Source organism: Vigna unguiculata, chromosome 8, assembly GCF_037176805.1.
Source record: "Vigna unguiculata cultivar grain cowpea cultivar isolate G323 ecotype 2 chromosome 8, ASM3717680v1, whole genome shotgun sequence".
Lineage (NCBI taxonomy): Eukaryota > Viridiplantae > Streptophyta > Magnoliopsida > Fabales > Fabaceae > Vigna > Vigna unguiculata.
Window position 1 is genome coordinate 4915564 of NC_140799.1, and position 115512 is coordinate 5031075.

Below are 115512 nucleotides of genomic sequence, written 5' to 3' on the forward strand. Positions count from 1 at the left end.
ATTGTCCCACTTTTTAATATTGGAAATTAGTGATTTTTAATTGTAAAAAGTGGCAGCAAGGAGAGAATTAGTAGTTTTTTTTAAGGTAAGTTGTCCCACTTTTTATTTTCTTAATCTTTAAGGAGCAGATTTTTTAATCTTAATAAAATATTTTTTTAATTTTTGAGGAGCAAATTTTTTAATCCTAATAAAATATTTTTTTAATCTTTAAAGAGCAGATATTTTAATTTGATAAAATATTTTCTTAATTTGTAAGGAGCAGATTTTTTAATCTTAATAAAATATTTTCTTAATTTTTAAGGAGCAAATTTTTTAATCCTAATAAAATATTTTTGTAATTTTTAAAGAGCAAATTTTTTTAATCCTAATAAAATATTTTTTTAATCTTTAAAGAGCAGATTTTTTAATCTGATAAAATATTTTCTTAATTTTTAAGGAGCAGATTTTTTAATCTTAATAAAATATTTTCTAAATTTGTAAGGAGCAGATTTTTAAATCCTAATAAAATATTTTTTTAATCTTTAAAGAGCAAATTTTTTAATCTGATAAAATATTTTCTTAATTTTTAAGGAGCAGATTTTTTAATCTTAATAAAATATTTTCTAGATTTTTAAGTGTCGCAACCTGGATCGCGACGGGACGACGAACCAAAAAAAAAGGGTTTAAAAAGAGATTTGGAGTCGTCACCATAGTTATTCTGGAAAACTATGGAAAATCATAAAAATAAGACAAGTCTGCAAAAAACCAGATTTTAGATCCGGGAGTCGGTTACGCGTAGGGAAGGTATTAACACCCTACAGCGCCCGCCCAAGGGCGATACCCTTAATTAAAAATGCAAAGTAGATGTGGTTTTCATAATGTTAATTTTCCCAAAAAAATAACAAGACAAAAATGCTAAAAAGAAACAAAAATATTTTTTTAATTTTTTGGGCCCGACAAGGATTGACCTTGGTCCTACGTATTTTCGTTCAAAATGAGAAATCAGGGTTACGTAGTTCTTTAAAAGATATGAGAAACAATTGAGAAAATAATTTGATTTTTTTGGAGGTGAACTTGACAAAGACTGGTCTTGCTCCTACGTATCTCATGGTGGAGAATCAAGGATCACGTAGTTCTTAAAAAGCTTGTTTGTTTGAAAGCGTTGATATTTTTATATTTTGAAAATTTATATTTTTTTTGGTATTTTTGCATTACTTGAAGATACGTGTCACACAACGCGAGCGGTCGGACAGACACTAAAAGAGAAAGAAAACTATTTTTGATATTTTTAGAAAATGAGTGTCACACGGTGCGTACGACCGGACAGACACGAAAAAGAGAAAGAAAATTATTTTTGGTATTTGTTTGAATTTCTCATTTTATGTGATTTTTTATGATTTTCAAACTTTTTTTATATATAATTTTTGAAGTAGATTTTTTAATCCTAATAAAATAATTTTTTAATCTTTAAAGAGTAGATTTTTAAATCTGATAAAATATTTTCTTAATTTTTAAGGAGCAAATTTTTTAATCTTAATAAAATATTTTTTAGATTTTTAAGGAGCAGATTTTTTAATCCTAATAAAATATTTTTTTAATCTTTAAAGAGCATATTTTTTAATCTGATAAAATATTTTCTTAATTTTTAAAAAGCAGATTTTTTAATTTTAATAAAATATTTTCTAAATCTTTTTGAAGAGTAGATTTTTTAATTTAATAAGAGAAAGGAAATAAAGGAGTTATTATCCCGCTGATTGATTTTCTTAACATTAGATGTGTGATAGAGAGGGAGATAGTAACTTTTTAAATAAAAGTTACTTTTACCTGCAGTTATGGTTTTACTGTGCTGGTTACTTTGCAATTTTACTTCTGAATGGGCTTTTAAATTTGGGTTTTTTGAAAGTTAAAAAAGTTAGGTTAGAAATTTAGGGTTTTTGGAAATTAGGTTAAAAAGTGTTGTTGTAGCTGCGAAGCTTATTATTGTTGCTGTCGCTGCGAAGCTTACTGTTGTTGTTGCCGCTGCGAAGCTTACTGTTGTTGTTGCCGCTGCGAAGCTTACTGTTGCTGATGCCGCTGCGAAACTTACTGTTGCTGTTGTTGCTGCGAAGCTTACTGTTGCTGCTATCGCTGCGAAGCTTATTGTTGCTGCTGCCGCTGCGATGTGAAGCTGGTGCCGTTGTCGCTGCGATGCGAAGCTGGTGTCGTTGCCGCTGTGATGCGAAGCTCGTGCCATTGCCGCTACGAGATGTAAAGCTGGTGGTGTTGCTGTGATTAGCACCGTCGCGATTGGAAGGGACCGCATCGTCGAAATCGCTACTCCCAGCCGAGTTGCGATTTACAACGGCGATCCAACACGATCCTTGAAGATCGTGTATTTTAAGTGGAGTGGGATCGGAGAGGATGCAGAAGATCGTAGGCTCGTATGATCTTACGTTTTGGGTCACGATTTTGACAACCATGGGTATAAATGTTTGTGACACACTATTGTTAGCCTCTTCTCCTCAATGAGGTTAAGCTGATCAAACCGGGCTTGAACCCATTCTGCCTCTTCTAGTTGGGTCTCCATTAACACTTGTAAGGATGAGATTTCTACTTCGAAAGGTAGCACTGCCTCCATTCATAGATGTGAATCCTTCTTAACCCCATCTCTTTTCCTTGCATGCGATCCATATCGCGTCCTCTCTTTTCTTCCACCAGCCTTCTTTTGTCTTCTCAAGTAGGCTTGTATCTCAGGCTGTATATGTTCCTTTTCTCAGTGACCTCCAGAGGAAATAACAAACCTTGCTTGTCCTTGCTTAACCCTTTTTCCATACTCATATCCCTCTTTCAGCATGACCTTGGCAGTCAAAAGGGAAGCACGAGACAAGCGTGGGTTCATTGGATATGGCTCCACGTAGGCACTGCCCACAATTTCCAAAGACTGGAAGGCTGTCTCGAGGGCTTCCTCTGTTGCTTTAATATAGCGAGAAGATGGAGGTCCACTCACCAAAATATCTTCCTCTCCTGAAACTATCACTAGTTTATCACCCATGACATACTTCAACTTTTGGTGCAAGGTTGAAGGCACCACACCCGCTGAGTGAATCCAAGGGCGACCCAACAAGCAACTGTATGCTGGGAGGATATCCGTCACTTGAAAAGTTACTTCAAAGACACACTGCCCGATTTGGATTGACAATTCTACCTCTCCCATCACTTCTCTCTTACTCCCATCAAAATCCCTCACGATCATTGCGCTTGGTTTCACGTGAATACCCTCACACAGTAGCTTTCCCAATGTTGCTTTCGGCATTACATTCAAGGAAGAACCATTATCGATTAATACTCGCGCTATGACATGATCCAAGCATTTTACATAGACATGAAAGGCCTTGTTGTGTCCTCTCCCTTTAGCAGGTATCTCCTTATTGGTAAAAGTGAGGTAATTGTTAGCAGTGATGTTACTAACAATTCCCTCAAAACTATCCAGAGAAATATTTTGCTCTACATGCGCTCCACTGAGTATCTTTATTAGTAGCTTTGTATGTGAGGTTGAATGCATGAGTAAATCCAAAAGAGAAATCTGAGCAGGCATGCGATTCAACTACTTGACCACTTTATACTCGCTCTGTTGTATGAACTTCAAGAACTCACTAGCCTCTTCATTAGATATTTCTTTCTTGTCATCTTTTCTCGGACCTTCATCGGTTTGTATGATCTTTCCCTTCAAGAGTTCTTTAGACTTTTTGGCCATCACCAATTCATCATTTTCAGCTCCATCTTTCATAAGGAACAGAGGTGTAAAGATTCGACCACTCCTAGTTATTCCACCGATGCCCGATATATTTTCAATCGCTGGCTCACCACTGGTAGGTTGACCTTCTGTTCTTTGTTCTCCACCCGACACACATGCATTATATTTCCACGGGACAACTTTCTCACTCTTGTAAGGAAAAGAGGAGGGATTAGCTTTCTCAATCTTTGTTCCGTATCCTCAATGACATTTGTCGAAGGATTCCCATGTCCTGAAAGGGAATTAGCTTTAACACTAGGTTTGTCTTCGTGAAACTTTACCCACCCCGAGTTGATTAAAGTTTTCACTTTGTGTTTAAGGGCTACACACTTCTCAGTAGAGTGACCAACTCCCCTTCCGTGATAATCACATTTAACATTTGGATCATAATTCTTTGGGAACGAAGGTTGCATAGGTTTCATCGGACAAATTGCCACCAAGCACTTTTCGAGAAGATGAGGTAACAATTACGTATACGTCACAGGAATGAGAGTGAACTGAAAAAAATTCCTCTCTTGATTCCTCCTCAGATTAACATTTTGTCCTGCATTTCGGTTGAAATTCGAATTAGGTTCAATTTTCCAAGCATTATTTGGGGCATGCTGCGGTTGATAAAGATTTGATGTTTGATAAAACCCTTGTTGCTAAGGTTGTGTTTGATGAACAGACATTACACTGGCCACATAAGGAGGTTGGTTCAGGTGTGGTCGATAGTTATGATTAGGAGCCCTACCATCCCACACAGGCATTACTAAGGTTGCATGTACCTCGACTTCCTTCTTTTTTTCCAGAATTAAAACTGGGTTTTTTAGAAGTTGCAGCCACGAACATGCCATAAGCAATCTTTCCACTTTTAAAACCAATTTCTATCCTTTCGCCGATAATAATGATATCAGTGAAAGTAGAAGACACCTTCCCCAACACATGCTCATAAAATGGTGATTGTAGGGTATTTACAAACGTTGCCACCATCTCTTTATCAAGTAGAGGTGGCTGGTGGCTCGACTTGAGCAGCCAACTCTCTCCACCGTTATGCAAATTCCTTGAAGGACTCAGTATCCTTCTTGGCCATGTTTTGCAATTGCAATCTATCTGGCGTGCTATCTATGTTGTACTTATATTGCTTCACATAGGCGTCAACCAAATCCATCCAGGAATGAATTCGAGATGGCTCCAAGTGTGTATACCAATTCAACGCAACACCAACCAAATTATCTTGGAAACAATGTATCAACAACTTGTCATCATAGGCATAAGCAACCATCTTTCTACAGTACATTGTTAGATGGCTTTTAGGACCCGTGGTACCCTGATACTTTTCAAATTCTGGGACCTTAAACTTATGTGGTATCATCACACTAGGAACCAGGCTTAACCTCGTAACATCGTCGAACCCATAGCTTCCACCACCTTCAATGGCTCGAACCCTTTCTTCAAGAATCTCAAGCTTACTTTTAGCCCCATCAACACCGGTGGACATTACCTGGGTTGTAGCGTGCAGTATGACCTTAATCAAAGCATCTTCGTCGATATTTATGTTCGGAGTCTTAGGTGCGACAGTCACCCTCGGTCCTGCAAATGTGGTTGTCTCATTCATTCTCATTCCTGTCACGGGTGTTGAAGCTAACATCGGCCCTTGAGTATTGATCGGTAGTGTGTTGCTAGTCACAGGAAAAGAAAAGGAAGTCTGCTCCGCTTTCGAATATTCTCCAATGGGTAGAGTGTACCCCAGAGGCAGACCATACATTAGGAACGAGACTGGCGTGCCCCGAGTGTTCTAGACTTCATATCGCGGAACTTGAGAGTGAATATTTTCCTCAATCCTCGCAGAGGAGGCTTCTCCCGAAGCCTTAAACGACTTTAAGGCCTCCAGGATCTGGCTCAATTGATCTTTCAACTGGTTAATGTCAGCGTTCACAACTTCATGAGCCTCTTTCCAATCTTCCATGCTTCTGTGGTTAGCTCGTGTGCGGTAAGGGGTGTCGTGGAAATTTTGCCGTTGTATTTGCTTTTGCTCTCTATTTTTATTAAATGAAATGAATTATGAAAAATGAAAAGCATTAAAATGAATGCAAACATTTATTTTAGTCGGAAATTTTAAAGCCGTGAAAACCTTGAGGTAAACATATCATAGAAATTAACATGAAACTGAGTCAATCACATATTGTCAATACAACCCGATCATCCACAAGTCTTTTACATTCATTACACGAGAACAGAAAGAAAGACTATTCCCTAGCCCTAGCTATCATGTTCTTCATCTCCCTCATCAATTCCCTACAATGACTAAAGAATGCTTCAATTTCCCTAGACATATTGAATATTGGTAGTGCAGCTTCTGCTTCAACCAATAATCGCGAAATATCTTCGATTGCTCCATTTGCCAAGGAAGCCAGCTGTGAGAAACATCTCCTCCAATGTTCCATGGCCATTTCCTGCTCAACTGAGTATTCATTCATTCGACTTATCACCTCTTGATGTTCCTTTTCCAATTCAGCTCTGTGCCAACGTTCTTCATCCATCTTCACCTCATAGGTCGACACCATCTCTTTCATTTGTCGTTCAACCTCACTGATCCTAACTTGAGCGTTGTGCAACCGCTTTAGCGCTTCAGTCTTCTCTCTTAAATTCTTCACACAATTTTTCTCTTTGGCGCTTAGATGTTGTTGCTGCATCTCTCTGGGTCCCTCGATTTTAATGTGGTGTTGGCTGCAGCCAAATCCTGTTTAACTCTGAAAGCATAATCTCGTTCTTCTCTTTATTTCCTAAGAATCCCTTCATACGCTTTTGTCATTTCCTCGTTATCATGTCTTAGATCCACATACTCATGTCGACGACTTTGAAGCTCATTAATTAATTTGGCATTTTTGAGTTTCATCTTCTCCATTTCCTCTTTCAACCCCTTAATTTCCTCGGACTCAGTAGGTTCTGACTGCTCAGGAGCAGGAGAGTCTGATTTGAAAGGTAACTTGATCGTGTTAACCTTTTCCAGAATCCATTATTGGTAAGATATCTTCTTGTCAATCACCCATGGCCTTAGGTCCTTTTCTACACGCAGGACCTCACCCCAAGCACTCCCTTAATTCGCCGAATTAGATCGAGGGAAATTCCTTCTTCATAATAAGTCCAAATGGCAACCAAAGTTTCTGGAGTTGGGGAGCTCTTGATCGGACGCCCAAATTGTCGTTGAGCCAAGACAGGGTTATAATTCACACAACTTATAATGCCTATTAGGGGGACATTAGGAAAAATTCCACAAGAAATGACATGTGACTTTGGCAACCTCGGGACACACCATCTAATCCTTCCCCCTGTTCAAACTCGCACAAAATTGGGCCCATTCTTTCGCCCCCCGAATTTCAATGCCGCCAGGTAGTAATTCTCCAATCTGACATTCAACATTCAGTGTACCCAAGCAGATTCGGGATATAAACCATAAATACAGTACAAGTACACAACATAACATCTTCTTCCTCTTTAGTGCGTGGCATAGGTTCAAACTCCCATATAGCATTCATTGAATTTTTAAAAATTAAAAATTATTTTTATATATTTTCTATAAAATTATTTATTTTATTCTCTTCGTTTATTTTTTTATCAATTGTTATTTTTTCATTCATTTCTTTTTATTTTTAATAAATATAAATTTATGTTATATATTAATTTAACAACATTATATTATTATTATATATTAATATAATATTATACAAATTTTAAAAAATAAAATATGTACACGTATGTACGACAACGCTATACTCATGTTAATAATACTATAAAACTAACTTTTTATGTAACATGAAAAATAATCTATTAAATAAGATATTTTAGAGCACTTTGAATAAAGTTAAAAGATAAAATAATATCAAATGAAGTTAACCGAACCAATATTTTTTAGTGAAGTCGATCGGCCTGGACTCATTTTCACCTAGGTGAGTAGTGCGGGAAAGAGAGAGAGACGCAGAAGAACACTGTCAGTTTGATTTGGTTGGTGTGGGCATGGACGAAGATCAAATAGAAGGTTGTGTGAGTGGGTACCTCAAGCAGAAAGGGTTTGCGCAAAATGATGACAAACTTCAACTTTCCAACACCGATTCCTCTCTTCAACCCGACACTCTCAATCGCGCTCAGTATTCACTCTCTCTATCTTTTTCGTTTCAATTTTCGTTTTCAATTTATGTGAAATTATAGTACTCCATCACCTTTGAGTCACCAGGTGTCTTGATTTAAACTTTCGGGCTTGTGAATATGAAGCTGATGTATACCAGAGTTTAAAACTAGACATAAATAATCAAAGCATTCACCCAATTACTTTTATAATATGTATAGATAGATATAGACATGTGGTTTATTCCATGTATAAAGTGACATCACCAAGAATTGAAAGCTTGAATCACTTAAAATCGAGTATACTCACTGCTTAAATCATGCCAGGTATGTTATGGTATGACTGAGAGATGTCTTTGTCCTTCAGGCATGTGATTAGGAGTTTGATTTGTAGGCCTATCTGAACAGAAAAATAATTATTAGGACTGTGGGGTTTTCCATGGGAGATTTGACACTAAGAGCTGTGAGTAAACTCGTGTGTACTGTGAGATTATCTTTTTATCCAAAACCTTAAAAGACAACAAGTTTGGGTGTCATTTTTATGGTATATTGCTCAGTTTGTTCATTTCTGGACTTCTAATGCACTTGAATTTTTATATATAGCCGTATCTTGAGTGATTAGTCTTCAACCATTGGGAGGAATACTATGGATTCACTGAAAAAAACACATCAACTTTTCTGTTGAAAATTTTAGTTTTAAATTGTTAGATGTCAATGAAATTGCCGCTGGGGTAGTTGCCTACCTCAGTGCCTAAGATTTGGGTTATATTTCATATTTTGAAGATGCATTGTGTGCTCTGTAAAACTTATGAATTTTTGAACTTATGGTGCATTTTTAATCAATAGAGTTATCCTTCAATATTGCTACACGTTGCTAATTTCTTTGGCCGTAAACAGTGTTTCTTGCTCTTCAATGTTAATTTAGATGATGAACTTCAATGAAAATTATGTTAAAAGGGATAGGTGGGTAGTTTTACTTTTGTGCATGAGGCAGACAAAAATTTAATTAAGAGGATGAAACTTACAGTTGGCCTAGGTTTTTAAGCCACAAATGTTATCTGTTTTTGACTTTTTTAGCATCTCACAAGAAAACTATTGCACAAATATGATTTCAAATTGTATTGTTTTCCGTTGAAAACAGTTAGCAAACATGTAGGCTGAAAAGGTTTATGTGTTTTCTTAGAATATAGTCATCAGTTTACACGAATTCTATATTAGATACACTTTCAACTCAAATATTTTTAGGAGTGTTTCTTGAATTAAAACCTTTTATTTTGCAGATTGGAGAGAGGTTCTGCTAGATACCATGATGGGTATGGCAGACTAAGATCATGGGCATACAGGTCACTTGAATCATACAAGGTAGTATGGCGTTTGGTTACTGTCTTGTTTAAAGTTCATTCACAAAATTGCTGTGTTTCAGTTTCTTACACATGGTTTGCCACTTCTTTGCAGCATGAATTACTGCGTGTGCTTTATCCAGTATTTATCCATTGCTTCATGGATCTTGTGGCAAAAGGACATCTTCAGGAAGGTATGAAATATTTCTTCGCACAGACATTTAACAATAATTATTAATATTATTTTTGATGAATTTTGAAGTTCCTAATGTGGCAATCAATGCAACATTTGTTTTATGCTTCTGTCACATGATTCATGATTCTGTCGGATATACTCAGCTTGGAACTTTTTCAATACCTTTCGTGAGGACCATGAAATGTTGCACTCACGAGACCTTCAGAAATTGGAACTAGTTCTTTCTCCTACTCATTTGGAGGTTAGTTGCTGTCTAAAATGTGATATCTTTTATATGTTTCTTGAAGTTATTAGACAGCTAGCACTATATAATCCTTCAATATTGTTCTTTCTCAGGAAATGGAATTCGCACATTCCCTTAGGCAGAGTAAGTTCAACATAAAGATATGTCGGGTAATGTCTTTATTTACCTAGATTAGTTTGTTAATATGCTTTAATTGAACTGTTTCTCAGTAACTCCTTTCAGTACTCATCAGATTAAATGTTTTTTCAGTTAGTTTCATAATCCATGAGAAGTAGGGCAGAACTTTTGTGCCCCTTTTGGGCCTTGTTTTTAGGTGTTTGACTATTCTCCTGTGATCTTATTTTTTATTAATATTGGTGATGCTTTTCTCTTCGGAAAAATGCTTGGCTATTATTAGCATTTGATTTGCAGCTTCTGAATAAAGAAAAGAATCATATACGTAAAAACCAGTTTTGGCTTTATTTATAGTTTTGCTAAGAATTTTCATCACTGAGGTCATTGCGTTTAAGTTCTCTATACATTGAAAAATCTAATAGTTAATGTTTTGGACTTCTGGCAGTATTCTTATGAGCTTCTATTGCAACACCTACATAATATGCAATCCACCACAATAATGGGTATTATCAATGAGCATATTAACTTCCAAGGTACTTTTCCTCATTTTAAGTTGTGTGTTAATTCTGTTCATTTACTTGTCAGTTTTACATAAATTTCATTCGTGTTGCCTGCAGTTACAGCTGGGCAACCGAGCTCAATTTCTGATGATCCAGAAGCTGTTACCCTCAGTGGAAGCATCCAGGATGCAGTAAACCAGATAAATCAGAAAGAAATCCTTTGGGGGGTGAGTCCTTTAGTATATCTACAAAGCTAGACAATTTTATAAAATTATCTTGCTCTTTTTTGTTTCAATGCATTCCAGTTTCTTACTTCTGCAAACTTTTGTTATAAAAAGTGTATTATAATAGCATCTATAATACCTAAACTTTCAAATACTTAAAAATTTCTTACTTTTATGCATTTCACAATTGTAATGCCTTGAGCAACAGTGAAATGAACTTTGACATCTGTTACATCCTTTGTGTTTCCAGAGTGGGAGCAATGAGTCCTCCAAAATTTTTAAAACTACACAATTTTTCTTTCCTTTCCTCTTTTGTGATGTGTTGAAGGGGATTGAAGTAGCTGTTAATTTCATTTAATAGTAAACAAAATCACACACACACATTTATTGCCTATCATCCACCCTAAACTCCAGTCCAAAAATGTTCTTCATAGGATTCTTTAATAGAAATATTTTTCTGATTTAAATAATCATTGGCTGTTAAATTATAGTCTGATTTCAATCTCATTATTTCCACCTAGATGTTTGAAGATTCTGTGGAAGACCACATAGATAAGGCTGGGGCCTTGCTTTCAGGCACAGAAAAGGGTGAAGGCGAAGGTAAAGAGGGAGACAATGATGAGAGTAAGGTACATCCGTTATTAAAGTGCACCACTGACTCTTACGTTTCATAAAGGCTTTTACTGAATGATCTGATATAATACATTTCTCAGAATTTGTGCACTTGTAAAAAAGTTGAGCATTAGTTCCATTTGAATTCACTTTGATCACCTTAATACTGAAGATTCTTTGTTTGGTTGTCAAGAAGTGTTAATTGTTTTTCACTTGTTTCTCTTTTAGAAAAGGTCAATTGATGTAGGAAAGCAAGGTAATTCAGTAAAAAAGGTAAAAAAGGACAAGGTCAGCAGTGCAACAGGGAAAAATGCTAAACCAGAAGCTGGCACTATATCTGCAGCACCTCGCATTAAACCAGAGCTACCCTTGCCCACAGTGTATTCTCTCAAGTCTTTTTTTTGTATAATTGCTTTACATATTCTGTGTTGGTTGTTGTTTAAACTAGAAGATCATCCTATATTTATGTTTTTAATTACAGTGAGAACTGCAGAGTCAGAGTTTTGGTCTATTAAATGACATCGAAGCCATAGAAAAGCGTTCATTAAAAATATGTAGTTCTATTATGTTGAATGTTCTAATGTTATTCTTGCAGTTCAACTGATGTAGAACTGTCAATCCTAGAGGATTTAAGGAATCGTGTACAATTGAATAGTGTTGCTCTCCCTTCAGTTAACTTCTACACATTTGTAAATACACATAATGGGTAATCTCTTACACTTTAGTTTGGCAGAAGAAGTTTATTTATGTTTGGTTTTCTGTTGGGTAACACTTAACTGTTTGCTCAACTACCCAGTTTAAGCTGTTCATCAATATCCCACGATGGATCATTGCTTGTTGGAGGATTTTCTGACTCTTCACTAAAGGTTCTTTCTCTTCACCCTCCTCCTCTTTCCACCCTTCCGAAAGAACACCCTTTTTCCCTTTACAGCTTTATCTTGGGGTTATTTTTGACTCGTGTCTGCAGGTCTGGGATATGGCAAAACTTGAGCAACAATCCACTGCTCGTAAGTTCATTGCTTAAATCCTTTTGTTTAGACCAAGCTGAGTAAATTTGTTGCATACTTTGCTTTACAAACTTGAATATGATTATAAACAATTTTCACTCACTACTATTAATTGAGTATGATGGTTATCTGTAATGTGCTGCAAGGTTCTAATACGACTTATAAAAAAACTCACTTTGTTAAATTCCTTATAAGTATATGTATGTGTAAAAATGTATGCAAAATATACAGTAGCGTAGCTTCCTCATTGTGCTTTTTTCTTTTAGACCTTTGATTTTAAGAATTTGTAAGGTGACAAAACTTGGTATAAAACGTGACGTAAAACAGACTGGATGCACTATTTTCTCCCTGTAAGTCATTGGACATTGTAATACACACACTTGCCTTTTTTCTGGATTGTGCTATACAATGTCCAATGACATAATTTGTAATACATCACTCTCTTTTTTTCTGGATTGTGCAGTGGATCTTAAATATCATTTAAGAGAGTGATGTCATTGTAATACACACACTTGCCTGCAACATATACAATAGTAGCTTCCTTCATGGTGTGTCTTCTTTTAGATTTTTCCATAAAATGTTTTAGGGGAAAAAACTTTTGGCATAAGAATGTGATGTAAAAGAGTGGGTGCACTATTTGGCCCTGTAATAGGTTTTTATTGGAAATGTTCTCTAGAAGTTTTAGGGGATTTATCTGATCACTCTGGGTCCTTTTTCTGGATTGTGTAGTGGGTATTAAATATCGCTTGAGTGATGCCACTGTAATTTGTATGCGATGAAATCCATCGCTAATATGATGATAATCTTGATCAATCTTGTCCAGCCATATATGAAACTGGCTTCTTGAACTCTCAAATATCATGTCTAATGTTAAAACATTAGGGTGTCTAAAAAGAATAACTATTGTAGTTGAACCAAGTCTACACTGAAAGTTCTGGTTTAGCTAAATTTAAACTCATTGAAGCAAGCTTTTAAGTCTTGAGGAATTCAATATGCTCAAATATGAGTTTTATCTGTTTGCTTGCTATAATAGTTCAGTCATTTCTATCATCAGATTTTTCGCAGGGAGGGAATGACATGTCACAAAATGAACAAGTTATTGGGCAAAATAGTGGGAGAAGACAGTACACATTGTTTCAAGGTCACTCAGGTCCAGTCTATGCAGCCACTTTTAGTGCTGCCGGGGATTTTCTTCTTTCCTCTTCAGCGGACAAAACAGGTAATTTGATCCCATTTGAATGATCTATTGTTCTTTCTGAATTCTGTCTTCACCTTTGACAGTTTACTTTGTTGTTTCACATTCAAGTACTAGAAAATAGGGTATAATTGACAACTCCCACAATAACTACCTTCCTTAAAACTGTGATTTTTATCAATTGACAATGTTAAATAGTTTAAATTGGCAGTTCATAGAAATTAAGCTTTCTATATATTTGTTGTATTTTTAATTCTGAGTCTTATGATACGTTAATGCAGTTCGATTATGGAGTACAAAGCTTAATGCCAATCTTGTTTGTTACAAGGGTCACAATTACCCTATCTGGGATGTTCAGGTAGACTTTTATCATCTAAATCTTTCTAACTTCTATGGATCTTGTTAAACTCGAGAGTAGAGAAATATTGAAACTCTGTTTCTCAAACAGTACGTGTACTTTATTTATATTGAGAAAAAATAGTCAATACTGTAATAGAGGAGATTTGATATTTTTTAATGATAAAGATTTGATATTATTTAATGATAAAGATTTGATATGGGAATAAATTAAAACATCCTAATATACAACATTCTTGGTTATCTAGGATCAACGCCTATAATTATAACGGATGTCATAACATTGAACAACTCTCCATATACTCTAGGATAATTTTAAATTTAAAGATTTAAGACGTGGTGATGCCATGTGATTTTTAGAGAAGATGTATTGTTACAGAAAATTATGTAACACAGTAAGAGATGAAGATAACAGAGATGCTGTGGGATGAGATGGTTGGTGGGAGAGAGAGAGAAACTGAAAATAATAATGTAAAAGATGTAATATTCCTAAAAGTAGTATGCAGTGTATTCTCTCCGAAATATACACCTTGCATCTTTGTTCAATACAAGTATGAGCGTATCTTTGGAAATTCGTTCCCTCGAGTTTTATTTTTGGAGCTTATGAAGATTTTCTTCCCTATCCAGTGGATATTTTGTTTCTCATCTTTCCTTTTGTCTCATTCTATTTAATTTTGAGTCTGCATTTACATTCTAGACTGCTACATTTTTTTTCTGGTGCAGTTTAGTCCTGCAGGGCATTATTTTGCCAGCTGTTCACATGACAGAACTGCCAGGATTTGGTCTATGGACAGAATAAAACCTTTAAGAATAATGGCAGGACATTTGTCAGATGTTGATGTAAGTTCTAGCAGTTAATTTTTTTCCTTGTGCTTGTCCTAATTTTCTTTAGATTTATATCATCCGCTATTGATTACAATTTTTTATTTACACATTGATTGCTCCAGAAGTTTCATGTTTCATACACGTACACAAAGTTACTTCTGTTACCTTATATTAATGTGCGACGCAGTGCAATTTTAGAGTAACACACCTTATACTAAATTAAAGTGTGAATTGAGTTTATCCATACAAATTGTTGTCCGAGTCCTAGGTCCTCAAGCTACAATTTAAAGGGAGATTATCAAAATAAAAGTTGTGTCTGCCAACTCAACAAACATTTTTAGCCTTTTTGGTTCGATTATGTGTACTTTATTATGCTTCTCAAGGAAATACAGGATAAAATAATCATCAAAATGTCTGGCAAACCTGAGTTCACAAGGAAACTCCCTAGTTACCACGATAATAATAAAAATATTGATGATGATGATGACGATGAATAGAAATGTTAAATCTGCATTCTCCCCCTGGTTGACGGATAAAATTAGATGAGTAAAATAATTATAGAGGGGTGTTGGCTTTTGTTTTAGATAAATGAAAAATTTATAAAAAAATATATATATATTAAAGAACAAGTGTATCAAGAATGTTCTTATGGTTACAAAGATGATAAAACGAGGAGAGAGAAAGAAATCAACACACTCTGAAGGAATCCTGAATGATTTTGCCTAGTTATTCTTAGTTTCCCTCTACCTCTAGCAATTGGGTTACTTTTCCACACGTCCAGACCTCCTAAGCTGAATTTCTACTATCCTTTCTACAATAGGTGGTACTTTTTCTCTAATGCATTTATTCCTGATCTGATCGTGTGCCCATATGCTCACTCATTCAGCACAACATTCTCACCTATGTATGTTTAGTTTGTTCTTTTGTAGGTTTTTTACCACCCAACATGCATGCCTTAGTTGTGTGATAACTTTTTCGTTTACATTTAGCTCCTAGATATTTAAACCAATTGACAATCCTGCATTTATTTATTTTTTTCTCTTTTAGGAGAGGGGATCCATAATTGTGCTGACTCTTTACTCATTCCCTTTCTCCTCTCTTGTCCGTAGATGGATTAATTTTTTCCTCAAAATATTATTTGAAGTACTTGAAGAATATTTTCAGTTTTTCAATCCTTATTAATTATGCATCGTTTACCTGTTCTTCTGTGTCGTTTAGTGTGTGCAGTGGCATCCCAACTGCAACTACATTGCTACTGGCTCCAGTGATAAAACAGTTCGACTGTGGGATGTGCAGAGTGGGGAATGTGTGCGGGTTTTCATTGGTCATAGAAGTATGATTTTGTCTTTGGCAATGTCCCCTGATGGTCGCTACATGGCATCTGGTGATGAAGATGGCACAATCATGATGTGGGACCTCTCTAGCGGCTGTTGTGTCACACCTCTAGTCAGTCACACCTCATGTGTCTGGTCACTCGCTTTCAGGTGATCCCCACAAACAACCCCACTCAACATTTCAGCTTGATCATAGAAAGGTATTTTAGGTTGCTATCAAAGTCTTAACATCGCTTCTGTTCTTTGTTGTTGGATTTGTCAGTTGTGAAGGTTCTCTTCTAGCATCTGGATCTGCTGATTGCACCGTCAAATTTTGGGATGTAACTACTGGTATAAAGGTTCCAAGGAATGAAGAAAAGTAAGTAGTTTATGTGACGTGAAAACACAAAACCATCTCTTTAGGAATTTCTTTTCTAATGCAAGAACTGACAGCTCGTATTTTTTTCACACTAGTAGAAGTGGGAATGCTAACAGACTCAGATCATTAAAAAGCCTGCCAACCAAATCTGCTTCAGTTTACTCTCTCCAGGTACGTTCACTAATTACCCATTCTTTGTTTCACTTATCCATGTTAGTCTTGATTCAACTTTATAAAGATTTAACTGTTGTGTTCCGGAGCAGTTTTCTCGCAGGAATCTTCTTTTTGCAGCTGGTGCTCTTGCAAAAAGTGGTTGTTAGTATGTCAACAAATTTTGAAATGGCAGTTCTGACTTAACTCCAAAAAAACCTAATGTTGTGTTGTACAATATTTTTTATTTGTAAATTTATTAGTAAATTGAACTGAAATTATTCCCTCGGCAGGTTCTGATAATCCAGGCTATTTTGATAATTCCCCACCCATAAATGTATGATATATATTGTAAAATTATTAAGAGATAGGATGAATTACTCTTAATACTCAATTTGCTGCTTTACATTCTCATATGTAACCTTGTTTAATATTTTGTTAATATTGCCACTAGCTTCGAATGCTGCTAGGTTCAAAACTAGATACTATTTTGCCTTGATTAATTGAAGTAATTTTTCCACTATAGCAACATGGAATGGTACCCCTTGTTTATGATTAGTGCTGTCACTAAAACTAGCGACAACGTGTGTTTGCATTCTGATCTTGTTATTTTATCACTAAGTTAAAATTAATGTTTATACTAACTTTAGTTTTATATTATTAATAGTTAAGCATAGACAAGTGATTTATTGTGGATAGTTGACACGAAGAGACATGTATGTGTGAGTGATTTATTTAAACACGCTAATTTTTTAGCATGTTTAATTTAATGGAAGAATATTTTGAAAACAGTAGAATCTTCTGGTGAAAAAAAGTATTGAAAAATAGTATTATATACTCAAAAAAAGTAATTTTGAAAGAAAAAGTATTATATACACAAAAGAGTATTTAGCTTTATTAATTGTTGTATAAATACGTGCTAGTACATTTAACCTACAGTTATGAATAAGTTCACGATGGTCACTATTGGGAATCATTTAACTAGTTATATTTTTGAGCTTGCACAACGTTAACAATTAGATTTGCACCAAACAATGCCATAGGATTTCTATCAAAGTTTTCTTCCGATTTGAAACATAAAAACAAATATTTCTTGTACTCGTCTTAACTACTTTAGAGTTAAATTCATCACATTATTGAGTCGTTTTCTTTAATATTTTCATTTCATTCTTTATATCAAATTTCACAATGGTAGTTTTTTTAACTAACGTGATGTTTTCATATAGTGCGCATTTATACATATAAGTTAGTAGAATATTACAAAAAAATGTTAAAATTTTGGAAACTTGTACTCATTACTCGAAAAAGAAATCACTAGACATTACATGAAAAAGAAACCTTGCAATAGGGTTACTTTGAGAATTTTACTGTACTAACAATATATATATATTAAGACACCATAAAACCTTCAATAATTGTATCCACTTCTAGGTTAGAGTGTCATTAGACGTTGATTAGTTAATAGATTATAGCATATAATAATAATTTAATAGTAAAACTAGGAACGTAAGTGGTTTATGTCAGGTGTGGAGGAAGCATGTTTGATTGAGGGATGCATATTATGAACACAAAAAGGAACCAAAGAATCAAATCTCTGCATCAAAAGTGCCCACAATATCCAAAAATAATCATAACATATATACTCTTTGATAAACTTTTCATACTTTCAGGAAAAAAAATAGTATCATTTTCAATAAATTAATTTTTATATTAACTAATTTAATTTTTGAAATTTTTTTATTTTTATTTTTAAAAGTATTTGTGAAAAAAAATTTCAAAGCCAAATTTGATGAGTACTGAAATTCATTTTGTCTGATACCTCTCTTCTCCGGAGCTCAGAATAAACTGGTAACTATTTCTCACTATTTGTCAATATTTATGTTAACAACACCTTCTTTAGAAGTTAATAAGACCTTTTAAACACTACTAATAATTAAAATCGTCAAAAAATATATTATAAAAACTTCATTCTTATATGAGTTTTTTTTTTACTTTTAATAAATCGATATTAGATAAGATGAAAACATGTATTAACCAATATTTCGTTAATACTCTTTCAATAAAAGAAAAAAGAAGATACAACAGCTTAAGATTGTTTGAATAAATTTTTATACAAGTACTTTCAAGAAAAGGAAACAGAAAAATTAAACAAAATACGCTTCCTAATAAATTATAATTAATTTATACATCAAATTGATAACAAAGATTGAATTAGTTTCTCTAAAAAATTACTTTTAATTTATACACAAACTTGTAATTATAACTTTTTAAGCACTTATATTCATACACTCAATCTTGATAATTATGGATTGAACTCGATAATGCCCCCAAGAAGATAAATTGACCAACTTTAATTAGCAGCCACACATTTTCGAAATGCACAAAACAATACCCTCACACACACACACACACACACACACACACATATATATATATATATATATATATATATATATATATATATATATATATATATATATATATATATCCTAGTTGACTTGTATTATGCTATAATAGAACTTTTAAAATAGAATATTATTATTATTATTATTTTACTCATTGAAACTGGAGCTTCCAAAACTTATAAGCTATGCAAGGGAAAAATAAGAATAAAAGTTATCAATACACTAATAAAACATCATCATCATCTGCAAAATTAATGTTTCCTACTCTTCATCCAAATTCATAAAAACAAAATTGTAAGTCATTAAAACATGTAAAAAGGTTTTCACTCACTAACTCACTCCCACCCTGTTCAATCGATTGAGCAATCAAATTATGATGGCAATCAAATTTGGAGTATAAATATTCTCTAAATTATATCATAAATTTGTGTTTGAACTTTCAAGTCTGGCATATTAACTCAAAACATTTTATGAAAATATATGACTTCTAGCCATATATTATTAAGGCAGACACTAATACAAAGCATCATCAGCATCTTCAAAAAGTTGTCTGCATAAAAGATGCAAATATACTTTGAAGTTTACATATCAGAAGGCATAATAATCAAGAATTAGTATCATTATCCATACAAGTAAAATAATACTTCGTAGCACATCGAGAAAACATTACAGACACAAGTTCAAGAAAAAAAGAACATCCTTAAAAGATCAAACTACAGTTTGGAAGTTATTTTTATATCATAGTAAAAGAAAACAAGTGTCTTGTATAAACCAAATATATTATACTTGGTGAAAGTTATGTATATGTTTCCAAATAAAATAATATACAATTCGAAAATAATGTTGTGCAATGTCATACACAAAAACTGCTAACTGTTCTTTCACTGGAATAAACAATCTCGTTTCCAATACTCTTTTTTTTTTTTGGCTGTGTATGCATTTTTATACGTTGAAATTCTTATCTGGACAATTTCTTTTCTATAATGCCATGTGATGATGACCCTAATGATCATTAAAAAGCTTATTTTTTTCATAAGAAAAATGTATATTACATAAAAACTACCATTTCACTGCACAAGATTGCAGCAGAAAGGCATTCACACAACTACAAAAGCAAATATCTCCAAAACAATTGTGAAGCAAAAATGCAACCATGTGAGAAAATAGTGAGAACCCCTGCATAATTTTCTCAACCTACCCTTTTAACATTCTTTCCATTGATTTGAGTCATTGCCTCGTCTTGAAGCCATAGTTATAAGTTATGTAACTTTTCTCATTATGCAGTCATAAAATCTCAGTAGCAGTGTTGGAGAAAATTTCAGCTTCATTTAAACATGTACAAAGAAGATTCCTGTAAGCACACCAGTGATTACAACAAAAGTAAGGGACAATAGGAGATTAGAGGAAATTATCTATAATATACTCAGCTTAAAGCCCTTTGATTCCATGCAGTGGATAAGACTTTTGTTGTTGTTATTGTTCAGATGTATACATACATGTTTTTGTAAATACAATAACTTAATCAGTATTTAAAAGTCATGGATATAGTTCTCAAGAAGATATAGTTTAGATGTTGAGATTTGAAACATTGAAGAAGAGGAGATTATATAACAAACCTTACATAACAAACAATCACAAAATTCAAAAGCAAGTCATGTTATTGGAACAAACAATGAACTATTGAGCTTTCAACAACACTATTGCAACCATAAATGAAATTAATTATTAATCACTTCCAACAAAATGAAACCTTTTCATTATATACACCATTTACTATACTGCACATTTATTTGGGGTTGTTTTTGTGAAAACTGGGGTGTGTATACTCATATATATTATCTTTATCAGTATAACTATAAACTGATATATTACAGAAAGAAGTGCAAAAAAAAGGTAACTACAGAAAAAATATATCAAAATTAGTCTTGCATCATTTAAATTTACTACCACAAAAAGTACATAAATCAAACAGAATTATGCACCATCAATCAAATCACAATAATATAAAAAGTTGCACAACTTAGCCAGTTACCAGAATCAGGAGATTGTGTGTCATTCATTCGCCAGCATCTTAAAATTCTTCCATGCCTATTAGGATCAACATTGAACCAACTTAAAATCATAAGATAATTGGATGCATTGCTAAAAACTTCAGTAGACGATTCAAGTTTTTGTAGCCTACACCAGTCTGTTATTTGTATTCGAGTTACATATTCAAATTGAATTTTCTTAGACTGATTACAGAATATTTTCAACAATAAATAAATACTTACACGATATACACAGTGTAAACATCATGCCACTAATAGAAGAAATCATAAAAAAATAGAGAATTCAGTCAAAGAAAAAGGAGGTTAATGATATATCAGTTATATCCAAAAATACAAGATACATACTAATGATTATAAGAAAAACACAAAGCTAAATGAATATCATTATTTTTCAATATCATTCTGGATAATTAATATAAGACTTGACAAAGCCCCAAATATTAGTTATTCACTGTGAACTTACACATATATGTGACAAAAAAAGTTGCAGGAATTGCAGGGATGGTCTCAAAAGAAAAGTCTACCATAAAGCTTAAGGACTTGGTTTTTGTTTTAAGAATTGCAAACAAAAAATATGAAAACTTAAAATCCAAAAACTAATCAGTGATGGATCTCATTATCATGAAGCTAAACTTCACTGAAGAGAATAAGGGTGTGAATGAATAACTTCTCTCCATACAAGAGAAAAAAAAAAGTAAAAGATGGTGAAATAAATCAATCCCTAAATTAAAACTGGTTTACAAACTAAGTATAAACTTTTGGAAAAAAAAATAGAATGAGATTTTCTCTATGCATATGTTATAATTTTAACAATTAGAATATGAAAGAAGCTAATTTTTTGTGTTGGAGAAGTATATATAGACAGTTTATCCAAACATTTCTTAAGGCTGTTAGTTTTGTAAAGGTGTTTTAGATATACTTTTATATATTTATGTAGATGTAGGACCAAGCAAGCTGAATTTGTCTAACCACTACACGTACAACTGGAATAAAGACTTTGATTGTTAAACCTTTTCAGTAACAAATTGATATGTGCTTCTTGTCCACCACAGCCACGATACAAAAATATCACCACTCTTTCAATTTCATTCATAAAAAGCAATCACAACAAGTGGATATTTCACTGTTATAACAAAGATAATATGCTAGTAATGACAACTAAGAACATTCAGTTTATGCTACTCAGTAACAAAAATAAGGTTGCAAACTGTTTATATAAAATGCATGTTTATCAGTTTATCGAGATCTAAACAGACCCTTAACACAGTATCAGAACACATAACAGAAAGAAAAAACCAGAAAAAAAAAAAAAAAGGCAAAGTAAAATCATTTGACCAGTGACCTGTTTGAAAATGGGGTATTATTCTGACAAGTTTTGGTGGGTAATGATAAACCCTATATTCATGAACCTAAGTATAGGGTTGTTTGCTAAGAATCAGACCACAAAATAGTACTGTTTTAGAGATTCTAACTAATTAAGCCAAACACTGTTTCAGGTGAGAACATTACAGCAATGAACAAGTTGATGGCCCGCATACTCTATAAACTTAAAATATATGAAAGGCTATGGAATCAGAAAAACGATAATAGCTAGCTAGATGCTAGAAAGCGAAAACAACAACAAGTGTGGACCATACTATATAACGTGTATGGTCCCTCCCACTCGCTACCATACAAATACACATAAAAAGATAGAAAACGGTGCCCCTCAAGGTCTGCACAATAACCAGGGCACCTTGTGCAAGGTAATGCTATCAAAAGTCACACTTATCCGTTTTGCAAGGACTAATATACTATAAACCATAATAAAGCCAATCAAACAACACGTATCAGCCTGTTTCAACTGATTATATATAGTAGAAGTTAAAATAAAACAAAATATAAACAGATAACTTTTACTCACTGTTGTTGAATAATAATACTGAAACAGATAACAAACCATGTAACTAAACTGTTAGACATTTTTGGTCATGAGCTGCATCAGAATGAGAGAGAGAGAGTGAAGAAGATGATGTGGTTTGGTTTTGGTTGATGGAGAAGGAGAGTCGGAGAATTTTCTGGCACTGAAAACCGACAGAAAGAGTAGTGAGCACACAAAAGCAGTGATATAGAGTTATATCATGTGCCTCTTTGTGCTCACTCTCTTCTGTCAATTTCTGTCCAAATAGAAGGAATTAAAAGAAACTAAGTACACATACAATAGCATCCCAAATATGGAAAGTTTCACAGACAAAAGGTTTGGAAAAATCTGAAGGGAAGAATAAAAGCCACACAACCGAGTCAGATCTGAGGAGGAAAAATGTGACATCCATATTAAAGGAAAACTTCACGAAATCTGGAGCTAAAAAGGTGGGAAATCTAGGATCTGACATGCATGTTCTCAGAGGAACACAATTCTGAGAATTTAGGGTTTGTCACGAACAACCTCAGTCCGAGAAATAAGGGCAGAAACAAGAAAAGCAAACCCCAGAAGATGAATCAAGAGATGAGGAAGAGGATGAAATGGTTCTGAGACAACAACAACATAAAAACATTAAAGAAGAAAGGAAAAGGGTATTAAACACCATAAAATAAACTCCAACCAAACCAAAACCATGTTGGGACACACAAAACTCCTTCTCTCTCTCTCTTTCTCTCTTTCCATGTCTGACTTTCTGTACATTGAGTCAGAGAGAGTCATGCAAAACGTAGAGATGACAAGTAGCAAGCTTGGCAGATGGGTGTGACAGATCTATGTGCATGATGATGGGGTGTGAGAAACTGAATAAATAGGTGAAAAAAGTGATGAGTTGAAATGAAATGAGAAGAAGAAAGAGAAGAGAGAGTGCAATTTGTTTTTGTGTGTAGGAGCAGCAAAAGGGTAAACATCTTATCCTAACAATGAAAATGGAAATGGAGCAGCCTTTTGGTTTTTGGTGTGTGAAGTGTGTGGAAGAGAGTGGGAGATATATAGTAGTTTTTAATGGTACACTCAGAGAAAATGGGGTTTGAGTTTCCCACTTACGCTAGCAAAATTATCATTATTATCATCACTCTCTACCCATTCTCTCTCTCACTCTTCTCTTTTTGGGAACACAAATAAAACCAACACAAAGCTTTTGTCCACACATATCTTCATTTCCTTTCTTCTTGTTTACTCATAAATCAACCCTCGTTAACCTTTTTCTTTTATCTTATTTCAATTTCATTATTTCTCTCTAACTATTCATCACACTTATTGCTTTTTCTCTTCTCTCCCCTTATTTCTTTCATTTTTTTTTCATCCTACCCCACTCTATTTTGCCCTACATTACCCTTCAAACCCTCTTACTACTTCTTTTATTTCATTTGTATGGTGAGAATTAAATTCAATATTTTGTATTTCCAAGACACATTTACTCTTTCATTTATTGTATTCATTTAATGCTTTAGAGCCATACAATAACTCTTCTGTTTCTTTTTGTATCTCATTTAAGGTTTGTATATATCAAAAAAAATTACCAATAGATGTCATCATTTTTTAAATATTTTACTCTGTTCCTTCTTTTTACTTGTGTTGTTTACAGTCACAGTATGAAATGATTTTTTTTATTATAATAAAATTATTATGATTCCTATTTTACCTTTTATTACTTAAACTTTAACCAATAATTACTTCAACTTTAAGAATAATAAATAAATGGAAAATTCAAAAAACCGATAAATATGAAGAAAATAGTCGAGGTTTTCTATATTACTTTAATTGTATGTTTGAAATATATAGAAACTAAAATTATTCAAATATCTTAGAATGAATGAGTTGTGATGTATTTTGATATTGATTTTTGATGGGTCAAAGTGTTAAAATGTTTGTTTTCTTTATATGTACGTTGTAACTATTATAATCACAATTGACATAGATAAATAATGAGGTAGACATTAATAAATATATCAAAATCCATTAAGAGACTGCTTTTTTATAATTATCTTTTAATTATATGGAAATTCTATTGGAGTTTTTCTTTGTTATTATTATTTTAGTTATGTATAAATTTTATCCATGATCTTTTAAGAGGTATAATTAAATATATAATTAAAAATATTTTTAGTTTAAATTTTGATGTATGAAGTTGAAATTCATTATTATTCTAAAGTTTAAAAATAGATATATAGTTCCTCTAATTCAATTGTGTTAATTTTTTTTTACGTGTCAAATGATATTTTAGGATGTTGTGTTTTGTTTATCCCATTTGACATGTTCCAACTCAAATGTCAATATAAAACATCATTTCATATGTAAAAAAATTAACTATATTGTGTTAGAAGGATTATATCCATCCATTTATTACACTACAAGAAAATCATTAATTAAAAATCAATTTTAGAAATCAAGAATAGTTAGTCACTATAGTGACCAATTTAAATATCAATTTACAAAATAAAAAATTATTGATTACTAAAATAGTCATTATTATAAATAAAAATTCATAATAATCGCTGGTCAGAAGTTTTCTTGTAGTGTTATTTAATTATTATAATAAAAAAATATAAATATTAGTAATATATTATAACTAAGTAATATAAACATAAAAAATATTAATAGCGCTTTTGACAAAATAATATTTTAATAGCTAATTATACTTGAAATATAATTTATTATATAAATTTCTTTTTCGTATATTTCTTTTTACATGTATTCTATATTTTTTTCTCTTACTTTATTCATTACTTACTTTCTTCACCTAGGAATATATATATATATATATATATATATATATATATATATATATATATATATATATATATATATATATATAATTCATTATTTGTTCTATGAAGGTGAGTTGTTTTGATTTGAAAAAAAAAAGTTTCTAAAGAAAGAGGGAAGCATGACATGAGTATAATAAAATAATGGATTTGTGGGAGATTTGAGTTGAACTACTAATTTGCCTTATGTAATATATATTTTTTTAAATAATCTCATTTCTTTGATTTTTTTTTTATAAATCTCATTGAAAAATAATAAATGATATTTTTAAGGAATAATTTATTTTTATTTATTCAATTGTTTTTCTTAACTAAAAAAATACATTTTAGAAAATTATATCTAACAATGTGGTTGAGAATTTGTAGAGGTTATAAAATTATGAGACATATGTAATGTTATACTAGGAATTTGTTATTTTATTTTATTTATTTTATTTATGTATATATAAAAATAAAAAAATATAACCAAATATAAAATATTTAAATATTTCAATCTTAATTTCTTAATTATAAAATAATATAACTAATTTCTAAGATTGAAATATATTTTTTAAAACACAAATATTTCATAAAAATTAATATAAAAAAATTTATTAGATAAATATTTTGAACAATAATATAATAAATCTTAGAAGAGATTTGAGCAAATCATAAATGAGATCATAGGAACTTTCTAATGAACTCAATGATAGTAAATTTAAAATCAGCTTGGATAAAATTCAATTCAAATCATTAAAATCGGTTTGGATGAAATTCAATTCAAATCATTAAAAAATGTTATTAACCTTAACACAAACAACTTATAAATAGTTGTGAAATAACTTTACGTAACTTTTTTAAAATAAAATCAGCTGAACTTTTTTTCTTTCGAATTTTGGTGAAATACAAATTTAAATGACTACTGACTAAGTGAATATTACCTAGCTTTTTTTACTCAAATATACTTTATTTCCATTAAATCAAATCACTTGATTTTCCGCCCACTTATCCCAAATCATTTCAAATTCATTTCCTTAACTAAACATAATATTAATGAAACTTGTTGAAAAGTCAATAATTGAAATGCTTACCTATTTCGTGAAAGATATGTCTCCAACCTTACAAAGTCGATCCTTATTAGAGATGACAAATAAACCCGTCCCCGTGAGTATTGCCCGAACCCGTCTCCGTTTTGACGGAGAATCCCCGCATTGACTGGGTATGGGTATGGGTATGGGGAATCCCCGATTTTTTCAATTGGGTATGGGGATGGGGATGAATATATCCCCGCCATAATACCCGTCCCCGCCATATTTCCATCATCGTTTAAATTATTAAAATATTCATAATTAATTAAGTAACCCTGTATATTCTTTTTATTTTTTATTTCTTCTAAATATTTGGTTTGTCATGAAACTCATTCGCATCTCCAATATATTTTTTATCTTATCATAATCTTTATGTAATTATGTTAAAATGATGTATGTCAATTAAAAAAAAATTATGTCTAACATTTGAACATTTCTATTATTTTTTAATATTTTTATTTATTGTATATTTTCCTTTCACATGAGAATGTTTAATACTCTTAATTTAAGTGTTTAATAGCATAAATATTTCATTTACTTGGTAATATAAAAAAAAATATTTACTTATTATTATTAATTTTTATTTCATTTCAATAACTCTTTTATTTCGCTAAAACAATTTTTGTTATTTCTCAACCATTGAGTATATATGTTGATATTTGAAAAGTCTTCTTAGATCTCTAAGATATTTTTCGTCTTATCATATCCTTAATTATACATTTGTTTTTCTTTGTGCAATTCTTTCCAATAGTCTCCAAATTGTTTATAAGACACACATTTGTTAATTTTTTATTATTTTTATTTTTGTTTATTTTCATCATGTAGAATACTATTTCGATAATTTTTATCTAATTATTTTTTATTTTCTAACTCATTACAATCATACTTTAATTTTTTTCACTATAATTGTATAAATAATTTTTATTTACTACAATATAAAAATTTAATGTAATTGTCATGAATATTTTTTTATCACCATCCAACATATATTGGAGTTTAAAAGATACAATATCTATGATAAAATTTTATTATGTTTATTATTTGTTCTTTGCGTCATTTTTTTAATCAACCATTGAGTATATATGTTGATATTTGAAAAATTTTCTTACATTTTTAAGATATTTTTCATCTTATCATACCCATAATTATATATTTGTTTTCTTTTGTGTGATTCCTTCCAATAGTCTCCAAATTGTTTATAAGACACACTTTTGTTAATTTTTTATTTATTTTTTGTTTATTTTCATCATGTAGAATACTAATTCGATAAATTTTATCTAATTATTTTTTATTTTCTAACTCATTACAATCATACTTTAAGTTTTTCACTATAATTGTATAAATAATTTTTATTTACTACAATATAAAAATTTAATGTAATTGTCATGAATATTTTTTATCACCATCCAACATATATTGAAGTTTAAAAGATACAAGATCTATGATAAAATTTTATTATGTTTATTATTTGTTCTTTGTGTCGTTTCTTTATCAACCATTGAGTATATATGTTGATATTTGAAAAGTTTTCTTAGATCTTTAAGATATTTTTCATCTTATACCCTTAATTATATATTTGTTTCTTTTTGTGTGATTCCTTCCAATAGTCTCCAAATTGTTTATAAGACACACATTTGATAATTTCTTAATATTTTTATTTTTTGTTTATTTTCATCATGTAGAATACTATTTTGATAAATCTTATCTAATTATTTTTTATTTTCTATACAATCATACTTTAATTTTTTCAATATAATTGTATAAATAATTTTTATTTACTATAATATAAAAATTTAATGTAATTGCCATGAATATTTTTTTACCACCATCCAACATATATTGTGGTTCAAAAGATACAAGATCTATATTAAAATTTTATTATTATGTTTATTATTTGTTCTTTACGTCATTTTGATCAAGTGATGTATTATAACTTTTACTAGTGTATAAAATATAGATTCATTATAATTTAAAAAATTGAAGTAAACAAACATTTAAAATATATTTTAATTTAAATATTTTTTTCCTTTTATATTTTTTTAAAAATATTTTTTCCTTTTATAGTTTTTTTAAAAAATATTTTTAAAGTTTATCAACTAGGTTTCATTAATGTTTGCAAATTTAATAAATGTTTTGGTTCTCATTAAATTTTATTTGGTATTTTAATCTAAAATGTAAACAATTATAATTTATTTCAAAGTATTTGATATCAAAGAAACAGCCATACTCCTAATATTGAATATTTGATAATATTATGTTTCCTTTACCGTAATTTTTATTATTTTATAAAAATTAGTTAAAATTAATATTAAAGTAGTAAGTAAATGGGTACGGGTATGGATACGAGATTATACCCGTTACCCGGTGGGGATGGGGATGGGACAAAAGTTTGATACCCGTTGGGTTTGGGTATGGGGATGGGGATGAATTTTTTTTACGGAGATGGGTATGGGATAGTGAAACCCGTCCCCGCCCCGCCCCGTTGCCATCCCTAATCCTTATTAAGTAATATTAAAATTTGCTATCATTGAAAAAAAATTAAATAAGTTTGTCGTCTTTTAATTAAATATTAGTTTGTCAACTAATTTATGCTCAAAATATTTTTGTAATAAAAATAATACATTGATTTAAACAATATAACTACGTCGGCAAAAATGTCTATATACTCTTTGTAACGAAATTTTAGTATAGAAAAAAGACAGACACTATTATTAGTTTAGTTACTTTAGTTTTATTTTTTATTCACATTAAAAATTATGTTAAAATATAAGTTGTGATAGACTATTTTCATTAAAAAATCGTATTTTATTGAAGAATTATTACTAATAATAATTTCGTCAAACTCAAGTATATTGACAATCTTTTCCAACAAATTTTGTGATTTAATTTACCAACATATACTTTCATTCGGTAAGTAATCCATTGATAAAATTTGTTGATAAATTACAATATGTACTACAGATAATTTTTTCTACTAATAGCTTATAATTACAATTACATGTGAAATTTTTTCGTTGGTAAATCAGTAGGCATTTCGGACGACAAATTTTTTGTTAAGTGCGACAAAATATTTTGTATATTAAAGGGAGATGGTTGATAAGAAGACAAGAAGAAAAATAAAATAAGAAGAGAAGAGGAGGAGGAGATGGAGGTTATGTGATGAGTTATTGGCAGCTTGACTGTGGTAGTGCGATGGCTCGACGGTGACACGATTGCTTGTTTGCAGAGGCGCATCGATGACATAGAGGCGTCCCGATGATGTAAATGTGTGATGACAATGGTTGCCAAAGTTAGAAAAGGAGGTGGAAGAGGAGGGGTGGAAGAAGGTGAAAAGAAAGAGAAGGAAGATGAAGAGGATGAGTTGGAAGTAATGGACGTTGATCCTACGATGAGGAGAGAAGAAGAAAATGAAGAAAAAAAGGAAAAAAAAAGGAAAAAAGAAAAAAAGCTTGATTGTGTATTTTATCAACAGATTTTATCAATGATCAATATACGTTGATAATTAACGTTATAAACTTACCAACAAATATTCGTTAACAAATTTGTTGTTGATATTTACCAGTAAATTTTTTCATCAGATTGTGAAATTTATCGATGATCAATTTACCAACATATTTTTTATCGTTAGTAGTACATCAATAAACTCAAATTATTGACGAATTTTTCTATTAAAAACAAATTAAATTCGTTGTAATATGCGATTTTCATAGTATTTTCTCAATGTCTTTTACAAATTTTAATTTATTTTATTTTAGTTGAATTTGGTCAATTATCTTTTAAATTATTCACTTTACCTTTTTTAAAATTATTCAAAATGGTTCTTACGTTTATAAGTGACAAAGTTACTAATTCAACATAGTAAAAGAGTTTAACAACATTGACACTTAAAAACAGACAAAAATATTTTTTTTATTGAAATAATTTGTATTATCATTAAGATTCTCATTACTATAATATTCAAAATTTTCAAAAACAGAAAAACCTCTCTGCCTTTTTCTGCTTTTTGACCGTGACACTCATCACATTCTAAAAAAGGGAAAACTGAAAAACATCCATGGCCAAATGTCAGAACACCAGTCAAGAATGACAAAACATAGATGTAATAAAATGAAAAAAAAAAAAAAAACTCTAAAAGAAGAACCAAAATAACGCAATTTTTTGTCGAAGAAAAAAGGAAGAAAATGGCCAAGGATTTGTTACCTCTATCACCGGTAATCACATTCACCATTAGTAATCAAAGATCAAAAGAGAAAATAAAAAGGATAAAAAAGAAACTTTTTGGCGTACCAAAGGATAAAAACCTCTTACGAGAACCTCGTTGTTGCCAAAGTCACGAGCTTACGTTATTTTTTCCTGGTCATGGCACTCCATGTTGCATGTGAACAGAGGGTATGAAGGAAATGAAAGGGATAAATAAATTGGAATAAAAGGAGATAAAACTATTATATTATTTAATTTTTGAAAATATATAGTATAATCGATAACTAATAATTTAAATAAAACAATCGTTTATCATTAGTATTCATTCGAGTTTGTCTTAATAAAACTAGCAGAGGGTGGAAATTATCCTCTTAATCATATTTGTATTCAGAGTGAGTGTTTTTTTCTTTTTATATATTTTTTATCATTTCTTCTTAAGTTATTTGCACCTGAGTTATTTACATGCTTTGATGGATATGTTTGTGGGATTCGAACAAGAAAGATAAATTTATGTTAGTTTAGGGATATAGTGATACTTTTAATTTGACAATCAAAACTTTCTCTAAGCAATTTTGAGTTTTTAACGTTAAAACAATGCTTGTTGAAATTTAGTTTGAAGTAACTGGATTTTTCAAACAAATGAAGTTAGTTAATGAAACATATCTAAGATAGAAATTTTGAATGCTTGATTGTAAATAGACATATAAAAGTGAATTATTTTGGCTCATACGGATTGATTCATCACGAGTCAAGTTGAAATTGAATAAATTTAATTTGACTTATTTTATGGTGAATTATAAATTTTATAATACCAAAAATTTGTTAAGAAATATCGAGTAATGTGCTATTGAATTATTGGTGGATGAAAGAGTTATCCAAGTTGCTGATAGAATTGTTTTTATTGAATTTATCTACTTTATATTTTAGTTTTATTTCTTTGAGATTGATGTTGATTTGAATAGATAAATTTTGACTAATCAAATTAAAATTATTAGACAGGAATATATTCTAATAGATCTAGTTTTAATATGCTTAAAATCTAAGTGTTAAAATTGATTTATTTGAAAAATAAATCTTGCTGATGATGAATAACAAAACTTTGAGAATACGTTAAATTTGTTTTCTCCCCAATTTTTTATTAAATAAGTCATTTCCCCTTAAACAAAAATTAGGCAGATCAGTGAGACTTCTTCTCTAGAAAAAATATGCTTCGATACAAAATATTAAACATTGCGACACTTAATAAAAATAAGACTGAATTATTAATTAATCAAAACTTATTTCTGCAAACAAAATTGTGTATTATGCCAAAGTCATGTAATGGTTTAAAAAAGTGAGGAAGAAGAGTTAATAATAAATGGCAGAAACAGTAGTACAATCTCGAATAATCTCCTAAACAGTAGTACAAGAAATTTGATGTCTTCGTTATCTCTTATCAACAGTTCTTAGATATGTCTTTATCCAAAAACGGTGCAAGAAGTTTCCAAGATCTATTCAAGATATGCTTACTTTTTAATGTTAATCTAAAACAATTTATTTATTTTTCAACAAATTATTCTATTAAAAGTATACTATTAACAAAAATATACAATTTAATGCTAAAATATGTTAAATATTTTTCTAACTTTTTAATTTTATCAAAAATTAGTTCAAAATTTTGGTCTAATTATAAACTTTATAAATGTATAAATTTATCTTTTTTTATTAAATTTAATTAAATTTTAAATCCGTTCTATGATATCGAACTTTATTTGCTCTTTAAAATATAAAATAAATTAAATAAGAGATTAAAAAATTAAACCCACATTTATATTAGATCAACGTTTAAAAAAATAACTAATTTAATTTTCATTATTAATATTTATTATTATAATGAAAGATTGATTTTAAAATTAGTTAGATTATCCTTAAATTAAAATGAAGTTGTGAAGTAGTTATATTGATGGAAGAGATAGTTTCCACGTGTTTGTTTTGTAGAGATAGGTGTGAAGAAGAAAAAGAGAATCTGTGATTGTGTGCGCCTTTAGTGCAGACAGACAGAGTGTCCAATCACAGACACACACATATGTGGCCCTTGATTAAAGATATTTCAACTGTTCAACACATCCAAACAAATCTCAGCCCTTCGTGTCACTCAGACGGAGAACCCTCCTCCACCCTTGGATCTTCAAGTGACTCACCCATCCACTCATAACACATTTGGATTGCTCCAGAGACAATGATTGGTTCCGTATTAGTTTAACTATTTCTTTTATCTTTTACTTTATCTTTCATCACTCTTATGCCAAATATTTAAATCTATTTTTCTCATTCAAAATATCTTTACTTTATTTAAATTATTTATTTTGTTAATACATTACACGGGTTTTTTAAACCCTGTAGATTCGCTCTATTGGATAGGGAGAATTTGCAGGGCTGCTCCAAATTTGTGGACTATGCGGTTTCACACGGAAAAGTAACCAAGTAAAAAAATCTTTTAATTTGGTATAATTTAGTTAAATTGAAGTTAACTTTACGATTTTTTTTTAAATTGAATACTTTTTCATTTTCTTGAATTACTATTTAGATTCGTGAACTAATTCTTACAAGCTAAATAAAACAACGACATAATTTAATATCTAACTCCAACTTATTTTATCAGTTTGAAATATAGGTATAAGTTATACAAATTCATGGAGGCTCAAGAGTTTGGGACCTAAAACAAAATTAAAACATTCGATTTTTTATTTTAACTTTATTTTTTAAGTTTTTTTAATGCAAAATTATTTATTATATTATTATAATTAACTTTATTTAATATTTCATTTTCAATACACAATAAGGTTAATTTATTTAATTTTTTTAAGACATGGTTGACTAGTATTTTTTTAATTATTTTCTTTTATTTTTATAAATTTTTTCATAGTTCCTTTTTATGATGCAATTAAAGCCTTAATTTTTCTCTTTTTTTAGATTTTTTTAAATAACTTGACTCAAATTTTCTAATTGACATATCTTAATATTTTTAAATGAAATAAAAAATTATAATATATAAAACACTAAAGATAAATATATAAAACGAATGAGTTAAAACAATAAAACTTGTTTTTGGTTGTTAAGGAAGTAAACTAGATAATAGACTTGTATCTTGTAGTCTAAACTTTTCCACGAACCTATAGAATTTATTTTAAGACTAATCATTAACAAAAATAATTAAAAAAATTTGTTGTTCTTCTCAACGCTATAGTAAGTTTTTTTCATTCCTAAACCTGAATTATTTTTATACAAAAAATCCCAACTTTGAACTATTTCCAATTAATCTATTATCCACCAAAAGACTAAACCCTAATCTAGTTAATCAAAAGACTAAACTCTAATATAGTTAATAGTTTTGTAGAAAAATTATAGTTCTTCATCAAGATATATGCAAAAAATCTCTTAAACTCGTTAATAATAAGTATTGAAAAACAAAACTGGACAAAAGAAACACATTTATATATAATTCTAATATAAATTCAAAACATAATAAAAACATCAGTAACATAAATAGAAAGAAAAAAACATACTAACCAAAAATGAGAAAAAAATTTGGTACACACAGGACAATATGAGATTTAAGGAATGTAATATGCCAAAATCTTAAAAAAAAAGATTTTTATAAGATAAGAAGGTAAGGAAAGACAAAAGTAGTCATAGATAGATCAAAAGATAAAATAAAAAAATAACTGATCATCCTCTCTTTCGTAAATAAAATTATAATGCATTAAATAAAAGTTTTAACTCATTAATTATTATTCTTAATACCAATAAAAATTAACAAACACTCAAATAATTTAATTAAATTTTATTCTCAAATATAAACTTGTAATTAATTTAATAGAACTATATTAGTACTAAAAAAATGAGACTCTTTTTTATTGGAAGTCTAAAACCTGAGCCCAACTACATAAGACATTGACACCACTCTCAACCTAAAATCTTAAGGCAATGGGTTTATGGGTCTTTATTCTTATATAGTGCTCCACTTTCTCATTTCTAACCAATGTGGGACTTAGACTCACACTTGGATTCCTAACAATTTTGTGTCTCGATTTGAATATGGATTTTAGAGAGTTAAAAAAAATGAGATAAAAAAGAGTGAAAAGTGAAGTTATTTAGATTAAGAAAAATAAATAAAGTGGTGTGATAAAATATTTCAATAATAGTAAAATAAAGGGAAGGGAAAAAATATTAATTCAACTCCTTGGTTAATATTTAGAAAATATAAGGTCTTTACTTTTAGTTCTAATTTTAATCGTCTTTTAGTCATGATTATTTTATAAATTAAACGATAATTTTATATTTTCACTATTCTTGGCTTTTTTTTTTTACATGATAACAATATGAAAGGATCTTTTCTTGCATTTATCTTTTTTTTTTTTACATGATAACAATATGAAAGGATCTTTTCTTGCATTTATCTGTTGTTACTTCCTTCTAAATTAGGAAATACAAATAGAAATAACTCTCACAAATCCATTCACATAGACAATGCTCATGCGAATAAAAAAGAGTATAAATGAGACAAACTTATCAATTTATCTACCTACTTATTATTTAAGTCAACTACTTATATATATATATATATATATATATATATATATATATATATATATATATATATATATTGTAGAAGTAATTAGAATATTTAGGCAATCATGATGTGTAAGCTAGGAGGTTGAGTGTTGGATAACCTCTAACCTAGCATCTAGTTGTAGCCTTTAATGTTTCAACTTCTTTATATCTCCTTCATCATTTATATAAATATCAAGAACAATAGAGGGGACTAATTAAGCCCTCAAACATATCTTTGTCTGTTTTAATCTCAACTCGGTATCAGAGCGGGTCGATCCCGCTCTGGTTTCCGTTTGGTCTGTCCACCGGCACTTGTTGCCATCGTCCGCGGCTGTCCGCCGTCATTTGTCACTATTAATCATTGTCTACAGCTGTCCACTGCCATAAAACACTATCCAAAGCTACCCATTGTCACTGTTCACAAAATCGTCACTGTCTGCCACTATTCCGCCGTCGTCCGCCACTGTTCGCCGCCGGCCGCCGTCTCCAGCCACCTCAGTTTTCGCCGGCGACCACTGGATCTGAAGTGCCTCTCCGAGCGACAGCCACCCTCACTGGTGCCGGAAGCAGCCTCCCGTCCACGCGCCGCATCTTCTGCGCTGTGAACAGGCGCGTCGTCTCCGGCCACCTCAGTTTTCGCCGACGACCACTGGATCTGGAGCGCCTCTCCGAGCGACAGCCACCCCCACCAATGCCAGAACCAGCCTCCCGTCCACGCGCCGCCACGTGCCGCATCTTCTCCGCTGCGAACAGGCGCGTGCAGCCCATGCGCCGCCTTTTGTTGATCGGAACGTCACGGCGCCACCTCCGTAACTCTCGCCGGAGCCTTCTGCTGTTGTTCTAACCCTCAAAAATCCGATTTAGTGAGGTCCAGACGTCACCCTTGCGGACATCTCCCTCGATCATTTAAAAATATCCACTATTTTTTGCGTTTATGCGTTTTTGCTCTCTATTTTTGTTCCCTTGATCAGAAATGGCCTCTGGAAGTGTTATTTCATTCTCTGGAAGTCCTTCCATTACTTCCGAGAAGCTAGATGGACAAAGTTACCTCTCCTAGTCTGCTGTCGTCGAGATGTGGTTCCTTGGTCAAGGACATCATGACCACCTTGAGAAAGACGGAAGCCATATGCCTCAAGAAAAAGCCGAACAATGGAAGCAAGCAGATTTTCAATTGTGTGCCTTGTTGTGGCAATCCGTGGAGCCGAGACTGTTAATGTCTCTTAGGGCCTTCAAAACATGTCACTCGTTTTGGAAGAGGACTCAAAATATATATGCCAACGATATCCAATGCCTATATGATTCGACAGACAAGTTGGCATCTCTGAAAATGACCAACCATGACATGATCTCCTTCATGAATGAAGCACAATCAGCCGTGGAAGACCTGTGGATGTTTCTCGAAGTCGACGCTTCAGATGAAATGAAGAAGAAGCTGGACAAATATTATATGGTGATGATTCTTCACGCCATTCATCCAGACTTCAATCACATCAGAGATCAACTTCTGACCTCTCATGAGGTCCCTTCCATGGACACGCATGATTCGTGTCCCGAAAGTCCCAACACTTGAAATTCCAAAATCTCCTACTCGAGTAGAATCATCTATTATGGCCGCAACTCGAGGAAGAGGAGGACGTGGACCTAGAGGAGGTGGATGTGGAGGCCGTGGACGTCCTCAATGCACGTATTGCAAGAGGATGGGTCACACTCAGGAAAACTGTTACTCCTTACATGGTTTTCCTTCTAAGACTACCAATGTCTCTCAGGCTGACACTACTGAGTCCAAGTTCACTGAGGACGAGTATCAAGAGTACCTACGTCTCAAGTCCAATAGCCTGACACAATCATCTCAAGCCCTAAGTACTTCAACAACTTGCATTTCTCAATCTATTGAAAGTCACAATTCATGGGTGATTGATTTCGGTGCTTCTGACCACATCTCTGGTAATACCTCTTTGTTCTCAACCATTTCATTTCGAGACAAACCTCATTTTATAACCCTTGCAAATGGATCTAAAACTTCTTCAAAGGGAGTCGGTCGAGTCATCCTGTCTCCCTCCATAATTCTAAAATCTGTCCTTTTGTCCCTAATTGTCCCTTCAATTTAATTTCCTTAAGCCAGTTAACCAAATTGTTCAACTGTTCAGTAACCTTTGATCACAAATCTTTTGTTATGCAGGAGCGTGGTTCGGGGAGACAGATTGGAGAAGGATATGAAGCCGACGGTTTATATCATTTTGGATCTCGTCCACGAGTGTCATGTGTTGCAACTCCTAGTCCTAAAGTGTTACATAATCGGCTTGGTCACCCTTATATGTCCAAGTTAAAAAAAATGTGTCCTGAACTTAGTGGTCTCCAAACCTTAGAATGTGAATCATGTCAACTAGGCAAACATGTTAGATCTGCTTTTCCTAAAAAGTCTCTATCACAATGTAATTCTAGTTTCTCTATCATTCATTCCGATATTTGGGGACCTAGTCGTATTTCATCTTTTGGTTTTAGGTATTTTGTTACTTTCATTGATGAATTTTCACGATGTACTTGGGTTTATCTTATGAAAGATCATTCTGAATTGTTATCCATCTTCACATCTTTTTTACACGAAATCAAGAATAAATTCGATCGAGTAATCAAAATCTTAAGAAGTGACAATGCCAAAGAGTACTTCTCATCTGCTTTGTCTGCAGTTTTAAGTTCACATGGTATCTTGCATCAGTCCACTTGTCCACACACACCACAACAAAACGGTATAGTAGAAAGAAAAAATTGACACTTGGTTGAAACTGCTCGTACACTTTTGCTTGGTGCTCATATTCTTGTCCATCATTGGGGAGATGCCCTCTTAACTGCATGTTTTCTTATTAATCGGATGCCCTTCTCCTCTCTCAATTATAAAGTCCATGTCTCCATCTTGTTTCTAGATAACCCTCTTTTTCACATTCCTCCTCGGATTTTTGGTTGTGTATGTTTTGTTCACGACCTGTCTCTAGGTCTAGATAAGCTTTCTTCTCGTGCTCTCAAATGTGTCTTCTTGGGCTATTCCCGTCTTCAAAAAGGGTATCAATGTTACTCTCCTGAAACCAAGAAATACTACATGTCTGCCAATGTCACATTCTTTGAACAAACCCCTTATTTCTCTTCCTCTATTCAAGACCTCATGTCATACATCAAGTCCTCCCTCTTCCTGTGGTTGAGTCCCCTATCTCAGATGTCTTTGTCAACCTGAGTCCTAATCAACGTCCTCCCGAGCCCCCATCCCCACATACTGATACCTTCCCGAGTCCCGACCTCCAACACAGGACTCTGACGGATAGTCTAATTATCCAAGAATATGGTGAATCATCGACTTCAGATCCTTCTCCTTCGTCTCTTGCTCCCATGCCTCCTGATGAAGGTAATTCCGGTTGGCCTATTGCTCTCAGAAAAGGTATTCGTTCCACTCGGAACCCCCATCCCATTTATAATTTTCTTAGTTATCACAGATTGTCGCCTTCCTATTGTTCTCTTTTATCTTCAGTGTCTTCTGTTCCTATTCCCAAAAATGTGAAGGAAGCACTTGATCATCCTGGATGGCAACAAGCCATGATTGCAAAAATGCAAGCTCTTGAACACAACAATACTTGGGAGCTCATGTCTCTCCCACCGGGCAAGAAGGCGGTTGGTTGTCGATGGGTATATGCAGTTAAGGTTGGCTCTGACGGTCAGGTTGATAGGCTCAAAGGCCGATTAGTTGCCAAAGGGTACACTCAAATTTATGGCCTTGATTGTTGTGACACTTTCTCTCCTGTGGCAAAAATGACTGTTATTCGACTCTTCTTTGCAATGGCCGCCATTCGTCATTGGCCACTTTATCAATTGGATATCAAGAATGCTTTCCTTCATGGTGATCTTGAGAAGGAAGTCTACATGGAGCAACCTCCTGGGTTTGTTGCTTAGGGGGAGTCTGGTATGGTGTGCAAATTGCATCGCTCTTTATACGGCCTCAAACAATCACCACGTGCCTAGTTTGGAAAATTCAGCTCCATTGTTCAAAGTTTTGGGTTAAGACGCAATGAGGCAGATCACTCGATCTTTTACTCACATACTTCTCCTGAGAAATGTATCTACCTAATAATATATGTTGATGATATAGTCATTACAAGAAATGATATTGTTGGCATATCTCAATTAAAGGAGCACTTGTGTAGGCATTTTCAAACCAAGGATTTGGGAAGCCTCAAATACTTATTGGGCATTGAAGTGGCACAGTCTAAACATGGCATTGTAATCTCTCAAAGGAAGTATGCTCTTGATATCCTACAAGAAACTGGTATGATTGATTGTAAACCAGTAGAGAGTCCTATGGACCCAAATCAAAAGTTAACAACTGAAGAAGGTGAATTATTCTCTGACCCTGAAAGATGCAGGAGGCTGGTCGAAAAACTAATTTATCTCACCATTACAAGGCCAGATCTATCCTTTGCAGTTGGAGTGGTTAGTCAGTTTATGCAGTCTCCGTGTGTTGGCCATTGGAATTCTATCATCCGCATTCTAAGGTACCTAAAAAAGGCTCCCGGGCAAGGGTTGTTATATGAAGATAGAGGAAGCTTTCATGTCTCTGGATATTGTGATGCGGATTGGGCAGGATCTCCTATGGACAGACAGTCTACTACTGGATACTGTGTATTCCTTGGAGGTAATATTATTTCATGGAAAAGTAAGAAGCAAAGTGTAGTAGCTAGATCGATAGCTGAAGCTGAATATAGAGCCATGACATCACTAACATGTGAACTTATATAGGTGAAGCAATTTCTTCAAGAACTTAATTTTTGTGACATCAAGACTATGAAGATGTATTGCGATAATCAAGCTGCTCTCCACATTGCTTCAATTCCAGTGTTTCACGAGAGAACAAAACATATAGAAATAGACTGTCATTTTGTTCGTGAAAAGTTGTTGGCAAAGGAAATATGTATTGAGTTTGTGGGATCGAATGACCAACTCGCAGACATGTTGACCAAGTCATTAAGGGGACCTCAAATTGAGTTTATTTGTTCCAAGCTGGGTACATACAATTTGTATGCTCCAGCTTGAGGGGGAGTGTAGAAGTAATTAGTATATCTAGGCAATCATGATGTGTAAGCTAGGAGGTTGAGTGTTGGATAACCTCTAACCTAGCACCTAGTTGTAACCTTTAATGTTTCAACTTCTTTGTATCTCCTTCATCATTTATATAAATATCAGGAACAGTAGAGGGGACTAATTAAGCCCTCAAGCATATCTTTGTCTGTTTTAATCTCAACTTTTATATATATATATATATATATATATATATATATATAATATGTAATCAACATATAATATTGTAATTATTATAAAAATCAATGAAAAAGGACTTTGTTATATTGAAAAGTATTTTATTATGTACGTGTATAATTAAAGTCGAAAGACTTTTGTGAGTTTTTCTATTGAAAAAAATTTCTATTATTTTTTAAGAAACTCGTAAAATAAATTTTATCTCACATTCAAATACATTATTCTAATAATGATCTCACTTTTATCACTATGAAAGTATAAATGTAATGACCTAAATATAATTTAAGAGTAGAATTTGTATATGTACGATGAAATACAAATATTTTAATATTAAAGTGAAAAACTAATAGACAGAAAAAAAAAATCAATTATTCAAGCTTCATTTTTGAAAAACTACAATTTCTATAAACTTTTTTCTCTTTTCTTTCTCTAACATCTTTCATTGTTTTGAACAGAATCCATCATTGGAATGCTTATGTAAAATAGAACAACTTTGTTCCATTAAAATTTCCCTTTGAACAAGTTATTCCTTGTCCTTTTTTCTGAGAGTTTTGCATGTACGGGAAGGAGAAGGTTTGCACGTGACTCTTCTAAGGGCATAGAAAAATCTTTGTTAGTCGAAGATAATAAGGGTATGTTCGGATCTTTGATAAGATTTTTTTTTTCTTTTTTTTACAAATGTAATGTGAGAGTGAGAGTAGTAGTTTTTGGAGTTGTAGCTTGAGCCAAAAAGTTTAAATCGGATAAAGGAGACTAGTTTATTTCTAAATAGAACCCTAGCGTGTAGAAGATTTAAAATATGGAGGTGATGTAGTCACCATATTTGACTATGTGCATGTTTTTTATGTTGTTTGAACGTTGTGTAGTTGATGATCGTTAATGTTGAATGAGAAAGTTATTATTGTTGTGTGTTAAGAGTATTTTGTAGTGAGTCGTAGACAATAAAAATATATCAAAGGAGTTAAAATGATTTAGTTTGATGCTATTTTATAACAAAATCTATTAGGTTAGACATAAAAAATGAAGAGAAAAAAATCAGTTTGAACCAATTTGATCACTTAATTTATCAAATTTATTTTTTGAATTATGCAAAATTGTTGGACGATCCAATCTCTTGTCGAATGAAATTCGTTTTATTAAAAGTCGAAAAGTTTAACAAATATTAGTCATTTTACAAGTCAAAACTCATTGGACAAACCTTTAAATAAGATTCTTAGTGTTTGGGTCACTAGGTGAACCATTCTATCACTAAATGAAATTCATATAAGTGAAAATCCAAGAGCTGTAGTTCTTGAGTGAGTAAATTCTCAACTCAAGAAAGTTATTTATAAAATCATCTAATGATTAGTCATTTGGTGAACATAATCTTCTATCTTCATTAGAGAGTCAAAATACACTTATTGTGCTAATATTTGTAACGGTTTTAAATTAATATTAAAAGTAATAAAAACGTCTTAGCATCAACCAAAGTAACACTATACTACTTTTGTTAAAATTAATTTAGAAATTAATGATAAATTAACATCGACTTAAGTGATGTTAGTTAGAATCGATGTTTAAACGTCGACACTAATGCATTAATGTCAATAATTTTAAGTAGCATATACGTACTACACAAAACTATGTCTAATAACTATATAACATTTTTTTATAATGTGTATTTTTTATTTACTAATGCCAAACATTCATATTTTTTTTCATAATGTTCATTATTAAAGTCCTTTAGGGTACTTCCCTTAGTATGATGGATCTGGGAGAGAGTGTAAAGATAGATTTGTGTGGATTTGAGTGGATTGATATGTGTTTTTCTGAATGGATTTAGAGGGTAAAATGAGTGGATTTGAAGATGAATTTTGTGAAAGTTAGTGAGTGATTTGAATTATGTAGTAGATTAAAAAGAACTTTTAATAGATATAATTTGAAGATTACTAAAATACTCTTGATGGTAAAAATATATAAAATAATTTTTTGATAAGTTAAAAATATTAAATTTTTAAAAATATTATTTATTAAATTTTAATAAAAGCATAAATTACATTAAATTATTATTATTATTATTATTTTTTATAATAATTACTATTATTTGAAATATTATTAATAATTAATATTATTATTAATTATTATTTTTATTATTTATTGTTATCTTTAATTACTATATATATATATATATATTATTTATTATTATTATTTAATTATATTTATATATATATATATATATAAAATTTAATATATTAATATTATATATTTACTTATTATACATATTTCCATATATATATATATATATATATATATTATTAATTATTATTATATATATATATATATATATATTATTATTATACACATGCTACACAACACACACCACCGATTACGTAACTGATGTTACTCTAAGGAAGTTTGAAAGCTATAGTTATAATATTTTAATTTCAATAGAGTCCAGTAAAATTCTCTGATGTTACTCTCAACACGGTGTCACACACATCACCACACCGATTATGTAACCGGTGCACAACCACTCACAAAGTGCTCTCACTCAGACACCACCTGCAAGGATAATTTGATAAGATGAATGATAATACTCTGAAATCGTAGCATATCAACAAAGATAAAATATGGAATCCATCCCGTAAATTCATTCTTACAAATCAATACATAAAAACAAATAGTATGATCTATGCGATGGAACAATCTCTTAAAAGATTAGGCTTTTTTCAAACTTGAGGCCAAGTCCCTCAAGGTACTTTGATGATCTTAACAACACAATAGCAATTAAGATCGCTATGCAAACCAAAAATAACAATGGGCAAACATCTAATATCTAATACCATAAATAGGCCACTGATCATTAATAAGATATAAGGACACATGATGAATGTCTATCCAAATAAAATACATCGATATGACTAGATAGAACAAATTTAATATATATAATTCATTAAATACTCATTTGATTTGAGTTATTTAAAAGAAATTTTTGAAGAAGTTATAAGTATGATATTTGATTTGTGTAGAGACAGACATATGGTAAGATAAAAGTATGATTGGAGTAATTATTGAGAGGCACAGAAAACTGACGTGGGTCACAGTGTTGTGTGCTTTATATGTTTGGTTAGCATTAAGGAAGTGATAGAGTAATATAAAATTGATAAAAAAGAAGATAGAGAGAGTGAGATGTCGGTGGTGTGAAAGTCACTGGGCACAGCCCCATTAAAAACGTTAATGTCACTTCGCAAGTTGCAATTTCCCACTTGTCTTGATTCCTCATGTCTTCCCATCACTGCATTATCAGCAAGTCAACAATGAAAAGTCTTGTCTGCAATGAGGACAACTCAACACTCAGCTACAATTCCACCATTAATTAATGCTCTTCCTAACCTCACCATTACTTCCATAACCAACCTTTTAAATTTGAGACAGCAGTGTTGAAAAGATATTTAGTAATGATTATTTTTACTATTTGTCTCCATTTCAAAATTTAAACACATAAGATCAAGGTAAAAAAGAAAAAATCAATTTTTGGTCTCGGATGTTATCTAAACAGAAAACCTTCTTTCTATCTCGATTCTACTCAGAATTGAAACCATATACTAGATAATACCAATTTTAACATTTAAATTATTATTATGATTAATAGCAGTGGCGGAACTATTGAATGACATAGGGGAGCCATGGCTCCCCCAATTTTTTTTTTTTGGAATTTATTATATAATATATATATATATATACACACGTATATATATTTTTTAAAATTATATTTATATATTATTTATATTAAGTTTATATTATGGAAATTATAATAAAAGATAAAATAAAAAATTTAATGGAGATATTGATTTATAAAAGAGATTATCATGAAAGTGTATGAGGAGAAATAAATACAAAGAGATAGATTGGAAAACAAAAGTTAGGAAACACATAGATTGAGATTGAAGTATGCATTCACATGATCTCTCACAATGTTAGTATCTTATTATGATCTATGTATGTTAGATTTATGATTCTTTTAGTATGTTTCTTCAAATTAAGTTTATCCCAAATTAGTATAAACCTAATTATGATTTTAGGGATTCTTTTATGAAATTGGTATGAACCCTAATTATATTTTTTCTCAAATTATTATAACCCTTAATTATGAAATTTAGGGATTTTGTGTTTTCCGCTTACTATGGTAATTTTTTTTTAAGTTTTGAATTTATACTTATTTAATTAAAGTGGTATGAGTATTGTTATGTTTTGCATTGTGGTAATTGTGATTTGTGAATATAAATTTTATCTTTTTCTAAATAGGTGATATGTGATAAATTTATATTAGAAAGATTATGATAAAGAGTAAAAAAATTGATTATTTTTTTAAAGAAGAAGGTTTGTGATAAAGATGAAAAAAGTGCATATACGTTTAACTTTTCATGAGAACCAAGAATTCAACACAAAGAAAAACAAATCTCTAAAGTTCATAGACTTATATATAATGAATTTAAAAATTTATTAGAACGTAATCCAGGGAAAGCATCGTCAAATTTGACAATACCCACTCAATTAAATTGATGAGGTACGAAGAGCTTATCTAAAATGATATTCATGGTTTGGTATCATGATATAATAGCGAATAATAGTCATATTTTTTTGAATTCTACTATTATGTGTGCTTTGTTTTAAGAAGAGGAAATGAAGAGAAAAAATGAAAAACTTTTTTTTTTCTAACTAAAAATTATATATAACAAATCTAATTTGGCACCCCTAAATATTTTGTCCAAGTTCCGCCACTGATTAATAGTACATGAGATATTATTTGTTTTAAAGAAATCCATCAATAATTAATCTTAATGATACTATATCTCAAAGAATTTGAGATTGAATAATACTTTTAAATATAGTTAATATAGTAAATATTTAAAATTAAAAAAATATATGTTTTTTCTTATTAATTTATCTTAGATTCATGTAATCACTTTTAATTATACTTTTGCTTTGTAAATTTTAGTGTTCTTACTTTGTCAACTGTGATATTGGATGGTTACACTTTTTGTTGTTGTTCCACTATTATCTATTGTCAATTGAAGACACCACTTAACTTGAACCCCACTAAGAAGACTTTTAAATGTGTGTCTCACACCCATTTATAATTAGTTTGATCAAGTTTTCATAATTTTTACTTGTCATAACACACCCATTTCAATAATATTGTTGAAGAAAATGAATCTTATTTAAGCATAATAATGACAATGATATCACACACAAGCATTAAAAGAAAAAGTTAAATTATCAATAAAATTTTACTCACGACAAAAATCAATCTGTAAAACAAATATTATTGGTGGATTTTATAAATATATTTTAAAATTTTAATTATCAATGAAAATATCTATCAATAATATTATTAGTAAAGTTTATCATAAATTAGAATTTTTATTACCCATAGAAATATTTGTTGGCAATGGATTTGTTAGTAATATTTGTCACTAAAATTCATTAATAACTTATTGTTTATTACTAATAAATTATTTTTTCGGTTAATTTTATTAGTAAAATGAGTATTAAAGTTTTTATTTTGGATTTTGACCATGTCATTGAAATTTCATCGATAATGAATTTTATTTTAAAATATGTCAAAAATTTTGTTACTAATTGAATTTTTTAATATGCATTGGTAAATCTTTGGTAAACAATTTTTTAAAATCTATTAATAAATTCATCGATAATTCCATCAATAAAATGAGCATTAATATTTTTTCCAAATTTGGTGAGATATTTGTTATAATTTACTTAGAAATGGGAGAGAAGACGAATAAGAGAAGAAAAAAAGAATGAGGATGAGAAGGAGGAAGAAGAGGAGTAGGTATATGAGGAAGAGGAGGCAACGACAGTGGTGACAACGACAATGGTGGTAGCAACAACGATGGTAGCTTAGAGGCAGAGTCAGTGGTGATGCAAGAGGAAGAGGAAGACGAAGAGGAGAAGGAGAAGGTGGATAAGGAAGAGGAGGCGATGACAAGGACCATAACGACAACAATGGCAGTATAAATGATTGTAGTTGTAGAGGCAAAGTCAATGGTGATGTAAGAGGAGGAGGAAGAGGAGAAGGAATTGAAGGCGACGACGACAATAAACATGCCAGTGATGATGATGATGGAGGAGGAGAAAAAAAAGAAGCAAGAAGAAGAAAAAAAAGAGGAGGAGGAAGAAGAAGACAAAATTGCGATATTTATCAACGAATATTTATCGATGACCAAATTAAGGTTATTTATAGCTTCTATAGGTACTCACTAAAACTTTCCTTTTTTGTTTTCAATTTATGTAATTTTTCTTCTTTGATGGTTAATGAACATGAGGTTGTGCCTAATTGAATTCTAGACGATATGAGTGTACTTTCTAAGATAGATGCTAAAGATTTTGACTCTTTTGGTATATGGATTGGGCAAATTTGATTTGGTTGGATGTTGTGGCACCAGCTAAAATTTTGGTTCTTTGCAAGTTGTTATATAATTATTTGCCTATTGATTTGGAAGTTCAAATGACAGGTGTGGTTTTGTACATTATGTGGTATTTGTGTGTAAATAATGTTGAATCTTAATTTCTCTCATTTATTCTTTCAATGTTCTATTGCTATACAATTGTGGGAATGGTTGAATGGATTTTTCAGAATTTTTAATTTTCTCTTTGGATTTGGTGATTTAGTTTATGAAGTTTCCTTATAATCCTTTGCTTAAAGTGATTAAAGTGATTGTCATTACTGTAATTACCTTGATGATTTGAAGGACAAGAAACCATAGTAAATTTCAGTATCCAGTTGCTTTTACTTATGTTATTTTTCAAATTAAGGAGTTGGTGCATATGAATGAGAATAATTCAAAGAAGCCCATGAATAATATTGTCTCTTATTCTTTGGTATTGGAATTTTTAAATACTCAAATTAAGGAGGGTAGGATGGTTTCATATATACGGACGTAATATGGCAAGTTTCATATGTTAATTGGCTTGAGGGGAATACTTATGATGCAACTATAGGTTGTCTTGGTTTAGCTATAAGTACTAATATTTTTAGAGGAAGTTGCAGAGAATATATGGGTAGTTTTTTTAGATTTTTTAAGATTGTAAACTTTTATTTATGTCCACTTTCTGGGGTCATTTATATTTTGGAGCATGCTTTAAGGGAGGGCATTGTCAGACGCTTTGGTCGGAGAGTGATTCTACTTTAGTTTGTCATAGTGTTTTTGATTAACGAGTAATTTCTTGAAGTCTTGGAGACGGTGTCAGTGCACAATTAGCTAATTTGACTTTTATTCATAGAGATTATTATTGTTGCGAGTTGCACAATTATCCCGTGGTGAAGGCTAGGTGGGCCGAGTTACAATCCAAGAGTGAAATTCCTAGTGGGACAATTGTTGAGGGAGAGAGTGTTGTAGGTGACATAAATTATCCCATGGTAGAGGCCAAGTGGGTCAAGTTACAATCAAATTGTGACGCTTAGACGATTACACTCTTAAGTAAAAATAATTGTGTCTTGACTAATAACTATATTTTTTTGTCTAGTGGTAAGCATTCAATTTAACAATTATAAGTGGTTTAATGTTTTACCTCCATGTATTTATTTTGATTTTCTTCATAATAAATATGTATTTTTACCATAAGTTTAATGTGGTCCTCGTGTTTTATATTTTTGTTTTCCTTTTTCAATTTAATAAAATTTTATACAATAATAAATGATCGTTGAATTTTAGAATTTAGCATAATTAAAGTGTCAAAATTTTTAATGATACCTAGTATATGAACTTATTTGAAAATGAATATTTATAATTTCTGTTAATTTTAATTTTTATGTTTGTTTCTCTTAAATCCAATTATCTTTATTGAAAAAGAAAAGAATATTTTCACTATGAGATTCTTATTTACTTGTCTTCTTCTTCGTCTTCTTTCTCATTCACCCATTTCTTCTCCCTTGATACTTTTCAGCAGATGCAAACCACATCAAATCCTCACAAAGATCTTCACTTGTTCACTCTTTTTGAAGTTTCATTATGCATATCTGAGTAAAAAGGATAGAGTTGGTTATTTTGCGAAGATGTATGAAGCAAAAGTGGTCAAAGTGAAGGATTTTGGTGATTTCGTGCAAAAGATTTGGTGGCAGAGAATGAAAAATGAAACGACGGTTTGAAATTGACGTGTTGGTGTCTTATTTGGGAATAAGAAGATGAAGATTGAATGCAGACAGACACAGTAAGAATGTGAGATTAAAGAGAGTAAATTTCTACAGTCTTTCAATCGTACGGCCAAATCAGCTCTGCCCTATATTTATCGGTCGGTGGGGACGTAACCTAACTTTCTTTCCTCCATATAACGGTCATGTCAAATCATTTCATTTTCCCACACTTTTTTCTTAATACGTTCAAACCTTTTATTAACAACTAAATCATTCTAAATAATATAAAACTGCATTACAAAATGAAAACCTTTTTCCTTTAACACTCGTATATAATTATTTAAATGAAACTAAATTTTTTTATTTGTAAGCGTATATTAAAAATTATTGAAATAATAAAATACCTTTTATTAAAAATATGAAAATGGTTTAATTTTCATCAAGTTTTTAAAAATAATAGTAAAAAATAAACAATCTTTTATAAGGGTACGTGACAGAATGTAAATGAGAGTATTTAAGACTTTTTAATGTTTAATTAAATATAAATTTTCCTATAAAGATAATTTAATCATTTTATAATTTTATGATTAATAAATATTATTTAATTCAATCATATCAATTATTTTTTTTTAAATTTAAATTAACTCATTTGTCACTTTATTTATTTCTTGATTCTTTTAATAAATAACTCTTTTTCCAATAACACGGCTGTTCAATTGTACAAATATAGTTTTTACAGTATAATAACATTTTTTTCTTTGTCAATAATAAGTTTGAGTTATATATATATGTTTGGATGAGCCGAGAAACACAGTTAGGTATTAATTATGCCGCACCATTATAAGTTTCATAATTTATATTTAGAAGTTTAAAGAAAATAAAATGTTTGAAAAAGTTGGAATATTTTTGTTTTATTAAGTGAAATAAGACTTAAGGAAGAAGACACTCTAAGAAGAGAGTTCACATAGGTGATTGAATATAGTAATTTTACTTAAAAATATTCAATCCCTACAATAGTTTAGGAGAGTCCCTTTTATAAGTGTGGAAAAGGACCTCTTTACAAAAATACAAAGTAAAAACTAAAGGTGTAATAACACAGAACTTAATTTCTAGAAGTTAGATAGAAAAAGGAGGTGACTTGAAAAGGAGATAACCCTAAGTTGATCTTCGAACCTCAAAGGTGGTGCCTTGACTACTAGAAGAGAAGGTCAACATTGCCTTCCTTAAAGTTTATGAGTGCTTCCATATTTTATCAATATTATTTAGATAAATTATATTTAATAGCTTTAATTTAGCTAATTCACTTTCATAATATTCAAAAAAAAGTATTCTTTAGATTTTCATATTCTATATTCTAATAAAATTAAAAAGTTTTGATTCTAAAATCGAATAGAAAAGAAAAAAAGTTTTTAAAGACTCTCCAAAAATGCACCACCAGTGCAATAAAGGCTTTCTGCCTCGGTTATTTTTCACATTTTGCCTCGGGTCTGGAACCGAAGCATATTGGGGCGAGGTCAAAAGGTACACATTTTGGTCTCGGTTGTTTTGAAACTGGTGCCATATACACCGTTTTCTGCCTCGGGTCAGTTACGACCGAGGCCATAAGTGATAAATATTTTACCCACCACAGGATTTCTATCGCACAACTTCTGCACCAGAATCATCAATGTCACCTAACCGCGACGGCACCAGTGCCAGAAGATTGTGTGTGTGTCCCTTAAAGAATGAAAGTGACAGAAAGAAAAAATGCAAAGTTGGAAGGTGAAAATGGTGTGGTTATGGTGGAGTCCCCTGTAGCCAAATTCGCTATCCATGAAGTAGTAGCTACTGCTGCCTGTTCCACTGATGATCCTAACCCCGATTCCATCAAAGACTTCAAACTGCAAAATCCCAAATTTCATTTTTCATAACTCGCTTTTTAAACTTTTTTTCGATTGTGAGAGGAGTGTGAAATAGTAGTAGTACCTTGGAGAAGAAGAGGCACGCCGCCAGTGAATCAAACGCGCCGCTGCAGCAAAACTCCGGTTTCCCGAACGTTGAGAGGGTTCAAGATGCTGACGCAGGATTGCAGAAGGTTGTGGCAGTGGAGGAGGAGGTGGAGTACTCGGAGGCGATGGCGACGGTGCTGCGGAGGTCGCGGAGGAGGAGGGAGAGGTCGAGGGCGAAGGCGATGCGGTCGTCGTTGTTGCTGGAGATGCGGTTGACGTCGTTGTCGGTGACGAAAGAAAGCGAGAGAGAGAGAGAGAGAGACCGCGCGAGAGAGAGCGACAGAGAGAGGAACCCTATGGAGGCGCTGGCGCGGGGAGGAAGAAGGGTTCATGAATTTCAAACCCTAAATAAATCCTATGGCTTCGGTTGTTAGAGGAACCGAAGCCATTAACCCCCTTTTGGCACCGGATCTCCTTGGACCGAGGCCTATACCTTGATTTCCAACCACTTTTTGGCTTCGGGTCCTACTGGACCGTGGCCTATACCCCTCTTTGGCACCGGTTTTGAGCGAACCGGGGCCTATACCCCTCTTTGGCTCCGGATATTTAGAGAACCGAGGCCTAAAACTTGGCTCTAATTGCAAAAATGCCACCGCGCCATTATATGCTTCGGTTCCTGGCCAACCGAGACATATAAGGCGAGGTAAAATGAGAATTCTGCACTAGTGCACCCAAGTGTTTGGCTCCAAAGGTGATGCTCTCCTCCACTCCTAATGGTGTTATATTTCTCCAAGTTGGCACTAGCTTGTCCTATAAAACAAACAAACAAAAGGATCAACATGTCAACTTAAATCAAGTCAACTAAGGTCAATAAGTCAACCAAAGCCAAGTCAACTTAAGGAAAGTCAACATAAAGCTAAACCAAAAGAAGGTGAAAAATTGCCATTCTAAACATGTTTATTCCCCCGAAACATGTGTCCTCTACCTCCATCCTTAGTAAGGGTTAAGGGCTCATCAGGAAGTGGAGGAAGAGGAAGATAGATAGGAGGAGGATGAGACCCAAATGATGAAAATGACCTAGATTGGTAGTGGTGATGTGATTGTAATCGACGATACTTACTAAAAAAATAAAGAAACGAAACAAAAGAAGAAGAGGAGAAAGAGGGAAACCTTGTGCATTTTACTGACAAATTTGAGGTGATCGATAATAACCAACAAATATTTGTATTCATTGATAATTTTTACCGACAGATTTATATCCATTAGTAACCCGTTGGTAAACATAATTTATCGACAAATATATGCTAATACCAACGGATAGTAATCATCAACAATATGCAGTTTTCTTACCGTGAATTAATAATAAAATGAAAGTTCAATAAAGAAAAAAATTTAACAAATAGACAAGGGAGAAAATGAATTAAGGAATTAACAAGGAGTGAATTAGTATTAGAATTGCTTATTGAGGTTGATATGTAATAGTCATAACTAATTTATTGGTTACCATAAGATTTGTATAACCATTCTAACACCCCATAAAATTGTATACCCAATCCATTTTATTCAAAACATTTATTATTTTTTTTATCGAAATTTGTATACAATATAAACAAAAATCTACAAATTAAAAAATCCATCTCTTACACCAATTCACTCTTGCCAAAATTTTCTACTTGTTGTATCCTTTCTTCACTTGTAAAATACAATCACCGAAGACTCCTTATAATAAATATTACATAAATGATGTTAATAATTTAAAGGTTTTCATTACAATGAATAAATAAAGTTATTAATAATGAATAAAATTCATACCTATCATATTTCAATACTATATCCATACCAATCAATATTTTCAATCATACATTTTGACTTGAGTGTTTATTTATCTCATACCATAACCTAAATACGTCACATGCCACAACCTACACTCAACATTCCCTCATAAGCAAAATAAATTTTACAACATTTTGGAAACACATTGAATTTATACTTTAGATATCATGCACTTCTCATATTATGATTCTTTCTAACACTAGACAAAAGTAAAAAACGTCGTAAACTCCTCTAAAGATGAATTTCTATGACTCACAAAATATAATTCTTTTTCACATTGCAAACTATGCTGTAAACTTCTATTAACTCTAACCACCTAATACCTCTTTTTATGAAAAAAAATTACAAACACTACAAAGTTAATACATTTTATCACTATACAACACATAATTTTAGCTCATTTCTTTATACCATATCTTCAACCATCAATCCACATTAAATACAATTTCACAATTCGTCATTTATATTTATATTTTCTTTACAACATAATTCTTTTAAATAAAATCAAATAAAATAATTCAACATACAATTCAATAAATTCTAAGTAGATAGATATAACAAATATACTCATTTAATTAAAGAAATACATATTTTAAAATCAAATCTTTTTGTTTTTACAAATTCACTCAGCGAAATTTAGATATTTAGTACCAACTCTTTACCTAAAAAATTACCAGACAATTTTGAGATTTGTTAAGTGAGCAACACATACAAATTTCAGTTTTGAAGAGTCTCAAATTGATTAAGCACAAACAATTTACAAAACATGTGTGAACCTAATTCAACTATCAAATAACACATAATAACCAATATAACTCCATGTGACCATTTCAAACAACACTAACAAAACTTTCATAAATTTAATTACTTTTTTCAACTTAATTAAAATTAAGTATTCTTAATTCATTTCAACTTAAATGGTTCACAATAAAATATCATATACATTTGGTTTCATTAACTTTTTCAAATCAAAAACTAAGTCAATATAATCATAATATATACAATCAAACATAATATATAAGTTTTCAAACAGAATCCAAAATTGTAAACACACTAAATAAATCTTTAATCCATCCACGATATAACCACAACCCTATAATATCAAATGTTAATTAAGACAACAATTCAAAAAAGTTTTATCCATTTTTCAACTCAATATTTTTATTGACAATATAAATTAATCTAATACCCACCAACAACACAACATCAAGTCATCTTTAACTATACAATGTCCTTACATAAAATATAAATATGGCAAGCATATCACAACCAAGCATTAAGATATTCTACCTTAAAGTTTTATAAAAAAATATAAATATCTAACAAGTTATTTCTAAACTCTAACAAGTCTTTTAATATAATTAAGAAGCTCAAATCTACTTATAGAAAATGCTAAAACATTACATAAAAAAGATACCACTACTATCCTGAATTAGTATAAATTTATTTTTACCTAAGAAATATCACATACAAATTAGAAAACATGCAAAACCCTCACATGAAACAAGTAAAGAAAAAAGACAAAGAAAAACTTACTCTAAATATTATCTTAGAATTTAAATTATAAAAACCTAAAAGTTAATGATAGGAGTCAAACTAACCAAATTAAACTCTTAAGATAGTTCAACCACTTACTCCTCTGTGACTGTTTGATATCAATATATCAAAATTAATTCCGCTTTTCTTTCATAAATTACCTAAGAAACTTATGGTTGAACGAATTTATAAACAATCACTCACATTATTATTTAAGGAAATGCTTTTCTCTTTTATGTTATCTTTTGTAAGGGTGGTTATATTTGGCACTCACAAAACAAAAAATACCAATTTAACTCAAAATAATTATATTTATTTTATATTTAACTTAAAAATTTAATATTATTAAAGTGGATTGTGAAATAGGTATTTTTTTTGGAGGGGTGTCGTAATATTAAATAAAAAAACCATGACCAGCCTTCTATAATGTATGCTTTCTCATTGTAAAACCCTAGTGGAGTTACTAATAATATCTATCCTACGATAAGGGCAAAACAAGTCTACAACCATATATTTATTGTATTTTAGACATGGACTGACTTAAAGATTCAATTAAAAAATTCAAAATCTCAAACCTATGTGTTTGTGAATCGAGATTCTTAGTGATTGATAATTTTTTTAAATCAATATAGTCAAAGATATCCAATACTTTTGAGATTAGTGTATCCATATTGCGTATCAAAATATGAGCTAAGCTTTTGACCAATGCACCTTAGCATACTTTTAGAGAATTGTATTTAAAATATTTTTTGGTCCACTCATTTAAATTTTTCGACAACATACTGACAAAAATGTGAAAACAACAGTTAATTATGTAGTACTAATTAATAAAATGTTGTGTGGTGTATTTAAATGTTTTTTTTTGTTTAGACTATAAATATCTTTTATGAGATTTCAAAAATGTATAGTTGAGTAGGAAACATCCAATTGAAGTTGCTGTTTAAGGAGAATTAATCATGTACAATTTAAACTAATCACCTATTACTATCTTTAAATATTTATATTAACATAAAATAAAAATACTTCTGAATATCTATATTTATATTTAAGTTACGAATCATTACCAAATGAAAGAATTGTCAAAAAATAATTTTCCTTTCTGTTTCCTATTGCTGATGCTGTGTAGTACAGTTATTTTCCTACTTCTTATAGATTGCCCTTGAAAACCTCCTTCTTCTATTATTATCTCAGTTGTTCATCTATGGTGCACATTATGGAGAATAATTTTTGCAAGGAAGTTGGCACACAATTTGTTTTTTTAGGTGATTGTGTTCTAAATATAAAGGAAAATGGCTGAAGGAATAAAGTATGGTACGTTTGTAATGTTTTAAAAGACGGAGTATTTGAAAGATGAATTTCAATTTGGAGGGGATGAGAAGAGTGGATTTTTTTATTTCTAATAATGTTTTATTTTGGTAATACTTTTACTTATAAAGTACCATTTAAATAATTTAATTCGTTTTTATGAAAGTTATAACCAGCTCAATTTAAAATGAAAACTTATTTTCATTCCTTGTAAACATTAAGTTGTTTCTAAAAAAAATTAAAAAAGCACTTTAATATGAAATTCTATCACTGGGATCCCATGACTCCATTTTAGGTATTATCATTGCTTAGTTTGAGACTGCTCCACTATGAGCTTATGAGTTTACTTGCCTAAAATTAAAAGCACTTCGATGAATCCTCTCTCACTGTAACTGGTACAATAACATTTTTTTGGTATCTTAAAGAAAAGTTCCTTCCATTTTTATTTATTTATTTTATCTTAGAAGTCTTTACAGAAAAACTCATTTAGAAAGACTAAGTATATTTGCTAATTACCTACTAACAACATACTGCATAATTTCAGAAACCTCCAGAATAAAGCAGGCTATTTAGTAAGAGCATGAAAGCACAGATAAATATAGAACCTATATATATGCAAGTGGTGAAAGGGGAATCAACATAAGAATATAAAAGAAATCATTAGCTAATGCTTCTTAAATATAAGGGAGATTCTTATACATCATTTTCCTTTATATCCAACCTGATGAAAGAGATGTAGAAAAATTATAATGTGCATATATTAGAATCCTAAATAAAAATAGAAAACGGTTCTTGATTATTTGGAGCATCCCCAGTCTACTACTACAAATTCTTTCCAACTTTAATGCATTGCTAACAAATTTTTAAATTGGAAACAAGTCATGCCTCACGTGGTCCATCATAACCATTAGAATTTGCTGTTTAGCCTGAATCCGTATCAATGTTTACTCAAAATGCCTCCAAGACAAGTTGGGCATGAAAAGAAATCGGACATCAACCCAAATTTACACCACCACCGGAAAACTCCACCTCCTGAAGATAAGAAAAAAGTAGGAGACACGTCAACCAGTTATAGCCTCATAATTACGAAAATGACAAGCAATAATCAGATCTTTAAATTGACAAAAAACAGGAGACACTCAACCAGTTATAGATGATTTCTTCTTTTTCTGTGAAAATCAGGTATAGAGTTATTTTTAAAATCAACCTTCACAGTATCTTGTTTACACTACATAAAATTTAAAAGAATATGCTTGTATTTTGGTTAGAATCTAATACCAACGCACTAACTCTTACTATGTTTGTTTTACACATTGTATAGCTACGGTTCTTCTATATTTACTATGACATCAATACCATAGAATGACTTCCAAGGATTCTTTTGCAACCTCTGATACCAGTTTCAGTTCAATAAATGAAGAATGAATAAATTTCAATGAGCATGCAATTTCAAGTGTACGGTTACCTAACATAAATCATTGCCTTTTTTCTTTTCTTTTATGCTTTTGAAAGAATTGTTGCTCAAGAGTAATTCCAGCTTATAGAATTGAAAAGTATGACAGGGACTACAGTTAGGAAAAATCAAGAACCAGAAGCAATAACGGTTGTAAGCAGCAGTAAATAAAATTGATAGATTATTGATTTCATCATGGGAAGAATATTAAGAAAGGGTTTACAAGAAATTGGATTCATCGAATAAAATCCCCATAGCCCACTTGAACAGCAGGTTGTGAATAATAAACTCTTTGATATGGAATTTGTCATTAAAAGCATCTTCATAATACCGAAATTCCTTATTTTTCATATAATTTGAGAAACATTGTACGCCGATTTCACAAGATAAGATGATGACAAAATGAATATTTATCAAATTAAATTCAGACTTCTAAAGCATGTTGCTGTAACCTAGGAGAATAAAACATCAAAGTATTAAAGCAATTTATTTCCCAACTGACTAGTCAAGAGGTGGAGCTAGAACATGGTCAGGATTTTTGTTATAATATGGAGCTAGTAAGATAATATGACTAGCTTTTAACTATTGTTTGAAGAGAGCTCAAATATTACAAAGCCTAGACAAAACACGCAAATTTGTAAGTTTTTTAAAGGATTAGTGGAAAAACAGGTCATGGAAGACGGTACCACTCTCCTACCATGTTGAGAAGAGAAAAACAGAGAAGGAATACAATACATTCCATGTGTTAGGTACACATGAGTAATCTTATTTATAATGAAGGGATACAATAATAAGCAACATAATATCTGGTAATGGGAAATATTTGGTATGATATTTCCCTATCGAATTATACCATTTCTACCTATTTTTAATGTAATCAAATCATATCTCAAACATAAGTAATGCCAAAAACAGAAATCAAACCTGAGCAGGTGCCAAGGATGAGACCCAGTCTGATGTGTGTGTAGGAAGAAGCCCCAATGCATTGAGCTGCACAATAGGATAATCACATAAGAATTATTAAAAAAATGTACATAAAATCAAGGTTGTTAAACTTGATAATCTAGATAAACTTGTGAAATCCTAGTAAACTCAATCAATCTTAAAAGTGTTAATAAAAGACAGATTCTATTACTCAAACGCTATTCAATAGCATATCCATATCAATATAAAAAATTTGAACTCCATAAAAAGCAAACATAAGTAACAAAGTAAAAACATAACTCAACACTTGTCCCATATTATATTATATTATATTCAGGCATTTACACTTTTGTTGTAGTTTTACAGATCAGAATAAAATAATAATGAAAACATAAAATTAGCTTCATAAACCACGTGTATATTACAGAACACAAGCAATTTAATCCAAGTATCAAACAAAATCAACCAAAGGTATACACTTTGAGGCCAAAACCTCACATAAATCTAGGCTTGCAAACTTGCTTGTAAAACACAGTTTAAATTTGTAACAATTTGCCTGAACATGAGATATAAACAAAAGAGCTTACAAGCAATTTAACTTGTTTTTGTGTCAAGGGATCATAAACGCAAAACAGTGTAAGAGTTTGACAACAACAATGGCACATACATTTACTTAAAATTTTGAAATACAAGTATCAAGATGTCAACTATGAGGCACAAAATGACTACATATATTTACCTTCCAAACACCTAGTGCCAAGCCACCCAAATTAAGGGCTATAAATAACAACTTAGGTCCAAGAAGCTCCACCTTATTGTCTTTGTAGGGCTCAAAAACTGCAAAAACCAATAGAATGCATTAACAATCCCAGACCAAAGAGAAGCTCCCGAGTACATGTTTCATGAGGTTCTAGCCAACAAAAAAGCTAGTAAACCTAAAGACCGAGAACACATTCACTAATAGAACATTTTGTGTCAGTGTAATAAGACCAAAGGAAGTTAAAAGTATCAGCCATTCCAGGAGAGAATGAATTGCAATAGATACTAAAAAACACTCTTTCCATACCCTGGAAGGCTCAAACACCAGATCACAACTAACAAACAAAGTCTGAAAATAAGGGGAACGTGCAGAAGAAAGAACACCACAAAAAAGCTAACCAATCACTAATACTGAATTTTCAAAGCTTCTATTTTTTCTTTTCTTTTCAAACTTCTCTTAGAAAGCTTTCAATTAATGCCTGGTTTGGTTTAGGGGATTTCGGGGACAATTAAATTTGAAATTGGTGGAACCCACCCATTATTATTTTTCACCTATTTCCTCTCATCCCTCTCCTCGTATCTTCTCTATTTCTCTTCAAAAAGTACCTTTAATTTCTATTTTATTTCTCACATATTTTCACTCATTCTTTTTATTTCATTCACCCAATTTATCTTCGCTCTGCGGAACAGGACCTAAGGGTGCATTGGAGAAACTTATTTGCAACTTATTCGAGCTTTTCTTAAGCTATAATCACTTATATAACTATTTGTAAAACCTTATAAAAATAGCTGATAATACGTGCTTAATTTAGTTTTAGCTCATTTCAAAAGCTCTTGAGTATGACTTACAAAAACAACTTACAACTTAAGGAAAACAACTTAATCTTCTCGACTTGTTGATAATGGAGACAACTAGTACATACGCCATACGTGATAACATAATAAACACTTACTTAAGCTGTTTAACCAAACACGCTAACAAAATAACTGATCTATAAACACACACTTACACATCACAGATCAAGGAATTCGACATTAAAAATATAAAGGCAGAACCATACATCTAAGATCAACCATGCAATCGAACAAATATATACTAAAACGAGACGAGAAGGCGAAAACGTACTCTTTCCGACACTCTGCAAGGCACTAATGGGTTGCCAAAGAGCAGAGAAAGTAATCCCAATGCTGAACAAGTGGACTGTGCTACCAGCCATCCACATCATGAACCCCATCATCAGTAAATTCTTCAGAGGGGCTTGCGCTACCTCCCAAGCTTTCTGTTCATAACGAAAACACCAATCATAAAAAAACAATACTAAATAAAATTAACCAATTTTTCCACAATTAAGAAACCAATTATCATAACTAAAACAATAGTGAAAACAAAAAAAGAAGAAAAACCTGGGCTTTCCAATTGGATTCAGCATCCTTCTTCTGGCGACTGAGCGTTGAGTCGTCCTGCACGATTGAATTTCAAATTCAACTTAAAGAAACAAATAATTGGAAAAGATGAAAGAAATTGAAAGGGTTGAAGCGTGCGTGGGAAGGAACCTGGTCGGGAGAAGCGCGAGAGAAACCGGGAGGATCGGGAATATCGCGAGAAGTGGAATTGTCGGAGAGGTCAACGGCCCACCTTCTTCCTCCCGATCCCATCACTCCCTTTCCCTTCTCCATCGATTCTCTCTGCTGGCGAATGCGGCTGCACCGAACCAAACGGCGTCGTTAAGGAGCGGCGTGTCTCTCTGTGGATCGCGTTCAGTGCCGGGTGAGTGAGGGCAACGCTGATGTGAGGTTTCAGAAGTTTCTCTACGCTCGTTTTGCTTTTTCCAAAACGACGTGGTTTTGCGTAGTAGTCATCAGGTATAAACAGAAAAAAGAAAAAGAAAAAGGAGTAATGAGAGAGAAATACAGTGTAGCACTCTTTTCTTAATACTCACGGTGGTTACCTTTTAAGACGTTAAAATTTAATTTAAATACTCACGGTTGTTTGCTTTTTAAGACGTTAAAATTTAATTTAAAGATAGAGTAAATAACAGATATCTACTAGAGCTGTCAAAATGGGTTGGAATCTGTGAGTCAATCCGGCTCACCACGAGTTCGGGTTGGGTTAGGTTGAAATTTTTTTACAAATTTCAATACGGGTTGATTTTTGATCCGGCTCATTTAGAACCCGGCTCATCCGGGTTGAACCCGTGGTGAGCCGGGTTGGCTCACCAACCCGCAGATAAAAAGGTCACATAAGTATTTTTATTTTTTTATTAAGTTGAGTTTTACATTTGGGTCATGTTAAGTTATTTTTTTATCCAACACATAAATAATTTATAATTTTATTTATTTTGGTTTGTATTTGGATTGTATTAAAGTTTATTTAGATTTTAATTACAGTTACAATTTAGTTTTGACCAAAAAATAAAAAAATAATATTTTTTTTAATTAAGTGAACCCGTGAGCCAACCCCGTCAACCCGTGGTGGGCTAGGTCAGGTTCGAATTTTTTTGGCTTGCTAAAAAGTAAATCGGGTTGGGTTGGCTTACTAAATCATCAACCCGTGGTGGGTCGAGCCGAGTCGGACCAAATTACCCGTTTTGACAGTTCTGATATCTAGTGGCGGAGCTCTTTAGGAGCCGGCGGGGGCCACGGCCCCCCCAATTTTTTTTTCAATTTTTTTAAATTATTTGTTTAAATTTTTTTAAATTATGTATATTATTAAATTTTTTAAATTATGTCTATCTTTTTAAATTAGGTAATAATATATTAAAAAATTAATAAAAGTTAAGTTAGATTTTTTTTAAAGTATAATATTTAATGTTAATAAATAGTAAAATATAAAATCAAATATAATAAAAAAAATTATTAAGATAATTTTCATTTTCTCTTTTAATTGTTTACTAAGTTTTTTATATGTTGTACTTATCTCTCATTTTTATCTAACTTTTTGTTACCGAAGAAAAAAAAAACAAGTTAAATAGAAACTCATTATTTTTATCCTCATTTTTTAATTTTTTCTTTCATTTTTAAAGAAAAAAAAAAGATAACTTTATCTTGTCTAACTTGGTAATGAAATACCTATTTAATATTTAGTACTCATTTTTATCTTATGACATTTTGTATATTATTTATTTTTTATGAATATAAAAAAGTAAGTAATGTATTATGTGATTTTTTATAGACAATGTTTAAGTGAATTTGATTATTATAATTTTTTGTAGTAGTTATGTCTCTTAATGTTTGATTAGATTATGATAAAGAAAAAGTTAATATTAAATTTGTTTTTTAAATAGGTATATTGATGAAAAATAAAAGAATAAATTCATTTTTTTTAAATTGATAAAAGAAAAGTGAAGATCAAAACAGGACAATATCGTTACTCATTGCATAACAATGAAATGGAATACTTGTGATGACTTTTGAATCGATACATGCATATTAGTAAAAGGAAAAATGAATATTTTGTAGATAATATGGTTATTTATATTGGAAAAAAATAGCTGAAAAATGTACTTATAATTGAATTATTTGATAAGTTCTAGAATATAAAAAAATGATGGATAATCTTTAGATATGTGAAATTTCTTTTATAGTTATAGTTATACTAAATTATATATTCATTTTATTGAATTAGTAACAGTAATATTAAATATATAAATTTTAAGTATATTATTTTGGCTTCCATAAATTTTTGATCAAGATTCGTCACTGCTGATATCTACAAAGATAAAAAGTAGTAATTTGAAAAAAAAAATATAGTTATAATATTATAATACAGAGGCATCCGTAAACTAAGGTTTATATTCAATTATATATATCTAATGTATAATATAGTATAAGATTTGGATTTAAGAATTTTATATTAAACGTATATAAATCCAATTCAAGGTTTTTTTTTATTAGATTGAGTTTATTTGTAAATGTCGAGATGGAATACGATCCTTGAGTTAATTTACTACAAGTTTAAATTGAATTGGGTTAAAAAATTTATAAATTTGAGTAGAGACTAAAAGCCAACTCAACGATCCGAAAATAAAAACACATCACTTTTATACTTCCTGCACCGACCTTTTTATTTCCAGCACCTCCTTAGGTTAATAGGCTACTGTTTCTTCTTAGATCTACATCTTTACTTCCTGCACCTCCCATTAGTGAAAATAATGGTTTTTAATTATGATTTAGTTTTTGAATGAAAGATTTATTTATTGACTAAAATAAAAAAACAATTTTTTAAAATAAGTTTGAATTTTTTACATTTTGGTTTTAATATTAGATTGAAAAAAAAATCATAATTTATTTTAGTTAAATAAATTAACTTATTTAAACCATTAACTTGTAATGAGTCAAATCAAATTTAAATTTTTTAAACTCAATAATAAGTGAGTTAAGTTAAATTAAATCACTGATTAACTCGTATTAAATCGAACAAAATTAATTAGATGTACTGCTTTGACAATTCTAAGTTTCTCCAAACTCAACTCAACATGTAGATTAGTTATACTTTTTTACACGGTCTATTTCCTGATTTATCCTTTTAATTTTTAAATCTATATTCATAATGTTTGAAAATTTATATATTTTTTAAATATTTTCTTTAATAAAAACCTCACTTATTAAGATTTATAATATATTTGGATAAATTTATTTAAACAGAGTAGAAGCAATAAAAGATAACTTTTTTTAAAAAAAAGTTACTTTGAGTTGTTACGTTAAAAGATAAAAAAAAATAGAGATGTTTGTAGGACAAAATTTGATCTTTTAAAATTCTTAAATCTCTCAATATTCCTAGTGGGAAACATATATGATCCAATCAGAAAAAATAAATGTTTGTTAAATTTCAATTCTAATTTGAGGTTCCTCAACTCATTTATTTTCTTTAAAAATATTCTTTAAGAGCACGATGTTGTTAGGTAAGGGAAATTAAGAGTGAATTATGAATTAAGTTATGATACTAGAAGAAAATTGTAGAAATATTCAGATAGATTTAACTTAAGTGTTACGATTTAGTACGGTTAAAACTATAATTAAGCACAATTTAAATACAATAATTATTTTTTTATATAAAAATAATGTATTTTATTCTATGGAACCTTTTGATATATAAGAAATACGGAAATAATTTTAGCATGATGTGTTAAAACTTTAAAATTAAATTCAATTGCTAACAATTATTTATGTTAGTAATTAAGAAAAGTCTCGCATTTTGTACTAAATCATTCTCTTATATAATATCTCAAATTTAAATTTAAGTGTTTAATTAAAGTATCACTTGAATATACATGGTACTAAATTATTCTCCTTAATTGAATTAAAAATTGTACTGAATGATTATCTCAAATAATATTTTTTATGGATGAAAAAGAAATGCAATTAAATGAGCGACTATTAAATAAAATTTCTCAGAGAAATAAAATATATGGAAGAGAAACTCAACTAGTAATCTTGAAGCTTAACTCACAAAGCATAGTTTATTAAAGCATTTTCCTTTTCAATCTCATTGAATTGTGTTATATATTCAACTTCATTGTTTACGAACCAAAGTCAAATCAGCATTTCACACAGTTTAGGCTTCATGACTGTACTAAGATTCTTCCTTTTTTAATATACTCAACTCTTTATCACTTCTTGAAATCTTGTCCGAAAGGTTTGCCAGTGTAAATCCTGCAAAAACCTGTTTCCAACATAACCAAAGCATCAATGTCTAACTATAGAACACACCAATAACTTTAATTAAAACATGTTTTTGCATCATTAACTAATAAGAAACTTATTATAGAGAGAACATACACTGAGATTGTATACACTGTGAATTGTGATTGGATAAAAGAATAAGACTAACATGATCAATGCATATATACACTAATTTCTTTTAATTTATAAAGACTGATATATTTTTACACAAATATGGATATAACGAAAGACATAATTCTTTCTCATCAAAATATGAAATGTTGATCACCAATACATATCAGTGATAAGTTCTTCTTATTAGAAAAATAAGATACGAATGAGACATGATCATAAGACTTAAAATCACACTTAGATTAACAACGATAATTACAAAATGCTAATTTATGTTGAAAAAGAGAAATGAAACCTGAATGCATCCAAGAATGTAGACTGCAGAGTACATGCGACTATGAATAACCATGTCAGCTATCATGGCAATAGGAATTGTCAAGGACATGCCCAATGTAGCTACCAAAGGAGTTGTCCAAACTATAGAAAGTGCCCTGTTTCAATATTCATTCTAGTTATTACATGAAATACAATTAATATTCTGCAATCATATGATTATAATATGTGACAGAAGTATCATATAAAAGAGTTGTAACTTGTAAGTATTAAATATATATATATATATATATATATACCATAAAGACATAAAGGGAATATATACGATGTGACAGTTCTGATATATTTTAACATTTTGATATGTCAAATGTTCATTATATACAGCACAATGCATTGATCATCTTGAATGAAATGAAATGCTGATAAACAAGATTTTTCTCTGAAAAGATGATGTTCAACTTACCATAAAAAATCTGAAATCACGCTTGAGAAAATGCTATTTGCTATAACAATCTCCCAAGTTGAGATTGAACTTGGAAATTTGAAATAGGGTTCAATTCCCACAGCACTTAATGGCCATGCTGCATGGAAAGTTGAAGGAGTATCAGTTAAGACGTTTGAAAAAGAAAAAAGAGGCATATTCAATAAAGAATTTATCAATAATGAACTTTTTAATCCCTTTGGTGTCAAATTATCAAAAAAGAAATTCATACCAAGCCACCAAAATCCAAGAAAACTGTAGATACCAATGCAGCCAAAAAGCTTTTCCATGTCTACCATGTCTCCTGATCCAGCAGAGTTCTTGAGAAGCACTGCAATTAATTGATCAATGATTCACAATGATCTTTAAGTCAAAAATTTGAACTTAAACATGTATTATCATTATGAGGTAGAATCCATTGCAATTGATTATTCATACCTGTGAATAAGCCATAAAATACTGCTGAGAGTAGGCCAAAAACGTCTCCAATGATAGTATGCTTTTGAGTACTTGGTAAGAACAACAGTTTCCAATTTCAGAAATTGAAAGAATATAAAGGGAAACATGCATTTTAACATCAACTTGAATCTTTTAACATGTTAGCTAAGATGAACAAAGATGGAGGCTTTACTCAATCACTGAATAAAAGATACTGCATAATGCAGATACGGAAGTTGCAGTATTCTGCTATTCACTATGCATATTAACAAAATTAAAGGCTAAAACTCCTCACAGAAAGTGGAATTGATTTTCCTTGGGGAATTATGCATTTGTGCACTCTAATGAAGTGGACTAAAGGATTGCAGGGTTGAAGTATTGGATGAAAGAGGGTTTTTCACCTTAAAATGCAACTTTGAACTTACTCAGAGATGATGATATGTTCATCTGTTATCCAAGTTTTTCCAATTGTTGTCATGGCGACTCCAGCCATGCTGATCAAAACAGCTGCCATTTTGGTCATATTTACTGAGTCTTGGCCAAGAAAGGCTCCAAAGAAAAGGGTAAAGAGACCTGACATGGAATTCAGAACCGTTGTACTAGCAACACTAGTATTTGCAAGTGCCATGTTTGAAAAATACTGCATCATATCAATCAAGTATAGTGAACATAATGAGTGCAACATCTTCAGAAAAACTCATCATCATACATGAATATTAGAAAAATCTTTTCTTTGTACTTTTGGTGGGGTAGATGAGTGAGGCATGGAGGAAAATATGTTAAAAGCATTAAGAAACATTATAAAGATGTCATGTTGGAACATTTATAGACAAGTCAAGTGTATTTGTATACTGTCAATTATACGCAGTATCTCAACAACATACTCTCAATTCAAATATATAAGATTGTGGCCAACGAATTCAGATATATAAGATTATGCACACCTGATGTACACATAGGTCCATGGTTATAACATGTATTCACCATTCTCTGTACAAAAGTTTTGGGAAAATTTGAAAGGCATTGTTACCTCTTGTGCAAACCATATTGGAGTGAGGTACAAGCCACACTTGGCAATTTTCCATGAGCTACTTTCATTACTCTGTGCAAGCAAGGGAGTTTCATCTTTCTCTTTCTGGACCAAAGACACCCCTTCTTCGATTTCTCTGATGTCATTGTCGGTGATCAAACTACTTTTTATATCAGTTTCTGGTATTTGGAGAATCACATCATCTGTTCTAACTGATATATAGTCCTCATGAATTTTTCTGAACAAAATGTTCAGCAAGCTGAAAATCCACTTCTTGAAAACACAAATGGGAAAATAAATCACCATCACAGATACTCCAAAGTATGCGAGTGCAAAAGGCTGTTTATACTCTTCAAAAATCCTCTGCAATAAAGTGTTGAAATAAGCTTATCATAAGTCTATAACAAAGTCTTGCTGCATAATCAAACTATTCCAATGTTAACAGTGAAGCAAAATCAAGTTTTAAGGAACACTACTACAGCATAATCAAACTATTCAGAGGTTCATAGCCATAGCTCATTCGTCACATGGATTTCTCTTTTTCTTTTCTTTACTATGCTTTGTTGTTCCATTTCGACGAATTCAATCAAAACTCTTGAAGTTAATCCTTTTCCAAAAGCCTTGTCAACTTGTTATTCTAAGAATAAATAACACATGTAATGACAGTTCCTTATACTTCATCCAATCACAAACAGAAATGTTTATTAATTCATTATATGAAAGTCAGGTCAATGCTTATACAACCTTGTTTTCTGTATCAATTTCACAATTATACAAATAAGATAGATGTGTGAAGGAACAGCTCGCAGTTTCAATAGATTATTATAGATTCAGATTTTGTTTTCCACGCTGAAAAAACACAACAGAATAACATCTTCAAAACACAACCAAAAACAAATGAAAAGTAGCTTAACGAAACAACATAGCAGGTCAACAAGGGAGGGTAAACATACAAAAAGGAAAAGAAAAAATTAGAAACATGAAAAACATAATTCATACCTGAGTTATTTCTGCACAACTAACCCATATTAAAACAAAAGCTCCAATAAGTCCCAACCCCGCATGGTACCTCCAACCCATTACAGAACTTTGTTTTAAGTTCTCTTATTCTATGTGTGAATATATACAAGCTGAAATTCACCCTACTTTTACTAGGAATTCAGCATTGTGTTTTATGGCAATGGTAAAGACAAGCTCTGGAGTTAATGGGAGATATACATAAGATATGAAGACTATTCTAGTACAAAGATTTTAGATGTTAATTCACCAAATTAAGTAACTTGGTTTTTGGAATCTTCATATTTAAAAGGTGGCACATTTATCTGAATTTTATGTTACTTCTATGATCAAATGTTCAGGTTATACATTTATCTGAATTTTATTAACTACTAATTGTAACTTAAAACTGAATTTGTGTGTGAAATAGATATCAGTCAGAGACCTTAAACAAACATTAATTATGAACACAATAATCTTTTTTTCATATTAGAAGGGTCACGTGACAGTGCTAAAAAAATCTAACCAAAGTCACGTGTTAAAGGTTACAATTACTTGCCTTAGCGTTATCTTAAACCTCTGACAGGTGCCATTGAAAAACTTCAGTTCTTAGCTGTCTTCTAACAGGTGCCATTGCAAAACTACAGTTTCATAGTATCGTGGCAGCGTAGGTTTTAAGGTTTCAACACGAGGACATGACTCACGACATGAACCAAAAGAATATTCACTTACACACCATTTTAGGATATATCCTGAAAGTGCATATTACTCTGCTACCGTTTGCATTGCATATGATTGATCGATAATGATGAATTGTGATTTCTGGAACTGTTTACCTCAGCATGCATTGCTTTTGTCGCAGTGGAAAAAAAAAAATGTAGCTGTTAGACATGTATGTAACACTATAACACTAGCAATTTCTTCTTTTGGTTTTCAGTTCATGTCATTGTAATTTAAGTAACATATATATAGCACTAATAACATACTTAATGTATTGATGAGATTTCAAGTGGAATGTAACTGGTTCATTAATGCATAGGAAGATTGTTTAACCATTATTGATCAGTAATTTTTAATATATATAAAAGAATAATTTTATTATTATTGTTTATATATAATTATAGTTTAATAATTTGATTGTAAAGAAGTACATTACTTTAATAAAGTTATATAAAGTTATATAGTTGACATGTGTGTGTCTTGACGTGCAGCCTTGTGATATATTGGAAGATTTGTTGTAGTGGATGATATACCCTCACTACTCTGAAGTGCATCATTGTGATGTTAAAATGGGTAAAGGAATGTTAAGTACCAATGGATCAACTTTATCTAAAGAAGGTGATCCTTCCTAACTATGGTTTGAGACAAGTAGAACTTTTTCATAATACCTTATTTATCTGAGTTTTAGAGTAAATGATTTATATTCTGATCAAGATAAATATGTGTTATGATAAAAACTTAATAATAAGAAGAATTATAAGAAGAGTGTTGAGATAGATGTACGAGAACAATGTTTTTGTTATAATGAAGACTATTAGGAATAGAAATATGAATTAAATGTCTTATTGAATAAAAATATTAAAAACGAATAATGTATAAAGAAAAAAAAAAGTTCATTAAGTATTAAATTTTAAGATTTTATGTTAAAAATAATATTTTATATTTTATATAGTTTATTTAAGTTTCATTCTCCTCCTTGTATTCTCTATGGAGATTTCTCGAATAGTCTATAAACTAATATTTTACATATAATTAAAAATTAAATTTTTAAAATTATAAAAATTTGAAGTTTAAATAAATAATTATAATTAAATTATTATTCAGTATAATAAATATTAACATATTTTATGTTTAGTATAATACAAATTTATAATCTTAATACAAAAAATGTTAATTTTACTTAAATTATGTTAATAATTAATATAATTAAATATTTTAATAATTATATGTTTGGTCTTTAATGATTATCATATTGTTATTGTGTTTATTAAAAAAAATATTGATATTCTTACTGAATACAAATATATATATATATATATATATATATATATATATATATATATATATATATATATATATATATATATATATATTTAATTACCTTATCAAGGATGAACTAAAATCTTTGTACTATTAATATAATTATTTTATTATACTAAAATCTAGTACTTATTATGCAACTCAACTATTTTTACACATAATTATAAAATATAGGATTTATAAAACACTGTTATTAAAGAAAAAACTTATGATTGTCTTCAAAATCTAACTTTGTAATATTCGCCTAAATGTCAACTTCTTACAAAATTCATGCAATGAAAAAAGAAATACACTTTTATGGAGAAAAAAATTTAATTCAAAAAAAGCCCTCTTGTAATAGGATTAGAATGACTAATCTAATTATATTTACAATCAACTCTGAAATAAAGTGCAAAACACCAGAACAAAACCCCCACCGATACCAAAAAATGTTAGATACATTAATCGATGTGTATGATAGTGACAACATAATTCAAACTATAAAAACAAATTTCTTGCAATTTCCTTCCATCACAAAATTCTAGATTAAAAATATGTATCTTAATAGTTAACATAACTAACTAAATCTTACTGAAACAAACCTAAAAATTGAGAAAAAAATCATCTTGTTTTTCAATTTATCTTTTACTTTTTTGTTACAGTTGAGTCTAGAAAGTGTTTAAACAGAAATAGGTATGGACTCATTTAATAACTGTCACATTATTATTCTACAAAGATATGAATATTAGACTTTCCCAAACTAAAATATTTATCATTTTTTTACATGCTGAGACTCTTTGAATACAGATTCAAACTTAACCCTTGAGTGATCTGTGAAGAGAGTTTTTCTCCAGTTTTTCACAGTAAAGTTACCAAAAGAGAAATGTATCCCTAACATGGAAACAAATTGATAAACAAGAAACATTCAAAACTATATCAACATCAAATTTTCAAAGGAGCATCTGAAAAATAATGATGGAAGACAAATACTCGAATTTCTGGTAGTGATCAGAAAAATGGTTGCCTAATACATTTTTTTCTCAGAAAAAAAAAAGGTGCAAAAAATACTCTCAGTTCAGTTAAGCTGTACAAGAATATTGTGGTAGGTAGCTTCTTTGTCTAACAAGCTCGTGAAGGTCATGAACAATCTTGAACACAGCATCTGGCCTTGCCAGCCTCAATGCATTTTGTGACATTTGTTGTAGTTCGTAGGCTTTAGGACCAAACCAATCGGCAACAATTTTTGCTATCTGTTTAGGAGATTTACAGAACTTTCCACATCCATTTTCAACTACATAGGGGACATTGCCAGCTTCCTGAAAATAAAAATCCACCATTTAATCAACCATGAAGAGGATTCCCGTAAACTCAAGCCAAAATCTCCAGCTTCTACATTTTTTCATGGAACATATACACAAGTACACAAACATGCAGTACCATAATCCTAATGTTTACTCCCTCTAACCTTGCTATCAAAAAAGGATTTGTTAACATACACTTGTATATTTTAAGAGTTTATTAACAAGTTATGTCTTGGACCTTTTAATATAAACTCATGGTATAGCTTGCTAAATTACTTCTTTTGAAAAACAAGTGTACCATAGGCTAATCCTAATGGGGTTGCTAAAGTACATTCACTTGCTTTTATGAGAAGTTTAACAAGTTATGACCTTTCGTAAAATACACTCTGGAGATTGTTTTACTTCTAGTAGAAAATAGTTGATGCATGTTTAACAAATCCCTATATGAAAAGTATGCATGGATAAAACAAATTAAACAAACACTTGTGAGAAAGATTTCTTGCACCTCTTTACTATTGTCAACTGAGCCTCTAGTTAGATCTAAAATATCACATTAAGTTTTAGAACCCAGTCGCAAATTTACTCCACTGACACAATTGAATCAGTTGGATTTCTTGTACAAAAGTCACAAATTTCAGGAATCAATCAGAATACCTGTCCAGCAATGTAACCATTCAGAATAATAGGGAGGCCTCTGATCTGGGCTTCTGCGATTGTCCCTGGACCCGCCTACAAAAAGAGAAAAACCCATCAACTGCTGCCATAATTAGGTAAAAAAACCTTAAGTCAGGATTGAGGGATCAAACCTTTGTAATGATGCAATCACAAGCACCCATGCACTCCTCCATTTTGGTAACAAATCCCTTGACCTAAATATGAATAAATTAATTCAGGGGCGAGTAGACCATGCTGAATAAATAATTGCTAGGCTCATCAAAAAATTGAAGTGTCACCGACCCCAAACAAAAAACTTAATATGGAAGTTTCACACCTTAAGTTTTCTAGGTTATCTAGTGAAAAGAAAAACTAATATTACCCAGGATCCTATGTATAAGACACTTTACTGCTTGTCCTTAACCAATGGCTCCGGTGCAATATTATTTCCAGTTTGACCATGGTTCAATTGGGTTGAACCAATGAATGGAAAATCAATATTTTCACTAGTTCAATCACCGGTCTAGTTTTAAAAAACATTGCATATGAACAATCTGATTCTAAGGCTAAATACCTAGTTCATTGTGCAATACACTAGCAAAAGTCAATCACCGTGAACAGCTGACAATTAAAATTTAAGCGTATTGAGGAAATACCAACGATGATAGAGAGGGTGCAACAAAACTAGAAAATATATGGAATTTATGTTTGAATAAAAAAATATTAACAAGGTTCTGGAAATATTTTAAGGGTAACAATACCTGCACAGGAACCTTCCAATTAATTGCATTCAGTTTGTTAAGAAGTTTCTTATTCCGTCCACAGATCACTAGGATCTGACCTACAGGGACCCCAATACTCTCATCGTATAATGAATCTGCAAGTGCCCGAGCAGTAGCCTCAATGGGACCCATACCTTCCCCTCCCCCCATCAATAGTACAGCAGGAAGATCCTCATCCATTCCTAGATCTCTCCTTAGTTCATCCTACAACATAAAGTAGAGAAGGTCAAAGAAGTCAATCTACCTGATGCACTTAAGAAAATATAACAGTGATGTAGTGTTGCTTGTGACTTCTATTTTACAGGGCTAATTATCTCAACCTTTGTTGGGTTAGTTCTTAGAAGATTTTACACCTACACCCTTCTAATTGATAAATTCCACCTAACACATTACTTTTTTATTTATTGGAAGACTTTGTGTGTAGTTTCCATAAAAGTAGGGGAGTTAGGTATAAAGTCTCTGATAGCAAATGGAATTAGAACAGAAGCACAGTAACAAGGAGGTACTGTAATTTTACCAACAAAAAGACTGTCCAAAAAATTAGCCTTAACCTTATACATCATTGTTACTAGCCCAATTTAAAACATCCACACTTCAACAAGCAATTAACTGAAACCTTAGATCATTTGAAAATAAAGTGAATTGAATTGTATGTTTGATGAAAAAGGAATAATAGTGAAACCAGTTCAGATCCAAGTTGTACAATTAAAGTATACACAATACACTCCTATATATGCATCAATTAGTTACAAGTATATCTGTTATGATGTACACTAATTAAAAATTATAATACTTGACTACAGCCTGTAGTAATAGAATCAGAGAACCCACACAGAACACCAAAGCTGATAATTTTAGTATCATACTATACATTTGGCTGTCGCTTAAACAAAATCAAGGGAAAAACAGTTTACAGGAAATCATTAGCAAAAGTGTGCAGCACTGTTGACATGGAAATGGCTATTATCTACTTTCAATTCAATAACTTCAAAACCTAATATAAATTACTACTCCTACTATCCTATCAGAATTTCAACAATTCAGAGGCATTCATTTGCTAATAGTATATATAGCACATCATTCCGTGTCACAATTACAGAATTGTTGGTAAACTTGCTAATAATTTAAGTAATGGCTATAAGAATGACACCTTTGGCCGGACAGGCTTAACAAAGGAAGGCCGGACAGGTAGACCAAAAATCTTTATTTGGGATTGCTGCAGTCCTGCTTTCAATGCCCTTTGCGCAACATCTGTTGTAGGACAATAGCATCTAGTTACGAGCTTATGAAACCTAAAGAGAACAAGAAATAGGACGTCAAAATAAAATTCTAGATAGATATTTTTTGAAAGGGAAACAATAAAAAAATAGAACTAACCACGTTGGATGGCATGTGCTTAAATCTGTGATAACTGTAGTAAAAACAATCTTATCTAAAAGACCCTTTGACCTCAAAATTCGAAGTGGAACGTGCTGCATCAGTGGATGGACACTGATTATTATATCTGGCTGATATTTCATAAGACCTTTAGCAACCTCACTGTAAAAAGAGAATGAATGGTTTAACTATGACATGTGATGTTATACTGTATTTGAAATGAGATATAAAGGACGTTAATAGATGTGATACTGTATATGCGCAAGGAAATATATTGTGAAACAAAAGATGCAGAAAAGTCAATAAACATTGCGAACATGCAGAGGTCAATCTATCCAGATTTACAGAATATCATTTACAGAACATGAATACCAAATTAGAAACACCCTGAAATACTACCAAATTACCATACTATCTTTTTCTTGAAAGTATCAAGTAATATAAAATTATGCTTTAACCCAAATAAATATAGAAACAGAAATAAATGATTCAATACAAGCACAATCTATTCCCACCACTACAAAAATAATGAAACTACTATTGTATAACTTATAAATTTAATGATCAAAGGAAAACTTCCAACTAGAAAGACAGGGAGAATGCTATACCAGTATATGCATGGAGCCTGGACTATCACATATGCATCATTTTGCATACCTATCAACTATATATATATATATATATATATATATATATATATATATATATATATATATATATATATATATATATATATATATATATATATATATATCCAATGAATGATCGGCTTTCTTACTCATCGAAGTAATTTGTCAAAAAATAAAAGTAGGAACTGTAGCATGAAGGCAACCAAATCCTCACCGAGCTATGAAAGTTCCAGTTGCTGCAAAATTAGACTGGTGCACAACTCGTGGGGCAGTTCCATAGTAAGTCATCTTCCACAACGGCCCGTGCTTCACCAAAAAGCTATAGCTCCTGGGAAGTTGGTTGAACGGCCAAGGTGTGTGATCAGCCCACAAATCAGTAACGAAAACCTGTACCATGAACCCCAAACTGAGAACACAACCTGACAAAAAAAATACATACTTTCATGTGATTCCCTCTAACCTCCCATCACCTTAAACAAGCAACCATTCCTAAAGTCATCATCACTAACTCAAAATTAGAGGGTATTTGGAAGAGCTTCTAGAAAACTTATTTGAGCTCACTCAAATGACATAACTCAAACTCTTTTTTCTGTGTGGGGAAACCACAGGGATCCTCCAAGGGAGGATGTCTTGCTTAAGTTACGTAGAATCACTGTGCTGTGAGCAAAAAAGGTCTCTTTCAACCAGTATTTGAAGCAATTCAATACCCAGAGCTCAAAACAAGGTCACTGGTTAAAACCCCCCATTTCAAGTTGATATATGTGTTTGGTAATCATATAAGGACTTTTTATAACTTCTCATTGCCTTAGAAAGCTAAAATATCCAACTCAGTCCTAAAGCTATCATCATTAACTTACAATTGAGGGTGTTTGGAAGTGCTTCTAGACAACTTATTGGAGCTTATAAAAATGACATATACCTCATGCTAACTCCTTTTTGTGCAAAGCCACATGTATACTTCACACACCACAATCTTACTCGAGCCAGTTAGAATTATTATAAGCCACAAAGTTTTCTTCTTTTTCAAGTATTTAATGAGCTGTATACCCCCAACACTCAAATTCTGAACTACTAAATAAGTGCAAACAACCTCAAATCACTTATGAGCTCACTGATACTCATAAACACTTTCTACGCTTTTCAAGAAGATTATTTTTAGTTAAACTAATCAAAACAGTCATCACAATTTCCCCCCTACTTCTTTAATAAAGAAACATCTCATACTATTCCCATTGCATTAAAAAAGAGTATAACAAACCAAACCTGGTAATCATCTCCAAATTCTTCATAGAAAGCAGCCTTGATAGCTTCAGCGGACGCTCGATGCCCCCCACCAGTGTCACTCATCAAAATCAAAACTTTCTTGGGCCTCTCACCCTCCACGCCATTCCCGCGAAGCCCCTCATTCTCCACCCCGCCACACTCATCCACTCTAACCCCACTCCCATCCCCGTCCCCGTCACAGCCACCACCACCACCACCACCGTCGCCCTCCGCAACTCGCAGCGAGGCGAACCCAATCGGGATCTTCTCGCAGTGAAACCTAACTGCTCTATTAAACTCGCTCAAAATATTCCTGACCCTAACTCCCGCCGCTCCCACCCTCAGTGAAACGCCGCGTTTGGCTCCCGCCCCGCCATTGAAGCGCAGGAAACTGGATTGCACGGCGGTGTCGGTGCGGAAATGATCGAAGGCGAAGCGATTGACGTGGGACGCCAAATCAAGAAGCACACTGGATTCTTGCCTAACACCGTTGTTCATTCTGGCTTCAAACGGTTACCAATCAGTAGTAATCGTTACTAATTGTTTCTAACACTAACAACAAAATTGTTTGAGAATTTTGAGAGAGGAAGAAGCATCGAGTAAAGAAAGTAGAGCAGAGAGTATTATTGGAGTCTTGTTAGAGTCATTTTGTTGTATGGTGTGGTGTGCGTTATGTCATGTGGATTGGGTTGAGGACACTGGGAAGGTGCTTGTCACGTGACGAGCCAATGGAGGAGTGCCACGTCACGTGCGACTGAAGCGAACGCAACGAATTTGGTAGTGCAGGCACGGTTTCAGGGTTGCACAAAGCTGGGTTTTTGTTTGAAGAAAACTACGCTGTTCAGCACAACAAAAAATTGTACGAGATGGATTTATAGAGTGTTCTTGGTGGTCGGTTGAAGGGTAAGGTAGTTAGTTTTCAACAGATGATGACAGCTTCAAAATAAATAAGGAAAGTCTATCCCAAATTCTTTTTGTACCTAGATAAATAATGTGTTTTTATTAAATCAAAGAAATTTGGTCTGAATTCGGTATTAAATAAAAACAAATGAAATTACATCTAATTATTGTCTATTTTTAAATCAATTTCAGCTAAACTTTTTTTCTCAGTTAATGTTGTTAAAAAATATTTTAGTCAAGTTTTTTCGATTAATAAAATTGAGTTCATTTTTTTCGCTATGAATAAATAACATCTTCCGTCCAACCCTAGAACACGTGGTTCTGAGACTCTTTCTTTGAATAGATAATTGCATTGTTTTGAGAGACATGAGATTGGCATGTGTTTGTTATGCACTAGGCATGAATAGTGGCAGGGAAGACCCATCACGCGCCATTGCCGTCCAAAACTTTCAACCATGGCTTATGGGTTCACACCTTCTCTCACTCATCACTCCAAAATGTGAATATCACGCACTTACTCTTATTCAAAAAATAAACAACAAAATACCTAAATTCTCTATCAATTTTTTTATTAAATACATGTAAAGAATTTATACGTTAGCACATAATTTTTAAAATTCAACTTAAATATTTAGTCAAATAAAGAATGTAAACAAGATATAGTATTTTTTAGCTTGTTAACTTGTAGTATTAGTCTACCAATGGCGTGTGATTTTTGAACTTTCATTTTCGTCCCTTTTGGTTATAGGTACTTGCTTGCTAACATATGTTGTTACATTTTGGATCAAATTTCTTCAAAGATAATTTTAACAAAAATATTTAAAGTAATTTTTTTAGAAAACTAAACTTACCTTCTATCTAAATTAATACGGTCTATTATGGGTTTTTTTTTTCTTTTAAATTAATTTATAAAGCTTCTTTGGTATTAGTTTTTTTTCTTTCTAAAAGCATTTTATGCATAGGATGTTTGAAGTAAACTTATATTATCATCCAATTGTAAGTTATTATATATAATACATTTGTTAAAATTTATAATAACGATGTTAAAAATTATATTAATAACATTTATGATTAATTAATAATGTAAAAAAAAAAACTCATGAAGTAGGTACTATTAATTATATTATACATGTAAGTGGAAAATTTCTTATTATGAGAAGTGAAAATATTTAGTTAATTTTGAAATTGTGGATTATTTATTGATAACTTCAGATGAAGTACAACATCTTTCATCAATTGAAATAATGTAGTTGTTAAATAAAACAAAACGGAGAGAAACCGAAAAAAATCTTTCAAAAAACTAAGAAAAACAAGTTAATCTTTAAACATAATTAAAAGAAGTAATTCCTGGTAAAAAAAAGTTAAAAATAAATAAAATAATGCCTCCCGAGCATGTTCTAAGGTCAATATGTCGTAAGTTAATTGATTAAATATTAAATGTTCTTTTAGTAGTTTATATTTTGATATTTTTATGCTTTAATATATTAAAGCTTAATTAAAAAAAATAAAATAGATATTTTAAAAACATAAATTATTATTATGGACATTTTAGAAAACTTAGAATAAAAATTAAGGCCTTTAAAACTTTATTAACGGATATGTTAATCAATTGTATTAATCTATTTAACAGTTTGATTAAAAATATTAAACGAATTATTTTAAAACATAAATTACAAATTACTGTACTAAAATTCGTAGATCTTAATATACCAAGGCACTATTATTTTACCGATTACAAATGTAATGAAATTTTAATTATTATGATTGGTTGAGAGTGACGTTACCTATGTGCCAATCGAAATCAGTTATAACAATCCAATAGAAATAAAATTGAAGAAAAATTATATACCTCTATTATAAAAAAATGCATATCTATTATATATTGCTAAGAAAAAAGAGATGCATTTTTACAAAAATAAATTGAATTAAAAAAGGTGATTATAGAGATTAATTATAAATAGAGGTTAAACATGATAGTAAGTAGTTAGTAGGGTGTTATTAAAGAATATAAATTATTTAGGTTATGGAACTATTTGAAAAACAGAAAAATGAATGAAAGATTAAAGAAAAATAAAATTTTAGGAGAAAAATAATAATTTACGATTCTATTTATATGAATAAAATAATAGAATATAAAATATATTTACTAAACCATCATAATCATTTAATTATATGATGTATAATTATAAAGAGTTAACATAAATGAAACATCCAAAAAAACTTAGTTATATATTAATACCAAACTTTCATTACTAATATTTGATTTTCAAAATATAAAATTCTTTTTCTTTATTTACCATCATTAACTCAATAGTAAATTTTTTTTCTCTTAAAACATCATTCGCTCTAGTATAACATATTATAATTATAGTTGAAAACAACACAAGCAACAAGTAAGCTAAAATTCTTCTAAAAATTTCATACACTTGGAAATATATATAAAATCATGCGACACATAATTTCACCTCTCATCCATTTAAATCTAGAGATATCATTCACAAAATGAAGTGTCTAAACCTCTCAAGTCATAAAGCATCACGTCATATAATCATAAACATTTGACTCTATATTTGCTAGACTTGTACATTGAACTAAACTCAACTTTGTAATTGTCATGCTACCTTTACTAGGTTGTTATCACAACAAAGTTACCTAGTAGGAATTCAATTCATTCATATATGACAAAGGTAAATTTCTTAAGACCTACCAGACACAATTTTTTTCCACATTGCGTATTAGGTTATAAGATTTTTGGTATAATTACTCGTATAGTACCAGTTTAAGTCTACTGTGTCAAATAGGTACCCGGTTTTAAAAAAGTGTCAATTACATCCCAACTTTTGAAAAAATTGCTTCAATTAGGTCTCTTTCAGACAGAGTTGACTAACGCCGTTAGTCAACGTGCCACGTGTCAATCTATGATTTTTTTGATTTTTTTTAAAATTTTAAAATTTTTAAAATTTTAATTTTTTTTTTAAATTTAAAAAAAAATTAAAAATGCCACGTGTCAAGTCCCTGTGTGTGACACGTGGCATTGTTAGTGCCACATGACATTGTAATGCCACGTGTCAGTGTCACTATCATATGTAATTGTGTTGATTTCGATTTAGTCCCCATATATGTTTTTTTGTTTCAATTTAGTACCTAAGTATATGTATCTGATTCAATTTTGTCCCAATTTTTTTTAATAATTAAAATATTTTTGTAATCCATTTTTTATAAGATTAAAAATAATTAAGTATAAATATTTTTACAAAATTAAATACTAATATTTATAATGTTTCACTCAATTTCAGACTAAATTTATTATTTGTATAAATATTATACTAATATTTTTTATTAAAAACGAATTTTTAACATATTATTTTATTAATTACTTTTTTATTAAGTACTCATGTTTTGTTAATTCTGAACCGCCTCTCCGCGCGACAGCCAACCCCGCCGGTGTCGCAGGCAGCGCCGTCGCCACGCGCCTCCACGCGCGTCTTCTCTGTTCGCTGCAGGCAGGCGCGTGCCGCTCACGCGCCGCCTTCCCGTCGCCAGTTCGTCGTCGCGCCACCTCCGTCGCCGTCGCCGGAGCCTCCTCTATCCGTTTTGACCATCAAATCTCTGTTCCGGTGAAGTTCAATAGCACCTCTTGTGGAAATCGTCCCTTTCGAAGTCGAAAATTGTCACTGTTTCACTGTTTTCGTCACTGTTTTACTGTTTCCGAGATCCTTTCTCTTTATTATGGCCACTGGAGGAACTGGGAGTGCTATTTCATTCTCTGGAAGCCCCTGCATTACGTCCGAGAAACTAAATGGCCAAAATTACTTATCTTGGTCCGCTGCCGTCGAGATGTGGTTTCTCGGTCAAGGACACCACGAACACCTTGAGAAAGATGGCAGCCACGTACCGTCTGAAAAAGCTGAACAGTGGAAACAAGCGGATTTCCAACTATGTGCTCTATTGTGGCAATCGGTGGAACCACGACTTTTGATGTCCCTACGGGCCTTCAAAACTTGCCACTCGTTTTGGAAGCGAACTCAGAATATCTATGCAAATGATATTCAACGCCTCTATGATTCGGCGAACAAGTTGGCATCTATGAAAATGACTAACCATGATATGATGTCATTCATGAATGACGCTCAAGCTGCTGTGGAAGAACTTCGAATGTTCTTGGAAGTCGACTCTCTAGATGAAATGAAGAAAAAGCTTGACAAGTACTATATGGTAATGATCCTCCGCGCTATACACCCAGACTTTAATCATATCCGAGATCAGCTTTTGACCTCTCATGAGGTTCCTTCCATGGAAACTTTGATCTCCCGCATGATACGTGTTCCAACTCTTCAAACTCCAGAAACTCTTGCTGTAATGGAACCATCTGTCATGGTTGCCACCCGAGGAAGAGGAGGTCGTGGAACTAGAGGGGGTGGACGTGGAGGTCGTGGGCGTCCTCAGTGTACGTATTGTAAAAGGATGGGTCATACCCAAGAAAACTGCTACACTTTACATGGATTTCCTGCCAAAACAGCCAATGTCTCCCAGGCAGAGACTACTGACTCCAAGTTCACTGAGGACGAGTATCAAGAGTACCTATGCCTCAAATCCAACAGCTTGGCACAGTCATCTCAAGCTCCAAGTACATCAACTGTTTGCATCTCTCAATCCATGGAAGGTCACAATTCATGGGTAATTGACTCTGGTGCTTCTGATCACATTTCTGGTAATACCTCCTTGTTCTCAACCATTTCATTCCAAGAAAAATCTCATTTTATAACCCTCGCAAATGGTTCTAAAACATCCTCAAAGGGAGTCGGTCAAGCCATCTTATCTCCGTCCTTAAATCTAAAATCTGTCCTTTTTGTCCCTAATTGTCCTTTCAATTTAATTTCCTTAAGTCAGTTAACCAAAACATTGAATTGCTCTGTAACCTTCGATGACAAATCTTTTGTTATACAGGAGCGTGGCTCGGGGAGACCGATTGGAGAAGGATATGAAGCGGGCGGATTATACCATTTTGGATCTCGTCCACGTGTGTCCTGTGTTGCAGCCCCCAATCCTAAAATGTTACGTGATCGGCTTGGTCACCCTCACCTGTCCAAGTTAAAGAAAATGTTTCCTGAACTTAGTCGTCTCCAGACTTTAGAATGTGAGTCATGTCAACTAGGAAAACATGTTAGATCTACCTTTCCTAAAAGATCTCAATCAAAGTGTACTTCTAGTTTTTCTGTCATCCATTCCGATATCTGGGGACCTAGTCGTGTCTCATCTTTTGGCTTTAGGTATTTTGTTACTTTCATTGATGAATATTCGAGATGTACTTGGGTTTATCTTATGAAAGATCGTTCTGAATTATTATCCCTCTTCACATCCTTTTTGAATGAAATCAAGAATCAATTTGGTCAAGTAATTAAAATCTTACGAAGTGACAATGCCAAAGAGTATTTTTCGTCTGCTCTTTCTAATGTTTTGAGTTCCCATGGTATCCTGCACCAGTCTACTTGTCCTCATACGCCACAACAAAATGGTATAGCAGAAAGAAAAAATCGACACTTAGTTGAAACTGCTCGTACCCTTTTGCTTAGTGCCAACGTTCCTGTCCATCACTGGGGAGATGCCATCTTAACTGCAGGTTTTCTTATTAATCGGATGCCATCTTCCTCTCTCAATCATAAGGTCCCTTTCTCCATTCTGTTTCCAGACAATCCTCTCTTTCACACTTCTCCTAGAGTTTTTGGTTGTGTATGTTTTGTTCATGACATGTCTCCCGGGTTAGACAAGCTTTCTGCTCGCTCTCTCAAATGTGTTTTCTTGGGCTATTCACGACTCCAAAAAGGGTATCGATGTTACTCTCCTGAAACCAAGAAATATTACATGTCTGCCAATGTTACATTTTTTGAACAGACCCCTTACTTCTCTCCATCTGTTCAAGATGTCCATGTCATCCAGCAGGTCCTTCCTATTCCCGTGGTTGAGTACAATATTTCCAATGTCCCTGTCCCTCCAAGTCTCGACCAAAGTCCTCCTGAGCCATCATCTCCAACTATTGACTCTCTCCAACACAGGACGCCGACGAATAGTCCAGTTGTTCAAGAACATGGTGAATCCCCTACTTCAGATTCTTCTCCCTCGTCTCTTGATCCCACGACTCCTGATGAAGGTGATTCAGGTTGGCCCATTGCTCTCAGAAAAGGTACTCGTTCCTCTCGAAATCCACATCCCATTTATAATTTTCTTAGCTATCACCGATTATCGCCTTCCTATTGTTCACTTTTATCCTCAGTGTCTTCTGTTGTTATTCCCAAAAATGTGAATGAAGCACTTGATCATCCTGGATGGCGACAAGCCATGATTGCAGAGATGCAGGCTCTTGAAAGCAATCATACTTGGGAGCTCGTGCCCCTCCCTTTGGGTAAGAAGGCTGTTGGTTGTCGATGGGTGTATGCAATTAAAGTTGGCCCTGATGGTCAGGTTGATCGACTCAAAGCCCGATTGGTTGCAAAAGGGTACACTCAGGTTTATGGCCTTGACTATTGTGACACCTTCTCTCCCGTGGCCAAGATGACTACTATTCGCCTCTTCTTTGCAATGGCAGCAATTCGTCACTGGCCTCTTCATCAATTGGATATCAAAAATGCCTTCCTTCATGGTGATCTTGAGGAGGAAGTTTACATGGAGCAACCTCCTGGGTTTGTTGCTCAGGGGGAGTCTGGTATGGTATGCAAATTGCATCGATCTTTATATGGCCTCAAACAATCACCACGAGCTTGGTTTGGAAAATTCAGCTCCATTGTTCAGAAATTTGGGTTAAGACGCAGTGAGGCAGATCACTCAGTCTTTTACAAACATATCTCTCCTGGGAAATGTGTCTACCTAATAGTATATGTTGATGATATTGTTATTACAGGAAATGATACTACTGGAATATCTCAACTGAAGGAGCACCTGTGTAAACATTTTCAAACCAAGGATCTCGGAAGCCTCAAATACTTCTTGGGCATTGAAGTAGCTCAGTCAAAAGATGGAGTTGTAATCTCTCAAAGGAAATATGCTCTTGATATATTACAAGAAACAGGTATGATTGACTGCAGACCAGTAGAGAGTCCTATGGACCCGAATCAGAAGTTAACAACAGTAGAAGGCGAATTATTCTCCGATCCAGAGAGATATAGGAGGCTCGTTGGAAAGTTAATTTATCTCACTATTACGAGGCCTGATCTATCTTTCGCAGTTGGAATTGTTAGCCAGTTTATGCAGACTCCATGTCTTGGACATTGGAATGCCATCATCCGTATTTTAAGGTACCTCAAGATGGCTCCAGGACAAGGTTTGCTATATGAAGATAAAGGCAATGTTCAAATCTCTGGGTACTGTGATGCTGATTGGGCAGGCTCTCCTATTGACAGACGCTCTACTACGGGATATTGTGTCCTCCTTGGAGGAAATGTTATCTCTTGGAAAAGTAAGAAGCAAAATGTAGTGGCTCGATCCACCGCTGAAGCTGAATATCGGGCAATGGCGTCTCTCACGTGTGAACTCATATGGGTAAAGCAATTTCTTCGAGAGCTTAACTTCTGTGAAATTCAGACCATGAAGATGTATTGTGACAACCAGGCTGCTCTCCACATTGCATCAAATCCAGTGTTTCATGAGAGAACTAAACACATAGAAATTGACTGCCACTTTGTCCGAGAAAAATTGATGACCAAGGAAATTTGTACTGAGTTCGTTGGGTCAAATGACCAACTTGCAGATGTGTTGACCAAGTCATTAAGGGGACCTCGGATTGAGTTCATTTGTTCCAAGCTTGGTTCATACAATTTGTATGCTCCAGCTTGAGGGGGAGTGTTAGAATTATTACCTATACCTATTGTATCATTAACCCTATGTGTAAGGTGTTGAGTGTGGGAAACTACCTACTGCCATATCTACTATTGCATGTAATCATGCCTAGTATCTTAGAGTAGTCTTTTCATATCTTTTCATATGTACGTGCTTGCTTCACTATAAATAGAAGAGGAAGAGAGTGGTACTGTTGTCCACTACTCCTATTTTAAAGTCTCAGTCTCAAGTCAACATATCACATCTCAATTCAAATAAATACACATTTCATATATACATCTCATATTATTCAAAAGTTTCATACACATTTCATCACGGTTCATAACATTCCTTCAACATCTATCCCAATTTAGAATACACAAAACATAATTTTCAAAAATTTAGAAAACATCTAATTTCTCATTTCTAAGACCCACTTGTCTAATGACTAAAGCTCTCAGATTTTCACAAAATGAATTTTGCCCCGTGAGAGTGTTGCTTGTCCAACGACCAAGTATTAGGAATTTTCACAAAATAGACTTGTTCAGCGAAACCTGACTTTTCCAATGACCAATCCTATATGAGCTTTAGGGTTTTTAATAAAATAAATTTCACTTAATGAGAGATTGACTCACACAGCGATCCAAAAACACTGTGAGCCTCACTTAAAGGCTCGTCTAACAAGCTATGTTTATTTAAAGAAACGAATTATCCCAAACTTGAGAATGTCTCATTCAGCGAGTCTATATAATTCAGAATACTCTAAGGACAAATCAATTGATCAAGTTGACTTAGATTGCCTTTTTCTCTAATCGAACCAATTAGACCCAATTGATCATAAATTATACTGTCCAAAATACTCAACATAACAAGTCAAATTCAATCAAACACATCATACCTGCATAAATCAACATGTAGTGACCCTGTCACTTCTACAATCAGATCATCTATCTTAGAGTGCTATCAGAATTTAAATTAACTTTTTTTACAAAGATTAAGCTTCTTGGCCCAAGCTAAATCTCTAAACACAAATATATGTGAAATGTTTAACTTGTATATTCTTTTTACTTTAATGTTTGCATATAAGATATATCTTGAATAATGCAATTCAACTAATGATTTACTTCCACTACCCTAACTCAGTAGTAACATTGCATAATTCCATTCTGTTTCTTTACATTTTAAGCAACCAGCTAGAAGGATACTACATTACTGTCCTGGTGATAGCAGATCAGTTACTTTGAACTATAGCAGAGAAAAGCAGTTTGTTGATATCTCCAGAATCAGCATCAAGTGTCTCCTTCCCTGCATTCAACACATTCACAGAAATTCATTTTTTCCAGAATTCTATCAGCAATTACCTAAGATCATATTATCTACTTCTGAATTCTTGCGGTGTCATGCATGGTAATTATCTAAGATCGTACAGTATGATAAACCAGATTTGATATTAGCCGTCCAAAATGCTTGGATAGTCCTTCCCTACAATGTCAATGTGGACATAACTCTGAAACAAACCATCCCTTCATTGATGTACTCTTCACCTAATTAGGCATCATAAGACTTCCAACCACAGCCACTGCCTGGCTATTTTCTAGGCACATCACCAATGGCAGAGGCATAATCTAAATAAATTACGCAAGTAATCAAGACAAAGGGTACCAGGATACACATGTTTCCACTAAGTCCTTACAGAAGAAAAAAATATGTAAAAAAATTAAATTTATTTCATAAATTAAAATTAACTTAAGCATATACTAACTTACAGATGATTTTTCATATTAACTTCTCTGAAAGATGCTTTTCAACAATTTAATTATAACTTGTAGAGGGCTAATTTCATTTTTTTCCTTCTCATTTTTTTCTCTAATTGGTTATTGACAAATTCATTTGAGAAAGCCCACAATAGTCTCAAATGGGGAAAAAGGACTTGTTGCAAAAGGAGATAAGAGGTACAAGATGGAAAGTTGGCTCTACTGAACTGTGCTCGTGCAAGCAGCAAACACTGTCGAAATAAGGAAACTTGGTTCATCCAGTATTCAGTGTTTCATTTCTAAAGGATTTTCAAAGAAGGCTTTTCAACACTAAAATCTCTACCAGAAGAGTCCTCTCTACACAAATGATCCCACAAGTAACAACTGACCTAAGGCAGATGCAGGAGGGATTGGACAGAAGTATGCCACAAGAGGAAACCCCTTTTGAATGCGGGATTTTTCTGATTCCTAACATCAAACTTGAGGTCTAGGTGGCTTTTTATAAACGAAACTGGTTAATTAAATGCAACAAATTCTTGGGAAAAACCAAAGTTCCATGTTGACTACAAATAGAACAAAAATATAATATTTAAGTTGAAGTAATTCTCACCTTTTTAGCCAATTTTCTAGGATGGAGTTAAGCCTAAACTCACTTTCTAGTATAATACTAGAGCCTATTCTAGCCAGATTTATTGAACCTATTATACCACCAGCATATAATCATATTATAGTAAGTGGAAAATTTACCTTACAAGCTAGTTTTATAGGAGATGAGCTAAGCCTAAATTCACTTAACTTCCAGGGAAATTAATAAGAGCTGCATCATTGTGGGCATGTGACTTTTTCACATTGAGGCATTAAAAAGTGCAACAAAATGAGTCAGTAGAAGTGAGATGACAACAGTAATAACTGTCTTAACATCTCAACTATGATAATATTAGTACAGATGGTACAAATAGGAACTTTAGGCAATATAAAAAGGTCACTCATATCTATAACTACACAACTAGCTCCATGACTTAGGAGTATAGATCAGGAAAGAAATGGGATTGTATTGAGGTTTGAGGGGTCTCTTACTGGACTCACAAGAAGAAATAACTTCTCTCCTTGTTCATTATTGTTATTAGATTACAAATAATAAAAAAAAAAACTTCACCTAATAGCTTAAGCTTTTGGGAGAATTAGTTCTTGACATCATTGCCCCTGTTTTTCTAAATATAAAAGTTGAATTTTGGCACGACGGACAGTGAGTTTGAGCATTATCCATGCTGCAAGTCTGAAGGGCCCGTGCATGTGACAAAATGTTAGGTATAAAACCAATCATGAACTTCAGTTAATAGGTAACAGCTTAAGTTTCTGCATGAACTAGCTCATGACAATTGTGTTCATGTGATGTGCCTAGTCCGATTTATTGAGAATAATATTCCATATTCTTCTTCAATCCCTCACTCTACCTCCAGTGCTATATGCAGTTGCTCTACTACAAAAAACCCAAGCTGTCCCTTGCAAGGATCAAAAACAACTATCTCACAAACTTGAGACTGAAGTGGTAGTTGGAGACTCAACAATACACTCTAACCCAAGCTCAATTTCCCCCTTTTTAGTCATTGCACTCCTCACATTTAATGTCTATTCAACTCCATTCCCCTTTCCTCACCACATCAGTCCCCGCTTCTAAGATAGTGGAACTGATCCAGACCACAACAAAGTATCCTCTTTCAATAGTCAAAAGACTAAAAGATATTGAATAAAATATATATTTAATTCAAACCAATACATTGGCATCGGGTAAATTTTGTCACTACAAGAACAATGACACACATATCCATTAAATAATGTTGTTAAATTTAATATATGGAAAATTGTCAATATAATAAATTTTTCAAACTCCGAACCTGTTTTGGATCTTACTTGAGCTGTCCATTCTTCAATTACCTGCATAATCGGTTAAAATTGTGTAAAAGAATATTGCAAATGCTCTTAGTTTCTGCTTGACTCACTAGGTGAAAAGTGATGACATACAAAATTTGGCATGAAAACACTTTACACCGGGATGGTATAACAGAAATGCAAGAAAACAGTAAACAGAATGAGAATGTATTGTTTTCTTCAATCCTCCATTTTCTATGTTCACACGTTCCACCAACTCAACCAAAAATAAACTTGGTTATGTAGGCAAAGCAACATGAAATCTACCCAAGGACACCTTTGCTTGGGTAAAATTAAAAGCAAAGCCCCAAATTTGATTTATCTTGGTTGCTTGCTGGCAAACGGTGTAAACACTAGAAACACCATTTGGAAAATAGGCAACCATTGATAATAGCAAAGATATACCTCATAAATTACCATCATGCCCCTTTTTGATACCTTCAGATGGAAGATACTACACTTTCATTATTGAACTATAACATTTTATTCCTTTATGAAATAAAGACCTAGCACAGATGATGAATCCTTTGAACAACTAAAACTCCTCTTCAGAGTCCATATGAACCATTATGCACTTCTCAGTAATTCATGAGAAAATGCACATCCAGTATAGGAAATTTCATTACTTGTTTAAAGACACTGAAAAGTTAACGTCAAAAAAAGTAAAAGGGAAATGATACACAGTTGCTCACATTTTTATTAATTTGTCTGCATAAAAGCATTGACAGACTAACTTAAAAAAATCAATTAAAAAAGATACACACCAATTTCCTCACTCTCTCCCACATAAGTTCATTGGTTTATTCATTGGTTTATTCATTTAAATTGAGGGGACCAACTTAAAAAACCAATTAAAACAAAAAGACACATATTCACAATTACCTGTTTGAAGTTAGTGAATGCAGCATCATCTTCACCGGTGGAGAAGATGCCCAAGGATGGTTGCATTCGCTGCACCAAATTCCTGTTCTCCACCAGAATTCTCTGAGCCTGATCAATCAAATCCTGCACAAGTGAACTACCATATCAAATTCAAAACACAGGCGCTCTTCATCTTTATAAGCACACAATTTTAGCCACATGTCAAGATTTTTGGAGTCACCGCAATTGCAACAGCAACCGCAATCTAAACCTTAGGTATCAATACCACTCAAATACACCTTGCAGCAATTCAAATCTATAGAACCCACGAGAAGACAAAACAATGCAGAATAGTTCATAATAAAGTACCTGCTTAGCAACCAGAAGCTCATGGCACTGCCCCTTCAAGGTTGCTATATCATCCTGAAGCTTCTTGATTCTAGAAACCAGCTGCATGGGGTTAGCCTGCAAAGCCCAGTACAGTTTTAAGCATAAAGGTCCGAACTTAGAGGTGCCCATGATTGGATTTAGCAAGGAATTGAAGAAATATGAATGAGGGTACACAGAAAACTGTGAAAACCGAGATGGGTCGTTGTGCTTACATTGTCAGGGTAAACCTGCAGAAACTCCTTTTCGAGGCGATGGTGAACAGAAGAGAGATCGTGATTGGCCTTTGTGAAAAGGTTCAAAAGCCCATCTGTCGCTTGGTGGTATTGATGCTCCATTTTCGCTTCACTCTGCAGTGTTGAATTGAGATTCAAATGTTCATATTGCTTTTGGGAACATCCGCTTCAATTTATCTATAGGAGCCAAAAACAAATTCAAATATCTGGACACGAGAATGTATGAAAAAATAAAATATTTTTTCCTTTTTGATTTAGATTTATTTTGATCTTTTCTTTATGTTAAAAAAAATTAGTTTTGTATCTTTTAAATTTCATTCGATCTCAGTTTTCCATTAGTAAAACAATAGTTGCAAGGATTAAATATGTTTTTGTCCTTCAAGTTTCAGTAAATTTTGGAATTAGTCCATCGTCAAAACTTTATACCAATTTAGTCATTCATGTTTTAAAATGCGTGAATTTAGTCATTTTAACCAAATTTTGTTAAATTTATCTAACATTTGCAAGCCTATTTCATATGATAGTATTTAAGTTAACATTAAAGCAAAAATGTATCAAATAATATAAATAATATAAATACTATCATGAAATGCGCTTGAAACGTTAGATAAACTTTACAAAATTTGGTTAAAAGGACTAAATTCACGCATTTTGAGAGATGAATGACTAAATTGGTCAAAAATTTTGATGAGGGACTAATTTCAAATTTCGCTGAAACTTGAGGACCAAAAACATATTTAACCCTAATTGCAAATATTTTTCCATTAGTAATATTTTTCTCTTCTTCTTATATAATTTTTTTAATTTGATTTATTCTATATTCATAAAATATATTTTACCTCTTATCACGCCTTTAATTATACTTTACTTTTCCAGTACTTATATTTAAATGATATATTATCACTCTCACTAAATCAAATAATTTTTATATCTCATATGTAATTATTTTTAATCATTTCTAGTATTTTTATTTATTATCTACTTTTTCACACAAAATATTTAACTTTCAATATAAGGTGTTCATTAAGGTAAATTCTTTATTTTATAAATAATATAAAAAAATTGTCTTCTTTATTTATTCTCTTTGATATTTCATTTTAATTTTATTTCAACGTTAAAACAATTTTTATTATCTTTGAAAAATTTGATTAATTGAAATACTTTTTTTGTAAGGCCCAGTTTTCTGCTTTAATATTTTAAGGGCTGCCCTTAACCTAATGGGCCTAAGGGCTGGTCCAAGGAGTAAAAACAGACCCCAATCTGCCCAAACGTTTTCACTTCCCTCACTTTCAAAATTAGTGCCTCCTTGCCTCTTTGAGCAGCTACAACGCTCTGCTAGGGTTTTGCCGTCAACCTTCTCCAAGCTAGCTCAAGCCAGGTTTCACCCACCTCTTTGGCCACCTTAAAACAGTCGTGCTCGCTGTGTGCGTATTGGGGGTTTTCTGCTTAGCTCTTCCAGGTAAGGGAAGCTAGGGTTTACAGTTATTTACAATTTTAGTATGCTTTCTGAGTTTGAATCATATGCTTGAAGTATGCCCATGATTTGATTGCGTGGTATTAGTAAAAGTATGATATTTGGTGTTGTTTCTGTGTTTTTCACGAGTGAACAGTGACGAGCCTGGTTTTCTCGCCCAAGCGAGCATGCCTCACCTAGGCGAGACTAACAGCGACTCGCCCAAGATTTTCTGCGCGAATAGTCACTCTTGGTGGCACCTCATCTGTTGGACGTAATTCCATGGACCTTCCTAATGGGAGTCCCTGGTGGTGCCTCACCTATTGGACTTAATTCCATGAACCTCGTGGTGAGAGTTCATGGTGGTGCCTCAACATAAGGACGTAATTCCACGCGAGTATCGTGGTGGTGCCTCAAGGCCAGGACGTAATTCCACGTAGGCCACGTGGTGGTGCCTCTTGTAAGGGTGTAATTTCGCGAAGGCCTCGTGGTGATGCCTCACTGCTAGGACTTAATTCCACTGTCTTGTGGTGGTGCCTCATTATGCGTATCCGGATAGTTAAGTCTTGTAGCTTTGAAGGGGTTTGGTATATCATGTGTGGGTTCTCGTCATTTATGCTTGATTATATGATTGAATGATGATTATTATGATGTATGAATTTTGTGCACTAGCTTACCCTTTCGCTTGTTTGTATGGTTGTGTGTGCGGTCTTCCTCCTTTGCAATGATCATCAATTTTATTGATGTGAGCAGATGTGAGAACTAGTGGCAGTGGTAATGGCGATGGAGATGCTACAGCTTGATGGTTATGGACGGGTATGGGGCTCACTATGGAGCCCTCAGCTGAAGAAGTTTTATTATCTAGATTTATCTTTCTGTACAAGAACTTGTGTTGTTGTTGATCCATTTTAATTAGGTTAGGCAGTGTAGTGCCTCCTCTCTTTTTGTTATGAACATGGTTGGGGTATTGTGTACCCTCTTATCTTATTAAATTGAATTTACTCTTTTTAATTGGGGTGTTATATTTATGATATCAGAGCGGTCGTTCCTTAGGATCTATGGTCTAGTGTGCCTGCTTAGCTACCGTTGTAGCTTGTGTGTTGCTAGCTAAGCTCTCATCTAACCAAGTCTAACTCTTGTTTTTCCTGTGTGCCAGTGACATGGCACCTCAGCGTAGGAACCCTCAGCCTTCTCAGGGCGATGCACCAGACATCGCCAGGGCGATAGAAGCGATGGTTACTGCTTTGACATAATAGAGTACTACAATGATGCAACAACATGAAGCATCAATGCAGCGACATGCGACATCACTTGAGCAGTCGTAGCTGGTCATGCAGCAGATGGAAGCTGCTAGGGTGGCTGTTGAGGACGCTCACCGTCAACACATGGAGGCCCTCCGTCAGTTGGAGGAAAACAGGACCACTACCCATGCCCACGGTCCCGAGCCAAGACCTCTCCATCGGGAATGGAGTTTGGAAGACTTTCTAAAGCACCACCCGACTAAGTTTAATGGGAAGACCAGTCCAGATGTCGCAGATCAGTGGTTGAAGGACATTGAAAGGATCTTTGATGCTAAGATGTGCCCCGAGGAGAGTAGATTGGCCTTCGCGGTGTACATGCTCACGGGTGAGGCTGAGCACTGGTGGATCAGTATGAAGTCCATCATGGAGGAGAGGCAGGAACCAGTTACTTGGGAGGTCTTTAGGAGAAAGTTTCTCTCCGACTACTTCCCCGACAGCGTCAAATATGCTAAAGAGGTGGAGTTTTTGCAGTTGACCCAAGGAAGCAAATTTGTGGCTGAGTATGCGAAAAAGTTTAAGCATCTCAGTCGTTTCTACACCATGCCACTAGATGAAGAGTGGCGATGCAGGAAATTCGAGAATGGCCTCCGTGGAGATCTTCGGCTGATGGTGGCCCCACTATCCATCAAGGACTTGGCAGCCTTGGTGGAGAAGACTAGGGTTATGGAAAAGATGAAGGTGGAGGTAGAAACTCAGCACCCACACCAGCAGAGAGTGGGAGGACCATCTGGGTCCAGGCATAGGCACGAGGAGAGGAGGAAACCCTATACTAGGCCTCATTCCCAGTCTCAAGGGTTTAGGGAATCTTTTTCTCAGCAGGGCATGATTTAGTGCTACCAGTGTGGGGGACCGCACAGAGGAATGTTTGCCCCCAACTTGCAGGTTTCAAGAGGTGCAACAATTGTGGCAAGGAAGGCCACTTCGGCAGAGATTACCCCAACCTTGTGAGGACAGCGACGCGTACCCTAATTCCAGTCCCAGCCCAGAATCAGCAGATGAAGGGAGGCAACAAGCCTCAAGCATCGGACAGAGTGTACGCCATGACTAGAGCGGAGGTAGCAGGCTCAGGTAACCTTGTCATGGGTCGTTGTGTGATTGTTGGTAAATCTGTATGTGTATTGTATGACTCTGGAGCGACACACTCTTTTGTGTCTGAAACTTGTGTGCAAAGGTTGGGTCTGCTAGTTTATGAACTACAATGTGACCTTATGGTATCTACTCTGACATTGAGTTTGGTTAGGACATCGTCCTTGTGTGCTAGGTGTCCAGTGGAGGTAGAAGGACACAAGTACAAAGTGAATCTGATCTGCCTACCTCTACAAGAGTTGGAAGTGATCCTAGGAATGGATTGGCTCTCTGCCAATCGTATCCTTATAGACTGCCGAGAGAAGAGGCTGTTATTTCCCAACTCAGAGGAGCCTGAGTTGTTATCGTCTCACGGGGTTATGAAGGAGCTACAGGACGGTGCTCAGTGTTTCCTGATCTTTACACGCTTGGAGGTAGAGGGAGAAGAGATGAAGTCTGTTATACTAGTGGTACAAGAATTTGAAGACGTGTTCCTAGAGGAAGTACCGTGATTACCCCTTAGTAGAGAAGTGGAGTTCTCAATTGATTTGGTACCTGGAACCGGGCCAGTGTCGATGGCTCCGTATCGTATGGCTTCGACAGAGTTGGTAGAGCTCAAGAAGCAGATATAGGAGTTTTTGGAAAAGCAGTTCATACGACCCAGCACTTCGCCTTGGGGAGCACCAGTACTGTTGGTGAAGAAGAAGGATGGGAGTTCACGTTTGTGCGTTGACTACCGACATCTGAACAAGATGACCATCAAGAACAAGTATCCTCTCTCGAGAATAGATGACTTAATGGATCAGTTGCATGGATCCTCGGTGTTTTCAAAGATTGACTTGCGATCGGATATCATCAGATTCTGGTGAAGGGTGAGGATGTGCAGAAGACGACCTTCAGGTCCCTGTATAGACATTACGAGTATGTAGTCATGCCCTTTGGTATGACCAATGCTCCAACGGTGTTCATGGACTACATGAACATAATTTTCAGGCCATTATTGGATAAGTTTGTCATGGTCTTCATAGACGACACTCTCATCTATTCCAGAACTCAGGAGGAGCATGTCGAGCACCTAAGACTAGTACTTAGGGTGCTTAGGGAGAAACAACTATATGCCAAGTTGTCTAAGTGCGAATTTTGGATGGATGAGGTACAATTCTTGGGCCATGTGATATCTGCACAAGGCATTACAGTAGAGCCAGCAAAAGTCGACGCGGTGGTTAAGTGGGTAAGTCCCAAGTCAACAACTGGAATCAGGAGTTTTGTGGGTTTAGCCGGCTACTATAGGAGATTCATAGAGGGATTCTCCAAGATAGTGGCGCCTCTGACCCAGCTTACTCGAAAAGACCAACCCTTCGCTTGGACAGGTAAGTGTGAGGAAAGTTTCCAAGAGCTGAAGCGACGTTTGATGAGCGCCCCGATATTGGTTATCCCGGATGTTGAAAAACCCTTTAAGGTTTTTGTGACGCCTCCCACCTTGGACTTGGTTGTGTTCTAATGCAAGAGAAAAAGGCAGTGGCATATGCGTCGAGGCAACTCAAGGTGCATGAGAGAAACTATCCCACTCATGACCTGGAGCTGGCAACTATAGTATTCGCCTTGAAAATTTGGAGACACTATCTCTACGGTGCTCAATTCTGGGTATTCAGCGATCATAAGAGTCTCAAGTACCTATTTGATTAGAAGGAGTTAAACATGAGACAGAGAAGATGGATGGAATTCTTGAAGGATTATGATTTTGAGCTTTTGTACCATCCAGGGAAGGCGAATGTAGTAGCCGATGATCTGAGTAGGAAGACGATGCATACCGTTCACCTCATGATCAAAGAGGTGAAACTATTGGAGAAATTCAGAGACATGAAACTACAGGTGGAGTTGGAATCAGGATTCATTAGATGTAGTAACCTGACCATATCTAGTGACCTCCTGAACTCGGTTAGAGAAAGACAATTATTGGATGTCAGTCTAAACAGGGTCAGAAAACAACTTGGGTCGGATGAGGCCAAAGACTTTGCTTTAGGTGATGATCGCATACTAAGGTTCCAGAGCAGAGTATGTATACCTGACGATGCTGAGGTAAAACGGTTGATCCTTGAGGAGGGGCATAAGAGTCGTCTTAGTCTACATCCTAGCATGACTAAGATGTACCAGGATCTCAAGAAAAACTTCTGGTGGCAAGGAATGAAGAAAGATGTGGCACAATTTGTATCCGCCTGTCTGACGTGTCAGAAGGCGAAAGTGGAGCCCTAGAGGCCCGATGGGATCTTACAACCCTTAGAGATACCAGTGTGGAAATGAGACAACATCTCAATGGACTTTGTGACCCATTTACCACGAACTTTTAGAGGGCATGACACCATCTGGGTGATAGTGGACCGATTGACCAAGAGTGCTCACTTCTTGACGATGAACTTGAGGATGCCAATGGCCAAGTTGGCCCAGTTGTACATTAAGGAGATAGTAAGGCTTCATGGGGTGCCTTCGAGCATAGTTTTCGATAGAGATCCGCGGTTCACGTCTCGGTTTTGGCAGACGCTACATAGTGCTATAGGTAGCAAACTCATCATGAGTTCGGCTTATCATCCTCAGACCGATAGTCAGTCTGAGAGGACGATCCAGTCACTAGAGGATTTGTTGAGGACATGCACATTGGACCACCTAGGTGCTTGGGATGAGGTATTGCCTTTGATAAAGTTTACCTACAACAACAATTTTCATGCGAGCATTGGCATGGCGCCATACGAGGCTCTTTATGGCAGGAGGTGTAGGACTCCTCTATATTGGTATCAGGATGGAAAAGCGGTGTTGGTTGGGCCAGAATTGTTAGAGCAGACCACTGAGAAGGTGAGGATGGTGAGGGATAGGATGCATGCCTCTCAGAGTAGGCAGAAGGCTTATTCAGACTGTAAGAGGAGGCCTTTGGAGTTCGAGGCTGGAGATCACATGTTCTTGAGGGTGACCCGAACCACTGATGTGGGAAGGGCTCTCTGCTCAAGAAAACTTTCTCCTAAGTTCCTTGGTCCCTATCAAATCTCGAGGAGGATTGGGCCGATGGCTTATGAGATAGCTTTGCCCCCTCAATTGGCAAATCTCCAACCGGTGTTCCACGTGTCTAGTTGAGGAAGTATGTCTTTGATCCCTCTCATGTGCTTGAAGTAGAGGATGTGCAAATCAGGAAGGATCTCACTATGGAAATACCACCAGTGGCTTTAGAGGAGAGCCGAGTTGAGGAACGTTGAGGGAAAACAGTTAGTCTTGTCAAAGTTATCTGGGATCGGAGAATGGGCGACTCGACTTGGGAGTTAGAAGAGGATATGAGGAAGTCACATTCGCATCTTTTTCCCTGTTAAGTCTGTTTTTTTCGAGGACGAAAAATTTTGTTGTTGGGGAGAATGTAAGGCCCAGTTTTCTGCCTTAATGTTTTAAGGGCTGCCCTTAACCTAGTGGGCCTAAGGGTTCGTCCAAGGAGTAAAAACAGACCCCAATCTGCCCTAACGTTTCCACTTCCCTCACTTTTAGAATCAGTGCCTCCTTGCCATCAACCTTCTCCAAGCTAGCTCAAGCCAGGTTCCACCCACCTCTTTGGCCACCTTAAGACAGTCGTGCTCGCTGTGTGCGTATTGGGGGTTTTTCGCTTAGCTCTTCCAGTTAAGGGAAGCTAGGGTTTATAGTTATTTACATTTTTAGTATGCTTTCTGAGTTTGAATCATATGCTTGAAGTATGCCCATGATTTGATTGCATGGTATTGGTAAATGTATGACATTTGGTGCTGTTTCTGCGTTTTTCACGAGTGAACAGTGGCATACACTGGTTTTCTTGTCCAAGCGAGCATGCCTCGCCTAGGTGAGACTAACAGTGACTCGCCCAAGCTTTTCTGCGCGAATAGTCGCTCAGGCGACTTGTCTTCATTTTTGAGTGAGAGGTGATCTCACTTAGGCGAGAAGGAACTCGCCTGAGCGAGGGGATCTCTCTCGCCTGAGCGAGGTCTTCTAGCCTAAGCGAGACAGGGGCGAGTTGTGTGCTTTGATGTGAATGGTCAGTGATGTGGTTGCTTGTTTGTCTGGTTTGGACACCTTACTTAGATGGTTTGAGGGATGATGCCTTGATTATTATGTGGGGTTGAGGTGAAAGTGATATATTGCTTTGTTGTGTATGAGTTGGAAAACATGAAATGTATGATTGGTTGTTTATGCATGGTGTTAGTACCGTGGGATCTTTCTGATTTGGTTGGTGAGACATGTACAAAGTGTGGGTAGGACTTAATTCCATGACTCTTGTAGTAAGAACTCTTGGTGGCGCCTCATCTGTTAGACGTAATTCCATAGACCTTCCTAATGGGAGTCCCTGGTGATGCCTCACCTATTGGACTTAATTCCATGAACCTCGTGGTGAAAGTTCATGGTGGTGCCTCAACATAAGGACGTAATTCCACGCGAGTATCGTGGTGGTGCCTCAAGGCCAGGACGTAATTCCACGTAGGCCACGTGGTGGTGCCTCTTGTAAGGGTGTAATTCCGCGAAGGCCTCGTGGTGATACCTTACTGCTAGGACTTAATTCCATTGTCTTGTGGTGGTGCCTCATTATGCATATCCGGATAGTCAAGTCTTGTAGTTTTGAAGGGGTTTGGTATATCATGTGTGGGTTCCCGTCATTTATGCTTGATTATATGATTGAATGATGATTATTATGATGTATGAATTTTGTGCACTAGCTTACCCTTTCGCTCGTTTGTATGGTTGTGTGTGGGATCTTCCTCCTTTGAAATGATCATTAATTCTATTGATGTGAGCAGATGTGAGAACCAATGGCAGTGGTAATGGCGATGGAGATGCTACAGCTTGATGGTTATGGACGGGTATGGGGCTCACTATGGAGCCCTCAGCTGAAGAAGTTTTATTATCTAGATTTATCTTTCTGTACAAGAACTTGTGTTGTTATTGATCCATTTTAATTAGGTTAGGCAGTGTAGTGCCTCCTCTCTTTTTGTTATGAACATGGTTGGGGATATTATGTACCTTCTTATCCTATTTCTGCACTCTCTGGATATTTATATATGTGTGACGCTTTATTAAATTGAATTTACCCTTTTTAATTGGGGCGTTACATTTTTAGATCTCTAAAATATTTTTCATTTATCCTATCATTAGTTATACATTTACTTTCCTTAATGCGATTTTGTTTAATGATATATCAAATTATTTTTAAGACACACATTTGATCATTCTACTTTTTTGAATATTTCTATTTATTATTTATTTTGTCATATACAATATTATTTTGATGATAATTATATTTTTTATCATATAAGTTTACCATTACAATTGCATAAAGACGTTCGATTTATTATAATATAATAATTTAATATGATAATGAATATCTTTTATTATTATTAATTAAAGTTTAATGTTTTTTTTTTGCAATTTTTTGGAATGATGTATCATAATCATAATGTTTATTTTTTAACTTGTATATTTTTACTTTTTTTTATAATATTAAAAATTATTTTTTAATTTTATTAACTTTCTTTTATTACCATATGCAAAATTAACAGATTTTTCTGTTGTCATGAAATTTTATTTAGTTGTAATCATGTAATACTATATATAATTTTTTCACTTTTTTTATTATTATTTCAATACTATAATTTGAAATTTATAAAATTATAATTTCTTTATAAATATTTAAGAAATAAGAATATGTCTTATTATTATTAAACATCCGATAATATTATATACTTTTTTACTGTTTTTTTAAACTAATTAATTAATTTTGGAACATAAAAAAGCAGATATAATGGATATAATTATAGATACGGTATAGCCATTATTTCATAGGGATGATGCAGAGATACAAATTTTAAATCCATTGGATATGGCGATTGGACATGGCGATGAGAATGAAAATGTTTTAGCAATGTCTTATGAAAAAAATTGAAAAGATATGTTGGCCTTAATGTCGAAACTTATGTTGTTGTAACACCCCACTTAAATATTAACATAATCAAATAGAATATTACACAAGATAACATAAAGGACTAATTTGCGGAGTATCAAGTCACTCCTTACAAATATCCAAGGTACTTAAAAATGAAATACTGGGACACACCACGATGCCAATAACTTGACAGAGAAAATAGTTGGACAGTGTTTAAAATAAATACTTAGAGAGTAGATAATACATGGGCCATAGCCCTAAAGTAAACTCTGAAAAGCGGGATCTGTCCCAACACGGACTAAGCAGCGGAACCTCCATCACCCTGATGACCACGAGGAGTTCTCGCATCTGCTCACATCAATAAATTGACGATCATCGCAAAAAGAGAAAACCACACACATAACAATCAAACAAACAAAGGGTAAGCTTGAGTAGAAAACAATTTATCATGCAATCACATGCTATTACACAATCCAAGTAGTATATGTCATCCAAACATGTTATGACTCCTCAAGCAATACACTAGACTCGACACGACTCATCCGGATACATATAATCTGATCGGATTCAGCGGATGCTTACACCTGTGGTGAATACCTCTGCTCACCCCCGAACTGCTCACCCCCGAGCTAAGTGTTACAAGTGTTACAATGTCTCAATCCCCCACACACAAGGTTATCCCTTGATGAGTTTCAGGCCTCTTGCTACTCTCACCACAAGAGTCAGTCCGCTCTAAGTGAGACTAACTGGGTCCTTAGAGTGTCAGGATGCAACCTTACCTTGAATCCTTACCAAATTATATAGATGGGACACCACCATGAACTCCCACAACAGGGGTCATGGAATTACGTCCCGACCACTGAAGCACTACCATGAGGTCTCACCTAGAGGCTCATGGAATTACGCACTGACACAAACCAAACATACTCAATCAATAAAGTAATATTTATCATGCACATAACTCTCATGCCAACCTTTATAACCAAATCCTCATTCATATTCCATGTTGAATCCATTCTAACTCATCCTTCCCAATCCATGAATATAGAATTTCACCTCATACCAATACCATGCCATTTTGATACCAACCATTTCATTGAAATCACATGCCAAGATTTATCCAAGCTCATCATTCACAACTCATACACCCTCTTACTCATGCATATTCACTCATCTCATGCTTTAACATAACAATCCAACTTAACATCACATTATGCAAACGATTTAGGAATTTTAGAAATAAAATTGCAGCTTGTGTAAAGCTCAGAAAATTTTTGTATTTATATTCAAATTAAATATGATTGAATCAAGAACCAACTTAATTGAATAACTATAAAGAAAGTTGTAAACCAAACAAGCAACAAAGGTCAATGTTGTCAACAACCAAACTACAGTGACCTTGCGATAAAAACTGCTCTCACTACAGAGCTCAGATTAAGGATCTGACCGGTCAAAGTCAAGAATTTTGTGTTAAGGATCAGCTGTAAAAATATCAGCCCGATCCAACGGTTAACGAAGTAGTAACTTTCATTTTACGAAAAGTGTGCAGTGCTGTCAACAAACAAACTACAGTGACCTTGCTATAAAAACTGCTCTCACTACAGAGCTTCGATTAAAGATCCGACCGGTCAAAGTAAAGAATTTTGTGTTAAGGATCAGCTGTTAAAATTTCAGCTCGATCCAACGGTTAATACAGTAGTAACTTTAATTTTACGAAAAGTGTGCAATGCAGAAAAAGAGTAGCGCCACATCAATCAAACATACTCGCACACCATACATTTTTATTCGACCAACAACCTCATTCAAGCATCACAGCCATACAAACAGACCAAAAATCGTCAAAATAACTTTAAATACATAAACCCTAGCTTCCCTTACCTGAAAAAAGCTAGCAAAATATCCTGACACCCAAGTAAGTGAGTACTACCGACCACGGAGCAGATTTACGATCTGTAAAACAGTGGAATAGATTCAAAATGGGTTACCATGGTGAACCCTAGTTAGAATCATGATGACAGAGCTGGGAATGAAAAAGGTACGGTGGAGAATCAACTTACATGGATTGAAGAATGGGGTTGAGTTAACGCAAAGAAGGGTAAAACCCAAACCCTAGCAGAACTTTTGTGGAGAGAAAAGGGAAGAGCGAGAGCATTGATTTTGGCAATTGAGTGCAGAATGAGGGGTCTTGGTTGCTTTAGGGGCCTTGTCACCCTATGAGCTAGCCTTTAGGTCCAACTGATTAGGGACATCCCTTAAAAATAAGAGTAGAAAATAATTGAGCCTTACATCGATACATATGCAAACTTAAATGGACTGACTCGTTTGCATACTAAATTCTAGTTTTAGTCAATAAAAATGATATCAATATCAATGAGTTGTTTGATATGTATCAATAAGCATTAACTAGAATTCAACCTTGACAAAAGCATTTTTTTTAATCAATCAAATTATAATCTAACAACTATGACATATGGGAGTTGAGAAATGGTTTTCTTCTAAACTCAATTCATTTATATTTATATAAATTTTTAAATAAGTTAGATATAAATATTACTATAGTCCAAACAATATATAAAGAATAATTAATAATTAAAAAAATTTAAAAATAAATGAAGAACTAAAGTATATTTTGGTAATGGTGAAAAACAAACTATCTAAAGATAAATTAAAATAAAATTTAAAAAGGAAAGATTTTACATACCAGTATTATTATGCAACCATTTTGATCTTAACGAAATGGATTCATGTTGATGATCACCATGACATAAAGTCGATCTCTCAAGTCATAAAGAAACTTGAAGTAAGCATGCCTCAATTTTCTGTTTAAGAAAATAGCACAACAAACTCCCAAAAAGCCAGTCACAAATCCAGATTCTATTCCGATGTAAAACCATGTCAAAAATTTAGATTGATTTCCATTTTCATCTACAAGCTCTGTTTCTTTATGTTTATCATCCTGAAAGCACATTTTGATAAGTGGGGGTCCACAAAGATCACGATTGCCAATGTAACTAAGTGCAGTGAACCCTTGAAGTTGTGTGCCTGATGGTATTTTTCCCGTTAAATTATTGAATGATAGGTTCAAATAACCTAAAAAGGACAAACTGGACAAGCTGTAAGGAATTTCTCCCCTAAGTTGGTTTGCTGAAAAATCAAGGGACTCTAAATTTTTCATGTTTCCTATCTCATTTGGTATTTTTCCTGCTAGTTTATTGTGGGACAAGTTCAAAGAGGACAATCCAATGAGATTAAACATTTGTGGAGGTATTGTTCCAGACAAATTGTTACTTGACATATCAATTAAGGTCATAAAATGTAGGTTTTCACTATATTCTAAAACTTGACCTTTAGTAACCAATTCAAGACTATCATCATTGAGGAAGTAATTATTATCAAATGAAGGAAAGGAAAAAGAAAGTTTGTGTTGTGAAACATTGTTGAAAAGTAGGGTTTTAATATTATCAAGACAACTAGGTATATGACCTGATATTGCATTATGCGCAATATCCAATATAATAAGGGAAGACAATCGGCATATTTTTGGTGAGATTTCACCACTAAAATGATTGGACCTTAATTGAAGAGCCATGACACTGTGAGATATCCAATCTGGTATGTTTCCTGATAAGTGGTTATTGCGAACATTAAATACCAATAAAGAGTGACAATTTTGCAATAAGGAAGGAATCACTCCATGTAGTTTGTTCTCATGCAAATGGAGTGATGTGAGATTAGATAACAACCCCATTGATGAGGGTATGTTGCCTGATAGATTATTGCTTCCCATGTGAATAGCAACCAAAGATTTCCAATTTTTCCAACAATTGGTAAGCTCTCCAGACAGATTATTTAATGATATGTCCAAGAACAACAAATTGTTTTTTCCATTCAACATCTTGTGATCACAAAGGAGGGGAGACAAGTCTCCTGAGAATGAATTATTTGATAACGACACAATGGTCACCTGTGGTGATAATTGAGGCAAGGAACCCTTTAGACCATTCGATGACAGATCAATGAATGTAGAGTTCAGCAACACATCTGACATGTTTCCGTCTATCAAATTATTTACTAGTTGGACCTCAGTCACTCTTGATACAAAATTCCAAAATTTGTCTCCGGCTTTAAATGATGAATACTCAATAATTAAAGTTTCAATAGATCGTTGTGTATACAACCACGCAGGAAGGTTGGGATTTGAAAACCCAAGAGTTAATTCTTCAAGTTGAAATGGTGGAATCCAGTGGGAGTCAAAATGTAATATTAACGTTGAATATGAGTATATTTCCAGTTCCTTTAATTTTGACAATTTGGCTAAATTTCTCTCAGACACAACCCCTGTCAATGGATTTGCGGCAACACTGAAGGTAGTTAAGGATGATAGATTTCCCAAATTTGTGGGAATGGATCCAGAAAACATGTTCGTTCCAATATTAAGAGTTTGTAGATGTTCCAGTTCACCTAACCAGTCTGGAATGGATCCAACAAAGTTATTGAATCGTAAGATCAAGTGTTCAAGTTCTCGAAGATTTAACAAAGCCTTCGGTAGAGGTCCCATTAAATGATTTACGCTAAGGTCTAAAATATAGATAGTGGAACTAAGATTGAATAGCCACTTAGGTAACTCTGACTTAAATTCATTTTGAGAAAGTTCAAGAACCTGAAGAGCAGTAAAATTAGCATACGGGAGAGACAAACTCAAGTCTTTAAGTTGACAAGCATCCATATTGAGGAATGAAAGTGATGGAAGCATAGTCACTAATTGAAGCCAATTAGTTTCCTTACTAAGATCAATATGACGGAGGTTGAGATATTCCAAGGAGGAAATATAGGGAAGCCATTGAAGGCTATTGAGGACAAGATTTGAGTTAAGTGATAAATCAAGATAACGAAAGGTTGAAGAGTTGACACACTGAGGAGGAGAAGTAGGAAAAGATAGATTGTGACAATTATGATTATGCAGATAATCAAATTGTAATGCTAAGAAGTCATTGTTTGTCAAATCCAAGTAATCTAAAAATTGCAACTCCAGTAACAACAATGAGAGGTGAATGGAACCTGTAAGACAATGTGATTTGTCTTCTTGGTCCCTGTAAATTGGAAGAGTTGTAGAACATGGGAGAGTGATTCCAGTGACTCTACTTGTGATGTTGTTACAGATGACTCCTTTCCATTCACAACAATCTAGTTCAATGAACCATGAAGAAAGGACACCTGAGGGATCTCTCACTCCTTGCTTGAAGTTTAAGAGAGCATGCATGTCTTGTTGGTTGCAACGACTCTCAAAGCTGCAAAAGACGGTGTTGAACATGATTCCGCATAACAACCACCAAAAAATAATTGCATTTTGAGAGGGAGATATATTCATGATTACAAGAGAAATGAAGTGGTGAATGACTTGAACCTAACGGAGAGAAACTATCTATTTATACTAATTGGGGGCAGGTTATCCATTAATTATCGGATTACGAGTAATTATATGTTTTTAATAATTTTAAGGTATTTTAAAAAAAATTAAATTGCAATAAAAATAGTAAGCTTTTAAATAAATAATTGTTATTTTTAATCTGAAACTTTTATGCTTTCCCGGGTAAAATCACTATAAAAGATTTTTTTTCTCTAAATCTTTAATGTAGTGGCATATTTACAACTTAAATATTAAAATGAAATTAAATATTTCAAAACATTTTGAATAATAAAACCATGATGAGAATATTTAATTTTAAAATAAATAATAATTTTTTTAATCTGAAATAGTTATGCTTTCACCGGGTGAGATTATTATAAAAGACAATTTTTTTATAAAACTTTAATTAATACCTTATTAACAAAATCTTTATAATATATGGATGTACATTAGTTTCTGATGTTTTAAAATATATAAAAAAAAAATTTAGTATACTAACACTAATATATTTTAAAGATTGAATAAATAGACAACAGCAGAAAATTATCAGAAAATGTGATTGAGTCCTCACAGTGGGTCAAAACAAGGAATGATTCCTTCTTTTGACATTGGCAAGTTATTGGAATTTTAACCACTACACCACCATGGACTATGGCTTCCCATCACCTTCCACTTACTCCTGTTCTAATAAATACTTAAGAATGGAGTATTGTACTTCATTACAATTTATGGTGGAAGGATTTGTCACAAAGTATAATTATCTTGTATTCAGTTACCTAACAAACTAGTAGTGTCATGTCTTATTATCTTGTATTTAGTTATTATATTTAATTTTTTTATTCAATTAGTCTTAATTTTTTAAAATAAAACAATGTTATCTCTTTCCATCTGGGACTAAATTTGTTGTTTAGATGAATGTTATATAAATATATTTTAATACTTTATTTATGTAAAATAAATAAAAAAAATATTTAAAATGGCATAGAAGAAAGTGTTCTACCATAGAGGCTCTGCATTTCTTAGAAGGAAAGTAGTATAGTATTTTGATCATTAAAAAAAAAGTTAATTTTTGTATTTGTAAAGAAATAGAGAAAATTAAAAGATAAAATAACGGATGTTAAGTATGTAAAAGTTTGTTAGGTATCAAAATAATAATATCCTTTCCAAAATCCTTTTTGTTTTCCTTTCTCATTCTTTATTCGGGTTCCTTCTTCTTTTAAAGGCTCTCTTCCGATTCTAGGAGATGTTTTAACGTTATCAACAATACACACAGTATAAAAGTGGTATTTTTTTTCCTCTTTCTTTTTCTCCTTTCTTAGGATGCAATTGTTCTGAAGATGTTTATGTAAATTTATGAAATAGTTTTTTCTAATACAGGGTAATATTTGATTTAGATAATTCTGAAATATTTTATTCTTCGTCTTTTTTTTTTTCTTTTAATTAAAATAAATTATGGCTTCTTTATTATTATTATCTATATCATCAATGTATAAAAAAATATCCTGTTTTGTGTCAATATATAAAAATGATGCTTTTTTGTGTCTACATTTATATATATTTCATATATATTTCAGTTTTATCCTTAATTATTATTTTAAAAAATAATTATTTTATAAACAGTTTATTTTTAACTATTATTCTATAAACCACTTTTATCTTTAACAGTTATTTTGATAACTTCTTTTGTATACATTTTTTTTCTAATTTTAATCATTCATAAATATCTTAATTTAATTAAATATTTCTTATTAATCTTAATTCAAATCTCAATGAAACTTAAAAAATCAAAGGCAAAGACGTGATAGCGTATTGATAGCGTATTTATTTTCGCTAATAACAATAATAAAAGTGACTAGATCACTTAGGCTATGTTCACTTCAAAAGATGGATTTAAAGGAGAGTGAGAAGATGAATTTGAGTGGATTAAAGGGTGAAGTGTATGTTGTTTTTTTAAGGATTTTGAGAGTAAAATTGAGTAAATTTAGAAGTAAATTTATGAAATTTTGTGAGTGATTTGAATGATGTGATAGATAAAAAAAATAAAGTTTTAATGTATTAAAATATAAGATTACAATTTTACCCTTAAAGTTAAAATTAATATATTTTTATTATTACTATTATTATTATTATTATTATCAAAACAATAATTATTAATATTATTTTTATCATTATTATTTAATATTGTTATTAATATTATTATTATTATTATTATTATATATATATATATATATATATATATATATATATATATATATATATATATATATATATATATATAAAGTTGGAATCGGATCTAAGCATCATGGGATTGGATCCAATATCATTGGGATCGATCTAGATGCATTGGATTTGATCCAACATTAGTGGGAACGGATCCAATATTAGTGGGAACGGATCCAACTCATTCCAATGTATATAAAATGGGTAAAATAGTCATTTGTTGAAGTAATCCTTCAAATATACGTTCCATACGCGAGATAAAAAAAAACCATTCATCCTTCAAATCATTGCAAACACTCACCCATATATCATCTAAAACGAACACCTTACTTCTTTGCTGATCCATCCTTTGATCTCCACTGAAACAGAAAATCTTCGCAAGCGAACAGGCTCTTAGTTCAAGAATAATTATTGTCAAAACAATATTTTCTAGTTTTTAAATAAATTGGATTCACGCTACATATCCAAGGAAGTGTGAGACACAGTTTTGTGCAAGTTTCTATATCCATATCTGGCATGCTCTTCTAAAGCACAGTGTTGTGCACGCCTTAGTTGCCTTAGTTGATATGAAACACTCAATTTCATTTGGATGAATGTATTGATTTTTAAAAAATAGAAAGATGTATGTTTTTAATTAATGGTAGATAAGTAAAAAAAGTTGAAATAAGAAAGAAGAAGAAGGAAGAGCCCAATTTATTTTTAATTATCACATTTTTCTTCATGAGTTTCAATGTTTTCACCCCACTCCTTGTTATTTATTTACACTATTTACATTTCTCACATGATATGTCATCAAAAGATATTTTAACATCACTGTTTTCAAATAAGGGTATAATTTTAATTATTAGAAGCAATATTCTTTAGTAATTATAATCAATGTCATCTTATTGATTTTATGCTTATGTGATGTGTCTCATTAGGATTTTTGTCACTCAGATGAAGATATTTTTTTTACTAATTGAAGCAAATATTCCTGATAAATGATTAGAATCAATATATTGATACTATGTTATGATTTGATTCAAGTTATGCTTATATTGATACATTGTTATAAATCAATGTGTTGCATTAGGATTTTCAGTTTAAGGAAAATATATGATTCTAATAATTAGATGCAATATTTTTTAATAATTATAATCAATACTATGGATATTATGCAATGATTTAATTTCTATAATATGTTTCATGGGGACCAATTCTTTCCTCATATATATCTCATTATAATTAAATACTAGAATTTCAATGATGGGCCAAGAGGTCTATATGAGCGCAAAGTTTCTCCAATGCAAGACACAAAAGGAATTTCACACTTCTCTTTCTTTTTTTATTGCCAAAACACACACACAACGGGGATCACCTCAAAATCCTCTTAGTTGGGTTTGCTCTGTTTGTGGCCTTCAAAGGTAAGTTCTTTTCTCCTTCTAATGTTATTCATGTATTTGTGACAATATAAAGTTAATGGGTTGTGAATCCTGACTTAAGTGTATGATTTATTGACTTAACATATTGCTAAATGCATTTGGGGTCTGATGTTATGTAATTCTGGGGCTGAATTCATGATTGATATGTGTCTATGACAACATTATAAACTCTTCGTAAACTTTTAATCCTCCTCTTTTTAAAAAAATAAAAAATATAAATTATATTACTTAAATATACATGTAATTAATAAAATAATAGGATAACTTAAATAATACTTACATTACTTTCAATTTATGAATATTCATAACATTTCACAATTTTGGCTAGTTGTGTTGCATGATGAGTTTTATATGTTGAACTCGAGACCATCCTTAAAAGATTGAGTTACATTCGATTAGGTGGATTTGACCAAATCTCAAATAAATTGAATTCAATTTGTTTGGTTGAATTGAGTCGTTGGATTATTTTAATGCAATTTTGTGTTTAACATTCTTCTCACACCCATGTGGGTGCAACCATATCCATGTGAGTGCAATCACACCTATATGAGGAAGAAAAATGAGGATTTCAAGTCACTTATACCTTTGAGATATCAAACGAGTGGCTTGTTCTAACAAAAATATGAAATCGCTAAGAATTTGAGGTTAGATGTAGTTTTTCCTCTTTTAACCCATTAAGATGCTTTCTAGGGATAGGAACATGATCCAAGCATCAAGACCAAACATAGACAATCCATCAACAATGGTGGACTGCAACAAAGTTATCTTAAGTGGAATTAGGTTGGAACATTACCATAGTCTTTAGAAAAAAAAAAGAGAATTACAAGTAATTCTTTTTCCGTTAACCCTTTACAATGGGATTTGTTTGATATATCCAAAAGTTTCACGTTACTTAAAAGTCAAGTCTAATAGTAGTTATATATGCATGGTTATTAAACTCACGAGTTAAAGTTAACTCATCCAAGTTTACGTTCTTACTAATAGCTTTCGAGTTGGAAGCAAACTCATTTTTTGTATAAACTTGATAAATTCGGAGATGAACTCGGTGAGCTCGCTCAAACTCACAGGTTTGGTACCGCATGCGCGAGTTCAAGAAAAAAAAATTAATTTGAAGTAACCAATATTTTATTGCATGATGCTATATATTAAAATTAAAATTAAGAAAATGTAACAATTGTTTAAATTGATAAATAATAAGTAAATAAATTTTATTAAACATTAACTCATTTAAACAAGATAACTTGTCCAAATTAAAAGCCTATACAGTTTTTAGAAAATAAATAAATGCACAAAACAGTTTAATAAAAGAAATATTTAAAAAATTATATAATTATGTAACAATATATTTTTGTTTTAAAAACACATTTTCATTAATATAATAATGGTTAATCATATTCTTATATGTCGTTTTCCAATAATTTACTTTATCTACCAATCAAATAAATTGATTTATAAACGGCAACAAAACTCTTACTGATAAAAAATATTTAAAGACTAATTTTTTAATTAAAAATTAATTTAGAGATAAATTTTTTTAGTAAAAAATTAGATAATTTATGTTAATAATAAATTCAGAAGTTAATTCATAATAAAAATTATTTTAATTATTAATTATAAATTTTTGAAACTATTTTAATTACTAATAATATATAATTATAAATTAATATTTAAATTGATTTCTATAATAATTAATTACTTTCATCAGAAAAATCGATTATTATTTAAGAAAAACTTTTAGTGATATTTTCAGAAGCATATGTTAAGAACTTATCAATTAGTCGTTAGCTTCTTATTAGATAAAAAATTAACTTAATAGCTATATTTTTTAAAGAGACTCTAACCCTAACCCTAGTATATTATCACATTACTTTCTAGGAACATTTTAAGAAGCACTGCATCATGCTAAAAAAAAATCTACTTTTCTACATACTGACTATAGTAGAATGACAAAATTTTGCAATTACTAATAGAATATAAATTAGTTGAAATGACGTCAATTTTCATGGACGATGATCTTATTAACTTCCTTTAAATATATTAAAATTTATACCAATATTTAGTACTTTGAATATTAAGAAAAGTTAATATGGAACATTTTTACTAGTTTATAAAACATACAACATAAACTTATCTCATTTAAATGCTGCAGAGAACAAAGAAAAAAAGAAAAGATAAAGTAGGAAACCATCACCGTAACTTAAAAGGAAAAAACAAAATACACCAACTATTAATAATAACCAAATCTAAATATTAAGTTCATCACTGCTGAGACTGTTTGTAGTGTTTTCATAACAACTAACACCACATGTTCTCTTCTACGCTTGAAGACTTGTTCCTTTTTCATGAATGAAAAACACCTGAGATATAATAATGAAAGAAATTTTATAAGAATAAATGAATTAATAGACAAGTTTTCATTATCATATAATTTTGTAACTTATTTAATACACCATAAAACATCTTAAATTGATATTTCTTCTTTCCATTATTCTAATATATTTTCATTTTTCTTATAGTTGTTTTTCATGGACCCAATTTTTATAAATAAAAAATAGGATTAGACAAAAATAAAGAAAATTGATTTAATTAGTTACTCTACTTTAACCACCTAAATAATAATAGAATTTGCAGAGAAAAACAAACTTAAAAGCTAAGATGCCACATGTGAGTTGAGAAAACTCATATTCTTAACTCAATTCATTTATTTATATATGTTTTTAAATAAGTTGGATATAAATATTACTGCAATTCAAACAATATGTAAAACAATATATAAAGAATAATTAATAATTAAAAAACTAAAAAGAAAATGAAGAAGTAAAGTATATTTTGGTAATGGTGAAGAGCAAACTATTCAAAGATAAATTAAAATAAAATTTCAAAAAGAAAGATTTTACATACCAGTATTATTATGCAACCATTTTGATCTTAACGGAATGGATTCATATTGATGATCACCATGACATAAAGTCGATCTCTCAAGTCATAAAGAAACTTGAAGTAAGCATGCCTCAATTTTCTATTCAAGAAAATAGCACAACAAACTCCTAAAAAGCCTGTCGTAAATCCAGATTCAATTCCGATGTAAAACCATGCCAAAAATATAGATTGATTTCCATCTTCATCTACAAGCTTTGTGTCTTTATGATTATCATCTTGAACGCACATTTTGGTAAGTGGAGGTCCACAAAGATCATGATTTCCCATGTAACTAAGTGTAGTGAACCCTTGAAGTTGTGTGCCTGATGGTATTTTTCCTGTTAGATTGTTGAATGATAGGTTCAAGTAACCCAAAAAGGACAAGCTGGACAAGCTCTGAGGAATTTCACCACCAAATTGGTTTAATGAAAAATCAAGGGACTCTAAGTTTTTCATGTTTCCTATCTCATTTGGTATTTTTCCTGCTAATTTATTGTGGGATAAGTTCAAGGAAGACAATCCAATGAGATTAAATATCTGTGGAGGTATTGTTCCAGACAAATTGTTACTTGACATATCAATTAAGGTCATGAAGTGTAGATTGTTTGCATATACTAATACTTGACCTTTTATAACCAATTCAAGATATTCATCACTATAGAAGTAGTAACCATCATATGAAGGAAAGGAAAAAGAAAGTTTGTGTTGTGAAGCATTGTTGAAAAGTAGGGTTTTAATATTATCAAGACAGCTAGGAATGTGACCAGAGATTGCATTATCTGCAATATCCAATATAATGAGGGAAGACAATTGGCAAATTTTTGGTGAGATTTTACCAGTAAAATGATTGGACCTTAATTGAAGAGCCATCACATTGTGAGATATCCAATCTGGTATATTTCCTGATAAGTGGTTATTGCGAACATTAAAGACCAATAGAGAGTGACAATTTTGCAATGAGAGAGGAATCTCTCCATGTAGTTTATTCTCATGCAAATGGAGTGAGGTGAGATTAGATAACAAACCCATTGATGGTGGTATCTTGCCTGATAGATTATTGCTTCCCAATCGAACAACAACTAAAGATTTCCAATTCTTCCAACAATTGGTAAGCCCTCCAGATAGATTATTCAATGATATGTCTAAGGATAACAAATTGTTTTTCACATTCAACATCTTATGATCACACAAGAGGGGAGACATGTCTCCTGATAATGAATTATTTAATAACGAGACAAAGACCACATTTGGTGATAATTGAGGCAAGAACCCTGTAAGACCATTCGATGACAGATCGATAAATGTAGAGTTCAACAATACATTTGACATGTTCCCGTCTATCAAATTATATATTAATTGGATATCATTCACTCTTGATACAAGATTCCAAAATTTGTCTCCAGCCTCAAATGATGATCCCAAAATAGTTAGACTTTCGATACATCTTTGTGTATACAACCACGCAGGAAGATTGGGATTTGAAAACCCAAGAACCAATAATTCAAGTTGAAAAGGTGGAATCCAATGGGAGTCAAAATCAAAGATTAATGTGGAATATGAGTATATTTGCAGTTCCTTTAATTTTGACAATTTGATTAAATTTCTCTCAGACACAACTCCTGTCAATGGATTTGAGGCAACATCCAAGGTAATTAAGGATGATAGATTTCCCAAATTTGTAGGAATGGATCCAGAAAACATGTTTTCTCCAAGTAAAAGATTTTCTAAATTCCCGAATTCGCCTAACCAATCTGGAATGGGTCCATTAAAGTTATTGTCATCCAAAGCCAAGTCTTTCAGTTCATGAAGATTTAACAGAGCCTTAGGTAGATGTCCTTTCAAAGAACTTGAGCTAAGGTATAAATGATAAATGCCAGAACTAAGATTGAATAACCACTTAGGTAACTGTGAGTTAAATTCATTTGCAGAAAGACTAAGAACTTTGAGTTTAGTAAAATTAGCATACTGAAGAGACAATTTCAAGTCTTTAAGCTGACAATCACGCATATTGAGGAATGAAAGTGATGGAAGCATAGTCACTAATTGAAGCCAGTTAGTTTCCTTGCTAAGATCAATAGCATGAAGGTTAAGATATTCCAAAGAGGAGATGTAAGGAAGCCACTGAATGGTATTGATGACAAGATTCCAGTTATATGATAGATCAAGATGACGAAGAGTTGAAGAGTTGACACATTGACTATGAGAAGTAGGTATAGATAGATTGTGACAATTATGATTATGCAGATAATCAAATTGTAACGATAAAAAGTCATTGTTTGTCAAATCCAAATAATCTAAAAATTGCAACTCCACTAACAACAAGGAGAGGTGAATGGAACCTGTAAGACAATGTGATTTGTCTTCTTGGTCCTTGTAAATTGGAAGAGTTGTAGAACATGGGAGAGTGATTCCGGTGACTCTACTTGTGATGTTACTACACATTACTCCTTTCCATTCACAACAATCTAGTTTGGAAGACCATGAAGAAAGGACACCAGATAGGTCTGTGACTCCCTTCTTGAAGTTCTGAAGAGCATGCATGTCTTGTTGGTGGCAACCAATATTGAAGCTGCAGTAGACATGGTTGAACATGATTCCACATATCAACCACCAAAAAATGATTGCATTTTGGAACATAGATATGTTCATGATTACAAGAGAAATGAAGGGGTGAGTAGGTATGAATGACTTCAACATAATGGAGACAAACTTTATTTATAGGAATTGGAGTCTATACAAAGTTTCACTTTACGTAACGTAATAATAGATTCAGAGATTATATTCCTGTATAACTTCAAAACATTATAAATAATAAAACCATGATGAAAAAAAAAAATTCAACTTTAAAATAAATAATATTTTTTTAATCTGAAATAATTATGCTTTCAGTGGTAAGATTATTATAAAAGATAATTTTTTTATAAATTCTTTAATGTAATGTCATATTTACAAATTTACTATTAAACTGAAATAGTTTGTTATGATTTAATAGAAGTAGTTGATGATAGTTGAGTTTGCCTTATGATAATATGATGAAATTTTGTATTAAATAAGAAAACTGATTGCAACTTTGTTGACAAACACGAAGACGATCTTGGAAAAACCTATCAAATCAAACATAATTTAATGCATCCATCCAATTCATTGCTTATTCTTTATTCTTTAAATTATATTCTTTTGAGAGGCTTCACACAGTTGTCTATGTAATAATTAATAATTATATTCTTCCATTTACAATAATTAATCCCGAAATTTTATGCAATATTTTTTAAGAAATTAATTTCTAGTCTCGGAAAAAAGAAAAGAAAAAAGCATAGAAGTACTCGTGGTTCTTTCATTTATTCCTCTCATTAATACAACATTCTAGTACTAACGTACTTAAACAAATAATTTGATATTTAAAATATAAACAAAATGATAAGTTTATTAATATGTAATGTAATTATGATGTATGATGGCAGAGAAGACCCATCACCCAATGTCGTCCAAAGCAACCAATGGTTCCCTGGCACTGCAAAGTTAATGAAATTTCTAAACACTCCACCATGGACTATGGGTTCACATCTACCCACCCAAAAATATAAATATAATATAATGCACTTACTCTTATTCTAATAAATAAATTAGTCAATGTACTCATTCTTTTCAGTTTTTAAAATTTTATAGTATTATTTTAAATTTTATATTAACAGTGATTTATGATAATTAATAATATAAAAAATATTAATTATGGTAGACACTATCAATTCTAATATATATGTGTATGCGTTTTTATGAAAATTGTAATCATTATGCAAAACTAAATATTTAATCATTTATTTAAATTGTAGAATATTTTTTTATAAGTCCAGGTAATACAACATCTTTTCAAGGACGGCCAATTAAAGTATTGTTAAATAAAATAGAGAAAAGAAAAAAAAAATCTTTAAAGAAACTGAAAACCAAATAATCTTTAAAAAAACTAAAAGAGGTAATTCATTGTAAAAAAATGTAAAAAAAAATAACTTAATTTAATTTATTAAAAATTAAATCTTACCTTTAGTAATTTATATTTTGATATTTTTGTGATTAATATATTAAATTTTAATTAAAAAGTAAATATTTATAAAACATTAACTACTAAAATGGACATTTTTTAAATCTTAGAATATAAATGAAGAATTTCAAAACTTTGTTAACATTTATGTTAATAAATTTTATGAAATTATCTAAAATTTTAATTAAAAATATCAAATGAATTATTGTAAAAAATAAATTACAATTTGTTGCATTAAAAGTCTTAAGACTTGGTAATATAATATTAACGGTTACATATAATGAAATTTTAATTATTATGATTAGTTGAGAGTGAAGTTAC

At 32.4% G+C, this 115512-nt stretch overlaps 10 protein-coding genes and 1 long non-coding RNA gene across 16 annotated transcripts; 3 read left to right on the forward strand and 8 right to left on the reverse strand.

Moving 5' to 3' along the window:
- Positions 1-4781: 4781 nt before the first annotated feature.
- Positions 4782-5498, reverse strand: LOC146884042 (uncharacterized). Its single transcript, XM_085665634.1, has one exon. It carries the CDS (start codon positions 5496-5498, stop codon positions 4782-4784), a length of 717 nt encoding a protein of 238 aa, XP_085521760.1.
- Positions 5499-7633: 2135 nt separating this feature from the next.
- On the forward strand, positions 7634-16727 carry LOC114195441 (transcription initiation factor TFIID subunit 5-like). 4 transcript variants are annotated; one of them, XM_028085917.2, is made up of 19 exons: positions 7637-7878; positions 9136-9217; positions 9311-9389; positions 9535-9632; positions 9728-9784; positions 10195-10282; positions 10367-10476; positions 10995-11102; positions 11314-11465; positions 11681-11791; positions 11882-11951; positions 12053-12092; positions 13147-13311; positions 13569-13645; positions 14368-14484; positions 15688-15953; positions 16066-16161; positions 16257-16332; positions 16425-16727. In XM_028085917.2, exons 1-19 carry the CDS (start codon positions 7748-7750, stop codon positions 16479-16481), a joined length of 1980 nt encoding a protein of 659 aa, XP_027941718.2. In that variant the 5' UTR covers positions 7637-7747; the 3' UTR covers positions 16482-16727. The 4 variants fall into 4 exon arrangements, with proteins under 4 accessions (XP_027941716.2, XP_027941717.2, XP_027941718.2 ...); XM_028085918.2 differs by having other exon boundaries at positions 7638-7878; positions 16260-16332; XM_028085915.2 differs by having other exon boundaries at positions 7634-7878; positions 11882-12092; positions 14373-14484.
- A 2995-nt stretch (positions 16728-19722) lies between these two features.
- LOC114193031 (uncharacterized) lies at positions 19723-23845 on the reverse strand. The gene is made up of 2 exons (XR_014984038.1): positions 20749-23845; positions 19723-20067 (listed from the first exon to the last, which is right to left on the reverse strand). It is a non-coding gene; the product is annotated as an uncharacterized LOC114193031 (long non-coding RNA).
- Positions 23846-56031: 32186 nt separating this feature from the next.
- LOC114193062 (ER membrane protein complex subunit-like protein) lies at positions 56032-60386 on the reverse strand. Its single transcript, XM_028082763.2, has 6 exons — positions 60074-60386; positions 59924-59980; positions 59646-59799; positions 58500-58597; positions 57761-57826; positions 56032-56415 (listed from the first exon to the last, which is right to left on the reverse strand). Exons 1-6 carry the CDS (start codon positions 60194-60196, stop codon positions 56377-56379), a joined length of 537 nt encoding a protein of 178 aa, XP_027938564.1. The 5' UTR covers positions 60197-60386; the 3' UTR covers positions 56032-56376.
- Positions 60387-63927: 3541 nt separating this feature from the next.
- Positions 63928-67786, reverse strand: LOC114193992 (putative transporter C405.03c). The gene is made up of 8 exons (XM_028084010.2): positions 67534-67786; positions 66535-66897; positions 65930-66144; positions 65505-65575; positions 65299-65397; positions 65049-65166; positions 64608-64743; positions 63928-64181 (listed from the first exon to the last, which is right to left on the reverse strand). Exons 1-8 carry the CDS (start codon positions 67612-67614, stop codon positions 64092-64094), a joined length of 1173 nt encoding a protein of 390 aa, XP_027939811.2. The 5' UTR covers positions 67615-67786; the 3' UTR covers positions 63928-64091.
- A 2670-nt stretch (positions 67787-70456) lies between these two features.
- MGD1 (monogalactosyl diacylglycerol synthase 1) lies at positions 70457-76455 on the reverse strand. Its single transcript, XM_028085107.2, has 8 exons — positions 75556-76455; positions 74507-74679; positions 73664-73825; positions 73437-73578; positions 72266-72490; positions 71657-71719; positions 71505-71579; positions 70457-70865 (listed from the first exon to the last, which is right to left on the reverse strand). The coding sequence occupies exons 1-8, from the start codon at positions 76051-76053 to the stop codon at positions 70629-70631; spliced, it is 1575 nt and encodes a 524-aa protein (XP_027940908.2). The 5' UTR covers positions 76054-76455; the 3' UTR covers positions 70457-70628.
- Positions 76456-85298: 8843 nt separating this feature from the next.
- LOC114193855 (spindle/kinetochore-associated protein) lies at positions 85299-89612 on the reverse strand. Its single transcript, XM_028083815.2, has 5 exons — positions 89411-89612; positions 89178-89273; positions 88830-88952; positions 87914-87953; positions 85299-85569 (listed from the first exon to the last, which is right to left on the reverse strand). The coding sequence occupies exons 1-5, from the start codon at positions 89531-89533 to the stop codon at positions 85496-85498; spliced, it is 456 nt and encodes a 151-aa protein (XP_027939616.1). The 5' UTR covers positions 89534-89612; the 3' UTR covers positions 85299-85495.
- Positions 89613-92215: 2603 nt separating this feature from the next.
- LOC114194258 (uncharacterized) lies at positions 92216-95503 on the forward strand. The gene is made up of 4 exons (XM_085665635.1): positions 92216-93005; positions 93068-93753; positions 94110-94481; positions 94937-95503. The coding sequence occupies exons 1-4, from the start codon at positions 92216-92218 to the stop codon at positions 95501-95503; spliced, it is 2415 nt and encodes an 804-aa protein (XP_085521761.1).
- A 315-nt stretch (positions 95504-95818) lies between these two features.
- Positions 95819-96373, forward strand: LOC146884043 (uncharacterized). The gene is made up of 2 exons (XM_085665636.1): positions 95819-95929; positions 96044-96373. The coding sequence occupies exons 1-2, from the start codon at positions 95819-95821 to the stop codon at positions 96371-96373; spliced, it is 441 nt and encodes a 146-aa protein (XP_085521762.1).
- A 2841-nt stretch (positions 96374-99214) lies between these two features.
- LOC114194034 (receptor-like protein EIX2) lies at positions 99215-104571 on the reverse strand. Of its 3 annotated transcripts, XR_003606336.2 has the most exons (4): positions 101890-104571; positions 101246-101439; positions 101067-101138; positions 99215-99536 (listed from the first exon to the last, which is right to left on the reverse strand). XR_003606336.2 is itself a non-coding variant. In XM_085665499.1 (2 exons), the coding sequence occupies exon 1, from the start codon at positions 104554-104556 to the stop codon at positions 101917-101919; it is 2640 nt and encodes an 879-aa protein (XP_085521625.1). In that variant the 5' UTR covers positions 104557-104571; the 3' UTR covers positions 99215-101439; positions 101890-101916. The 3 variants fall into 3 exon arrangements, 1 of the variants encoding a protein (XP_085521625.1); XR_014984101.1 differs by having other exon boundaries at positions 101067-101439; XM_085665499.1 differs by having other exon boundaries at positions 99215-101439.
- A 5736-nt stretch (positions 104572-110307) lies between these two features.
- LOC114193862 (receptor-like protein EIX2) lies at positions 110308-113835 on the reverse strand. Its single transcript, XM_028083825.2, has 2 exons — positions 111138-113835; positions 110308-110593 (listed from the first exon to the last, which is right to left on the reverse strand). Exon 1 carries the CDS (start codon positions 113802-113804, stop codon positions 111165-111167), a length of 2640 nt encoding a protein of 879 aa, XP_027939626.2. The 5' UTR covers positions 113805-113835; the 3' UTR covers positions 110308-110593; positions 111138-111164.
- Between the last annotated feature and the right edge of the window lie 1677 nt (positions 113836-115512).

Bases quoted from the DNA above. Each gene is read 5' to 3' on its own strand.
- LOC146884042 (XM_085665634.1), bottom strand. From the start codon at position 5,498: ATGTATGGTCTGCCTCTGGGGTACACTCTACCCATTGGAGAATATTCG.
- LOC114195441 (XM_028085915.2), top strand. From the start codon at position 7,748: ATGGACGAAGATCAAATAGAAGGTTGTGTGAGTGGGTACCTCAAGCAG. The intron at 9,785-10,194 runs GTAATGTCTTTA...GACTTCTGGCAG, and splicing joins TCAACATAAAGATATGTCGG to TATTCTTATGAGCTTCTATT. The intron at 11,792-11,881 runs GTAATCTCTTAC...TCAACTACCCAG, and splicing joins TTTGTAAATACACATAATGG to TTTAAGCTGTTCATCAATAT.
- LOC114193062 (XM_028082763.2), bottom strand. From the start codon at position 60,196: ATGGAGAAGGGAAAGGGAGTGATGGGATCGGGAGGAAGAAGGTGGGCC. The intron at 59,981-60,073 runs GTTCCTTCCCAC...TCAATCGTGCAG, and splicing joins CTCGCGCTTCTCCCGACCAG to GACGACTCAACGCTCAGTCG. The intron at 56,416-57,760 runs GTTTGATTTCTG...TCTTATCTTCAG, and splicing joins CATCCTTGGCACCTGCTCAG to GAGGTGGAGTTTTCCGGTGG.
- LOC114193992 (XM_028084010.2), bottom strand. From the start codon at position 67,614: ATGGGTTGGAGGTACCATGCGGGGTTGGGACTTATTGGAGCTTTTGTT. The intron at 65,398-65,504 runs GTATGAATAATC...AATTAATTGCAG, and splicing joins ATTTTATGGCTTATTCACAG to TGCTTCTCAAGAACTCTGCT. The intron at 64,182-64,607 runs GTTTCATTTCTC...TGTTGGAAACAG, and splicing joins ACATTCTTGGATGCATTCAG to GTTTTTGCAGGATTTACACT.
- MGD1 (XM_028085107.2), bottom strand. From the start codon at position 76,053: ATGAACAACGGTGTTAGGCAAGAATCCAGTGTGCTTCTTGATTTGGCG. The intron at 74,680-75,555 runs GTTTGGTTTGTT...TTCATGGTACAG, and splicing joins AATTTGGAGATGATTACCAG to GTTTTCGTTACTGATTTGTG. The intron at 73,826-74,506 runs GTGAGGATTTGG...CTCTTTTTACAG, and splicing joins ACTGGAACTTTCATAGCTCG to TGAGGTTGCTAAAGGTCTTA.
- LOC114193855 (XM_028083815.2), bottom strand. From the start codon at position 89,533: ATGGAGCATCAATACCACCAAGCGACAGATGGGCTTTTGAACCTTTTC. The intron at 87,954-88,829 runs GTAATTGTGAAT...CCGATTATGCAG, and splicing joins CATTCACTAACTTCAAACAG to GTAATTGAAGAATGGACAGC. The intron at 85,570-87,913 runs GTTCGGAGTTTG...TGTTGAATGCAG, and splicing joins TCAAGTAAGATCCAAAACAG to GGAAGGAGACACTTGATGCT.
- LOC114194258 (XM_085665635.1), top strand. From the start codon at position 92,216: ATGCAGCAGATGGAAGCTGCTAGGGTGGCTGTTGAGGACGCTCACCGT. The intron at 93,754-94,109 runs GTACCGTGATTA...GGATATCATCAG, and splicing joins AAGACGTGTTCCTAGAGGAA to ATTCTGGTGAAGGGTGAGGA. The intron at 94,482-94,936 runs GTAAGTCCCAAG...CTATTTGATTAG, and splicing joins TCGACGCGGTGGTTAAGTGG to AAGGAGTTAAACATGAGACA.
- LOC146884043 (XM_085665636.1), top strand. From the start codon at position 95,819: ATGAGTTCGGCTTATCATCCTCAGACCGATAGTCAGTCTGAGAGGACG. The intron at 95,930-96,043 runs GTATTGCCTTTG...TATTGGTATCAG, and splicing joins ACCTAGGTGCTTGGGATGAG to GATGGAAAAGCGGTGTTGGT.
- LOC114194034 (XM_085665499.1), bottom strand. From the start codon at position 104,556: ATGAATATATCTCCCTCTCAAAATGCAATTATTTTTTGGTGGTTGTTA.
- LOC114193862 (XM_028083825.2), bottom strand. From the start codon at position 113,804: ATGAACATATCTATGTTCCAAAATGCAATCATTTTTTGGTGGTTGATA.